Source organism: Lacerta agilis, chromosome 2 (assembly GCF_009819535.1).
Source record: "Lacerta agilis isolate rLacAgi1 chromosome 2, rLacAgi1.pri, whole genome shotgun sequence".
In the NCBI taxonomy this organism is placed as follows: Eukaryota; Metazoa; Chordata; class Lepidosauria; order Squamata; family Lacertidae; genus Lacerta; species Lacerta agilis.
The window spans coordinates 101,429,349-101,570,932 of record NC_046313.1 but is presented as its reverse complement, the minus strand read 5'-3'; the positions used below and the strand labels follow the sequence as shown (position 1 = coordinate 101,570,932).

The 141,584-nt window shown below is 45.5% G+C and overlaps 4 protein-coding genes across 7 annotated transcripts in view; 1 reads left to right on the top strand and 3 right to left on the bottom strand.

Annotated features, from left to right (window-relative positions):
- Positions 1-1,700, bottom strand: part of PRRT3 (proline rich transmembrane protein 3) — a 14,983-nt gene extending 13,283 nt beyond the window's left edge. The window contains exon 1 of the mRNA XM_033141402.1: positions 1,525-1,700. The gene's annotated coding sequence lies outside the window, so the exon portion shown is untranslated. The remainder of the gene's footprint in view (positions 1-1,524) is intronic.
- Positions 1,701-26,442: 24,742 nt separating this feature from the next.
- On the bottom strand, positions 26,443-74,572 carry IHO1 (interactor of HORMAD1 1). Of its 3 annotated transcripts, none has more exons than XM_033141399.1 (9): positions 74,510-74,572; positions 72,590-72,683; positions 71,012-71,080; positions 58,634-58,787; positions 54,721-54,878; positions 45,569-45,617; positions 45,263-45,338; positions 29,914-30,020; positions 26,443-27,737 (listed from the first exon to the last, which is right to left on the bottom strand). In XM_033141399.1, exons 3-9 carry the CDS (start codon positions 71,065-71,067, stop codon positions 26,751-26,753), a joined length of 1,587 nt encoding a protein of 528 aa, XP_032997290.1. In that variant the 5' UTR covers positions 71,068-71,080; positions 72,590-72,683; positions 74,510-74,572; the 3' UTR covers positions 26,443-26,750. The 3 variants fall into 3 exon arrangements, with proteins under 3 accessions (XP_032997290.1, XP_032997289.1, XP_032997292.1); XM_033141398.1 differs by lacking the exon at positions 74,510-74,572 and adding an exon at positions 73,634-73,825; XM_033141401.1 differs by lacking the exons at positions 72,590-72,683; positions 74,510-74,572 and adding an exon at positions 72,005-72,023.
- Positions 74,573-81,311: 6,739 nt separating this feature from the next.
- Positions 81,312-93,742, top strand: C2H3orf84 (chromosome 2 C3orf84 homolog). The gene is made up of 4 exons (XM_033141397.1): positions 81,312-81,443; positions 87,298-87,411; positions 91,924-92,001; positions 93,106-93,742. Exons 1-4 carry the CDS (start codon positions 81,417-81,419, stop codon positions 93,634-93,636), a joined length of 750 nt encoding a protein of 249 aa, XP_032997288.1. The 5' UTR covers positions 81,312-81,416; the 3' UTR covers positions 93,637-93,742.
- Positions 93,743-95,067: 1,325 nt separating this feature from the next.
- Positions 95,068-132,252, bottom strand: KLHDC8B (kelch domain containing 8B). 2 transcript variants are annotated; one of them, XM_033141396.1, is made up of 7 exons: positions 132,043-132,252; positions 123,474-123,559; positions 115,644-116,470; positions 100,585-100,749; positions 99,665-99,889; positions 98,923-99,024; positions 95,068-96,338 (listed from the first exon to the last, which is right to left on the bottom strand). In XM_033141396.1, exons 3-7 carry the CDS (start codon positions 116,017-116,019, stop codon positions 96,142-96,144), a joined length of 1,065 nt encoding a protein of 354 aa, XP_032997287.1. In that variant the 5' UTR covers positions 116,020-116,470; positions 123,474-123,559; positions 132,043-132,252; the 3' UTR covers positions 95,068-96,141. The 2 variants fall into 2 exon arrangements, with proteins under 2 accessions (XP_032997287.1, XP_032997286.1); XM_033141395.1 differs by having other exon boundaries at positions 115,644-116,461.
- Between the last annotated feature and the right edge of the window lie 9,332 nt (positions 132,253-141,584).

Sequence of the window (141,584 nt, the reverse complement as noted above, 5' to 3'; positions counted from 1 at the left end):
TTAACTGGAAATGCCAGGAATTGAACCTGGGACCACCTGCAAGGCATACCTCTCGAAAAATGCAGGCGATCAGCTGGCCTACAAAAGCAAAACACGTCCTATTCCTGGGAGCTGTGTGGCTCAATAACTAAGCCCTGCAGAGCACCTACTCCCTGCAGCTCATGCAAGTTCACCTTGGGAGCCTGGCTCCCGGTCTATTGCAGCTTGAGGATGGGGATGCTCAGACCAAACTAGCAGATCCCTGCACCCCTGATTGGAGCCAGGAATCCTGCAGCACTTTAACCCTTCCCAGGCCTGGCAGCAAAGAGCTGCATGATTTGGAATGCCTTGCATTCCTGTCCCACCCCCGGACAACCCAAACCACCATACCTTGGTAAAAGGCACTTGACTATCCCCAAACAGTTTTTTCACCACACTGCAGCACCCTAGCTATCACAAGCCATTGATATATAACAGAGGCAGCATGGCTCAACAGGCAGAGACTCCAAATTCCCACTTTTAAGTCAAAGGCTCACTGTGCAGACCCTGAGCAAGTTTCTGCCTCTCCGCCTCAGTTACTCCCGGCTGTAAAATGGGAGCAATAAATGCCCACCGCATTGATTTGCTGCAAGACAAGTGCTATATCCACGATGATGATAAAAAGACCAGGCTGCACCGCCGTTTACATCTCCCAACAATTCACCCACCTCCCTGTCATGTGCTTCATGCTGCCGTCCCATTAACATCCTACCAAGCAGCCGAGGGATCCAGCCTCTCCTCAGAATAGGCATTTCCCCTCTTCCCATGAGCTGAAGGACACAGGAATGCTGCACAAGGGAACACAAGACACACACCTCAGCCTGGGGTTCTTCGTGCAAATCTGCCCCCAGCCTGGGTGCTGTTGGGGAAGGGCCCAAGCTCAGTGGTACTAGAGCATCTGCTCTGCATGCCAAAGTATCCAGCTTCAATCCCCTCCGCCATCTCCATGTAAAGGCTGGAAAGGGGTGCCTGCAAAGTGGCCACCAGCCAGTGTGGACAATACTGAGCTGGATGCAACACCGGTCTGATTCAGTATAAGGAAGCTTCCCAGCCAGGTCCCATTGCCGAGATCCTCAATGGCCACCGGTTCTTCTGGCAGGGCAGTCACACTTACCATAAGCCTGGAGGTGGGTGCGTGATCTTTGCAAAAGGTGCCGTATGAGGGGGGGGCAAAGCAGCGGGCAGTGCAAAGGCTTCTTGCTCACACAGCATCCAAGCCGGGGAGTTGCCAGGCTGTCTCGGCGTCCAAGGTCAGTAATGCGCAGGGTGTGCCAGGCGTCCAAACTTTAATGATCCTCCATTAAACGCCTTGCTAGGTGCCAGGAAGAGTGCCCTCCCGGGTGTCTGTGGGTGCCTATTGAGGAGGACGGCTCTTTCCCTCCAACCCGCCCCCCCCCCACCCCCGTCCCGCCTTCCACCAAGCCTGGATGGAAATGCACAAAACACAACGCGCAGAGAGAGGCACACACACGAACATTCATGCACAAACGCGCGCAGGTTTCTCACCTCGGGCTCCTCCTGGCGCCGCTGCCCCGCGCTGCCCCGCATCGCTTGGGCAGGAGCCGAGGGTGGGGTGTCCTAGATGCGCCCAAAGCTCCTCCTCCTCCTCGTCGTCTCTTCTCCTCTGCTCAGGTCGCCCGCGCGGCCAGCTCCGCTCTTGCCGGCATCGTCGCGGGGAGCAGAAAAACGAGCAAGCAACAAGGCGCGCTCCAGCAGCGTCCCCGCGCGGGGAACAGCAGAGCCTCTTCCTCCCCCCCCCCCAAACACCCACCCCGCAAGCCCCAAATAGCCACAGCATCGAGCTCGGCCAGCATGCATTAGGAAGGGGGCGCAGGAGGAGGATGAGCCGCCGCTGCCCCGTCCTTTCCCCTCCCTCCACGATCCTTGTGGCAGGATTCGCACTCGGTGCCAAGGGATCCGTGCACACCCGGGATGGAGAAGGCCGGCGGGTGGCTCGTGTCCCCGACCCACTTCCCTGCTTCTTCCACTTTGCCCAACCAAAGGTGCTGCAGGAAGTGAGCCAACAAAAGGCCAAGGTGCTGCGGCGGCACAGTCACGTGCAGCAGTAGCAGCAAACCCGGGACGCAGCCAGCGCAGCTTCTGCCGGGCCGGGCAAGCAGCGCTCACGCTCAGCTAATAGGGCTCAAGGATCGCGGAGCGGGAGCCGGGAGAGAGAGGCCCGCTCCGCCCCCCCTCCCCCCATCCACCAAACTCTTCCCGCTCCACTGCGCCCTTGCCCCCCCCACCATGTGGTTGCGCCCACCTTGCAGACCCCCGCCGTCAAGACGCTTGGGATCCGTGGTATTAGTTTCTAAAATGTGATAGGTTCTTAGGAGGATCACCTCCCTCCCATGTGAGTCATTCTACACTCTGCACATGCACTCGCGCACTGCTCCGCGTTTCCTTTCCCGGAGGATCTGGCTCCAACGTTAAGGACTCAACAAGTGTTTGTATGTTCCAAACCGCCCTGTGATCCTCTGATGAAGGGTGGTATTATATAAATTTAATAAATAGAATAAATGAAAAGTAAATAAACAACAGAAAGGGGCCTTTCTGGAAGCTCGGGTCCCGGTTCCAGGTGGCTACGTGGGGAAGGTCACTTTGAACATGCTCAGAAGTACTCATCTCCACATTTTGAAAATGCTTTGCCAGATCAAGGCAGCCAAAGCCCCATCAGCAGTGAGCCAGGCGCCCTCAAGAAGCTAACATGCTCATTTCCTCCCCAAGTGGTGTGCTCCTCCTGGTGTCTGTTAACCAAGACACATCGACTCCTGCAGCCAAGCTGGTGCCAAACATATTGCTCTGCTTTCCTTTGGGCCACATCAGTGAGGCCAAGGGGTGGGTGGGTCTTGTCACTTGGGTAGCCCAGGGCAACCATACACACCGCCCCCCGGCAAGTCACTTCTGTGCTGCTAATGTAGCAAAAACCATGCAGGAGGCTGGATTCTCCAGCGGTTTGACCTCACTCCTGTTGGCGCACTCCTCCGTTGTCTCTCAAGACAGACAGATGCCAACAACAGCATGCCGCATTTAGTCAGGTATACTCTCTCTAAACATGGAGGTTCCATTTTGCCATCGTGCCTAGTAAGCCATCGACAGACTTGTGCTCCACAAATCCAATAATTTGCCTGTTTGTTTTAAGCCATCTAACTCCACAACTGGTTTCTTTATTTCATACTATCTATCTATCTACATATATATATATATATGAAAAATATAATAGAAAACCTTTCAAAGCAGTTGACAAAAGAGAGAGAGAGAGAGAGTAGGAACATTCCCCACAATGGAAAAACCAACCAGTATCCACAATGACTGAAAGACTGAATGTTGGTGCAGTTTCAAGGTCAGCGGTGGGAATCCTGTGGGTGCGAAGAAGTAAAAGGTAGAGTGTCTGCCGTTTGCCCCAAATTCCCTGGTTCAATCCTGGGAGTGTGTAGGAAGGGATGGGGGGGGAGACATCCGCCTGAAACTCTGGAGAGCTGCTGCTGCTGCTGCTGCTGCCAGTCAGTGTGGACAATACTGAGCTAGATGGACTTCCTGTGTTCCCAAGAGTGGCTTTGCCCTGGTACTTAATAATTATATATTCCATATTCCAGGGCTGCCTATGCTCTGTAGAAGAAGCACATTCCCCTCTCCTCCCTGCTGCAACTCAGTTTTCATGTGCGCCGCCCCCGCCCCCCCCCCCGATCAAGCACCCATTTATTTATTAAAAGTATTTATTTTAAAGCCAGCTTTCATCTCCGCAGATACCCAGACCTGCAGACAGAAAGCATGGCTTAGATCACTATTGTAAAAAAAAAAAAAGGAGTGAACACTGACAATCAGACCAAAACAAAAAAACAAACAACAAAAACAGGCGCCATCATAAACAAATAGGAACACATTTCTAAAAGCCAGGAAGCATTTATGCCTGACTCCTTTCTAGTTGCTGCAGCCTGTGTAAGAAGGCATTGCTGTCCCCAAAGAAGAAGAAGAGTTTGGATTTGATATCCCGCTTTTCACTACCCGAAGGAGTCTCAAAGCGGCTAACATTCTCCTTTCCCTTCCTCCCCCACAACAAACACTCTGTGAGGTGAGTGGGGCTGAGAGACTTCAGAGAAGTGTGACTAGCCCAAGGTCACCCAGCAGCTGCATGTGGAGGAGCGGAGACACGAACCCGGTCCACCAGATTACCAGTCCACCGCTCTTAACCACTACACCACACTGGCTCTGTGGTTTTCCTGGGCTACCCAAGTGACAAGACCCACCCACCCCTTGGCCTCACTGATGTGGCCCAGATGCGCCGGTGAAAGAGGTTCTTATTTATCCAGACACTTCGCTCTTTATTGGTGTTCATCTTTTAGCTGGGTGGGGTAGGGTGTGTTCTTACGTTACTGCAAGGTGAGCAATTCTAGTTAATCTATTTTTAAATCTTTTGATGTATTCTAGTTTGAAATTAATATGCTTTTTCTATTAAAAAAACAACAGGAGGCAACTTTGAGGCAATTGTTTTTTGCAGTACGCGACAAATAAGGATTAATAACAATAATAATAGCTAAGTTGACTAACTCCCGTAATTGTAACAACAGTGCGCTGAACTGACTGCCTCCATTTTTTTAAAATGTCACCCTTGAAGTAAACATGCCAATTGCCTGATATGCCTCTCACACAAACACCCTCTCTCTCTCACACACACACACACACATATACACACACACACAGACATATGTGGTCTGCTATTTCCACCTGGAAAAGATTTGCATTAGTTTCACTGAGTCACATCCACACCATCCCTAAAAAACACATTTATCCCACTTTAATAGTCATTGTTGTTGTTGTTCAGTCGTTCAGTCGTGTCCGACTCTTCGTGACCCCATGGACCAGAGCATGCCAGGCACGCCTATCCTTCACTGCCTCTTGCAGTTTGGCCAAACTCATGCCAGTCGCTTCGAGAACACTGTCCAACCATCTCATCCTCTGTCGTCCCCTTTTCCTTGTGCCCTCCATCTTTCCCAACATCAGGGTCTTTTCCAGGGAGTCTTCTCTTCTCATGAGGTGGCCAAAGTACTGGAGCCTCAACTTCAGGATCTGTCCTTCCAGTGAGCACTCAGGGCCGATTTCCTTGAGAATGGATAGGTTTGATCTTCTTGCAGTCCATGGGACTCTCAAGAGTCTCCTCCAGCACCATAATTCAAAAGCATCAATTCTTCGGCGATCAGCCTTCTTGATGGTCCAGCTCTCACTTCCGTTTAACTATACGGACCTTTGTCGGCAAGGTGATGTCTCTGTTTTTTAAGATGCTGTCTAGGTTTGTCATTGCTTTTCTCCCAAGAAGCAGGCGTCTTCTAATTTCGTGACATCTGCAGTGATCATGGAACCCAAGATAGTCATTGCTTCCCCCCAAAGATTCCTGGGAACTGTAGTCCATGCCTCACAGAGCTAACCTTTAACTCACTGTTAAAAGTGCTTTAAGTATGTTTTAAATGTATGGGGTGGGTGGGTGTGGTTCGGCCCGCTAAGGGGAATAGTACAGAGGGACGGTGTTTCAGCAGGAGAACCAGTGCAATGTAGGAGCTATAGTGTCTGACTAGGACCTGGGAGACCAGGGTTCAAATCCCTACTCAGCTATGAAACACTGGCTCCTTAATCATCATTCTGGTGCAAAGTGGAGGAGGCCAGTAGGGGGCTATGCTTCTCCATAAACACAGCTTCCTGGGAAGCGACTCTGCAAGCAGGAAGTGGTGTCCCCTGGCTCGAAGCACGACTGCTGTAGCCGCACTGGGACCCTGGGCTAAGTCAGAACAGTGCCAGCCCTATCATTAGGCAACGTTGGGCAGCCATCTCAGGCAGCAGCTGTGGGGGTGTATGTAGGAAGGGCAGCACCAACATAGGACTGTTATTTGCGAGCACATTCCCTTCTGTTGGACCACAGAGGAGCGCGCACCCTGCACCCTTTGAACCAGCCTGCTACCCACAGATATGATAGAGCAGGGGCCCCCAAACTAAGGCCTGTGGGCCAGATGCGGCCCTATCGCCTTCTCAATCCGGCCCACGGACATCCAGGAATCAGCGTGTTTTTACATGAGTAGAATGTGTCCTTTTATTTAAAATGCATCTCGGTTATTTGTGGGGCATAGGAATTTGTTCATATTTTTTTTCAAAATATAGTCTGCCCCCCCAAGGTCTGAGAGACAGTGGACCGGCCCCTGTGATAGAGGGTGTTGTTTGCTGACCCCTGTGGCAGAGGGTGTTGTTCTTCTGTCTCCAGCGCTGAAGTGAGTTTCAGCCAGAACGTAAAAAGATGCCTAAAACCAAAGCAAGCCCCTCGGTCCATCTAGTGCAGCACTGCCTGCACTGAGGCCTCATCCAGGCTTGTGCTTGTCCTGTCCACGGGTCTGAGACGTTTTGCCTTTGTCCTGCTGTCCCCCCCCCCCGAAAGCCCACTCTTTAGCGCTAAATCAAAACAACAGTCAATCCGGAGAAAACGTGATTGGCATTTGCACCAATTCAGCGGTAAAGATCAGGTTTTGTGGGATGTGATTCATGACAAGCAGTCAAGTACAACATTCCCTGTAATGCTAGAGAAGACATGCGAGGGAATGTTTGGTCCGGCCAGTCGAAACTTCCTGTTCCTCCTGGCTGGAGCATCCTTCCTTTTGCATGTGATAGAAGGTGGGCATGATCTAACCTGTCCAGGTAACAAAAGGACAAGTCACCAGCACCCTTCTCTCTTTTTGACTTCCTTCTTCGTTTGACCAGCTTTTAGCTAGGACTGCTCTGCTAGCTCTCAGCTTTTAGCTAGGACTGCTCAGCTAGCAGAAGCACTGGGATTATTCCCCCATGGGTAGATCCACATGTACATATTTGTAACTTAAGTCTGCCTTCAGGAATCCAACTGTGAACTGATGTGAGTAAACTTCTTTTATTGACTTTGAATAAGATTGTGGCGTATTTATTCTTTGAAGAGGGATTCAAGGGAATTTACCAGGAACGTACAATTCAATCTGAGACAGATTGAATTGTATAATAGTGAGAGGCTCACACGAGCCTGCAACCAGCTAATCTGCTGTGCATGTAAAAGGGGAATGTAATGCAGCTACATAAAGGAACTTGCTAGTGCAAGTTAGGAAGGATGTTAATAAACAATAAATCCTCTCCTGCCAGCCTGAACATTCCCACAAGGTTTACAGTGGTACCTCTGGTTACGTACTTAATTCGTTCCGCAGGTCCGTTCTTAACCTGAAACTGTTCTTAACCTGAAGCACCACTTTAACTAATGGGACCTCCCGCTGCCGCTGCGCCGCCAGAGCACAATTTCTGTTCTTATCCTGAAGCAAAGTTCTTAACCTGAAGCGTTATTTCTGGGTTAGCGGAGTATGTAACCTGAAGCGTATGTAACCCGAGGTACCACTGTACTTGAAAGGGCAAGTTCGGATGAGCCGAGACCTTCTGCATTTGAGGCAGATGCTGTACGGCTAAGCTACAGCCCTCTCCCTGAGCGGCAGCTCATCCCATACATTGGCTTACATGGGCTTTTACTTAAATTGGTCTGTAAGTAATGGAAAGGCGAAGACTGCAGCAGGGCGAAGGCTCGCTCGTCAGATTGCTGCCCTGCAGTCCGTCCTGAGTTAGCAGGCATCCGGACGTGGCAGCACAAACACAGCTGGGCCTCGTTCACACAAACAACCTGATAAAACTGCTCCTGGACCAAACATACCCCTCGGGACTGCAGGTGGGGGAAATCGCATTATTGTGAACACTCCTCCATATTTAAAGCACGTAACAAAACTGCCGGATTTGGGAGAAGGCCGCTTAGCGGTGCCCGGGAACAGTTTCACTAGGTCATCTATTATTTGTCACACGGGCTAAGCCCCAGAGGTGCTTGGTCAGGGGAAAAAGCCAGCGATGCCGCCAGGACAGGACTTTGGGGGCAGAAATCCAGGACCGCAAACAGCACAATGAACAGGGAGAAGGGCTTCCATCAATACAGCAGGGCTTTCTTTTACCACATATTGAAGCAAATGACATAATACACATCACTATGTGAAAGCGGAGGGATGCCAGGCCATTGAAATTAGAGCCTAGAGTTACTGAAATGCAGCACACAAAAACACACACACAAAAACACCCATTTGGGGATATTAAAGCCGCAATCTTGGGGAGGAGAAGGATTTGACCTCTTGTCCTCCGTAATCAATCTACTGTTTCTGCTGTCTAGGACAAATAAGAATTCTCTCAAAATGTCTGCCCAACTCCGTTCTGCAGCTAGATCTGAACAGGCACAGGGTCCCAAATTCCCCATCCTGGAGTGCCTCCAGACAACCTGTTTGCTAAGCCAGTGTTTTTCAGATGTTGCCTGGTGTGCAGTGGGAAAAATTGAAAAATTACTTTATATATAGTCAATATAGGCACAGAGTTAAATTTTTTAACATTTTCTAATGGTGGTGTGCCTCGTGATTTTTTTCATGAAACAAGTGTGCCTTTGCCCAAAAAAGGTTGAAAAACACTGTGCTAAGTAAGCATTTGTCCTGACTTGTTTGCAGGGCAATTAGGTGAGAGGTTGGCTGTTTAATGAGCATTCGTTCTGATTTGTTTGCAAGGACGGCATTGCATCGAAAGCAAGTTTTGTTGTCCCCTATGCTTTCCCCCGTGTTCTGGTGTGGGCCTTATTGCTTGGACGGGTAGAGACAGGATCCTTCAAGGCACCTTAAGGCCAGAAGCCCCATTTTGCCAATGGATGCCTCTTGCTTCCATTGTTTCATGACACAGCAGTTTCCTCCAGCTCCTCCTGATCCTTTCCCCAGTGCAGCTCCTCCTCCTCCTACCCTTCCAATTTTATTCATGCGCCGCTGATTAACAAGGCAGCGGCTAAATATAACCTGTTCCCAGGCTATGGGTGCTTAATCCAGGAGGATTAGAGGGGGAAGGGAGCTGGCTGCCAATAGGAGGTCAGGTTGTGTGTGAATGGGCTGAAGAAAATCAAAACAGTGGTTTGAAGCTGGGGCTGGTGTGTGGGATGATGGAAGAGAAGCAGAAAAACTCCCAACGCAATTGTCTTGCAAACGCTGTGAGCATATAATGATAAAAAAGTGGATTGCACTGCAAACATTGCTTGCTTGCTTGCTAGCTTGCTTGCTTGCAGGATCATAGAATCATAGAGTTGCAAGAGACCACAAGGGCCATCCAGTCCAACCCCCTGCCAAGCAGGAAACACCATCAAAGCATTCCTGACAGACGGCTGTCAAGCCTCCGCTTAAAGACCTCCAAAGAAGGAGACTCCACCACACTCCTTGGCAGAAAATTCCAAGAAAGACAGGGAAGTCACATCATACTTCCAAAGCACACTTATATCTCTTAAGAGCCATGCCCCCCCAGAGAACCCTGGGAAATGTAGTTTGTTAAGGGTTCTGAGAGTTGTTAGGAGACCCCCCCCTCACAGAGCTAGACCCTTAACAAACTACAGCTTGGGTACTTTGCACCTGGACGTGGGGGGTGGCAGGGGGTGAAGGGCAACATCTGCTGTGCCTCAGGCAGCAAAATGGAAGCAGGCACCTAAAACGATGGAAGGAACAAGCTCCATTTGTGGGGGGGGGGGGTAGTAGAGAGGCAGCCTCTGTTGAATATACTTTATTCGGTCAGAGACCAGCCTCTCTCTCTGGCCACCTCCTGACGGCTGCCCTCCCTTTCATTTTAAAGTAGGCAGAAACTGGCAGATGTAAAAGCTTTAAAGAAAGAGATCCAGCCTGGTATAGTGGTTAGAGTGTCAGACTAGGACCCGGGAGGCAAGGGTGCAAATTTCCACTCGGCCTCACTGGTGGACCAGGGTTAGTCACTTCCTCTCAGCCTAACATGGTTTGGAACCTTATTTCATCTTTATTTTACTGCCAACAGATGGATCTAACTTCTGGAAACCCTACAAGTAAAATCTTCACTTATTTGCAAAGCTAAGTGTCTGTGATTTATTCTAGCCTAAGTAGTTTTGTGGGGTTGCTGGGTGACCTTGGGCCAGTCACTGCCTTTCAGACTAATCTACCTCACAGGGTTGTGGGGATTAAATGAGGAGGGGGAGAAGGACATAGGCTAGCTTGAGCTCCTTGGAATAAAGAGCATGGATATAAATGCAAAATAATGATGATGATGGTTTAAAAAACATACTTTGCTTCAGCTCAATTTTTTTATCTATTAACTTATTAAACTTATTAGTCGCTAGTCACTTCAAAGTTCTCAAAGTGACTTGCAATGAAGTGCGCATACATAACATAGAAAAGAAAAGAGACTTCCCCCAGTGGCACAATGGGTCCGTGTGTCTGGCTGTTAACCAGAAGGTTCGTGGTTCGAAACCTCCCAGAGACAGCTGTGGGCAGAATTCCTGCATTGCAGGGAGATAGACTAGATTACTTTAGGGGTCCCTTCCAACTCTACGATTCTATTATTCCATATATATCAACGGCCCCTCTGCATATCAGCCATAACAGCATTAGCAGCACAATGCATGTCTAAAACCCAAAGCCATTGTGATATAAACGGAGGACGTTAAGGAACGTTGTTTTTTATCGTGGAAAAATGACTGTGTTTACAAGGAGAGGTATTATACTGGGCAAAGCTTTGCTTACTTTTTTTTCCAAGCAGCCATCACAAACAGGAGTAGCTCTGCGTGTTGCAAACTTATCATTAGATGAGAGAAGGCTTTCTCAAGGTCACTGCCATGCATAATCCAAGCAAGAATTCTGGTAAACAAACTTTCCGCAAAGAGATGCATGAAATGGGGAGCAGAAGAATACACACGGGCCCTCCCTCCGCTGATGAGATACATTTGCACCTGCAGCAGGGTCAACTGCCCAACTGGTATTTCCCTTTGCAGACAAGCAGTTGGCATAACTCGGAAGCCAAGAATCCTCTACGCCTTTTTTCTGAGCGCTGAATGTTGCAATACAAACAGAAATAGTTCACATAGCAATATGCCACCTTTCTTCTGCCATGGAGCAAACATGCCTTCCAGCTCTGTTTGCGGCTTCTTGGAGGCATCTGGTAGCTAACATGGTGAACTCTCAAGTTTTGCTGACCTATAACTCCCAACACCCCTGACCATTGGCCATGCAGGCTGGGGCGGAGGGGAGCTGGAGCCCAAAATTTCGGGAGGGCGCCTTGTTGGCTGTCTCGGGGAACAGAGAGGGTCAGAGGGGGAGCTGTGCTGGCAAGGCAGCCTCCAGGCTGCTTCCCACTCGACCGCTGACACTTAATAGTTCAAACAGCTCCTCTTTACTTGCAAAGCCAGCCTCAATGACCCACGGGGGCCAGTGTCATGTTACAGTTCCGATTTTCTAAAATGATTTATTGGCAGGACAGTTTATAGCATCAACAAACAGGCCGTGTGGTTGAGAGTGATGCTGATCGCATCCATGCATGTCAATTTGTCATTTCATACGCGTGCAGATTGTGCATCGAACTTGTGATGTGAATTGTGTGTGTGTTTTCAAAAGTTTTAGGAAGTGAGGACTGCTAGGGGCGTCTTGGTAGCAGAGGTGCAACTGAATGTAGACATGGAAAGTTCACCTGAACGAGCTGCTTCTTTCAAAACAGCACCCATGGCCCACTTCCTGTCCCTATTAAGCTTCAATCTGCATCCCTGTTGCACTTGCACAGACAGGATACGGCCTCTGTTGCCTAATGAGGGGATTGGACCCATAGAGCCCCAGTAGATCTTATCCCTCATTGTTAGAGGGATCTGCACTGCAGTTCAACGGGTCTGGGGCAGGAGCCTTTAAACCCACAGAATTCGGGGAATGCAGGCAGGGCGATTTGGGCATGAAAGCACTGTCGGGTTTGCAGGGCGTAGGGCAGCTAATCTGTGGATTTGTGCAGGGGAGTCTGGGAGGCCAGAGAGATATACGCAAGAGATATACACACAGACACAGCTACGGGTACAGCTAAATCAGCAAAACAGCAAGATCCCTGTACTCAGAATTGGGACAAGGACTCTCTCTTTAAACTAGGGTTGCCCACGGACCAGGAAAACATCAACAACAACTTCCTGACCTGCTGTTGTGGAAATCAGCACAGAAATGAGCTGGTTAAGTTTTCCAGTGCATGGAGATGAGCACTATCACCTGCAAATGCCTGCAGATCAAGCTACTGCGAAAGGCACAGGAGCATGGGCTGTTAAAGGCGTTTGCGACTCTATTTGCCTTGCTGTCAACTCTGGGGACGCGGGTGGCGCTGTGGGTTAAACCACAGAGCCTAGGGCTTGCTGATCAGAAGGTCGGCGGTTCGAATCCCCGCGACGGGGTGAGCTCCTGTTGCTCGGTCCCTGCTCCTGCCCACCTAGCAGTTCGAAAGCACGTCAAAGTGCAAGTAGATAAATAGGTACCGCTCCGACAGGAAGGCAAACGGCATTTCTGTGTGCTGCTCTGGTTCGCCAGAAGCCGCTTAGTCATGCTGGCCACATGACCCAGAAGCTGTACGCCGGCTCCCTCGGCCAGTAAAGCGAGATGAGCACCACAACCCCAGAGTCGGACACGAAAGGACCTAATGGTCAGGAGTCCCTTTACCTTTACCTTTACCTTTACAAGTCTGGCAGTGTTACTGAAAGCCTTTTGGCGTTCGTCCACACTTCTGCTTGTGCCATGCATAGAAAGCATGGGTCCAAGCTGTTTCCCCTTTGCCCCATTACTTTCTAAGGGGAAAACCTGCTCTTTAGCGATAGATCGGAACAAATGGCAATCTGGAGAAAACTCGAATTGCTGTTTGCTCCGATTGAGTACCGAAGAGCGGGGGGATGCAATAGGACAAGAGTAAGGGCTTATTCATACTTACCTTTTGCCCACTCTTTCCAAAAATAGTCTTTATTTTTCATTTTTGTTCTGGAGCTTTCCCCGCAGAAACCCACTCTTTCAAGCTCAACCAGAGCAAACACCAATCTGTGGAAAAACCAAACTGACATTTGCTCCAATTCTGCTTTAAAGAGCAGGTTTTTGCAGAGGAAATTTGGGGCAAAAAAATCCCCACCCAGGCTCAGACACAGAGCAATAAAGCATAGACCTCTGCCTGGAAGGAAGGAGCAGAGCAAAAGGTAACAACAACAATAAAAACAACAACAATAACATCAAGACAAATACAAATACAATAGAACAAATACAAAACAACAACAACAATAACAACAGCAATTTTGTTATTTCTACCCCACCCATCTGGCTGGGTTGTCCAACCTAATCTGGGTGGGTTCCAACACATATAAACACATAATAAAACACCAAGCATTAAAATCTTCCCAATAAAGGGCTGCCTTCAGGTGTCTTCTAAAAGTTGCGTATTTCTTTATCATTTGATGGGAGGGAGGGAGCCACTGCTGAGAAGGCTCTCTGCCTGGTAAGTGTGGATAAACCTGAAGTGTGGCTAAGTCTTCTATAGAGGGGAAAGAATGGGGTCAAGGTAGAGCCTCTCGTAGCATTTGTTGGCCCTAGACTGCTGCTGGGGGCAGCAGTTTCTTCTTCCTACCAGGATGTAGCCTTAAAAACTCAAGGCAGTCAAAAGCACTTATTTCCCAAGTCACAACAGTAGTCAAAGGCAGGGAAGAGTATAGGAGGCTGCCTTATACGGAATAAAAACCACTCTTCCATCTCTGTATGGTGTCTGAGAATAAAACTGTCTGTCACGGGCTGTCTGTGGCAGTGGCATAGCTGGGATTTCCAGTGCCCAGGCTGCACCGAGGTGGGTGGGTGGGAAACAGACGGAGTACACATGCGCATTCAACTGTTTAACGGCACCTGTGTAACACAGGATTTCACAGCCACAGAGATAAGAAGAGTCCTTCCATGGTCTCACTTCCTGGTTCACAAGTCATTTTCCAGAGACGGAAGCACACAGCTGTATTGAGGGCAGCACCAGGTGTTGAAATTTTGCACCCCTAACCATTTAGTGCCCCGGGGCAACTGCCCCTGTGCTGCCCCACGCTATGCCAACGCTCCATGGATTCAGGTAGGGGACTTCTCCAGGCACTAGAGATTGTTTCCACATGCAAAGTGGGTATTGTAGCCTTGACACGTGAAATGACTTATTGGGCACCAGGGCTTTTTGGCTCAGACCTGGCGGGGGCAATTTTATGGCAGGATCTACCAGGACGAGCAGGTTGGTATCAGTGGCGGAGGAACCCTCTCCGGCACCCGGGGCGGGACGCCGAGGGGCAGGGCGAACCGCCTGGTGACGCACACGCGGCGTCTGTATGGACTGCGCACGTGCGACAGCCCGTACGGTCGCCATGCGAGCGGCACCCATACTGAGTTCGTACAACCTCAGCCGCTCTACAGCTGTGGGGAGGCAGGGGCCATCTTGTCACACACACCCCAAGTGGCACACGGGGCAGCCCGCCCCCTCCGGCCACCACTTCGTATGCCCCTGCTTGGTATGCAGCAGATCTCTGGTCCTCCACCTTGGCTCAGCTGCAGATACGCTGGCATAACTTGCTCAACCCCAGAATGGGGTGATCCAGGATGTGGTCAGGGAGAGTCTTAGGCTGGATCCTAAGCCCGTTCCGTTCTGTCACATGAGCTGGCAACCTGACTCTAAATCATAGAATATTAGAGTTGGAAGGGGAATCTAATCTAACCTCTTGCAGTGCAGGAATCCCAGCTAAAGTGCTGTTTTAGAGGCTTGTTTTCTCTCTGCCAGGCTTAGGCAGAGCATATAAGGGAAGTTAGGCCTCTCAAGTAGGAGACCAGTCTGTTTCACAGTCTCTGTGCACCACCTAGAGGCAAAAGCCCTGCCGGGCACCTTCCTGAGCTAAACTTTCACTAACCGGTCCATTATCCACCTCAACTGTCGAGAAGGTGGTTTCTGCTGTAGAGGGAAATGTGGGGCAGATGGGGCTCGTCAACCTGGGACAGTAGCCCTTGAAGAAGGACCACTGGTCAAGAATTATGGGAGCTGTAGTCCAACCACACAGTCTGAGAAACACCGAGTTATGTAATTTCACCACAGCAGGCAGCGAGACAAATGACGCAGGTTTCGGCACAAAACGAACTGCAGCGGAACGGAAAAGGAGCTGCGCGTAAAGGGCGACAAGGAAAGCGACATCTCCTTCCATCCCTGTGGCCCCAGCATCTGCCGCCTGAGGCAGTCACCTTGCCTTGCCTGTTGATAGGGCCGGTCCTCACACAGCAACTGATTCCCTCAGGCCTTTGCTCCTGAGTGATTTATTTAGGGAATCCAAGCCAGCTGAGGGGAAAACAGGGAAGAGAGCTGGTGGGACTGCTGGCCGAGGGGAAGAGTTGTGGAGGAGAATGAGCTGGTGGGGGATGTGTCTCCTGCCCCTGTGTTTTTGAGTCTGTGGGTGTCTGATGCTGCCCACAGTGACTTAGCAGAGAGTGCTCCCCCCCCTTCTCCCTCACGTATGTCTAAAGCCTCTGGGTGCTCTCTGTTTGGTTCACCTAGCTTCACCTCCGATTCTCAGCTGAAATGTGCCATTTGGAATGTGACAGCTGCCCCCCCCTGCAGCCGGCGTCACAACCATGTGCTCGCTGCATACATTTTGCGCTGCGGGAAGGTGTTCAAAGGGCAAGGCAGATGGTTATTGGTGCATTAGCTGCACAACAGTCTGGTGAAGTGGAACCGGACGGAAATAGCTGTGGGTCAGGCTCACATGCTAAAAATATCCGCTACCTAGAATCATAGAATCCTAGAGTTGGAAGAGACCACAAGGGCCATCCAGTCCAACCCCCTGCTAAGCAGGAAACACCATCAAAGCATTCCTGACAGATGGCTGTCAAGCCTCTGCTTAAAGACCTCCAAAGAAGGAGACTCCACTACACTCCTTGGCAGCCAATTCCTGCGGAGCACAGCAACTCTCAGCCATTGTGGGCTGTAGCCTGTGTTGATGTCTTGGTACAAGGTAACGTCTGCTCTGCGTCCATTGAGAGAATGGTTTGTGGAACAAGTGAAAACAGCCTGACTCTGGTAAATGATCCAGTGCTTATTTTCCGGGGGTACTAAAGGATACGCAGTACCGGCACCCTTTTCTTTCTTTCTTTTTTTAAAATAAAGTTAAAAGTGCGGCACTTACTGTAACAACTTCATAGTGAGTACCAGCACTCCCCACTTCCCACCCCAAAGAAGAAAGAAAGAAATAGCATGGATAAATCCGAAAGCTTTTTCTAAGGAAAAGCCACCAACTTAGTTTTGGATGGGCAGCATGTTATAAGAAAAATCTGCCCTTATTCCCTTGTAAATCCTTTGCAGGTTCTCCATCGGTAGGAGTAAAAAAAACAGAGGCCAACCAGAGAATAATTAGAAGCAAAGCAGCTAGTAAGCTTGATCTTTATTGTTCTGTTGCAACAGAACTGACCTCCCCACACGCAGGAGAGTGGGGGAGGGACCCCGAGCCATGCGTGCAAGCACTTATAAAGACATTTCAAACCCCACCCCCTTGGAGTCCAGCCCCACCCCCAGAAACCTCACACATACATCACAGAAGAGCTGCAGCCCAAAGCCCATCCCTCAGATACATCACACCTACATCACACAAAAAGGCAGTTATCTGATTGCCTTTTCTCAGTAGCCTGGCAATTCCTTTGAGATGGTAATCTTCTTTAATTCCTGGGACAATGGGAAAAATACTCCCTCAACCCTCCTTCCTCGCAGAGACCCATTTGGTAAACATTTGGTCAGTTTTGAGAGTCAAAATGGTGTCAGCACTGTCTGCCTCAGACATGTGGCCTTGTTTGGTTGGTACATTAATAAAAATTATTATATATAAATAAAAGACCTTAATATTCTTACAACACAACATAAATAATTTGTACTTCCATATACTGTAGGACACAACCTTCCATATGCTGATGACACAACCTTGATGGCAGAAAGTGAGGAGGAATTAAAGAACCTTTTAATGAGGGTGAAAAGGGAGAACGCAAAATATGGTCTGAAGCTCAACATCAAAAAACTAAGATCATGGCCACTGGTCCCATCACCTACTGGTAAATAGAAGGGGAAGAAATGTAGGCAGTGAGAGATTTCACTTTCTTGGGCTCCATGATCACTGCAGATGGTGACAGCAGTCACGAAATTAAAAGACGTTTGCTTCTTGGGAGGAAAGCAATGACAAACCTAGACAGCATCTTAAAAAGCAGAGACATCACCTTGCCGACAAAGGTCCGTATAGTTAAAGCTATGGTTTTCCCAGTAGTAATGTATGGAAGTGAGAGCTGGACCATAAAGAAGGCTGATCGCCGAAGAATTGATGCTTTTGAATTATGGTGCTGGAGGAGACTCTTGAGAGTCCCACGGACTGCAAAAAGATCAAACTTATCCATCCTTAAAGAAATCAGCCCTGAGTGCTCACTGGAAGGACAGATCCTGAAGTTGAGGCTCCAATACTTTGGCCATCTCATGAGAAGAGAAGACTCCCTGGAAAAGACCCTGATGTTGGGAAAGATGGAGGGCACAAGGAGAAAGGGACGACAGAGGATGAGATGGTTGGACAGTGTTCTCGAAGCGGCTGGCATGAGTTTGGCCAAACTGCGGGAGGCAGTGGAGGATAGGGATGCCTGGCCTGCTCTGGTCCATGGGGTCACGAAGAGTCGGACACGACTGAATGACTTAACAACAATACTGTAGGAAGTAGCACTCATTCCAAAAACCCCTTTGCCTTAAAATCATAGAATCACAGAGTTGGAAGACACTTCAAACACAATCCAGTCCTAAGCCCTGCAGGGAATCTTCCACTTCACCACCCCTGATAGCTCACTATTCAGCCTCTGCCTTGAAAATACATCTAATAAGTCTGAATCCACCATTTGCCAGAGGTCACATCCATACCATACTTTTAAAATACACAGCTTCTCTCCCCCCCGACAACCCAACACCCCACCAAGGATCCTGGAAACTACAGGTTGTTGTGAGTGCTCTGTGAGGGGTAAACTGCAGTTCTTGCGATTCTTTGGGCAAGCCTTTTTGGTTGAAGAGTTTTTTAAAAAAAGACAGAAGCCTCATCCATGCAACCAACTGGTTGTACTCAACTCATAGAGAGATAACAGTATTGGGTGGGAGACAGGAACCTGGTTGAGTGCCAGGTTGCTGTCTAGGATATGAGAACATCTGTGTGATGGATGGGTGCCAATTTGTTTTGATATTTTATATGATTCTATCCATGAATGGTTTAATTGTCTCCTGGTAATTTTGCAGTGCATTTTTAGTAGACCCGTAGGAGTGATTGACAATAACGGTTTAGTAATTGAGTGGGAGATCAACTGAGTGATTGAATGGGTGATGTGCTTATTGGATGAGTTGTGGGTGCTGCAGGATTCGTGTTGATGCAAGACAGAATTTGGGTGTGGTGCATACAGGGCCGGTGCTAGGGGTTTTTGCGCCCTAGGCGAGATCACCTTCTGGCGCCCCCCGGCCAATCCCTAACACCGGCCCTGCGGAGAAGCCCGATTTCGGGCTGCTCCCCCCTCCCCCACCACTCTGCCGCTGGCGGAGGGGGCGGAGAAGCCCGATTTCGGGCTGCTCCGCCCTCCCCGTCACTCGGCTGCTGGTGGAGGGGGCGGAGAAGCCCGATTTTGGGCTGCTCCGCCTCCCCCACCACTCTGCCACTGGTGGAGCGGCACCGGGCGGGGGTGGGGGGCAGGCTGGCCAGCACCCCCTCCATTTTGGCACCCCAGGCAACTGCCTAGTTCGCCTAAATGGACGCGCCGGCCCTGGGTGCATATGCATTACTGAGGTGAACGTTGCGAAAGGTGAGTCAGGGCGCATTTTGCTAAGAGGGAGGGTGAAAAGGGAGAGGACCGTTGACTCTAAAGGGACTTCCAGGCTGTGGCTATTTTTTGGGGGGGGTTAATCTCATGATGGCAAATTCAGGCCATGCAATTAAGAGCTGACTGGGAAGGTCTTGCCCAACAAACCTGCTTCCCCAAAGGATCAGACTTTCTGAGATGGGGAAAGTGCACCAGAAAGTGTGCGATAGCACTTGCTTTGCCACAACGTCTAATCTCCCTGCAAACAATTCAGAAGGAATGCACATTGAAACAGCCAGCTTCTTGTGTTGCTTTTTAGTTAAAATCTCTCTTTTTTTGAAACAAAACCCATCAAGTGGCTATTAATGTTATCTCCAGTGTATTGTCTAATTTGGTACTAGTACTCTAGAAATAAGACACTTTGTAAGATTTATAAACCTTTGTCCTTTGGCTTGTCCAATTAGGCACAGTCCATTAGACGTGTGAAATCCACATGCAGATCTTTCAGTCAGCGTAGCAGCTGTAAAGAGGAAGATTGGGGTAAATTATAGCCTTGGGTTCTTAAAATGAGAAAATTGATCATTGTCTCTGTAGCATCTGGTGGTTGGGAGAGGGGAGAGCCAAAATGTTGTTTTTCTCGCTAATTGAAATGTTCTTTGCTTGCTTCTCTTTCAACCACAAGACTAAATTAACATATCTTACATAAAGAAAGAACTGGGACATCGCACATCTGAATTCCAGAGAAGCTTGAAAAATGCCTTTGTTGTAAAATCGTCAACAGCTCCCAATTTCTTAAAATAATAATAACAATTAAAATGGCTACTCCAATACATAAAATAAAAAAATTAAGCAAAATAATGAAGTAAGAACAAGCTACACGGAACAGGTGAGATGCCATAGCAATATCATAACCACTATTTATCTGTCTATGCACCTGCCTGAGGTCACAAAGTAAAGAAAAAAAATGATGGAGCTCGGCTGAAGGCCTGAGGGTCGATTCTGAGGACCCCCGCCATTTTGAGACAGCCATTTTAAATTCCACATGGCAACTAAGGGTTGTAGACAGTGCTAGTCTTAGTGGTCTGTTCCAGCAGGACTATCATTAAATGGGGGTGTTAATTCTAGTTTACTTACCTGAAATCACACTCTCTCTAGTCTAGTTGAATCTTAGTTGAGCAGATACCTGTGAGATCCTCTAGGTGGCAGCATGGCACAGCTGCAGAGGTAGCGAAGATTCTGCAAATGTTGCACTTTGACAGCAGATACTGCTTTCTGGCCACTTCCTGCAGACCCTCCAATTGTCCCTATTTTCCAGGGACATCCCTGGTTTAGAGAAGCTGTTCCGGTTTCTGATTTGATCCCGGAGTGTCCCACTTAGGTGTCCCTGTTTTCATTGCAGAAATGTTGGAGGGTATGGAGTCATCCGACCCCCCTTTTTTTTTGGTTTTGTTTTGTTTTTATATGGGTTGGAAGCTGCCCCGAGTGGCTGGGGCAACTCAGTAAGATGTGTGGGGTATACTAATACTAATACTTATTCTAATACTAATAATATTTATACAGTGCCCTGCCCATCTAGCTGGTTTTCCCCAGCCACTCTGGGTGGCTCACAGCACATATCAGATCATGCCAAATCATTAAACATGGAATGGGGCGTCCCTGTTTTCATTGGAGAAATATTGGAGGGTATGTTCCTGTGCACCTTGGCAAGTCCAAGCTATGCTGTCACATTGGCAGGCAAACTTCACAGGGTGGGTCTGGGGGGGGGGAAGTGACCTGGGGTGCTGCGGAAGTTGCTGGCAAGGAAAGGGTTAAGCGCCACTACCATTGGTGAGTCTCCAGGAGAGGAGAGGGGGGGACCAGGGCTCAGTGGCAGAGGCAACCATACTTTACCTGCAGAAGGTTCCAAGCACTGGCGGAGGGAAGGGGGTGCGGTGGGTGTGGCCCGCCCCAGGTGTCATCCGCGGGGTGACATTGCCTCCCCGCCACCCCGGGGCCACTCGCCACGTCCCAGTGGGCAGCTAGCCCTGCCCCTGGGTGCACAGCATGTGTGCTTCTCCAGGTGCCAGAGCAGCTAGCTCCGCCTCTGGTTCCATGGTCAAACCTTGGTGTCTCCAAATAAAGGATCTATTAAACAGTGGTGGGAAAAGGCCCAAGATCCTGAAAGAGGCTGCCAGTTGACAACACTGGGGTAGATGGACAAAGAGTCTGAAATGGAAAAGGCAGTTTCCTGTGTTCCTATGGTAACAGAGATAGTCGTTTTAAATTTCAAGGGCTAATTAGATAGGTAGCTGCTTTATTCCAGAAATAGGGGTAGCCAAGCCCCGATTTCTCCCCCACTAGTGTGGGTAGAAGAGGAAAGGAACGCCAAGAGGGATCTCCAGTTGCCACTGTTAGGATTTTGTGTAGCCTCTGCTGCATCAGCTTGGCTACTGTGATTAGTATAAATCACACGAGTGTCTGAGTGAGAGTGTGGGAACGGAAGACTGTCTTATCTCTTCCTCCTGAGTGTGTTATTGTAATGTGATGTAGTTTCACTTCTGCTGTGTCGCAGTTTGCTTCTTGTTCTGCCAGAGCTTGGAGAACACAGACGTCATGATGGACTCTCTGTATATAGAATGTACCGGTAAATAAACGTAGTTTAGATCTACGGATGTTTCCTTCTTCTTGCTGCGTGATGCTAGAAGACTTGTGTGTTCTTCTCATAAGAGAAGGGTCGCAGATATAGGCACTCTGGACTGAAGGGGCATGCCAGCCAGGGAGGGCCTCCTGGGAGACGCTCAGGGGTCTTGGAGTTCGCTGCCTCCGAGAGAGCGTCATTCCCAACAGCCACCATCTGCTTCGATCAGTGGCAAGAAAACTGTCATTGATTTCCAGAGATGTATTTACAGGAGGACAAACTGGGCAGTTGTCCAAGTTGATAAATCTGAGGAGGTGGCGACCAGCACTCTTTGGCGTTGCAGGGAATAGGAACTTCCATTTGGATGGTGCAAGAAGACTTTTTTTCTTTTTGTGGGCACAGAAAAGGGAAGATATCTGTAATAGGAGAAGGAAGTAGTTGTGGTGGTAAAGGGAATCCCTGTCCCATTTTGGCTGGCAGGCAGGACTTTTCTGGCCAATGAGCATGCAGCAGGGGCCCAGGGCATTTATCTTCCTTTGCTTACAGGAAGGTTAGATGGCATGGCATCAAGCCAGCTTTATCCCATGTTTTCCAGTGGGATTTCCCTACCCCCCTTCCTTATCTCAACAAGTCCAATATTTTGGGGAAGCGGGTCTGTTTCAAAAGACCGCTCAATCTATAATTTCACAACCTGTTTATGCCATGATGGCTGTGCTCTGCCTCCACAATTGGAGGCAGCAATGCATCCAGATATTAGTTGTTGGAAAGCATATGAGAGGAGAGTGCTCTTGTGTTCGAATCCTGCTTGCAAGTTTCCCACAGGCAGCTGGTCGGCCACTGTGGGTACAGGATGCTGAATTAGATGGGTCAGTAGGGCATAATCTGAATTTGCTGGGTGTGATTGAATCTCACCTGAAGATTGCACCCATCTGAAAGCAACCCTGATGGGCCACTGAGGGATGGAAGACCTTAGAAGCTGTAGAGTTGGGAGGGACCATGACGGTCATCTAGACCAGGCATCCCCAAGCTCAGCCTTCCAGCTGTTTTGGGACTACAACTCCCATCACCCCTAGCTAACAGGACCAGTGGTCAGGGATGATGGGAATTGTAATCCCGGAAAAGCTGGAGGGCCGAGTTTGGGGATGCCTGGTCTAGACCTACCCCCTGCAATGCAGGAATCTTTTGCCCAACGTGGTTGCTAAACAAGACCTGTGGTCTGATCCAGGTGTGGGGCCCTGCCATGCAGCATGGCGAGTCCCAACCTTGGTGCAAATCAAGGCAAGATGGGGTGCGGGGAAGGAACTCTGGGGGGGGGGGGGACACACAGAACTCAGAGGTTACTCTAGCAAGAAACAAGCTGAAACGGAGCCCTTAGATAGGTGCAGCCTAGCTTTTAGCAGCACCTGCGCTGCTAGATGCTGTTCTGCTTGAAGTTCTCCAGTTACTGTATTTTTTGCTCCGTAAGACGCACTTTTTCCCTCCTAAAAAGTAAGGGGAATTATCTGTGCGTCTTATGGAGCGAATGGTGGACCCTGGAGCTGAATTGCCCAGGGGCCAAAAGAGGATCATGCTTTTTATTTTACAAAGAGAAAAGGGGGTGTTGAAAGGACCCTGCTCAGCAGCTGATCAGCAAGAGATCGGGAGAGAGATAAGAGTCCCTGGCTCCCTTTCAGCCCCGCCCTCTTGCCCAGGCCTCCATTGTTGAATGTGCTGCAGTGGGAGGTTGATTGTTTCCCCAGCAACATGCGATTGACTGATTGGATTATCTGTCTGAAAACTGTAGAAAAGGCTCCCTTTCCTTTAGAAGCTGCAGAAATGTGAGTTGAACCTTATAAAAACGGGGCTTTCCCTCTTTGCTTTCCCCCCTTTGCAAAAGGAGCTTTGCTTTTTTCCCCTTTGCAAAAAAAGCTGCAAAACTTTTAGCTGATCCTCAAAGAAAATAGGGCTTTTCCCTTTGCAAAAAAGCTGCAAAACCTTTACCTGATCCTCAAAAAAACAGGGCTTTTCCCTTTGCAAAAAGAGCTGCAAAACTTTTAGTTGATCCTCAAAAAATAGGGCTTTTTCCTTTGCAAAAAGGCTGCAAAACTTTTAGCTGATACTTAAAAAAGCAGGGCTTTTAGAGGAGGAAAACCAGAAAAAAAATTCTTGTTTCCTCCCCTAAAAACGAGGTGCGCCCTATGGTCCGGTGCACCCTATGGAGCGAAAAATACAGTATGTCCTACTACCAGGGACGCAGGTGGCGCTGTGGTCTAAACGGTCAGGGGTACCTTTACCTTTAATCTCCTACTGCGATGGAGCCTCATGTCTTCTGCAGTGGAGTCTTCTGTGTCAGAGGATTGGCAGTGCTGCATCTTCAGGCAGGGGGACAGGACAATGCTTCTGGAGCTAGCACATGCCCATCCCTTTCTGTTTTAGCATCCTGGCCCTTATTTCCCTGCTGTTGTGGGCTCTGGACACCAGGGTAATGACACAAGCTCCCTTCTCAAGTTCTTCTGTTTGAGTAATGATGGCATAAGGGAAGGCGGGCTGGCGGGGTGTGTGTGTGTGCGAGTAGAGAGACACACACGACGGTTATCGCACCAGCATTACCCATCGCTCTCAGGACCCTGCAGACTTCCTTAGTCATTTGTGCTGCTGTCACTTTCCAAGGAGCTGTTTGGCTTCCCTGGGGGAACGTTGACGCACTGATGGAAAATGTCAGCTTGTCATGTTTGCCCAACGAGGCACGAACATCGCAGAATTACAGAAAGGAAAGAAAATGATGGGATCCTGCTCCTATGAAAATCAGAGGCAGGACGCGTAGCGATAATTTTCTCGCAGCTTCGTCTTCCAGGGGATTGAGATAAATTAAGTTAAGCAGCAGTTGGAGCAGCAGCAGCATGCATGAATCCTGTCTCACGCAGGCACTTCTGCCAGGCCTGGCAACTATTCTACGTCACGCAGGAAATCGCCGCATAAGAGCATCGCCTGCCCAACGTTGGGGATTTAAGATCGCAGGCCTTGTCACGACATGCCGCAGAAAGAGGTGGCCCAATTCTGTACCAGTTCGGGTATCGTTTTTGTAATTCTTTTTCATTGAAAAAAGTTCCTGCAAGTTAATAATAATAATAAAGGTAAAGGGACCCCTGACCATTAGGTCCAGTCGCGGACAACTCTGGGGTTGCGGCGCTCATCTTGCTTTATTGGCCGAGGGAGCCGGCGTACAGCTTCCAGGTCATGTGGCCAGCATGACTAAGCTGCTTCTGGCAAACCAGAGCACTGCATGTAAAAGCCGTTTACCTTCCCGCCAGAGTGGTACCTATTTATCTACTTGGACTTTGACACGCTTTTGAACTGCTAGGTTGGCAGGAGCAGGGACCGGGCAACGGGAGCTCACCCCGTCACGGGGATTCAAACTGCTGACCTTCTGATCGGCAAGCCCTAGGCTCTGTGGTTTAGACCACAGCACCACCCACTGTGTGAGTATAGTATAGTGAGTATAGGAGTATAGAATGTGTGTGAGGCGGGGAAAAAATATGCAGCTTTGAGATTTCTTGGGAATTTTGCTTTCGATCGCTTGACATTCTCCTTGGGAGGGCTGCGTCCCAGTGCTAGTAGACCAGCCTCCACTGCATTTCCTTATGCTCCCCTTGCTTTTGTGCAGTCACAATTGCTTCTCTACAGGCCGTACTATCTAGGGCTATCCTTTTGTGATGAAAAGGGCATTCCTGGATATAATTTTGATATGCTTGATATCTGAAAATCCCAAACTGATCCCCAGGCTCCCTTCATCGCAGGCTGAAGCATCACATAAATGGGACTCTTGTACCCTTGAAAATATGGGTTTCAATTCATTACCAACACATCCCTTTTTGTCTGAGATATCTACCGGTGGTTTGGGGACTTTTCAGAGCTGCTTGTGTAAAATTAACTAAACAATTAAGCTCAGCTTACCTTGATGGATTGTCTGTTTCTTTGAAGTATTTATTCTTGTATAGATTTTTGGGGGTGTCTGTTTCTTCACTATCTGCATATTGATTGATTTTAGCTTCAAAGGAAATTACTTCTGCACAGCTGGTGGGGGGGATTCGTTAGCATTGGCTCATCCTAAATTAGCATACAACACCGAGCCCAAATCGAGCCAGTGCTTCAAGCCCAAACTCCTTTTCTAGCATCCGCTTTGAAAAAAAGGCTTTTGCCCCTGTGGAGAGGGGCGGATCTGTCCCATCTAGGTGACCACGAAATGCTTTTGCCTCTGATCTCAGTAAAAGATTTTGTGCAGGATTGGCTTGCAACTAGCAACCCTGCAAAGTAATGTGAATGAATGTTTTGGGAAACATTTTTTTTTTTTTTTTTACTTTTACATAGTATTTCCCTTTTTGAAATTGCCTGCCTGTTCGGTCTTTCCTTTTTCTGGGTTCCATCAAGAAAGATGCTTTTCCTCACTGAAGAGCACTAGACTGGTGTAATACCCAAGTTCAAAACGTGCCTCAATTTGCAGGGAGCGAGAAGCTGCTGGAATCATACCAGGAGGGGGAAAGCAATTATGGAAAAGAAAGTGTTCTCCATCTCAACACACTCATGCATGCTTTCTCCAGCAAATACCACTCCATAAAGGACTCTTTATCACACATACACCAACAAGCCACATGGTGCTGCTTTTCCCACAAGCCTGTGGGATGTGTGTTACGGCCGCAGGGCCAATTACAAGAATGTTTCCAACTTTATTGGTACCACACCAATAACGATCTATTGGATTTTTATTATGCACCTTTCTAACTAACACCTTTCAAACATCTTTTAACTCTGTTCCCCTGCCCAAACCCACTGTACCAGGCTGGCCCGAAGTAAACAATAACTGCTTTATTGGACACAACACACATAGCAGGTTTTTGTTCTGTTTTTTAGATGACACACTTTTGGGGGAGAAGAAGGATATCAAAGGGCCTGTTGAGATGTTTCAACCCTTTAAGTGTCTCGGGCACATGTACAATCTCCTTCCATCTCCTTGACATGGGAAGAAAAGGCTGATCTATGTTGTATTTTGTTTGAACATAGTATATCTCCCAAATGCGACTGCAGAGATCAGTTATTCTTTCTGGGGATGGATTTTTTTTTGGGGGGGGGAGGCAGGTTCAAAGGAGTTCCTGCTTTTATTAGACTATGGTACAGCCTAAGATCAGATTGTGAAGGGATGAGGAAGTCTGAGACTTACCCCAGATTTTCTATCTGGTTAAGGAACATCTTAATAGGCACAAGACATTTTTTTTAAAAGGAAGCCAGGTATAGTTAATTTTGCTCAAGGTTATAGTGATGCATTTTGGGAGTCTTGCAGAAAGGAGCATATTACTGCTTGTGATGCACAAAAAGGTTTTCATAACAACATATTACTAAGTTGATTACATACAAGAAGCATCTTTTAGAGAACACTCTTAATCAGAAAAATCACTGTCAAAAAATAACGGACAATATGTTCTAGTCTTCTGCTGGGCTGGTTTACCACAAGCAGATGAGTAATCATCAGAGAGATTGAGCCACCTCACTTGCTTTTCGGAAAAAGAGCTTTCCGGAGAGGAGCCTGCCCAGAAACTATTGTTTTTTGAATGAGAAAGATCCACTTTCTTTTTAACTCCAGACGTTACTTGCATATTTGGTATAGTCTGTGAATTTTCATGGAACTGGAGCGCAAGGTGTGGAGACTTGATGGACTTAGAACACCCTTGTCTGGCATTAGTGGTAACCTTTGAACGATTTCCTCCTTTCCTCGAGGAATAAAGTATTTTCCTCTCGCTATATTTTTGGGGTTCTCTTTTCATCCTGCTTCCTCCACCTTTACTTTGTATCACGCTCTCTTTGGCCAGCTTCTCATTTTTGTGGCTGTCTGCACTGTCGATGTGAGTCCAGTTCAGCTGAGGCTGCCTTGGAGTGTTAAGTCCCTTTGCCCGACTGCCTTTCTTGATCACTTTCCTCAGTGGTGTGGATACACTTGGTCCTTGAGTATATAACAAGCATTCCTCGTGGCTGCCTGCAGTGGCGGCTGCTCTGAAGCAGCAGGTGCAATGAGGATGGTCAGCCCCAAAACGGCTGCTCTGCTGAATGTCAGCGTTTTCTTTGCCCTGTGATGCTGTGACAGTAGAAATGACCTGTCTGTCTGGAGGAGCATCACTTGAGTGGGAATTGTTAGGTACTTGTCTGGACATCATGTCTGGGGAAGTCTGGGAAACACTGTCCTTTATATGAATTGGTACTCTGGGTGCAGAAATGAATGTTTGCAAATCAGCCAGAAGACTAGGGAGCTGCAGGTGTTCTAAATGCTCACAGAGCTTCAAGTGTTGCTCTTTCTGCTGAGCTGTGAGCTGCTCCAAACTCTCCGTCAGCGATTGCAAGCTGGATTTCAGATCTGAGATCTCTGTATCTTTCTGTGGAAAGTGATGAGGGGAGTAGAATCATTAGACGGTATGAACTCACAATCTAGAACAGAAATGCTTTCAATTCTAAAAAACCCCAAAACAAAACAAAACAAAACAAAAAAAAACAGTGAAGGGAGCATGGATCAACCAATGTTCTAATTAGTCCAGCAGCCTGTTCTCACAGTGGCCCACCAGATCCCTGGGGAAAGCCCACAAGCAAGACCCAAGAACAAGAAAACTTTCCTCTCCTGTGGTTTCCAGCAACTGGTATTCAAAAGCATTACTACTTCCAAGTATGGAGGCAGAACGTAGCCATCATGATATCTCTCACTTTCATGAATGTGGACAAGTGCTGATAATTTACTGAGCTGAATAATTTACTGAACTGATAATTTATTGACCTGAATGACATTTCACATGCATATTTTACCTATTGGGGTAGAAATTTCAATTATTAGAAGGAGGTGGATATTAGTCAAAATCATTCTCTTCCCCCCTTTTTTTGCAGCATCCCTATTCTTCATTGGTTTGTTTTAGATTCATTCTATTCCTGTCATTGCTTTTCTCTCTGATCATTCGTGAAACAGTATTCCCAAATTACTCACCTAATTTCATTAATTTTACAACATTCCTAACTTCTCTTTTTGACTGAAGTAGTTTCCTTATTTTCATAGGAGTTCCAGATTCTCAAAGCTACATTTTTAATATATTTGATTCCTGCATAGTAGTTTTGAAAACTGACATCTTAAACAGAGGCAGCTCTTTGCAACCATGGCTGATTAATTCCATCCTTGAGACCCTTATTAACCCGTATCCCTTGTTAGGCTGACTTCAGAGGTGTTGCATTGGCATTCCAGGGCAAGATAATTTATTCTGCAAATCAAAGGCAAGAGGGTGATCGCAATAATTTAGCAGCACTTCTCTGAATGTGGCTGATGCCTCTTTTCCATACGGAGCAATTCTTCTCATAGGCTTGAAAGCACCCACTCACCTGCAATAGTTAAGAATTACACGGGGGCAATCTTACCAAAGGCAGCTAATTCTTTTTGGCCATGAGTACACTACAACCAGCTAAAGGTACCTCCAGGGTTTCAGTATTTGCACAAGTAAAGTAGATTAAAGCACCCTGTTGCACAAGTCCACTTCTTAAAAGACTTTTAGCAGTTGGGAAAGTGACAGGGAAAAGCATGGTAAAGTATGGAAAAACGCATGATTAATAGAAGGATGTTCCACTCCACAAGCAAACCAGGACACACGCCTATTGTCATACAGCCTCCTCGCAAACAAATCAGAACAAATGTGCAATAAAGACCCAATTTAATCTAACTTCCATGTAAGCTTTGTGCAAGCAAATCAGGATGAATACTTAATAAATAGGTCATCTTGAGGAGCCCTAACATAGATGTGAGTGGACTGCTCTGGTAGCTTATGTTTTCTCAGCAAATGTGCATAGCTGTCAACTTTCCTTTTTTATGTGTGGGAAATTCCCTTATTCAGACGCCGTTTCCCACTGCAAGAAAAAGGAAGGTTGACAGCTATGAACGTGTGCTTAGAAGGGAATTTGCATCTTTATTATTAAGGGGGAAATGATAATGAAGGTGATGAGTTTTTAGTTTCTTAATAAAACTGAATATCATTGTTTTTGTTAAATCCACTCAATCCCAAGAAAAATATGTCAATTCCAGACCCTCCCTATTTTCCAGGGACAGTGCTGGATTTATAGAAGCTGTCCCAGTTTCTGATTTAATCCCAGAATGTCCCGCTTTCCCCTATTTTCATAGGATAAATGTTGGAGGGTACGAAACAGGACATAGCTATTTTCACCAGAAAAATGTTGCAAGGATATGCAGTTCCCCTGTGAAAAGTCCCCACTGCCTGAAAGAGGAGTCTATACATAAGTGATACTTTGAAAAAATAATAATAATGGTGGAGGGACAGATTTATTCTGCTGGTTGTGAACCTGAGTGGTTTTTTTTTTGGAATTTTGGAGTGTTGTTTGTGGCAAACTACAGTCCCTGACAACAATGCACTACAGCTAAAAAGCTGGTTATTATTTTGTTACAGGAAATGTACAGATGTGTCTCTGAAGGCACCATCCAATAATTAGTCTGCATTTTCTGAAGAGTGAAAAGGAGAAGTGGGGGCAGAGGTCAGCTAAATAAAGTAGAACAATCTCCACACTTACGTTTTCCAGCCTTTTCTTCTCCATTCCCAATAATGCTTGTTCCATTTCATTTTTGTCCCTCAGAGCATTCAGTACCAATTCATAATGGGATTGAGACGTTTCTTGCACTAGACACAGAAATCAATACAAACCACATTTATCCTGTCACATTTAGTCTGTCAAAGATAAAATGCCACTCAGTGTTTCTCAGTGAGGTTGGAATGAAATTGTATACTGTGGGTTATGAAGTGGGCGCAACATTTCACAAAGAGAACTAGAGAACCCCCCCCCCCAGTGTTATTTAAAACTGACACAATGCTGCTTCCGAGTGGCCATGTGCAACGAAGGAGGACTCATTTTAGCCCTCTGTTATAAAGCCCACTTAATTCTTCTTTTATACATACAGATGCCTAGCCCAATCTCCTCCACATACGCCTGTTTTCCAAGTAATCCAAGGTAGTTTCACGACACATCCCAACCCAATACACGTCATCATGCCACAGTTCTACCAATGACTAAGATGAGGCATGTGTGGAAGGTTCTTGGAAATGCCACTTGCTTTTTTTTTTTTTTAAAAAAAGTGGCACTTAAAACCCAAAACTTTTGTATAGTTTGTATAGCGCATGCTTGTTAATTAAAACAACAACCCCACACTATGAATAACAGAGCTGGAAAGAACTTTTGAGGCCCACCTGTTCCACCACATACCACATTCCACCCCTCCCACAAAATCCACAGCCCTGTTTGCTGCAAGCAGAAAGTAAGTGTACAGTGCCAATGATATACCCACAAAGGAATTAGCTACATGAGAAGTCAGGGAAGGGGGAGGGGGGTTATGGGATCCACAGATGAAGGGCGGTGTACAAATTTAATTAATTAATTAATAATATCAAGGTTATGATTTGCTTGGTTTTTGGTACATAACACATAGAGCATGCATCAGCAGATGCAAGTTCAAGCTATAACTGAAATCCCATGAAGCACCTCTGCCAAGAACTTCAAATCGGTAACAGCTACCTGCAATAATTTCAATTGTAGTTAACAGGCCTCAGTATACATATTTTGGGTTCTGTGTATTCTGCGTTTTTTCTCATGCAGGGAAAAAGTGCAAAAAAGTGCAAAACGTTGTACAGTAGTTAATTTCCTGATAATTTTTAGTATTGACTAATTATACAGTGCTATGTACTCTACGTATAGGAAGAAGAAGAAGAAGAAGAAGAAGAAGAAGAAGAAGAAGAAGAAGAGGAGGAGGAGTGTCGGAATACGTTTCACGGATCCGCCATGGATTCATATTTATTTGGTTATTTTATGAGGTTTTCGAGATCTACTTTTGGTATAACTGCGCGCAAAAGCGAAAGTGAAAGCATGAATGAATAGTGTGGTTCACTTATGAGATTAATCCGCCTTTATTTTATAGTTCCGGTCATGTTCAAAGTTGTTAATGAGCGTTAAACTTGCTTCCCGCCTTTTTGGAGGGCAGCAACAGTGATTTTATTGGCTAAGGCATTGATGATGATGTCACGTTTGTTCCCTAATAAAAGGCAGAGGCACCCCGCTTAGGCACGTTCGTTCGTTCGTGCATTCTCTCATTTTGTTTTAGTTGGGTTTTAGTTGAAGTCAAGTTTAGTTTAAGGGATTAGGAGTGGGCTGGATGGGTTGGATGGGTTTTTCTTTTAGTTAGAGTTAGATCGCGGAAGATCATTCGGTTTAGCCTTAGTTAGGTTTTCTTTTAGGTTTAGCCTAGGGCTAGAATTGCGGAAGATATTTCGGTTTTAGTTTTATTTAGCTAGCCTCGCGGAAGATCGGGCGCGCAGGGACTTTAAGCTTAGGAGAACTTAGCTTAGGGGACGAGCCTATGCGGGTTCTGCCGAAGCCACTAAAGATACAACCGGTGTCTGTCTTCCTTTGGGGAAATAACGGGAGTAAAAGGTTTAAAGTAAAAATTTTATTTTCATTTAACTGGTCCGTCTATTCAGAGTCAGGGTATATACATTTTCACGAGGCAACTTTTCACTAAGAAGGCAACTAGGAACTCATACACCTTCGGAGTCATCAATTGGCTTACTCAGCTTCCTTCGGATTGTGAGACTTGGCCGGCGACCGTGCTCAAAAGCACGCGGAACGCTGGCCGCTTTCCCCGCAACTGGTACCTCGTGCATGACTATTTCAAGTTGCGCACGAGGAGCTCCAGCACCCAAACCCCGACAAGTGGTGCCCCTCTCTGAGGCGAAGCGTAGTCGAAAATCGCTTCCACGAAGACTCCGGTTAAAGGCAACATATCGGAAGTGGCTCGGAAACAGACGTTGAGAGGTGAGGTATAACGGCCCGGTTTATCCAGGATTTCGCTGCAGTAGCGCGGATCCACCGCTTGCCCAAAATAGAGTAAAATTTGCCCCAAGGGGTCCCCGGGTAGAGCGGCTAGGAATTTTAGTGTAAGCCTACGGGCAGGGTAAGGTCTTCCCTAAAGCCTACGGGTGGGAAGGGTTCTGGCTAAAGCCTACGGGTGCCAGGGTTTTCGGTCAAAGCCTACGGGTAGGGCCGGTGTCTCCCGAAAAAGCCTACGGGTGGGAGGGAAGGTTTTCTGGCTAAAGCCTACGGGTGCCAGGTTTTTCGGTCAAAGCCTACGGGTAGGGCCGGTAGCCCCTAGTAGAAGCCCACGGGTGGGGGCGGAGGTTTTCTGGCTAAAGCCTACGGGTGCCAGGTTTTTCGGTTAAAGCCTACGGGTAGAACCGGTGTCCCCTAGTAGAAGCCTACGGGTGGGGGAGGAAAAGTTTTGGAAAAGTGTTAAAATGGGCTCCTCACTCTCAACTGCTCAAGTTAAATTTTGTGAAGATTTATTGTACCTTTTGAAAAGAAATGGTCACCCTGTCTCTGAATCAGAAGTAGAGCTTTTAGTTAAGACTATTGGGGAAGTTTGCCCTTGGGTTCCTAAGGAGGGAACGAAAGATCTAGCTTCATGGGAAAGGATCGGGTTAGAATTTATGGCCAACCCGAAAATCGGAATTCCTGTACAATTGGTATGGAGCAAAGTAAGAAATTGCTTCCAACAAATTGCTCCAAGAAATGTTTTGCTTAATGGAACAGTGAATTTAGGAAATACTGCTCTTAACAGTGCCCCTGTGCTGCCGCTTGCGGTTGTGCCATTTTCGGCCCCCTCGCAGCAGCCAGTTCAGGCCCCGTTGTCGTACACGCACTCGCCCTTGTCTAATTTGTCATTGCCAGATTCATTGCCGCCTGTGCCGGTGCAGCAGACGCCGTCGGCCTTTCAAGCCCCGCCGCGGACTGCCCCACCGCCAGTCGCTCAGCAGTCATCGCAGGCCCTTTACCAGCCAGCGATCTCAAGTCAGCAGCAGCCGCGGACCTCGCTCCAAGCAACGGTCCCGCTTCCTCCATCGCAAGCCGCGCTTTTGCCAGCGATCCAGCAGCAGCAGCAGCAGCAAGCAGCCTTTTTGCCAGCAAACCCTGCTGCCCTGCAGGCCGCGCTCAAGCCAGCAGCTCCAGTTTTTCAGCAAGCTGATTTCCAATCAACAGCAATCCAAGCTTCAATGCAAGCAGCACAACATCAATTTGCTAACCCTTCAGCACCTCCAATGCTAATGCAGATTCCAAGGCAAGAGCAAAGCCAAACAATGATGATCCAGATGCCAGAACTTGCAGTACAGAGCCAACAACCTTATGCTCCAACTTCAAGTCAGCCATCTTGTCTTCATCCAACTTCAAGTCAGCCATCTTGTCTTCATCCAACTTCAAGTCAGCCATCTTGTCTTCATAGTCAGCCATCTTCAAGGCATCCTGATGTCAAAGACTCTTTAGCGCCATCTAGTGGCTCATCATTTGGAAAGCATCAAGAAGATTTAAACTCACTGATGCCACCTACAGATCCAACAGCAATGCAACCCATCTGCAGAACTCAAGCTTTAGAAGCAGCTTTGGGACAAATAGACTTTAGTGCTGATCTAATGCATATCTTTCCAGTGATTCGTGCCAATGGAGGACAACCTGCAAGATATCAAGCCATCCCTTTTGAAACACTACGTGAACTGCGAAAAGCCATACGCGAAAATGGACTTCAAGCTCCTTATACTAGAAGCTTACTTGAAGGATTGTCTACTAGTAGGCTTCTGCCATCTGATTGGAAGTTAATACTTCGCACCTTCCTGTCGCCTACAGATGCTCTTCTGTGTCTGCAAGAGTGGAAAGAAGTAGCAGCCAGACGTGCAACACCACTCGCCACAGAAGATATGCTGACGGGATCAGGACATTACTCCAATCTCAATCAACAGCTAGCCATACCTGATGCTGCACTCGTCACCATAGCAGACATCGTGGTCAAAGCTTGGCGCAGATTACCCAATCGCACAGATGCCAGCTCAGTATCAGGATTCGCTGCAGTTAGGCAAGGTCCAAGAGAGCCTTATGGGGATTTCGTGGATCGCCTGATTGTTGCAGTGGAACGCCAGATAGAAGATCGTCATGCCAGAAACATGCTGACAAAACAACTCGCCTTTGAAAATGCCAATGATGACTGCAAGAATGCCCTAACAGCAGTTGCAGCTCGTCCAGATGCCACATTGACTGAGATGCTACGCGTCTGCCAGAATGTTGGTACCCACTCCTACAAAGCACAACTCTTGGCAGCTGCGGTACAGATGCCACGTCAAGACAGCTCTACGCCAGTCAAGAAGTGCTATGGGTGTGGAGGCGATGGGCATTTCAGGTCGCAATGCACGGCAACACCAAGGCCTTCTGCCAAGCCACCAGAGAGATGTCCCATCTGTCAAAAAGGATTTCATTGGGCGAATGATTGTCGTTTGAATCCACAGAATACATCACCTACCTCATCTCCAGTTCAGGGAAACGGTTCTGCGGGCCGCGCCCCGGCCCCGGTAAAACAATAGGGTGCAAGCTCAAGAACATCATAAAGGTCAATCATCCTAGAAAAGCGAACAACACTACTCCTTACCCAGGTCCTCAGGAAAAAAGAGTGACCCAGAGAGATGTCTATTCTTCAGATGTCCAGAGAAAAGATGTGACCTCTTCAGACATTCAGGTTCCAGAGGTTTCATCATCTGCCTTACCTATCCAAGGGGTTCCAGCAGAGAACACAGCATTCAGTTCACCTCCTGCTAATCGCCTCTCAGTTCCTACTGATGTCACCCCCGCTTCACAGCAAGCAATCGCAGTCAAGTCTCTGATCGCGGAATTGCCTTCAACGTTGAGAAAACATCCTACTGAGATCAACCTTGCAGCACCTGAGCTTTACTCACCTTCAACTCAAGGTCAATCTGTCATTGAAGGACATTTGCCCTTGATGAAACAGCAATATCCAGGTAACAGCCCAGCTGATGATCACTTTCCATGTGGCCAAAGAATACAAGTGAGTGAGCCAGCTCCATCTTGTGGAAGCTTAAACATCACTCCGGTTAGCAATGTCCACACCTTTGTGTCACCTCCAGCTTTTAAGCTCAGCCCACCACAATCAAACAATTATCAGGAACAACAACTTCGACTGCCTTGTGTCAAAGAAGAAGTTCCATCCTGTCAGCTTGATGCACGACTGACTGAATGCCAGCAGGTTCAACAGCATCAGCAACTTTTGCCAACAGGAGAACCTCAAGTTTGCCAACTCAACGCAAAGCAGCTTCAGAGTTGCCAACTTCAGCAGTGCAAGAAACCCGAAGCCAGAAAGATGTCTTCAGACACTGCCAGTGAGGAACAAGAGGAATCTTCTGTCCCAGGTATACCACTCTTCTTAACAGAGGACTGTTACTTTTCAAATCCATGGTTTGCTCAGCAATTGCCAACATCCATTCGTGGTCCATTTCCAGACACCTCAATTTGCCTTATTCTGCCTAGGATGGATCGCCTCCCTGCCACAGTCACATTGACTGCAGGCCTAGTTCGAATCACAGATTCATCGCAGTTGCTGATTCCAGGATTCTCAACAGTTCCATGTGTCCTAACAAAAGGTTTGGAAATTGCCAGACTCTATTTGCTTACTTCCACGCCTACAGCTCCTGTAGACTCTTTGCCTCCCCAGGCAGCTATGGCGCTAATTAAGATTACAGAAGAACGCCCTCACCTCGTCTTAGAAATGGGTGGACGAAAGATCAAGGGTCTTCTTGATACAGGTGCAGATGTCACAGTTATCGCCAGAAAGGACTGGCCTGACCAGTGGGCAACGACTGTCACCCAGGAAGTCTTCGGAGTCGGAGGTTTCGAACCTGCCCGCCAGAGCGTGCATCCGATTACCTTCCAGTCAGACTCAGGCTCCATGGTGCAGCTCCGTCCACTTGTTATGGATGTGCCTATCACCCTTTGGGGTAGAGACCTATTGTCAAAGGCAAAAACTGTTGTCCATACACATTTTTGATGTGGGCCTTTGCATCAGTGCCAGTACATGCTCTTCCACTCACATGGAAGGAAGGACCCCCTGTATGGGTCGACCAATGGGCGCTGACGTCAGAAAAGCTCGCTGCAGCAGAGGCCCTAATCAAAGAGCTGCTACACCAGGATCGTGTACAACCCTCTAATAGCCCCTGGAACACTCCAATCTTCGTCATCAAGAAGAAAAGTGGAAAATGGCGTTTACTTCAAGACCTGAGAAAAATCAACGAGAGAATTGTTCCAATGGGTCCCCTTCAATGTGGACTCCCTAACCCTAACCTCATTCCCCAGTGGATCTCCACTTCAAGAAAGAAGAACAGCTTCCTCGACCTTTGGTCTCTTATCGCCTCTTGCCTGACATCGAATGGCGAGGACCAGTTCCACTCATCACTTGGGGTCGTGGGTATGCTGCAGTTGCCCTTGAAGAAAAGGCTGTTTGGGTGCCTGCCAGGTGTGTGCGCCCTTGGAGAGCCAAAAAGCCAGCTTGAGAATATCCAATTCACTATTTGACTGCACCAGTTTCCACTGTCAAGTGCAGTAACTTTTCAAGAGTGCTCAACAAACAGCACCAATTGAGTTCTGGGCAGTTTGCCTTATCCTCCTACTGCCTAGACCTTTTGTTTGCCTCTGGGCGGCCTCTAGTTCCTGGCTGCCTGGATTTGTTCCAGTTTCACTCTTTCTCACACTCACTAGCAAATCACCATGATTTGCTTGCTTAACCTTCTTTCCTCTACAGATGTTCCTGTATCCCTCATATGCAGAACTTTATTCAGGAACTCTTCCTGTGTTCCATGAACTTTTCTTGAGTTCCAGTATCGTATAAACCTGAGTAGAAGACGACCGGCAACTCATTCATCGTCTTCATCTTCCTCTCCAGTGTATTTTGCAGTTCTAAAACTGTCCTGTACTTTTATTGTATTTACAAAAATTGCATATTTAATTTTGTATGCTTCTTGAAATGTCCGCCTCGCATGTTACATGTGTTTTCCTTATTGCTTGGTAATTAATGATATGGATGTTTATGTACATGAAACTTTTCTGAAATGGTTTCCATTTAGAGCGTCACAATTTTGATGATATGGAAATGTTTATGTAAGGTCAAAGTATCGTCTTTGTGCAGTTCTAGTCATAGACATATTCATGCATATATATTTCATTTCAATAATCTTAAATCTCCACGTTGTGCTTACAAAAGTTGTAGTCCAAAATGTGCGTCTTAACGCTTATATACCTTATTTGAAATGCTTTCTTTTGGTCAAAGAATTGGTCATTCTCGGATTTGTTCAAGGTATATATGTCAAGTCTGGTGGCATCCTACCCTCTTGGTACCCCTCTTTTCTTTTGAAAAAATCCCCTCTATATGCTACCTTTTGGCAGTAAACCAGGTTCCCAGCTTTTCCTTCCACTCTGTTTCCTGCTGTTGATGGGAGACCCTTATGTAGGTGGTTTAAATCCCATCTCGCTTTTGCTGGAAACCCTTGCGTAGATGGCTTAAATCCTTCCTCATGGTTGGGAGACCTTTACTTAGGTGGCTTAAATCCCAACTCACGGCTGGAAAGCCATTACTTAGGTGGCTTAAATCCCCTTTCTGGAATCGGACCCTAGTTCCCCGTTACCTGTGGTCGCTGTGGTAAGTCCAGAATCTACCTTCCTGAAAGTTCCCTCGATTCTGTAGCCCCAGTGCCACGAACCTTTTCTTTTACCTTATCCATTTTTCCTCAGTTTTCCAAATAAAATTTAAAAAAAATGGGGGAGGGGTCTGGGTAGGCTATGTAGCCCCAGCTCTAGTTATATTTTATTTTGGGTCCCGGATCGGGACCTCTCTTATGTTTGGGCAGTCGTTATCCGTTATTTTTAATTTTGGACCTGTATCAGGTCCTCTCTTGTGTTTGGGGAGTAATTTGTTGTTTTACGCTGCACGCGAAAGTATACATGCTTATGAAGTAATTTGTTGTTTTACGCTACATACTGAAGTATTTATATATGCCTAGAAAGTTTACAGTGTATCGGATCGATCACTTTTTATGTTCGGCCAGTGGTTTGTTATTTTCATGACTTTTGCTATATTATTATACAAGTATTTCCTCTTGTGAAAAGATGATTATGGACAAAGTCGGTAGTGTTTATATCTAAGTCTATATCATAACAAATGGTAATGCTTATGTCAGGATAAATGCTTTTGATATCTTTAACCTTTTTTTTTATATAACTAAAACAAAAATAATTTAATTTAAAACAAAAAAAGAAAGATGATATGTCGGAATACGTTTCACGGATCCGCCATGGATTCATATTTATTTGGTTATTTTATGAGGTTTTCGAGATCTACTTTTGGTATAACTGCGCGCAAAAGCGAAAGTGAAAGCATGAATGAATAGTGTGGTTCACTTATGAGATTAATCCGCCTTTATTTTATAGTTCCGGTCATGTTCAAAGTTGTTAATGAGCGTTAAACTTGCTTCCCGCCTTTTTGGAGGGCAGCAACAGTGATTTTATTGGCTAAGGCATTGATGATGATGTCACGTTTGTTCCCTAATAAAAGGCAGAGGCACCCCGCTTAGGCACGTTCGTTCGTTCGTGCATTCTCTCATTTTGTTTTAGTTGGGTTTTAGTTGAAGTCAAGTTTAGTTTAAGGGATTAGGAGTGGGCTGGATGGGTTGGATGGGTTTTTCTTTTAGTTAGAGTTAGATCGCGGAAGATCATTCGGTTTAGCCTTAGTTAGGTTTTCTTTTAGGTTTAGCCTAGGGCTAGAATTGCGGAAGATATTTCGGTTTTAGTTTTATTTAGCTAGCCTCGCGGAAGATCGGGCGCGCAGGGACTTTAAGCTTAGGAGAACTTAGCTTAGGGGACGAGCCTATGCGGGTTCTGCCGAAGCCACTAAAGATACAACCGGTGTCTGTCTTCCTTTGGGGAAATAACGGGAGTAAAAGGTTTAAAGTAAAAATTTTATTTTCATTTAACTGGTCCGTCTATTCAGAGTCAGGGTATATACATTTTCACGAGGCAACTTTTCACTAAGAAGGCAACTAGGAACTCATACACCTTCGGAGTCATCAATTGGCTTACTCAGCTTCCTTCGGATTGTGAGACTTGGCCGGCGACCGTGCTCAAAAGCACGCGGAACGCTGGCCGCTTTCCCCGCAACTGGTACCTCGTGCATGACTATTTCAAGTTGCGCACGAGGAGCTCCAGCACCCAAACCCCGACAGAGGAGGAGGAGGAGGAGGAAGAGTTTGGATTTGATATCCCGCTTTATCACTACCCAAAGGAGTCTCAAAGCGGCTAACATTCTCCTTTCCCTTCCTCCCCCACAACAAACACTCTGTGAGGTGAGTGGGGCTGAGAGACTTCAGAGAAGTGTGACTAGCCCAAGGTCACCCAGCAGCTGCATGTGGAGGAGTGGAGACACGAACCCGGTTCCCCAGATTACAAGTTTACCGCTCTTAACCACTACACGACACTACACGACACGACACTACACTACACTACACTACACTACACTACACTACACTACACTACACTACACTGGCTCTCTGCAAGAGCATAGCTCCTGGCCAGAGAAGCCTACAATCTAAAAGGCTACACAGGATAGTCAACACAGGACAGACAACAGAGGAAGAGGTGATGGAGCAGTAAATGGGGAAATCAATTTATTAATTTATTTCAGTCACACACACACACACACTTCACTTATAGTACAACATTGGAACTAAAAGATTGTGCCAACTATTGGAATTTTGTGTTGCTGTGCTTGTTTTTGTTCTATGATGAAACATTATCTAGACCACTTTTGTTGTGGTTGCAGGCCTAATTTGGGGATGTGGGCAGCTTTGGCCACCCTGGTTAACATTGGAGAGGGGGACTCATCAAAATGGGCTTCAGAAGGAGAGAAGGGATTCTAACGGAACGATCGCCTTAGTAGAAGGTTGAATTCCTCCTGATGTGTATAGCTAATAAGAAGAAGAAGAGTTTGGATTTGATATCCCGCTTTTCACTACCCAAAGGAGTCTCAAAGCGGCTAACATTCTCCTTTCCCTTCCTCCCCCACAACAAACACTCTGTGAGGTGAGTGGGGCTGAGAGACTTCAGAGAAGTGTGACTAGCCCAATGCCAATGAGACAGGAAGTGGTACATCCATTCTGACCTTTGTTTTCATATATGATACCCATTTGTACGTTTTTAATATATTCCACACTTTCCCTAACCATTCACGTTTTGTCAGGAAAGTTGATGCTTTTCAATATTTCTTGAAGTCAGTAAAGTCAATCTTTCAGCTTATCAAATTCAAGATTATCTCCTGTTTACACACTGCTTCTTTCATATAATTTATCTGGCAAACCAGTGGATCTCGGAGTATTTTACAATTCATCATTTCCTCAACTGAATCAAATTTACCACCGTTTTCTAAAAGGTCATCACTCTTGCACAGTATCAACACATATGATTAAATAAGAAACTCCTTTTGTGTTATTACAGTACCATCATTTCTCATTATTATTATTTTTTGTAAATGTTCTATAGCTGTTTTCATGGCAGAAGCACTTTTAGATCCATCACTGATGCCACAGCCACAGCCACAGCCAAGCACATTACTTGACCCCAGTCAACCTTGCTCAAAAACTAGACAAAAAGCAAAAGCCTCATTAAAAGTCTGGCTGCTACATCCAAGACAAGTTTCCTGAAATAAAAAAGGCTCTTTCCCTCTATGGCAGTTATCCTTATTAATGGCTAATACATTACTGCACAAGGCTATAGACTGAAAGCAGAATGCAGATGATGGGGTATCTTTCTTTTCCTTTTCAAAAAAAAATACTGCTAAGTGACAGTATCTCCACTAAGAGCCAACACATTCACTTTTGGGCTTATTAGTTTTAAGCAGCCTGTGAAGTCTTGGTGCCCTTGGCATGGCTTCTAAATTTATTTATTCAAAAACCTATCCATTTCCGTAAATTACTGGATTTGAATACCGAGCCTCGTGTATTATTTGGGTTAAGAGTCCTAATGGGAATCTTGAACTTTTACAGTAATTCTCAGCAATTCTCCTGGCAACACCATCCAGTGGAGACAGTGTCAGTTTCTCAAAGGGCGCTTTCAGATGACTTGAGAAAAGGCACAGCAGTCTGGAAGTCATCTTTGGAACTGTATAGTTCGGGAGAGCTGTTTAATCAAATCTCCAAACAGGTGTTTCACTGATGGACAGCAACCCATCCAGCCACCTGCTGTTTGTTCTTTATGAAGTCAGCCACCAGCAGTACAAGAGTTCCCTTTTTAAAATCTGTGAACACAGTGCAGCACCTAAGAAATTACAATCCTGTTTGACTTAGCAAGGAATTTCATCCAGTTTAGGACCAACAGGTGCCTATATTCAGAAATACGGTCTTTGGCACCATGACACCAGTATAGCTGGTGTTTCTCTTAAATGAAATGGCTACAGCTCAGTGGTGGAGCTCATGTTTTGCATGTGGAAGGTCCCAGGTTCAATCGCTGGCATCTGCATGTAGGACTAAGAAAGGAACTCTTGTCTGAAAGCCTGGAGAACTACTGCCAGTCACTGTAGCCCAGCAGCAGGCAGCATTCAGGTTTGTTGAATCTACCTTTGCTACTTATTAGAAATGTTTCCTATGTTTATGAATTACACCAAGGAATACCTCCATGTGCTCCTGACTGCAGACCTGTTGCCCATTGCAATTACAGTGGTACCTTGACATACGAATATCTCGACATATGAATTTTTCGACTTATGAATGAAAAAGTGCCCGCATGCCTATGAATTTTTCGACATCCGAAGGACATCCGTTGGCAATTTTAGATGGGGTTTACTTGACATACGAATTTTAGATGCGGTTTACTTGACTTACGAATTTTTCTGAATTTTTCGTTTCCAATGCATTCCTATGGGGAAATTGTTTTTTCGACTTATGAATTTTTTGACCTATGAATGTGCATTCGGAACGGATTCAATTCGTAAGTCGAGGTACCACTGCATGTAGATGCTGCATTAGTTAATTCTAAATACTTTTATGGGTTACTCCGAGTCCTCACATCAGCTGTGGTAGTCACAATCAAGGGGAAAGCATTTCTTGCTAATGTAGCTTGTACTATACTTAAAATTTTTCAGACATGCTACATTAGCAAGGATAATGACACCTTCGATTGTATCGTTGTTGTTTGCCACAGCACCCCATTACTGTGATGGGTAGATAATCAAGAGACAAATAATGTCCACGCTCTGACTCCATTCACACATGATAATTTCAGTGACAATTATTTTGCTTTGTGCTCATTCAGATACTACATTATTCAGATATGTTGCTGAAGTCTGTAATTTCAGGCATGGATTTGAATTTGTCTAGTTTGTAATGTTCAGGTGCGCTATGTTTAGAGTGCCATTTACCCCCAAAATAATTTCTTTTGCTTGAAATGCAAATATGAGAAATGTAGAATTAGCAGTCAGGCTGACCTGGCTGCTTTGTACATTCTGTATATATGCGCTGTAGTCTAAACCACTGAGCCTAGGGCTAACCAATCAGAAGGTTGGTGGTTTGAATCCCCGTGACAGGATGAGCTCACATTGCTCGGCCCCAGCTCCTGCCAACCTAGCAATTCGAAAGCATGTTAAAGTGCAAGTAGATAAATAGGTGCCCTGATCTGATGTATATCATAGGGCTCCCCCTACTGGTGGTTTACCCTTATAAGACTCCTTTCAGATGGGCAGGAGTCAGGATATAGTCTGGTTTAACCCAGTGCCTAAGCCAAACCACTCACACCTGTAACCAATAAATTTGTTGCCTATTTTATCCCATTAACCTAAACATTTGTGTCTCTGTGTTTATTATCTAAGGGGCCTGCGGGGCCTGGGGCCTCGCCATACAAGTTCCCATTGGGGTGAGCCACTTAGCTGTGAAGTTCCCAAAGTTGAGTTTAGGTGACGTTCCCTTAGCTGAGTTTGTGTGCAGTTTTAATGCCTCATCTAGAACACCTAAAGCTGTCCGGGGCTATGGCCAGGAGGAACCACATGGCAGGACAATGGATGGTGATGGAATAAACTGCCCGTGTGGAATGTTCTGTTCTAATATCTGCTAGTGAAAAAATTGCCAAGCAGCAGGAAAGCTGAGATTTCTCCTGAAGTCATTATTACATTAAATGTCTTTGGATCCCACTGTGCTAAATCAATGGCATACATGTCTGTGAAAATCCCCCCCCCCCCCCCGGCTGATGAACTGCACAGCCAGGCACAGAGGCAAAAAAGGAAAAGGAGTAACAGCTTAGTTATGAGCAGCACAACTCTAAATAATGAGCTTAAAATGAGCTAAGTCATTGCCTTCTTCACATGAGGCCACATTCCCAAAACAAATGCCCTATATTCACAGCAGTTAGAGACTAGGGCATTGCCCATCTGATACACTGGGAAGTCTAATACATCGACCCAATTCCCGCTGCTTTCCCTATCTACCAATAACATATAATATATACAATATTCTCCCAGAGGCATATGCTGACAGCTGCAGTCTGCAAAATGCCTGTCAGTTGGAGGAAAACTTTCTCATCTTTTTGCACCAGATGCAGGAGGCGAGATACTTGGATTTCAAAGGGAACACGTTTAACTGATATCTTTCCAAGACTCCACCGCAGTTACTTAATGGTAGGAAGATAATTAACCATCACTGTGATCCCAATCGAACAGCAGTGTTTATTGGCAACCAAATATGTACAGATGAACCGGTGTAGATGGAAGAAGCAATATGTTGAACATGGCTGATGCAACGTTCTGCTGAAATGTGGCTTGTTAATACGGCAGGTGCCAAGTGTTCTACTATATGAAAACCTATTATTTCACAATGCCTTATAGGAACATAGCTAAGTTTTCAAGCAATACTAACATATTTTAATGTTTTTAAATGATTGGCAGGTAGTTTTTTACACACACACACACACACACACACACGTGTACACCTGTCCAAAGCAGTTTTTCCAATATAGTAGCCAGTGTTTCAATTATACTTCAATATGAATTTAATATTTAAATCCCAGCCTGCCGACAGACTTCCTGGACTACCTTATGTAACTCATTAGCTCATGGCTGCACTTTCTCCTTCAGTAAAAAAAGAAATGAGTTCCATGTTATTCATTTTCTAGTCATGCCATACTAGAATTCATACTCCTATTCTGCATCTGAATTTGCCACTGTTGGCGCATTTAAAGTGCCTCTAGGCTGTCACTATTTTGTGGGAGGGATTCAAGAGCATACCATATATTTAGGTTTGGGCCATTAAAGTGGACTAATAATAGTATTAGCCACCTCAGGCGCCACTCCCATATTCACCTAAGTGAATAAAGGCATTTGGGGTAGCATTAGTGTGGGGAAAATGAGCTGGCTCCATAGGGAAAGAGCCTTCATTTTCAGAAGTGAATGCTCTAACCATGGGAAGGATAGGTGCACAATTTCTGGGGTTCACAGGGGAGATAGTAATCTGACTGAAAATAACACAGCTAAGCAGAGGGGTAGATTTGGCAACATGCCTGAAGTGCACCAAACCCTTCCAAGACAATAATAAATCTATCCCCACAATAAGTCACCCCCAAACAGTCACGCTTTTATGGGCCAAAAGTCATTTACTAGAGACGTGGATAACTAGTGTGTCATTCACAACAAGTGGAGAGCCAGGATCACACAGTGGTTAGAGCAGCACAGTAGAACCTGTGTTCAAATTCTTGCTCAGCCTTGAGGCTTACTGGGTGACCTTTTGCCAAGTCCCTATCTGATACGGTTGTTTTGAGGATAAAAGTGTGTTCCTTGGAGGAAGGATGGGATAAAGATGAAATTAATACAATAAATCACTGCATCTCCTATGGTGATAGCGGCTGGTTCATGATCACCCAGGTAAAACCATAGCACCTGGAAAGGTCCCCCGTAGCAGATGCAGATGCAATTATCAGTCTGACCCCACACTCTGGAGGGAATAGAAATATCCCAAGTACTTACTTGACTTTGAAAAGCTTCCGAAGCCATCCAAAATAGATTTCAGAGTTTCTTCAAACTTATCTAAGGAAAAGTGCAGCTGCAAAATAAATAGTTTTGTGAAAGACTTAATATTTATTCATTTCCCTCATAGTGTTTTCAATATAGTCAGTGTTTCCAGCTGAATCAAAAAGCATTCAAACCAAAGGTTCAATTATATTTTATCATAGTGCATGACAAAAGGCAAATGCTATATTAATTAGAAAATAGGAGAAACGCACTGAAACATTTCCCACCCCTTCTTCCAGCTTATAATTTGGATTCACTTACCCTTTGAAGACTCTCTTTAGTGTTCAAAATAAAGGTGTTTAAAAGCTCGCTGAATGGGAGATACAAAAAAAAACGAACACAAAATTTGTATGCAAATTAGTCAAATGCAAATCCAGGGGAAAGCCAAGATAATCTCATGAGACAGCATGCACCACATAGTAAAATGTAGATTTAACACATTTTAATTCCTCATTTAAGTATTTATCTCCATGGAACTTTCACCTCTATAGTCAAGTAAATTCCATTAGCAAGAATCCCCAGTGAACTTGTTTTTCTGAAATGCTGACAGATGGCAAGTGCTAAATCAGGGGTTCTAGTAATTGTAGGAGAGCTTGTTTCAACAAGTCAGTTTTACCTGCTAAAATCTGATGATGGGGGAAAAGAAAATTGGGCGGGGGGAGGACATGGTAGGTTTGTGGAAGATGAAACATTTGAAAATGGTGCCAGTTACCCAAAGAAGTGAAGGAATAACAAATGAAAAATGAACTGGAGAAAGTGTTTGGGAGGTATTCCTTCTAGGTACCGTATTTTCCGGCGTATAAGACGACTGGGCGTATAAGACGGCCCCCAACTTTTCCAGTTAAAATATAGAGTTTGAGATATACTCAACTGCAGATTCTCCACCCGGCGTATAAGGCGACCCCCGACTTTTGAGAAGATTTTCCTGGATTAAAAAGTAGTCTTATACGCCAGAATATACAGTAGGTGAAAAATGCAGAGGAAAAGACTGAGATTGTGGCTTGGGAGCCCTTACCTGGGTGAAAGAAGGACACCCATATTTCATGAAACTGTGACAGATATAGTTACAAATGAAAACCCAGGGGGAGGGGGTGTTTCTAAGAAAGGTTGTACCATCTTGACAGTGTAAAGTATGAGAAAGTCGGGCACTGGTTTATGCATTGTTGTATGTATCATTTTACATCTGTGTGCACTGGCTAATAAAAAGCCACAAAGTACCAGTTGCAGTTCCTGTAACACAGGTCACACACGTTCAGAATTTGTGGAGACTCAGGGGCATCCTAGATCATTTTGCTGCAGGAGCCAAAGGACAAGGTGGTGCCCCCTAAACTTTCCACATACAGAATCTGACCATCTGGCATCTGCCCTTACTGTTTTTTTTTTTTTAAACAGAATTTATTAGCGTTTTCATAATATAACACAAACCCAAACCCACACCTACAAATACAAAAACAAATACAAATACACATAATGCCAGGATTCTTCTTCTTGTTTGTATACCTTACATAAAAAAAATAATTTCTAGTTCTGAATCATCTGCCCTTACTTCAGCCTTGGCAATAAGACAACATCCTCCACTTAACCTCAGGGCAGCAGGCTAGCATAGGAGGCTCAAAGCAGGCTATGGTAGGAGGGCTAAGGGAGAATTGTGGGGAGCTGCTACATTCACTAAACATGTGAGAAATCAGGAACACTCCACAGAGAATCCAGTGAGGAAGAAAGATTCCTGCACAGCTCAACAAAGGAACAAAGCTAAAATGGCAAGATTCTTTCCACCAAATGTATTTTATTTTAGAAGGCCTGCTGGATGGCCAGATGAGAAACCACTGCTCTCTCATTATTGGTATTGCCGCAAAACTTACTACAGAAGTAGAAGAAATCCAGGTATGCCCCTGTTTAAAATAATAATAATAATAATAAATTTTGTTCCTCAAGCTGTTTTTTAAAATGATTTATCATCAACATCATCATCATTATTAGTTTTTGAGTAATTATGGAACCACAGAGACAAGTAAGCAATAACAAAAAAATCAGTATTATAGCCAATATGCCCTAATTTGTGCTCACAGGCACAACAGTTATTGAAATATTTTCCATTTGCTCCTAGTCTTGGGGAAAATTGATGAATGGCAAAGATGAACCATATTCACGAAAGGGCCTGCTTTCAACAAAGAAAACCGAAACCAAAGAAATCTACTGAGGCCATGGGAGGTGTCACTGCAAATTAATGGCTTTGTGCTGACATACTGGAGCTGATGCAAGTGTGATTCCAGGGTCTGCCTACAGAAGTTTTTACAATCCACCCTGTCTCCAGCATGCTTTCACAGTGCTCGCTTGCTCTGGAAGACAGAATCTAAATTGTGCAGAATATTTCATGGCTAGAAACTCACATATGTGCTCCAAGCTGAGACCAATAATCTTTTGAGACAACTACAACAATGGGCCTGGTGTGTGGCTTAGAATAACTCTTTGCAGAGCCTCACAATGGGATAGGAATTTTGAAGACTATATCAATAAAGGTAAGACGTGAGGAAGGAACTGTACCTATGCAACCCACATAGAATATCGGCCCTGTTACTTCCCAAGGTACCAGCCAAACTAGAGAAGATGGTTCGATGTGGGGTTATAGAACCAACTATGGAACTCACTGACTGGTGCACGCCAGTGGTGCCAGTTCCGAAAAAGGATAATACCTACATATGTGTGGGGACTTGAAACAGCTGGATAAAACCGTAAAAAATAGAAAACTACATTCCCAATCCCAAAGAAGGGCAGTGCCAAAGAATGCTCCAACTACCGCACAATTACACTCATTTCACACGCTAGCGAGGTTATGCTTAAAATTCTACAAGGCAGGCTTAAGCAGTATGTGGACCGAGAACTCCCAGAAGTGCAAGCTGGATTTCGAAGGGGCAGAGGAACCAGAGACCAAATTGCAAACATGCGCTGGATTATGGAGAAAGCTAGAGAGTTCCAGAAAAACATTTACTTCTGCTTCATTGACTACGCAAAAGCATTTGACTGTGTCAACCACAGCAAACTAACATGAGTTTGGCCAAACTGCGAGAGGCAGTGAAGGATAGGCGTGCCCTGGTCCATGGGGTCACGAAGAGTCGGACACGACTCAACGACTGAACAACAACAACAACAACATTCTTCCCACCACTGATGACATCATTCCTCAGCTAGCAGGTGTTAGAAGTGACGGATAGTTTACTCATGACCCCAGGGTAAAATAACAAAAAACAGACTGTTAACGGGTGTTCATATGATTTGTTCTTTAACTCACTCCTTTGTTTCAGGATAGTTTATAACTCAAAGGAGGGGAACTGTGATACTGAACAGACAGGCATTGCCTTATTGGTATGGCATGAAAAGTGAAACTAGAGCCAAGACTAAAGGACTCACAAGGTATACGAAAGGTCTGCATTCATGAGTTTGTTAGGTCTGCTGTATAGTCACTTTTAGACAATAAAAGAGTTAGTGTTAATCCACTGCAGTCTCCGGCATTCATTAAACAAGGAAAGGGAGATCTTGCCAGTGGCAGCAACGCTGTCATGCTTTTCATTGTCCTTTTTAAAATAAAGCTTAAAGGTATGTTCTCTTTCAAGAATTGTACAGCAGAAGAGGCAAAAGCATAGACAAGAATTAAAACATTTACAACACTTAGAATATAGGAAATGAAGCTATGTTTGTCACAAAGAAAACATCACAAAGGGAAAACACTAGCCTGTTTAGCATTGTGGGGAACCCAGTCTTAGAATGTCTCAAAACAAAGGAAGCTTCTGATCACCTATGATTGCGTGGGCACACAGAAATTACAGAGGAGAAAGTCCTGCTTAATATTTCAACTGACAGGAATACAATGCAACAAAATTACTACTATATATTGACCTTTTACGAGAAGGGTGCAATTATTACTATGGTCTGTTTTGGGAAATGAGCTTTCTCAATGCATCATATCCAACTCCTCTTCACCTGTGGAAGTCTTCCATGTGGGGTTGGGTGGGGTGGGAGGCAACATGTCATCAAGAGGTTCAACAAGAAGTCATGTTACTGACACCATGGATAGGTGTCATGTAAAGATATCAAATTACCGTATTTTTCATTCCATAGGACGCACCAGACCATAGGGCGCACCTCATTTTTAGAGGAGGAAACAAGGGGGAAAAATATTTTTCTAGTTTTCCACCTCTAAAAGCCCTGTTTTTTTGAGGATCAGCTAAAAGTTTTGCAGCTTTTTTTGGCAAAGGGAAAAGCCCTGGTTTGTTTGTTTTTGGCTTTTTTTGAGGAACAGCTAAAAGTTTTGCAGCTTTTTTGCAAAGGGAAAAGCCCTGTTTTTTGAGGATCAGCTAAAGGTTTTGCAGCTTTTTTGCAAAGGAGGAAAAGCAAAGCTCCTTTTGCAAAGGGGAAAAAGCAAAGAGGAAAAGCCCCGTTTTTTATGGGATTCAACTCACATTTCTGAAAAATCTTAAGGAAAGGGAGCCATTTCTACAGTTTCCAGACAGATAATCTAATCAGCCAGTCACAACCTCCCTCTGCAGCACATTCAATAGTGGAGGCGTAGGCAAGGGGGTGGGGCAAAGGGAGCCGGGACTCTTATCTCTCTCCCAATCTCTTGCTGATCAGCTGCTGAGCAGGGTCCTTTCAACACCCCCTTTTCTCTTCGTAAGAAAAAAAGCACGATCTGCTTTTGGCCCCTGGGCAATTCGACTCCAGGGACCACCATTCGCTCCACAAGACACACCGTTATTTCTCCTTACTATTTAGGAGGGGGAAAGTGTGTCTTATGGAGTGAAAAATACGGTAGATTAGAGCTAACTTGGCAGGCTCTGCATTGTTTTGCCTTGCAGTTCTCTCCCCTTCTAGCAGAAAGTAGCCTAACCTACAAAGACAAGGGAAACAGAATTACAAAACTGGCCTAATGGCTTAAATCATTCCTCTTCTTCTTCTTCTTCTTCTTCTTCTTCTTCTTCTTATAATTATTATTATTATTATTAACCTACCATTCACCCCAAGGTCTCAGGGCAGGTTACAGTATTAAAGCAACTTATAACCATAAAAATAAGGGGGCCTTAATAACATACACCTCAAATGTCAAAAGCCAGGGTAGAAGTGTGTCCTCAGCAGCATATGACAAGCCGTATAATGAAGGGGCCCGGAGTATAGCAGCCAACTCCTAGGGGCCAAGGGGCTTCAGCTCCCCCGATAAAATGTTTGGGGGAGTGCCCTCCCCAATGTTTATGGGCATTGCCATTCAAATGGTGTGCGTGCACCACATCATGTGGTTGCTTATGTGGGACAGGGCTTACCTGCCTGCCCCCCCAATATTTTTATTCAAGAATATAGTTCTTAACCTGCGGTCTGAGGACCAGCAATGGTCCTTGATGCAGTTTCATACAGCCCTCAAGAACTTCAGTGAAAATAACAGAGGAAAAAGCTGGAGGTTTCTTTGACGTTTCCAGATGCAGGAACTTACTTTGCAAACTATAAACTGAAAAGCTGCTTGCCTTTTCAGTACCTCAGACTGCTGCAGTGGAAAATTTCTCCACCAAACCCACAGAAAGCTTTTTTGGATTGTGTTCCTAGAGGACAAGCACTCCAATTTATTTTAATTTAGAAGCACTTTTTGGCAACTTCCCAATAGCCGCCGTAAGGAACAAAGTTGTGGCAATTTGTGAAGAACAAGCAAAACAGAACCGTGATACTCAACACAACCAAGTTTCTTCTATTTTAACTGAACTCTAGATAAACTCATACCATATAATGAACTTGTCAATAAACTAGGACGAAAATTAAATTTGGAAATTAGAAGGCAAAAGGTTTGAAATCCCAAGATAAAAACAATGTTGTAAAAAACAACAGCATTCGATTTTACACAAAACCATCAAAACAAACTTGCAGATCTATAATAATTTTACGCTGCATATTATTTTTGTGTAGGGGCTGTATCCATTTGAATACAGAATTCTTGTAGAGGAGAGAGGTGTGTTATTCTTAGATTAATAACTTGCAGAATACAGGATGTCCATAAACATTTGATAAACTTTATTAACTATTTACAAGATGAGGAGCTTCTGTTATAGAAAGGCATAGCTTTTGTTGTTGTTGTTTAGTCGTATAGTCATGTCTGACTCTTTGTGGCCCCATGGACCAGAGCACGCCAGGCACGCCTATCTTTCACTGCCTCCCGCAGTTTGGCCAGACTCATGCTAGTCGCTTCGAGAACACTGTCCAACCATCTCGTCCTCTGTCGTCCCCTTCTCCTTGTGCCCTCCATCTTTCCCAACATCAAGGTCTTCTCCAGGGCGTCTTCTCTTGTCATGAGGTGGCCAAAGTATTGGTGCCTCAACTTCAAGATCTGTCCTTCCAGTGAGCACTCAGGTCAGATTTCCTTCAGAATGGATAGGTTTGATCTTCTTGCAGTCCATGGGACTCCCAAAAGTCTCCTCCAGCACCATAACTCAAAAGCATCAATTCTTCGGCGATCAGCCTTCTTTATGGTCCAGCTCTCACTTCCATACATCACTAGTGGGAAAACCATAGCTTTAACTATACGGACCTTTGTCGGCAAGGTGATGTCTCTCCTTTTTAAGATGCTGTCTAGGTTTGTCATTGCTTTCCTCCCAAGAAGCAGGCGTCTTTTAATTTCGTGACTGCTGTCACCATCTGCAGTGATCATGGAGCCCAAGAAAGTAAAATCTCTCACTGCCTCCATTTCTTCCCCTTCTATTTGCCAGGAGGTGATGGGACAAGATCAGTAACTGAAGTGGGGGGAAACGTGGAAGGTGGGAGGTGGAGTGATAATGAACAAGACAAATAACTTCAGATAGCAGGAATGGTGGATGAGAATTGCCCATGTGAAATCCAATCAAAAGTGGTCAAGCATATCTTAGAACTTGCCATATGTAGGGGAAAAATAATGGCTCTTGCATTATATGTGGGCTCAGAAAAACCAAAAGGGAACCCTACATTGAGAGGACAAAGCTCAAAGGCAACAATTCTCTACAGATGTAGATGATAATGATAAGGGATGATGCTTTGGGTAAGGGGATTATGACAGAACAAGAAGAAATTGCATAAGGTTTTTTAAAACAATAAATCTGCATTTAGAATTTTCTCTAAATGTTTATAAAATCAGATGGTTGTCAATCTTGCTTTTAATTTGCTTGTGGATAATGTTTCTTAATAGATTTTCAATGGTTGTCTTATCAAGTTTTTCAATGTATTTTGTCAGAGGAGAGATAATCATTTGAGCAACTACAATTGCCTAAAGTCTTTCCATCAAAATATAGCTTTCCTACAAGAACACACAAACACTTTTTTCATAATCTCGCATCTTTCCCCCCCCAAACTGGAATTATTCATCACTTGCTGAAGGGGGGAAAAACTTCTGTGGTTTTTCTTAGGTTCCATCCTAATCCTCTCTTACTAACAAAGCGTGTATTAAAGAATGCCACAGGGAGGCTGTAATATCAGCAGAACACACAGTTCTAAAATGCTTGTTTATATGATAAAGGTATAGATTTTAAAAATACATACATTCCCTCAAAACATACCAATCATTCTAATGATGTCCTACTTTTAATCAAAATGTAAAGACTGGTGTAGCAGTGCTTTTGTTCAGCCATAAGGCCTTTCTCTGCATTTTTTTTGTTAGAAAATTCCTTCCCACCCCCGAAATTCACTCAAATGGAACTTGACAAGACAGACTCCTCTCCTCCTGACAAAGAGCAGATGGAAAGTTAATGCCTATTAGGCTAAGGCAAACATTGTACACTTTCATTTCTCCCTTGAGAGGATCTGCTATATAACAGCCAATTCCCTGTTCAGACTAATATACATTTGTGTTTGGATGGTGCTGTGCAGGACATACAATAGAACTATAGAGTTGAAAGGGACCACAAGGATCATCTAGTCCAACTCCCTGCGATGCAGGAATATTTTGCCTAATGTGGGGCTCAAACCCATGACCCTGAGATTAAGATCACTATACAGTCGTACTTTGGAAGTCGAATGGAATCCGTTCCGGAAGTCCATTCAACTTCCAAAATGTTCGAAAACAAACTTGCAGCTTCTGATTGGCTGCAGGAAGCTCCTGTAGCCAATCAGAAACCATGGAAGCCACATTGGACCCTCAGGTTCCAAAAGAACATTTGCAAACTGGAACAATCACTTCTGTGTTTGCGGCATTCAGGAGCCAAAACATCTAAGTTCCAGGGCATTGTAGACTGTACTCTGGAAATGACCGTCCTTAGCACCCTTCCACCTCCAGAGTTTGAGGTTGTATCCCTCTGAATGCCAGTTGCTTAGAATCTTACAGGCTTCCCATAGACATCTGGTTGGCCACTGTGAGAACAAGATGCTGGACCAGATGGGTCACACGCCTGATCCAGAAGGCTCTTCTTCTTATGTTCTCATTGTTTTAGGGCATGTCCACGATATATATATATATTTCCAGAGGAACTGGATGTACTGAATGGCTCCATCTAATCCTCAAAAGTCACGTGGCAACTTAAGACAGATCCCTGCTAGCCCATGTAGCAGATGATGACACCAATGGCTATCGAAGTATACACACACACACACACACACACACACACACACTTATAGGGCTCGTTGTAGCCAGGGGATCAAATTCTCTACCAGCACAAACACAGAAAGCAGTAGCCTACACAGCACAATCTTTATGCTTTATGTACGGAGGGAAAGCCAAACCCATATTGAAAAAGGAGAGCTTTCCCACTGAGAATGCTTTCAGGCAACCTGTTTATTCAGTACTCATCCTGATTTGGGTAGGCTTGATGACACTGATTATTTAGGAAGCATTCACCCCAATTTGTTTGTTGGGGAGGCTAGATGATGTTGCATCGAGCAAGTGATATCCCACAATTTTCAGTGCATTTTCCCGTCACTTGTTGCAAGAAGTCCAGTCTTTCAGGGAAGTGGGTTTGCTGCACAAGACCTCTCAATCAACTGCAACTGTGCAACCTGAATTTGCCAGTATGTTACTGGATCCCATCCAAAAATAGTAGTAATTTGGAAGCACCAATTCAGGCAACAGGAAAGAGAAGAGAGCTGCTGTATCCAGGGGTGGCACCCTTAGAAGGCCTTCCGCTGGTCCCGCCCCTGGGCATCCGCCAGATGCAGTGACTGGCTCTTGAGCCACATCATGACCACTCCTGGCTTTCTGTCTGCACTATGCTGGGTGCACAATGTGATCTGCTGCGGAGAGGGTGGTGAAGTTGCATTAACAGTAGAGGAGCTGTCAGTGTGGGAGTAAGACCTCTCTACTAAACAGTTTCTTAGCCAAGCTGCAATGATATTTATGGGGGGTGGAAACCTTGTGGGACTTATATACAATTGTATTCAACAGAAGGGAGAGTCAACTGATTTCACAGCTGTTTGCATACTTATCGTGTTTTTCCTTGATCTTTTTCTTATTCTCTTCAAATTGCTCCAAGACACCTTTGAATCTTCCAGATGGAAAATTAAATGGTCCCTTTTCCTTTCCATCCCCTCCAAAGAGCTGTGGTTTAGACTGGTATTTGGCAAAAATACTGGGCTCGTTCTGTTTTTGAGAGAAAGAGAGACAACATGTGCTAATATTTGACATGCATAAACAAAAAGACAGATAAAGCATCACCCAGGCTATAGCAACTACACTTTCACTAGGAAACACACAGCCTCTTTTTCAGAGAAGTACATTTGTTTCAAAAAGGTTTACTCCACTGTTCAGTCAGAAAGATTTCATAGCAGCTAACACATGGTATGTTAAGATACAATTCAGAAAAAAAGGAAAAGAAAGGAAAGGAAAGCAAGGGGTATAGTTTTGTGATGCAAAACATTTTCAACTCAATCCCTTGGAATTTCCAGGCAGCACTACTTTGAGTAAAGCATCCATCTTTCTTTCTTTCTTTCTTTCTTCCTTCCTTCCTTCCTTCCTTCCTTCCTTCCTTCCTTCCTTCCTTCCTTCCTTCCTCTTTCTAAACCACCAATTCATTTTTAAAAAGCATGTACTGTACATGAGAGGAGAGTGCTGTTGCTCTCAGCTTGTGGGTTGGCCATATGCTTCTAGCTGGCCACTGTGAGAACAGGATACTGTAATGGACTAGATGAGCCATTGGTCTGATCCAGCCGACTCTTCTTATGTTCTTATGAGTTGTTGGCATTTCAGGAAGAAAAGGCCTGCTTTTAATCCACCAAACCACTGTAGAAGAAAATGGAAACCTCACTCCCTTGATCTTCAATTTAAGCAGAAAGCCTATCATGCTGGATTACTCTCTTTCATCTTCAAAAATGTAGGAAAATCCATTTACAAAGTGCAGATGGGGCAAAAAGTATCAGGACAACAGAAAGGACCACATTGTACTTTTGAGTCTTGAACATTAGGGGCTCATCCATACTTCTGCTTGTCCTGTACCTAGAAAGCACAGCTCTGGGCAATTTTCCACTTGCCCCACTGTTGTCCCAGGGAAAACGTGGACCAAACTGGACCAAACGTCAATCTGCAGAAACCTCACTGATGTTTACTCCAATTCAGCACTAAAGAGCAGCTTTTCCCCGGGGAAAGAGTTGAGACAAGTGGAAGTTTGGATGAGCTCTAGATCTCTTTTTGTTTTGACCCTTGAGGATGTACCCTGATTTAAGCATGATTTCAGTGAAAAATGACGAATGAGTTGTAAACGGCACACTATTCAGAACAGCACAAAAAATGGCTACACAGATCACTTCCAACTAATTGGTTTGGCTGGAGACACCTGGCCTTCCTCCCAATGGAGCTCATATTTGCATGTGATTCCCCATCAACTTAAGGTTATGGTTACAGAAGTCAACTTCTTTGTGTAGAAGTAGCCTCTAGCCGTTATCAGAGAAGCAACCATTTTGTAGCATTGCACACCTCCCCAATCTCTGAGCTGTGTGAAATTCCAGGGATTCCAGGCGCTCACCTAGGGTTTAGGAATGAGGCATAGCTGAGACTGTCTGTGGTGTCTTTATGATATATGGTTTATTTACACATATTTACAACCTGAGTCTATGATGGAGAGGTTCACAGCATTACCACCCTAAAATTGTCTTGTTTCTCTCATAGCTATAGCCTTGGATTAAAAAAGAAATTGAACATTGTTCTGCCTCTCTCCAGCTCACTTCTTTTTCATCTAGTTCACATTACTGTAATAACTCTGCCTTTTCCTTCTAACTAACTACAAGTTGAGGGAGGGGCCCCACGCATTTGCTAACTCACACAGAGCCCTTTTCCTTTGTTCTCTTAATGGCCCATCACCCAGGTGATCACCTCATCAAGAACTTAGCCTGTCTTATATTTCAACACTTTCTGGATCCAGGGATTAGAAGGGTCTCTGTTGTTGTTGTTCAGTCGTTCAGTCGTGTCCGACTCTTCGTGACCCCATGGACCAGAGCACGCCAGGCACGCCTATCATTCACTGCCTCCCGCAGTTTGGCCAAACTCATGTTAGTAGCTTCGAGAATACTGTCCAACCATCTCATCCTTTGTCGTCCCCTTCTCCTTGTGCCCTCCATCTTTCCCAACATCAGGGTCTTTTCCAGGGAGTCTTCTCTTCTCATGAGGTGGCCAAAGTACTGGAGCCTCAACTTCAGGATCTGTCCTTCTAGTGAGCACTCAGGGCCGATTTCCTTGAGAATGGATAGGTTTGATCTTCTTGCAGTCCATGGGACTCTCAAGAGTCTCCTCCAGCACCATAATTCAAAAGCATCAATTCTTCGGTGATCAGCCTTCTTGATGGTCCAGCTCTCACTTCCATACATTACTACTGGGAAAACCATAGCTTTAACTATACGGACCTTTGTTGGCAAGGTGATGTCTTTGCTTTTTAAGATGCTGTCTAGGTTTGTCATTGCTTTTCTCCCAAGAAGCAGGCGTCTTCTAATTTCGTGACTGCTGTCACCATCTGCAGTGATCATGGAACCCAAGAAAGTGAAATCTCTCACTGCCTCCATTTCTTCCCCTTCTATTTGCCAGGAGGTGATGGGACCAGAAGGGTCTCTACATACAGCCTATTTCCCCAAGCTCTTAACTATCCGCACCCCCCACCCCCAAGACATCTGTTCCAAGATATACAAGCAAACAGCAAAATACAAGTTTCCTGTAGAAAAGTAACAAACAAGTTAGCAAAGGCATTAGAAGACACATAATCAAAAACCGATAATAAAACACAATTACACTTTTAACCCAACACCAGTACAGTAACACCTTGTTCCTTTCAAGCAAATTTCCAGTCCATCGGGATCTTTTCAGGCCTTCCTCTTTCTCCTTGGTCCACACTCCCTAGCCACAGTTCTGCATCCCAAAGCAGCTTACTCAGTCTCCCACATTTGAAACCCGTCCCCTTAATTGGGTTATTCCATGCCTTTTTCTCTCTGTATATGTTCCAGGTAATGAAGAAGGAAGTAGTGATTGTGATATTGGTATACAGTCATTCTTCTTCTTCTTCTTCTTCTTCTTCTTCTTCTTCTTCTTCGGCGATCATTTGTAGCTGAGTAAGATTGTCTTCCATAAACACAGTTTTAACAATGAGTCCGTAAGTGACTGTGGAGACTAATTCTGGATCCACACGTCCTTCCACAGTGGGGACACTAGTTTCCGGGTGGAGTGCGGCTTTCTCCTGATTGAAGTGCAGAGTGTTTGAGGCCCGAGACATTTGCAGGGAAACCAAAATGCTTGTTTACAAAGCTACTGTACTACCAACCTTACTATATGCTTGTGAAACATGGACCACTTATAAACGCCATCTCCAACTCCTCGAAAGATTCCATTAATGGTGTCTCCGAAAAATTTTACACATCACTTGGGAAGACAGGCGAACTAATATCAGTTTACTGGAAGAAGCAAATATCACCAGTGTTGAAGCAATGATTCTTCAACATCAACTTTGTTGGACTGGTCATGTTGTGGGGATGCCTGATGATCATCTTCCAAAGAAACTACTCTATTTTGAACTTTAATATGCACCCTTTTTCTGGGATGGACGTATTGTGAGGTAAAGCAAAATCAATTTGCAACGAGTTTTTATTTTCAGAATGAAAATAGTTTCTCAAGAAGTGTCTTTCAGGGGGTAAAAAAATATGCAATAGATCTAGATTGCATGTGGACTACATAGATTCAGACTCCATTGGTTCTAGAAATGAATTTTCATGGGTTACACAGCCACATTTGTTGTGAGGTATATGCCACATAGAGCTTCTTCAGGAAGCAATGTAATAACAAACTCTGTATAATGTTCAATTTTTACTAATTCCCCAAAGGCCGAAAATTACCAGCATAGAAACATTACACATCAGACTCACATCCTGAGAATTTTGCTGTGAACTTTTTTCTTGTCTCAATTCAAGTGGGGTCAGTGCTGACTGTGAATTCTCCAGGCAGAACTGGGAACCAAAAAGGAACTGAGAGTCACTCATACTGCTGTAATCACTTGTCCAGTTCGATGGTTTGTTAGGCCTGAAACAGGAAAACAGAAAAAGCAAGTGTAAAAAATAGTAATGACAATATATTAAAAACATACAGCACAGCCAAAATATATTTGGTTCTTTATCATGCCCAAAACTGCCTAAACTCCGTAACAAAATAGTATTAAATGCTTGGCAATCCTGATGAATGTTCATTTGGAGGCAGAGGATCTTTCACTATTCATCAGAAAGAAATGTCACGAAACATGGAATCCTAGTATCATTGATTTAAGGCCTGTATCATTCTTCACATGGCATTCAGAAATAATGTTTTTATTTTGCTAGTAATACAGTTGATCATTCCCCTCTTCCAACAAATTTAAATGTCGGAGGTTTAGGTTGAAATTACATGAGGAGAATGAACAGAAGTGGAAAATATGTCCAGAGTTATCAGCTGCAGCTACAAATTTGATGTAACTGATTACTTTGTTATTACTTATGCCTTGGGTCACTTGTATTTTACAATTCTATATAAGGACAGAACTTTGGAAACAGGCAGTGAATCCTGCACCATCCTGAAAATCTTACTTATTTTTAAAATGAGCTTACAGTTGTGTAGAAAGGTTATAGGTGAAATGTCAGAAAATTGGGGGGTGCTGAAATCCCCATAATTCCCTGGGAAGAGGGATTGACTGTCAAACCACTCTGGGAATTGTGACTTACTGAGAATAGGGGTCTCCTAATAACTACTGGCACCCTTAACTAACTACAGTTCCCAGGATTCTTTGGGGGAAGATGTGACTGGTTAAAGTGGTATGATATAGCTTTAAATGGATAGGGCAGATGGGGTCTATATTGCTACTCTGTCAATCATCCTAGACAGGGCTAGTCCTAGTCCTGGACTGGGCTAACATCAGCAGCAGTATTATTCTTCCCCACCGGAGCAAGAATGAGTAATCTGTATCTTTGCATCCTCTGAACCCCAGTATCAAGTAGCTCATACAAAACTTGTTTTCTCTCTGCAACTTCTTCAAAATCGTCAGAATTCTTTGAAGACCCATGGTATGAGTCTTTGGTGTGTTTAGAACCCAAACATACTGTATGTAACAAAGCCATTCATTTAAATCTACATGTTTAAAAAGTAAGTTTCTTCTTTTACTTCTATGTCCTTAGCTATCCTCTAGTTTAGAGAACATTTTGAGGACTGATTTCTACTAGGCCTGCCAGATCATTCCCTTTTCATCCTTTCAGATTGTGCTTTTCTGTTGCAGCTCAAACACTGACATGCTTATTTGATGTCAGAGGCCCTATTCCAACAAAACAGCACTTTTGCTTTTAATCTTTGCTATTTATAGGATGCCAGCCATGTTGGAACAGGAGTACTGACACATCAGAAAAATGACTGGGAAGCATATGACTGCAGAAATGCAATAAATATGCAAATGTTGTTTTAAATATAATAACATCAGACTATGAACTCAGCTGTGTGCCAGATGCAGACAAAGCTCTATGCTGTGCACAAATTACATCTAAAAAGGGATTGAATACCACCTACAACTGTGCACTTTTCCTCCATCCTCCATTAGTAATGGAAATTGATATTTGATAAAAGTCACAATGGATTCACATAAAAATTCTTCCCAAGTCATTTAATCAGCGTGGTTTTAACGTACAGTATGGGTCAGCCTTTTTCAATGCAGTATGCCAGAACAACATATTCCGTTCCGACAAAGAGGCCATCATCTGCCTATGAGATTCTGGAAGCACATGGCTGCTGTTAGTGACAGACGGCTGGACTAAATTGACACTTGGTTTTAAAGTAGCCTGACCTTTTACTTGCGACCCAGATTTCTTTTTCCTTAGGTCACCCTGAGGGCTAGTGAAGGGAGCAGGACAGTTTTAAATTTTTTATATGCAAAGGTTGGAGGCTGTATGCTTCCGAATACCAGTTGCTGAAAACCACACGAGGGAGGAATGTGTTCTTGTGCTCAGGTCCTGATTGCAGGCTTCCCACAGGCATCTGGTTGGCCACTGTGAGAACAGAATGCTGGACGAGATGGGCTACTGGCCTGATCCAGCAAACTCCTATGTAACTGCTATTCCACCTCCATCCCTGGTGAAGCAGCAACTCTTGTTGGTGAGGAATGTTCTACCGGGGCTTCAGGAACAAGGATTTGGTGAGAGAAAGAGCCTTAGATTTGTACATTCAGTGCTATAATAGTGCAGTTAACTTTGCTAATTCTGCTGAGTGGAACCCTGAACAGTTGCCTCAAAGTCCTAAACTGACAGCACCACTATGTCCCCCCCCCAAAAAAAACCAGGTTTTTAGGGCTATCATTATCCCATATGGAACACACCTATCTAAATTTATTTATTTCTTGTATATCACACTTCTTTCTCCAAAGAGCTCAAGGCGGCATACATTGCTCTCCCTGTCCTCTTTTAATCCCCACAACAACTCTTTGAGGTAGGTTAGACTGAGAGGCAGAGACTGGTGCAAGGTCACCCAGCAAGCTTCAGGTCTTAACTCAACTCTCCAACCACGACACCACACAGGCTTCTCAGTATGTGAAGAGTATCTTCCTTTGTAGTAAGCACAAAAGTCCAGCAATAGGGGACAGTGGAGAGGGCAATCTATTTGCCTGGGGGAGATCTGGCCTCCTCTGATGCCATCTGTGGTTCAGGCACTAGCATCCCTGCAGTGCTAGCACTTTCCCCGTTTCCATCCTCTGTCACTGAGACCCTTTTCTAGCCCTGGAATGGTGTTTCTGCAATCACTGCAGTTCATGATTTAAAAAAAACAAAAAAACAGGCAGTGCTCTCACCAAGCTGTATCACAGGACTCGATCTGACCTGAAGTTTAACTCTCTGCCCTAATCACCACACATTACTCCACTTCCATCCTGCATGTCATCCTCTGATTGACTCCCATGATGATTATAGTGTGAACAAGCTGCCTTATGTCATATGTGTTTGCCTGATTCAAATAACTATTTATTTAAACAAGTGGTGGGGAAAGATAGGGAGGGAGCAGATTCTTCCTGAGGGCATAATATATTGCTTCTGGCTTTAACAGAAAGTTTGAGCATTTGGATTGTTTAAATCAGGGGTGAGGAACCTGTGGCCCTCCAGATACTGCTGGACTACAACTCCATTCATACCTGACTACTGGCTATATTAGCTATGGCTTATGGGAGTTGGAGTCCAGCAACATCTGGAGGGCCACAGGTTCTGATGCCTCCTTATGAGTCTTCCTATATAACTGTGCTGGGGACGCGGGTGGCACTGTGGGTTAAACCACAGAGCCTAGGGCTTGCCGATCAGAAGGTCGGTGGTTCGAATCCCTGCAATGGGGTGAGCTCCCGTTGCTCGGTCCCTGCTCCCGCCCACCTAGCAGTTCGAAAGCACGTCAAAGTGCAAGTAGATAAATAGGGACCGCTCCAGCGGGAAGGTAAACAGCGTTTCCGTGCGCTGCTCTGGTTCGCCAGAAGCAACTTTGTCATGCTGGCCACATGACCCCGGAAGCTGTCTGCGGACAAACGCCAGCTCCCTCGGCCTATAGAGCGAGATGAGCGCCGCAACCCCAGAGTTGGACACGACTGGACCTGATGGTCAGGGGTCCCTTTACCTTTACCTTTTATATAACAATGCTATCCTTATACTGGGAGAAAACATGAAAATTGATTTAGATATAAATCTAGTAAGCCTTGTTTAAAAATACAGACCTTGAAAACTACTAGATGGTAACACAATCCAGCAGCATATGTTTAAATAAATGGTAAATCATGCCAGAGAAAATTACCAGTAATTGCACTGTTCTCCATGTTGGCTTTGTTGACTCCTTCTGCCTTACAAAATTCTATCAACTTGCCTGCCTGGCATGAGTACATTTCCCTTAATTGGCAAATAAATTATTAATTTATTTTCTTGTTTTAATCCTCCTCCTCCTCCACCATCATAGCAAAGCACAATAGCAGAGGATTTAGTGCGTACACTGGTAAATTTTTGTGACAGTTTTAGAAGGTTAATTTAGAGAGCATATGCTCAGTGGGCCAAATTTGTCACGTGGCTGTGCTGGTGTTGCACAGGGGATTAATCTGTTTGTGAAATGGGTCTAAAGATTGCTACTTTGCTCCTCTCACTTTTATAAATTGCCCTGCCACTGCTTTCTCTCGATGTCTACAACAGGAAAAACACTGGGTATTTTGCTACATCCTAGGTGTAGAACCTATTCTTCTGTTACTTCTTAAATGAAAAACTTATAAGCAAGCTCATAAATGCAGCAGAATAAGCTCCACAGTTGTATAATGAGTAAATTATATTCTGAGCATCATGATTCATTTCAGCACTGTCTTCATCATAACTAGAGAGGCCCTTTCACATAATAAGCTTTGTACTGTAAACAGCACAAGGGAAATTACAGAGATAAAATGCTCGCAAAGCCTAGAATAATTTAATCTGGCGGTAAAACAGTATCTTCCGCACATTTTAATATTCCCCCTCAAGTAAAATTAAAATATATTACTAAGTCTGTGTTCTTGTAGCATGGTATAAGATCAGACATTTTCAGGAAAAGTAACAAATTATACATCACCTTCCATTTGATGGATGTATTTGCACGTCACCTTAAATACTACTCATATCAACCATATAAATGCAGTCTGCCCTACTTCTAGAGATGCCTTTTTTAAAAAATCATAAGGTCGTGGGCTTCAGATTGCATAATCATGCATTGCATTGTAAATTCTAATTTAGACTAATGAAATGCTTTTTGAGCCAATTCACAGAGGCAGCAATTCCTTATTTCTCTAAAAGCAAGGGCACTAGGCTGTCCGGATCACTAAGAGCTAATCTGCACATTATGAAATAGCTCTGATATGGACAAATAAGTGCTGCTGAGCAGTGTAATGTTCAAAAACCATACTCAAAGACCCAGCAGGAGCTTTTCTATGTGGAGATTTATCTTGTTTTCTCCTGCTCTAGAGAGTAGGACTCAACCCAATGGCTTCAAGTTAAAAGAAAGGAGATTCCGACTAAACTTCAGGAAGAACCCAGTCAGGTGGCATATAAATAATAAAATTATTATTATTATTATTAGTATTCCTATTATAGCTGTTCGAAAGTGGGACAGACTCCATTGAGAGATTGTGGACTCTCATTCATTCGAAGGTTGTTAAGCAAAGGTTGGATGGCCATCTGTCACAGATGCTTTAGTTGAGATTCCTGCATTGCAGGGGGTTGGACTAGATGACTCTGGGGTCCCTTCCATCTCTACAATTCTATGATTCCCAGCATGCCACTTATTATAATTATTATTATTAAAAATTGTATACCACCCTTCATCTGCAGATCTCAGGGCGGTTCACAACATAAAAATACAATATAAAAGCACAACATACCTGATAAAAACAAGAATAAAAAACCCAAAACAAAACAATAACCCCCCCAAACACATTTAATAGGGGTATAACATGTTAATCAACCAGGGGACTTCTGGTTTGGTGCCGGTCAATGGCGGACGGGAGTCCGACGGCTCCGTCCTCCGGTAGGCTATAGGGATTACCGTGCCTGCGCCACGGGTCCCTTAAAGCCACGGGAAGAGCGTCCCGTGGACTGCCAGCTTCGTGGGTCCCAGACGTGCCGTCTCCGCTCCTGATCGACCCTCGTAAGGGGGAAAATCAGGCGAGCGAAGCTCCGGCACGGGACTGAAGAAGCGACTGCCTTCGGAGGATCAAAGCAGCGATCCCGCCAGACTCGAGCACCCGGCACTTCCGACATAGAAACTTCCAAAGAAACTCTGTAAGTAAAAGTTTTGGACTGTTTGACAAGTTTGGAGAACACTGCTTGCAGAGGAAACTTTAAAAGGAAGCCTGTTCCCTTTGAACTGTTTGCGCGAGCTTGGTAGCGCTAAAAGATCAAAGCCGCGACTAACGGGAAAGTTTTGCGAACTCTGCCAAACTTTTTAAAAGTTGATTAAAAGTTGTTTAAAGGATGTTTAAAGACTTAAAAACAGTTGATATGGCAAAAGAAGACGCCCCTCGCCCTCTGGATTAGGATTCCGGGTCAGTAGCGGGCTGCAATACATTGTTGCCATTTTTTCTTTGTTGGTGCTTCAGTGACTGTTTACCAGTGGAGACATTTTGACTTCTTTGTAACCAGATACAAGCTACTTCACGGATTTGGTGGTAACACTGCAAGTTAGAAACTGTTACTGGCTTGGGCTATTTAAAATAAACCCTTCTTGGCTTTAAGGAATTTACTACTTTGGAAAATTTGAACTCTTTGCCTAAAAGCTGGATTTTTGGGACTGGTGTGGGCTCCTGGCTCAGCAGGCTCTTTGTTCTCAGAACTGAGCTGCTGGCCACCTGGTGTTTACTTTTGGGACTGTTGGTCTTCTGCTGTGAATGTCTGAGATTGTTACCACAGCAACTGGAGTGACCTTGAGATTACAATTGCAGAGCCCACAGGAGATGGACACTAGATCTAAAACAGCTGGCTCTAGCTCTGCACAAAAAAGAGGCTCTGTCTCCCTAACTCTTCAGGAACAAATGGAGAAATTGGTTGCTAGTGTGGCAGAAATTGCAGCAGGATTGAAAAGTGTGACTGAAGGGTTGAAGCAAACACAAGATTCAGTTTCATTAGGAAATACAACAGTGAACTCTGCAATAGAAAAACTCCAAGTTGATATAAAAGCTGATATTAAAAATTCCACGCAGACCCTGGAAAAATCAATTGGGCAAATTGAGGAGAACGTAAGGAAGAACAGAGAAGAAATTAATAAAATTGGGCAGGAGGTGACTATTCTGAAAAAGGACTCTGAGGAAATTAAAGTGGTCAGAGAAAAAATAAAAAAGGTGGAGGAAAAATTGGACAACTTAGATTTGGAGCAGATAGAGAACATTGGAACACGACAGAGAACTGTTGAAGAGTCTCTTGCTTTTCTGCAACTCCATCAGAGAGAGGGAAACATCCGTCTAAGGGGTCTTCCAGAACTGGAAGGGGAAGACCTAAAAGCTTATATTGTGGAGCAATTTTCAACATACTGGGAGTTAGAAGAGGTAAACGTCTCAGCGCGCATAGTGAAGGCCTTCAGATTCGGACCAAGAGGTTCCAGAGGAAAGAAAAGCAATAAAACAGTCAGCGACTGTTTGATTGTGTTACACGATCGACACGATAGGGACTTTTTTCTGGACTTACATTATAGAAACAACCTGGTGGTACAGCAGAATAAAGTAATTTTTTATAAGGACATCCCCAGATTTTTCCTGGACAAAAGAGCTCCTTACAACGACTTGGTGACTGAGCTAAGAAGAAGAAAAATCTCCTTCAGTTGGGAATTTCCAGAAGGTCTTGCATTTACGTTTGAAGGGAAAAAGACAAGAATAAGGTCCTTGGCGGAAAAGCAAAAGTTTTTGGATAAGCATCTGGAACAATTTAAAGGCACCCCACTTGATCCAGCACAGCTTTACAGGTTTCCAGAAGTATTTCCACCACCGCCGGGACTACCAGGACCAAGTCAGGATCCAGAGAAAGACAAGAAAGGAGAAGCAACTGGAGGAGAAGAATAAAGAAAGGAAAATGGCGCTCAAGTTAATGACTTGGAATGTCCGGGGATTGAATCAGAGACCAAAGAGACGCAGAGTGTTTTACAGCATAGAAAAGAAGAATTTGGATATAATATGTTTACAGGAAACCCACATAGCCCGACGTCATAGAAGATTACTACAGAACAAAAAATTAGGCCAAGAGTTTATATCATCGGACAAGGTCAAGAAGAGAGGAGTAGTGATATATGCAAAGGAGAAATATAGCCCAAGACAGCTCTTTAAAGATGAAGAAGGGAGATACATCGCAATTGAAATTAATGTACAAGGCGAAAAATTTTTAATTCTGGGACTTTATGCACCAAATGATGGAAAGTCGATTTTTTACAAAAAAATACATGACTTGCTGCTGGATTATTTGGACTTTAAGGTAGTTTGCCTTGGAGATTTTAATGGTGCAGTTTCCACATTAATGGACAGATCTCAAAGAACTAAATTAACGAATGATGGGAAACTCCCAAAGACTTTTTTTGAAATGGTGGACAATTTGAATTTGGTGGACTCTTGGAGATTAAAAAACCCTACAGATACAGAGGCAACTTATTTCAGCGAATCTCAGCAGTCATGGTCGAGGATAGATTACATCTGGATCTCGAATGAATTGGCTCCAAAAATACAAAAGGCAGAAATTGGTCCCAAAACGCTTTCAGACCACAATCCGGTACAGTTAAATTTAAAAATGATTTCCAAGGATTCTTTTAGATGGAGAATGGATGACGCTTTGATGAGAGACACCAAGCTAGTAGAAAGAGCGGCGAAAAAGATGAAAGAATATTTTCAAATAAATTGGAGTTCCGAAGTGGAGAAAAGAATTGCCTGGGATGCAAGTAAAGCGGTAATGAGAGGATTCCTCATTAGCGAAAAAGCAAAAAAGAAGAAACAACAAAATGCAGAAATGGAGAGACTGTTGAAATTAATCAAAGAAAAGGAAAAAGAATTAAGAGGACACCCCAGATGTGTTAAAATTCAAAAAGAAATTAAATACTTGCAATCCCAATATGCGAATATAATGAATCAGGATATTGAATGGAAAGTGAAAATGATGAAACAAAGAACATTCGAATCTGCCAATAAGTGTGGAAAACTACTAGCTTGGCAATTAAAGAAAAGACAAAAGGCAAATGTCATCACTAACTTGGTAGTAAATGGAAAAAATGTGGAGAAACCGGAGGAAATCAGATGGTGTTTTCAAAGATTCTACAAGCAACTGTACAAGGAGGAGAAGACAGATGAAGCAGAGATAGACCGATTTCTGGAAAAGAACGGATTGCAAAAAGTCCCAGAGGAAAAACTAGTTACTCTCAACCACCCAATATCGACACAAGAGATAGAAGATGCAATAAACAATATGCAATTAGGGAAGGCCCCAGGACCGGATGGATTAACAGCAAAATATTATAAGACATTGAAAGATTGGCTATCGCAGCCGTTAAGAGAAACCTGCAACAAAATACTAGAAGGAGATAGGGCACCAGAGACGTGGAAAGAAGCCTTTATCACACTGATTCCAAAACCAGATACTCATAAGACTCAAATGAAAAACTATCGTCCAATATCCCTTTTGAACGTGGATTATAAAATCTTCGCAAATGTTTTGGCTACAAGGTTGAAAAGAGTGTTGAAAGATTATATACATAGAGACCAAGCAGGTTTCTTGCCAGGAAGACAAATTAGCAATAACACGAGAATTATTGTGGACATTTTAGAAAAACTGGAGAGAGACATAAACACAGATGCGGCACTACTATTTGTTGATGCAGAGAAAGCATTTGATAAAGTATCTTGGACATTTATGAAAAAGAACTTGGAAAAGATGGGAGTTGGAGAAAAATTCTTGAATGGCATTAAGGCCATCTACACAGAACAAAGAGCAAAAGTAATAGTAAACAGTGTGATATCGGAGGAGTTTGAAGTCGAGAAGGGAACAAGACAAGGGTGCCCTATCTCCCCTTTACTCTTTATTACGGTCCTGGAAGTCCTCCTAAATATGATACGAAAGGACAAACAGATAAAAGGAATCCGAGTGGGAGAGAAAGAATATAAACTACGCGCCTTCGCAGACGATCTGATGTTATCCCTGCAGGAACCGGAAAGCAGTGTCCCCAGAGCCTTGGAATTAATTGAACAATTTGGACTTGTAGCTGGTTTCAAATTAAATAAGCAGAAAACCAAAGTTTTAGGTAAAAATTTGAGTGCAGAACAAATCCAAAGAATACAAGAAGGCACTGGCCTCAATTTTGCTAAAACAGTAAAATATCTAGGTATCAATCTCACAACCAAGAATTTGAACCTGTACAAGGACAATTACGAAAAACTGTGGATGGAGATAAAGAAAGACATGGAAATATGGACAAGATTAAAACTGTCGTTAATGGGAAGAATAGCTGTGATAAAAATGAATGTCCTACCAAGGATGCTGTTCTTATTCCAAGCCATACCAATTTTGGACAAACTGGACTGCTTTAAGAAATGGCAAAAGGACCTATCAAAGTTTATATGGCAGGGCAAAAAGCCTAGAATCAAGTTTAAGATCTTAACAGACTCTAAAGAGAGAGGAGGCTTTGCCCTGCCGGATTTAAGACTTTACTTTGAAGCAGCGGCCTTTTGCTGGTTAAAGGATTGGTTTAAATTAGAGAATGTTGATGTGTTGGACTTGGAAGGACACGACAATATGTTCGGTTGGCATGCATACCTTTGGTATGACAAGGTTAAGATCCACAGAACTTTTAAGACTCATATAGTTAGAAAATCCTTGTATCAGGTCTGGACTAGATATAAAGACTTGTTAGAGAGAAAGACCCCTAGATGGATATCTCCAGTGGAGGCCAAGGCCTATAAGAGACCGAACATGTCTGCAAACTGGCTAAGATATATGGACATACTGCAGCAGGAAGGGGACTCTTTTAAGCTAAAAAGCTATGATCAGGTGAAAAGTCAGGTCCCCGATTGGCTGCATTATTATCAGGTGTATGAAACATTTAAAATGGACAAAAAGGTTGGTTTTCAAGTAGAAAAATCAAAACTAGAAACAGAACTGATAGAATCGAACTTTAAGAACCTCTCCAAAATGTATAATCTTCTGCTAGAGTGGCATACGAAAGATGAACTGGTTAAATCGTCAATGATAGATTGGGCGAAGGATGTAGGACACAATATTATGATGGATGACTGGGAGAGATTGTGGCAGAAAGGTATCAAATTTACTGCTTGTCATAGTTTAAGAGAAAACATAATGAAAATGGTATATAGATGGTATTTGACACCAGTTAAGATAGCTAAGATGAATACCAAAATGTCAGATGTATGTTGGAAATGTAAACATGCGAAAGGTACCTTTTTTCATATGTGGTGGTTGTGCCCAGCGGTAAATGCTTTCTGGGATAAGATTTACAATGAACTTAAGAAGGTAATGAAAGTTACCTTTTGCAAGAAACCAGAGGCATTTCTTCTGAGCATAACCAATGAAGAGATACCCAGTCAGGATAGAGTGTTTTTTATGTATGCCACAACAGCAGCTAGAATCTTATTGGCAAGAACATGGAAAGGGGAAGAGATACCAACGGTGGAAGAATGGCAGATGAAGATGATGGAATATATGGAGCTCGCAGAACTGACCGCCAGAATCCGGGACCAGAGGGAGGAGAAGGTGTCACAGGATTGGAAAAAATTTAAAGACTATTTAGTTAAATCAGTTAAATTGAATATTTGAGCAGATGCAAATAGAAGAACGGCTTTAGTAGGTTTATGTTAGATAATACTGTGGCAAATGTTAATGGAATATGATACAAAGCTACCTAGAAGATATATATGATTTTGAAGACAGTGGAGGGAATGGGGGAAGTCCCCAAATAGAGAAGATAGAAATAAGGAAAGTACGAAGATAAGTGTTAGTTTAAGGTTTGTATAAGTTTCTTTTTCTTTTTATTGTTATTGTTTGATTATGTTTATGTAGTGTGTTTTTATGGTGTTAATGTTGGTGTTCATGTTATGTTATGTTTTTTTTTTTCTTGTTTTAATGGAAAATAATAAAAATCTTATAAAAAAAAAATAACGTGTTAATCAACCAAAGGCCTGGTTGATGAGGAAGGCGCATAAAGAAGGTGCCAGACTTCCCTGGGGAGAGCATTCTACAAATGAGGAGCCACTGCAGAAAAGGCCTGTTCTTGTGTTGCCACCCTGCAGACCTCTCATGGGAGGAGACACATGAAGAAGCGGGCCTCAGATGATTATCTCAGGGTCCAGGTAGGTTCATATGGAGAGAGGAAAGAGGAGCTCCTTGATGTACTGCAGTCCTGAGTCGTTTAAGGCTTTAAAGGCCCAAACTATAGTTAGGGTTAGTTATAGTGTCCAAACCAGATTCGGAACCCATGGTTGGAATTTATGCACTGTCAACGATAATGACACAAGAATGCTACCACAGTGGTACCTCTGGTTATGTACTTAATTCGTTCCGGAGGTCCGTTCTTAACCTGAAACCGTTCTTAACCTGAAGCACCACTTTAACTAATGGGGCTTCCCGCTGCTGCTGTGCCACCGCTGCCCGATTTCTGTTCTCATCCTGAAGCAAAGTTCTTAACCCGAGGTACTATTTCTGGGTTAGCGGAGTCTGTAACCTGAAGCGTCTGTAACCTGAGGTACCACTGTATAACAATGGCAGCGATAACCTGCTTACCCCATCTTTATAGGAGTGCTAAACATCTCTTTGACATTCCAGAGATTTGGATTCATTTCCCAGGCTTGCCTGTTAAAACATAAAGAGAAATATGTGAATGTTGCAGCGTGGTACATTATTCTTCTCATACACTGTTTCAGCAAGACATCAGTTTTAGCAGCTGTTTCCCCCATGACTGCCATGAAAGCTAGGCAGTGGAAGAAAGCTACCCTAAAATAAGACACAATCTCCATGTAAATTACTGAACACCTTGTTCCAAGAATGGACAATACCAGGCAAATAAATTGCTTTAGTTTTGTTGTTATTGTCAAGATTCTAGTCCCACTCAGCATTAAAAATCAACAAGAGTGAAACACAGGATGCTTCAAGATGGGAGTTTATTTTGGAATCAGTGTTTGCTCATGCTCACAATTTGAAGTCACCTTCATTAGAATGCCAGCCCATAGATGTTTGTTTACATGTAAACTAGATTTTTCACTTCCCACAAGAAAATCCAATATGCAAAAATAACCCATTATACATTGGCAATGTGGAAGGCCATTGTGCTTCCCCCACTTTTTTGGGGGGGGGTTGACGGCAGTTTGTCACGTGTAGCTACTGTGTGACATTTTGATGAGTGGTCTCTGTCACCATATCCTGATCCTCTTCGTTCTTCAGCTGAGCACAACCTAGCCATTTTATTTCTGGAGGTCCCCGAAATCAAATGGAAGACTTCTATTTCCACCGATTTCTACATGCTGAAGGCACCCTCAATTTGGAAGAGCAATTCTCTCATGATCACCACACAATAAATGTGTGGGGTTACCAAGGAAACTGTAATCACAATCCATATATCAGGATTTCTGCTGCTGTTGTTTTAAAAAATAATAAAAGAGCTCTTGTGGAAGGCGTCTTAATTACTCCTGCACAAGCCTTATGCAAGTCAAATACTATTCTTGTGAGAGACCTCAGTATCAACTTTTTCTAACAAATAGAAATTGATAATGCTGTTACTCATTTCCTGGCTTCTTTTTTTAAGATGCCGTTGTTGTTGTTATTGTTGTTGTTGTTACATTTATACCCTGCCCATCTGGCTGAGTTTCCCCAGCCGCTCTGGGTGGCTTACGACATATCTAAAAACATAATAAAAACATCAATCCTTTAAAAACTTCCCTAAACAGGGCTGCCTTCAGATGTCTTCTAAAGGTCAGATAGTTTTTTTATTTCCTTGACAGCTGAAGGGAGAAACTAAGTTTGTTCTTGGTATGAGCTTTTGTGTGCATGCACACTTATTCAGATACACTGAAACAGAAGTCACCAGACCCTTATATGTAGAAGAACAAACTTAGTTGGTCTCTAAGGTGCTACTTGAAGGATTTTTTTTTTAAAAAAAATTATTTTGTTTTGACTATGGCAGACCAACACGGCTACCTACCTGTATCTGAAGGGAGGGCATTCCAGAGGGAGGGCGCCACTACCGAGAAGGGTAATAGAGGGTGGAATTGGAAAAGTGATTGAAGGCAGGTACAAAACAACAAACAACAGCCCAAGTTCATAATACATATAAAACACATTTATACACAATACAGTTCCAAGCACCTTAAACTCCTGTTCCCAGGATTCTTGGGGGCAGGGATGTACTTTAAATATATGGCGTGTGTCAAGTTCCTCCAACTGGGGTAGATGAAAAGCCCTGGAATTGGAAAAAAAAATAAAAATGAAAATGTGGATTTCAAAAACATGCCTTTTGAAAAAATGTGTGGAAACAAACATGCTTAGCATGCACACAGAAAAATCAGGGCTCAGTTATGACCCATGTGCCCTCCTATTACAATAGCAAATTGTGTCCCAGCAAATTGTGTCATTGGTAAAACAGTGCCGACAAAAGGAGGGGAAAGAGGGAGCTTCATAGCAGCATGCTTGGGGGGAAAGAGGACATCAGCACATGGGCGTAGCCGGGGGGGGGGCAGGGGACAATTGCCCCACCTAAATCAATACAAATCAATAAAATGACATAGCTAACTGAGGTTCTGCGCCTCCCCTAACAAAAGGCCTGCCCCCCCCCCAAAAAAATCCTGGCTATGCCCATGCATCAGCATCTTTGGAAAATACCCCCACAGGGAAAAAGTAAGGGGCAAAACACCCCTCGCAAAAAATAATAATAATGCTTAGATGGCCACAGGACGCTGCTGTCGGTTGGGCTGGTGGGCAGAAAACGAAATTCAAGATTCTGCAAGGCGGCTACACCACGCTGCACCATTTTGTGGCAGGTCCCATTGGCGTCGCTTTGACTTTTTTTGTTTTTTGACGCCCTGAACGGCCCATACCCCCCCTCCCACACACCGGCTACTGTTTACAAAGTCACTCGTGCCTGAAAGGCGCTTAAGTTATTGGAATAACCATTGCTGCCTCTGCATGATTTGCAACCTGCAGCACCCCCCCTCCCCCCCCTCGCCCTCAAGTGCCAATGTAAAACCAAGAGGAACTTGAAGCGGGAGCACTTCTCCCCTCTTGGGTTTGGGCTGCTGATGCAGCTCCTCCTCGCTTTGAGAATTTTTCCTGGGTGTGTGGAGCTGACGTGTAGGCATTTGTTTTAAACTGTAAACCTAACGTGCCTCCTCCTCCCTTCTTTCAGCAGCAGACCTTTCTTTCTTCCGCCTTCCCTGGCTTAGTGGGCGCGAGGAGTTGTTCCGCAGCGCGCGAGAGGCGCCTGACGCTCTTCCTCAGGCGAAGCGCCTCGAGAAGCTCCCTCACGGTTCTCCTTCACGCAGCGAGGGATCCTCGCTATATATATAAAGTTTTAATGGTGTTCCACGCGCAAAGCATATCGCACAAGGCCCGCACAAGTCTCTCCCCCCCCCTCCCCCGAGAGGCAGCGCCTCAAGAAAAATAAGTATTTTAGACCCTTGACCGAATTAACGTTATCGCCTCCCTCACAAGAAACGTCCTCATCCCGTTTCCAGCCGAAACCCCATTTGGGAGCCGGCAATCTTGTTTTTCCTAATCTCACCGTTTTTTCAGAGCCTCAGAAAGATTGAAGTACCACAGACTTGGGTTACATGTACCGACATTTCATCATCATCATCATTATTTTAAACTGCTTTGTTTTTTAAAAAAATAAATAAGATTCCTCCTCAAGAGAAATTCCACTCGGGAAGATCTAAACCCCTCACAACATTCAGTTACTGTTTCAAGAGATCTCAGGGCTTTTCATCCCCTGAAAAAAAAAACAATCTGAAAACCCCATTACTGTACTCCAAGCATTAAGACCTCAGCAATCCAGCCCCACAAGTTTTTCTGTGTAAAGAAATGGTAGCCAAGTCATGAGGGAACAAAAATCACAATTTTAAAGTCAATGCATATAAATGTAAATCAAAAGTTACATTTGCCTGTTGCCTAGCTCTGAACAGTCTCTTAAAAGTTCATGTGAAGAATGATGATGATGATAATGATAATAATAATAATGTCCAGGTGGTTAACACTGCCTTCCCATGCATGTCTGCTCAGAAGTAAAAGTACCTTTGAGTCCAATGGGGTATTTGAGTCTCAGGTTGGGGTATATAAGCTTACAGCCTGAAAGTCAGAGAGAAAGAGGTGAAACCTATTAGGTTGCTTCAAAGCTGGTTTAATATTCATTCTCTCTGTTCACAATCCTTGGAACTGAGGGAGAGGCTAGGAAATTTCTAACAGACTTTTCAACACCTCACCAATTTCCAAGATTTTTTAGGGAGAGCCATGACAGTTAAGCTGCTAGAACACAAATGAAAGTCTGTAGTGTAACTAGGCAGTCCACATAATTTTTATGCAAAGTCACCCCAAAAAGCTGACACTTGTGGTCATTAAAGAAATGGGGGCAGAGCAAGGTGTTCCTCTCAAAGGACAGAAACGTCTGATTCAGGAGACAAAAAGTGGCCAATCCAAAGAGATACAGTACTCAAAACGTGTTACATGCAATAGCAGAAAATTTGGGTGCTTTTGTGAATAACTCATATTGCTTCCTTCACTTCAGCACTTTGCGAGGCTCACAACTTTTATTTTTCTGGCATGCTGTGTGGCTTGAAATATGATGCAGGTGTTCCCCAGACAGGGTTTACATACACCAATGTGCTATAAGTAGCTGCAGAGTTATGACCAATCCTATTCTCTGCTGCGGCTGTAAGGGTGGAAAAGGGATGAGGGGCAATGTTGGTTTCTCCATTTACATCAGGGTTTTAAATAAGTGTCTTAACTTGCTGATAGACTGGTTTTGATACTGACCTTTCTACCAATAGCTCAAGGCAGCTAACAACAACAACAACACCTTTATTGTCAATGTACAACCTGTGTTACAATGAAATTAACCGAGCCTCCCCCCCCACAAACACTCAACACTCAATAATACAAATATGTATGTATGTATGTATGTATGTATGTATGTATGTATGCCACCTCTTACAGACAGTGTCAGATTTACGTATAAGCTAAACAAGCTATAGCTTAGGGCCCCACTCTCTTGCCCCCCCAAATATTTAAAGGGGGGAAAACTGGATGTACATTTCCAAAATAGAAGATAAAAAAACAAATAAAATAAAACCTATATACAGCAACAGTGTTTTGGTTTGTGTTGTGTAGGCTCCTATGATGTAAGTAATGGGGCCCACCTGCTAGCCTGCTCCCTAAAATATTTCTGGTTTGCTCATTTCTATATACAGTGGTACCTTGGTTTTCAAACGTAATCCGTTCCAGAAGTCTGTTCCAAAACCAAAGTGTTCCAAAACCAAGGCGCGCTTTCCCATAGAAAGTAATGCAAAATGGATTAATCCCTTCCAGACAATTAAAAACAACCCCCAAAACATTGTACTTCACTATTAATATACTTTTTCTTAATTGTAGTTCATTTCAACAATCACTTTGATAAAATACATATTTTGCTAGGTCCATAAATTACCATATAGCATATATTCAACACAAAAAAACAGTGGCAATTTGTTGTTGACAAAGGACAGCTTGACGTATAAAGGGCCCCATTAATACCTTCAGTAGCTTAGGGCATCATCAAACCTAAATCCGACCCTGCTTACAGACTTACAGACATGATATTATTAAAACTGGGTGTGAACAGATCTGACCCAAGCATAGGATCCTGATTTCTGCTCCTCCATCAACATGCCTGTCATTCCACCCATATCCCCCCTGGCACTGTCAGTGTCCAGCAGACAGAAGAGTTGTTGCAAAAAGTGTCCTTTTTGATTGCCAGTGTGAATGGGGATTTGGGAGCAATCCTACTTTACCCAGCAAGCATAAATTGGGGATAGGATGACATTGTTAGGTTCCTAATGAGCCATTCCATTAATCCTAGCCCCTGTGATTCAGAATTCCCATTCTTTTTTCCTTTATGTTACACAAAGCGCTTTGCAGTAAGCCCCGACAAAGGGCAGAACAAAGGTGTGCAAAATAAAGTGAGTTTTGGCAGGCAGCCCCTGATAATTCCAAAAATTAAGAAGTGGCTTTGAGCTTGTTTCTCACTGGGTGAAAATGGGGGGCGGGGGGACGGGGACCTATGCTTGCAATCTCCCCATTTACTAACTTCTGCTTATCCCATAAAGAACAAAATCGAGGTAGGAAATCTCATTCCAAGAGTTCAGATGATAGAAGAAGTCTGACACATTCCCTTAAAACAGGTCGTGCAAACTGGCTTTCTTTAAAAGATGTAAAGGCAGAAGAAGATATAACATATTTTTCCACGCCATATTGGAGAGGGGCAAAGTTCAGTCTAGTTAAATTGCCCATGGACCCTCACTCAATCCATATCCAGCACTCTTGTGCTCCATTGATTTGCCTGTAGACATACGGCATTCCTGCTCCTATCAAAGTGTAAAATACGAATTCCAAATCAATCTTGAAGTGATGCAGTGTGGTATCTTCAGTTTTGAAAAGTTTTTGTTCTTATGCATACAGTCTGATCTGCACTGGCCCAAGACCTTTTGGCACTTGAAGCAAACCACAACATGGTGCTCACATCCACTGGCCAGGGAAGAGTGGGTGGGTGAAGACCTACACTGGGAACAAGATGGAGGAGAATCAAAGCAACCTTACCCAACAGTTGAAATGAGAATCTAAAGGTCATTGAGGGTGGGTGGGGGGAAGGGGCCAGGTCAAAATCAAGCTGGGTGGGCCCAGAGCCCAGAAGACCCCAGAGGGCAGCCCCCACCATTTCCTCCCTAGGAGTGGGAGGGAGACCAAGAGGTTGCTGTAGAGATGGTATTGGTAGGGGGCTGCTGAGAAAGAGACAGATCCAGCCTCAAAGGAGTGTGCCAAAGCCATTGCCACCACGGTAGCAGCAGCAGCAGGCGACAATGCATATATTGGAGGCCAGATCTGCTGTCACCATGGATCCGCCCATCTGAGGCAGTTGCCTCAGCTTGCCTCATGGGTGAGCCGGGCCTGAGTCTGATCCTGTTCAAGTTTTCCCTAGAACTCCACTCCCACTGATTTCAGTAGCACTTAGCTACTTGTATTTTGGATTGCAGTCTGAAGAACTTTGGTCACTATCTCTACCGTACTGAGCACAAGAATTGTAGAATTCATACTGACTTTACAGAGAGCAAAGTGAAAGCTTTGCCAATTGTAGGCTTATAATTTATGTAATCAATGAGTTACTTTTAGCTTTGGGGTTTGCTGTCAGAAGGGCATGCAAATATGCAAGCAAAACCAATGTTTGTAATATATAAACACCATGGGAATTTCACTTACTGAAGAAATTACAGGGAGCTAAATTTTCCCATCACAACAACTGGGTAAATAATCCATGAGCTACATATTCTCAAAGGGAAAGTTTATCAGCGTTGGTTATGCAGATGTAATGACTTATTAACTATTCATTGTTTCAATATCCTGCTAAAGAGTTGAGAAGGGGGTAATAATATTTCTGTTTTTTTCCTTTGTAATGATCCCCCCCCCAAAGAAAGTTGGTGTTAGTATTACTCGATACAGTAATTTCTTTTCTTTTCCTTTCCTTTCCGTTCTTAATAATACAGTTATTTCTTGAGTATGATGGGAAATATATAGTATATAGGCAGTACACCATAATGCCAACCTGCGTAAACTGAAGAGATTGCATGCTCTTTTTCAGCTTTCCCATGTAAATGCTAATATTGTTACAGTAGGAGGATACAACATGAAAGAGAAAGAGAATGTACATTCCCGCCACAGGGTTGTTGTTTTTTAACATCCCAATTATATATTGAGTTGAGCTGAGTTACGAGACTCATGTGAAAAAAGATCAGTTTTATGTTCAACTCTGGGCTCTTCCTGCTGGCTGCTGCCCCCGGGTTTGGTAGAGTTAAAAAGAAAGTAGGCTCAAAATTACCTCTCAGAAGAGATACTAAATAATATAGGAAATTGATGCTGCCATTGCTCACTTTGTACCACAGTTGCTATGCTAGGCATACTGATCCTGTGAATCCATTTGACTAGAAGGACAGATCCTGAAGTTGAGGCTCCAGTACTTTGGCCACCTCATGAGAAGAGAAGACTCCCTGGAAAAGACCCTGATGTTGGGAAAGATGGAGGGCACAAGGAGAAGGGGATGACAGAGGATGAGATGGTTGGACAGTGTTCTCGAAGCGACTGGCATGAGTTTGGCCAAACTGCGGGAGGCAGTGGAGGATAGGGGTGCCTGGCGTGCTCTGGTCCATGGGGTCACGAAGAGTCGGACATGACTGAACGACTGAACAACAACAACAACAACAACAACCACCTTCAAGAATACATTTCCACCATATACAGAAAAAAAAACTTACTTTAATATTTATCTACCATAAGACTGAATATCGTTTTTAGTATGCTATACAAATATTGTTCCCAAATAGCATGATCTGCACAGCCCCAAAGCTTCTTACAATCACTTTAAAACACACATACATCATATTGGATTTTTGAAATTGAAAATTAATCAAAATTATTTAACAAAAAATAAAATAAAACACACACACATGCGCGTGTGTGTATTTATTTCTGGTAATCATCTGCTAAATATATTTCAGGGACAGGTGCAAATTATGTACATGCCAGCAAATAATACACATACTGGAAGAAACAGAGTTTGAGAGTATACTGAGACACAGGCTAACCACATGGCACATTTGGAATAGGGTCTAAGGGTCATGGTGAAAGATCCAGATTCACGCATAACATAAGCACGTCCCCTTACCAAGTATAATTGTGCTTGGAGAGCCCCCCTCTGGCTTCTGACTTGCAAATAATCAAGGCTTCCTTTGCCACCGTGAAATATGAAAATGTGGTATTTTTATAATTGCATTTTTTAAAAAGACTTAGAAAGTAGATTCTCAACTAGTCAAAATCTATGCCAGATAATGGATTTCATGCTTTTATCAGTGCATACCTCACCCTCCAAGGCGCACTCCTCCATAGTCTCCTGATACAGACGGATGCCAACCAACCAGTGTAGGCACTAAATGCTGCATACATGCTTTGTTGTTCTCTCGCCCATTCTTTGTGGGATTCTTCCCTTTGGCCATCTGCGCAACAAAAAAATCTATTAAATTATTCTATTAAATTATTTTATCACCATCCCACAGACTATGACAAAAATCCATGCTATTCTTACAAAGCTTCATTGGCTCCTATTGAAGACATTTCCATACCCGTTAAGAAATAATGAGTTGCTTTAGCACTGTACAATTTCTGTGAGATTTGGCACCAGTTTGTTGTGTTATTTTCTGCTATTACACAGAATGTTCCCTGCTTCAGAAGTGGCTGTGGAGATTCAGTTTTGTGCTGATTGCTGGCTGGATTTCTGGGGCTCAGAAAATGAGATTTGATATTTTCAGTGGGCTTATGTGCAAAAAGGTAACATTTCATTAAAGAAGGACATTTTCCTCCATAGCCATCTCTGACAGCTAACCTCATTGTTATAGTCTCTAGTTTCTCTCCTTCACAGCACAGAGCTTAGGGCTATTGTCAAGCACTGTCTTCAAGTATATATCTGAAGGAAGTGGATTTTTTTTTGCCTCTGTAGTGAGACACAAGAAGCCTTTAATCTATTAACAAGCAATGAAGTTGCCTGAAAGCAACTGGTCTCCTATTTAGTGGATGTTGCCTTCCAGTACCTTTTTTACAAAATCTTCTACAAAAACACGTATTTTTTTCTGGGCACTTAAAAAGGTTGATGTTCAACCTGGCATAAAAGCCATAACTTTAATATTTAAAGTTACTATTTCATAAATCCATCCATCTTCTCTACTACAATGGCTGTGGTAGGTAAGGATCTTGACCAGGGGTCAGCAAACTTTTTCAGCAGGGGGCTGGTCCACTGTCTCTCAGACCTTGTGGGGGGCCAGACTATATTTTGAAGGGGGGGGAGAACAAATTCCTATGCCCCACAAATAACTGATAGGTGCATTTTAAATAAAAGGACACATTCTACTCATGTAAAAACACCAGGCAGACCCCACAAATAACCCAGAGATGCATTTTAAATAAAAGGACACATTCTACTCATGTAAAAACACGCTGATTCCTGGACTGTCTGTGGGCTGGATTTAGAAGGTGATTGGGCCGGATCCGGCCCCCGGGCCTTAGTTTGCCTACCCATGATCTTGACCATATAAATGTTTATTCGGTCCTAAATTCACTCTCTTAAGGCAGAGCCAATGAGTATGGCTGTGTGACAAGATGCTGTTCTAAGGCTACGGTTCTGCAGACATTCATGAGGATGTATTTTAGTGGCACACGTAACTGTATCGTAATTCTAGTCCATCTCAAAGAACATATGTTCTACTATGGCACACAGCAGTATGGAGGGAGAGAGAAAGAGAGAGAGAGAGAGAGAGAGAGAGAGAGAGAGAGAGAGAGAGAGAGAGAGAGATCAGAACCTAGCAAATGTTTTAGCCCTCATGATTATAGAAATAAGTTCGAATACAAGTTGTATGACAATGTCTGCTGAAGGTCAAATCTCAATGCCAAGCCAAAGTGTCATTTTAAAGTTGTGACTATTTAAGTGATTGGTTAACACACTTCACCTATTGGTATTTGACTCCTAGTAAGTAAACCCCTTTCAAAGGTACTGGAACAAGCCAGGCAAGGGTTTTTATTTATTTATTTATTTTGCCTCTTGAGCAGTTGGCAACCCTAGCTACCTGCCCTTCTGACTACCCCAAACACTGTCTGAGTACTAATCACCACATTTTAATAATACAGGTTCCTTCTCAAGAGCAGAGAATGGGCTGAAATGTCACATTGAGCATCAGGCAGACATCTTGACCCTGATCTAACAATCCATGCTTTCTGCATATAATAGTTGCTTGGCAACCATGTAAACATGGGTGGCAAGCCCTATGCCCAGGTACCAGCTAGCTTCAGGTGGCGGCTCAAATAACTGAGGGGACAGGCCACTTCTACGTGGCTCCCCTCAGATCCTGAGGGGATGCCTAGCCCGATTGTAGGGACATGGGTAAGTTCAATGCTTGTGATAAATGCTTTCCGTGACTGTTTGTAAGGTCTCACAAACACTTTATATTCTAGAAAAAGATGACCAGGTGTGTCTAGAAATGCTACCCTCTAATCTGGAAGTATTCCCCTCTAATCTATGGGATCTGGGATGCTTTGTATTCACCTGGGCTATATACACACTCTACCTCTGAAGCATATACATGCTCATTCTTTCCTGTAAAGAATCTTGGGCACTGTAGTAAAATTCCCAGCAACTTTTAACAAATCACAGCGCCCAGATAATGGGCTTTGAAGGTATAGTCGGTGCAAAGCTTTCCAAACATTAGTGTGTCGGCTGCAGTGTGTAGGTGGTGTCGCACAAATGCTCTTATAAGGGGTTAGTTTAACCTCCGGCTTGCTAGTAAAACTGAATTACTGTGCCGCGAAATGATGCATGTCTAAAAACTGTGTCACCATCATGGAAAGTTTAGAAAGCTCCGGTATAGTGTGTACTGAGCCTTGGTGAAAAGATAAATACATTCTGCCCTGGCTCAAGTGTTCCTTCATTTTTGTCCTTACTTCGCATGTTCCAGGCCTGAGCTTTGGCAAGCCTTGGTGCAAATTAAGCCCTGCACGTGAATTGAAGTAAGGGGTTGAACCATAAAGAAGTTTATGGGATGAAATTAAGGGGATTGGCTGAGGTCAGGTTAACCCTGCAAAAAATCAATTCCAATCTGTATGGGAGGGATGGCTTCTGCTCAATGTCCCCATTTCCTCAGAAATGACACTCTAATAATGGGAGATTTTGTACAGCAGGATGGGTGCATGGTATGTTTAGACTCTATAATAGGACAGAAATGTTTGGCTCAGATCCTGCCAGTTGTTTCTGAACAGGGCCAGCACGAAGCAGTGAGGTGCTCTGGATGACTCCAACTCCTTTCTCCCCACTTGCTCCCCACTGGTCCACTACTTTTGCCACAAGAAAAAAGGTTAGGGAGCAAGACCTATGGTTGCCTGGCAACCATAGCATCCCAGGCAGGAAACAGGAGTGGCCTTAGGCATATTGATGCTAGGCCAAATATAAAAATGGAAATTTCGCTCCTCCGTTAGATACATCCTGTAATCTTGAGTGTTGTCTTATGAGCTGCAAAATTCCGCATTGATTCTTCCATTATTTTAGTAGCAATGGCAGCTTTTCCCTTGCTGGGAACTTAGGCTGTGTACACACTACACCTTTAAATCACAATCAAAGCACATTTCCTCCTCAAAGAATTCTGGGCACTGTAGTTTGTGTTAAGGGTTGATGGAAATTGTAACTCAGTAAGGGGTAAACTGCTGTGAGGAGTATGCTCTACTCTCCATGAGCTGTTGGAGAGTGTCTTTGGCCTCCGACCTAGAGAGTCCTTATGTCAAGCAGTTAAAAATTCACCCACACCTCACATATTTACCTCTTGCATCTGATCTCCTGTTCTTCACTCTCTTCCGGTCCTGAGCAGCAGAAATACACATACCAAATGCACACAAAAAGCATCTGCTGCCAGTGTGGTTTTTTTTCCTAATGCAGATCAAAACTCACCTACTTAAACCCACATTTCATTGCCCTTTTCTTGATAGATAAGATGAACAAACATTCTCCCTTTTGGTTTAGCAGCATTCTAATATATGAAAACCTTCCAAATGTTTCCTCCCCCAATTCTTTCCTCAACATTTAAGCACTCTACATCAGTGATACTAAAGTACTCAACATTTTAAACAATGTACAACATTAGTATAATAATAATAATAATGGAAATGGTTAAAAATAAAACAGTGAGAGAGAGAAAGGAGAGGGAAGCCCGGGTAGTAAATCTCCCCTGATGCATTAATCTCGTTAAGGTTAAATAAATTTAATTTGATATATAGTCTCAAAGCACTCCCAGCAATGCATGTGGATTTATATTTTCCTGTACCTTATTCCCCCAATATACAATAAAAATGATAACATTGTCAACAAAAGAATCATAATCTTGTCTTCCCCCTCTCAGTCAGATCATACTAGTCAGTTTAACCATGCAGGCTACAATTCATACTTTGTTTAGCCGAACATGCAATCAGGCATTCTTCCGATTATAGGGAATAAGAAAAAGAATAGTGATCTGAGTGGAATCACATTCTTAAGCGAGTTAACATAACTGCTTCATAATATTTTGCAAATGATGGAACAGCTAACTCTCTGTTTTTACTGGTATTCCTCCTAGTAAAGTCTTTAAGGCTACCCTGCATCTTTTCTTTTGCTGAATAAACTCCATAAATATATTTTGCCAAGTATCTATAATTTAGGGAAGTATTATAATTGGAAAATTAAAAAACAAAAATAATTTTTTGGGTAAAATTTTAGAAATGTTAATTCCCCCAACCAATGTTTTCAACGGCAACCAGTTTTTAGTATACCTTTGACTTTAAACACTAGCTTTTCATGATTGTATTCAAATACATTTATTTAGGTCTTATGATATCAATATGCCATAATATTTAACTGGATAATCTCACCCATCCACTCAGATTTAGTACAGTACAGTTTATTTTATATCCTGAAACTTTGCTAAACTTGTCCTTTACATCAAGCAGCAGACTAATTATATTTTCCAGACCTTGAACATATAAGACCACATCACCTGCGTACAAGCTAATTTCAAAATCTTCCTAGGCAGCTTTAACACCTTTTATCATCTGGTTAGATCTAATAATTTCTGCTAGAGGTTCAACAGAGAATGCAAACAAAAGCAAGCATAGAGGGCAACCTTGCCTTGTTTGTCTCTTTAAATAAAACCTTCAAAATGTTTCCTCCCCTCCCCCCAGTTTTCTTTCTTTCTTTCTTTCTTTCTTTCTTTCTTTCTTTCTTTCTTTCTTTCTTTCTTTCTTTCTTTCTGCAAGGTAATATATACATTTCCTACAGTTTTATCCCATAGCAGCACTCTCTGTGGGTAGCATGGCTAGTAATCTATCGCATGAGACATATTGCTGAGATCCAGGCATCAAAGCCTATCAACCAAGGTGGATAAAAGATGGAATTGTACTATTATTTTATAGCGGTGAGAAGCTGTGACCTCAAAATACTGCACAGGACTGACAATGTGCACAGAAAAGTGGTCTTTATTTGTCTGTTGCAGCTCAGCCTTTATCAACACAACACAAACAAATTTAGAACAGCTCCCTCTACCTTTTGCCGTAAACAGGGCAGTTAGTTCCACAATCTCAGGCTACAACACAAAATATTGAGACTCTTAAAAAAAAACCTGTCAGTTTACAGGGCCACAAAGACAGGTTTGAATATGTGCAAGCAATGCCTGATGAAAATTCAGGAGTGGGGCTGAACATTATTTCTGACTGTCGGGGATTGAAGTTTCCAGTGGTGCTGTCAGAGTAGGACTTTGGAGCAGATGTCCAGGGTCCCTTTTAATATCCTGAAACTTTGCTAAACTTGTCCTTTACATCAAGTAACAGACTAATTATATTTTCCTCAAAGGCCCTCAAATGCAGCTGGCTCACCACAGCTGGAAGTTAGTGAAGAGATTTAGGTAAATTAAGGTAAAGGACCCCTGGACGGTTAAGTCCAGTCAAAGGCAACTAATGGGGTTGCAGCGCTCATCTCGCTTTCAGGCCGAGGGAGCCGGCATTTGTCCACAGACAGCTTTCTGGGTCATGAGGCCAGCAGGACTAAACCACTTCTGGCGCAACGGGACACCGTCACGGAAACCAGAGCTGTTTACCTTCCCGCCACAGCGGTACCTATTTATCTACTTACACTGGTGTGCTTTTGAACTGCTAGGTTGGCAGGAGCTGGGACAGAGCAATGGGAGCTCATCCCGTCATGGGGATTTGAACCACCAACCTTCTGATTGGCTAGCTCTAGGCTCAGTGGTTTTGACCACAGCGCCACCCATGTCCCTAGTGAAGTAACATACATTATAGCTAAACAGGGAGAGACCCTGCAAGGTTTTTTTTATCATATGTGGTGGTCTTGTAGTAACAATATATAATGAATTGAAAAGGATGTTTAAAATAACCTTTGTGGTTTTTTTTTTTTTTTAAAAGAAGCTTTTCTTTGGGGCATTATAGGGACAGAACTACCTAAATTGTATAGAAATTTATTTATATATGCTACTACAGCAGCAAGAATGCTACTTGTAACTCGCCCAAAAATGGAAAGAAGCAGAAGTCCCAGCAAAGGAAGAATGGATACAAAAACTTATGGAATATGCAGAAATGGCGAAACTTACCGGAAGAATCAGAAATCAAGATAACAAACATATATATATATATATATATATATATATATATATATATATATATATGGAAATGGTTTATTGAATATTTACAGAAAAATGGCAAACAGATAAAAAACATGGGCAGGATTATTTTAATAACCTGCAGTTTCATAAGAGTATATATTTAAAGTAGATAATTAAATGAGCAAATCAAATGAATTTGGATATGCAGAAGATATTAAAAAATAAATTTAAGGAACCGCAGAAAGAGGGGGAAGGAACTCAAGCTTTGAAATGTTAAAATGATTGTAAAATTAACGCAATGTATAAACCTGAAGAGTATAAATAAAAATTAAAAAAGAAAATAGGAGTGTTACATCCCTAGTTTCAATAGTAAAATGTTGGCGGGTATGTAAGTAGCAGCAGTGGAGGCTAGTCATGACTCCTCCCATATCTGCTATAGTGACTGTGCTGGACAACAGACAACAATGGTTATAGATTCCAGCTTCTTGGCACAGAATGGTTACTTTAGTGCAGTGTTTTGATTGATTGATTTTTAATGCAGTGGTACCTTGGTTCTCAAACGCCTTCGTACTCAAACAACTTGGAACCCAAACACTGCAAACCCGGAAGTAGGTGTTCCAGTTTTCGAACTCTTTTCGGAAGCCGAATGTGCTCTGTTTTGAGTGCCATGCTTCCGTTCCGAGTGTTACGCTGAGGTCTGCCTGTTTTTGCTATTTATTTTGCATTTTTGTGGCTTTTTTGTTTTGTTTTTTTGTGACTATGTGGAACCCAGTTCAGCTACTGATTGATTGACTGTGTGACGGCAGTACATTGTTTATTGCTTTCATTTTATGGATCAATGGTCTTGTTAGATAGTACAATTCATGTTAAGTTGGTGTTTTAGGGGTTGTTTTTTAAAAGTCTGGAACGGATTAATCCGTTTTGCATTACTTTCCATGGGAAAGTGCGCCTTGGTTTTGGAACGCTTTGGTTTTGGAACGGACTTCCGGAACAGATTAAGTTTGAGAACCAAGGGACCACTGTATACTCAGTGTCCCAGAGATAGCTCTTTTGTTGTAAAGGCTGGTCCAGATTATGGGTTTCCAGGCCCACATTGATGGCTGGATGATGTTGCACACAACCAAGAATCCCTTTTTCCAGCAGAATGCTGTTTTGGTTGAGTGCAAGAGGGCAGCCTGGAAACGGGGCGCAGCTGGGCATTCTCTACCAGCCACGTCGACTGGCGCAGATCAGCTCAGACTGAAGCACCCCTTATGTCTGGTCCATGGTGATCAAGACTGTCGAAACATTACTCTCAGCCCTCCCAAATGAAGCTCTCTTGACAAGTCCTTGGCTGGCTTAACGTGGCCAAGAGAGATCCCCCGTGGGAAGCTGGCCTGCATCTTCGGAGATTCGCCTGTCTGCTTCTTGCCCTCGCCTGAAGAGCCGCTTTTCTTGTCGGTAATAAGAATAATGACAAACCCCTGTGAAATCCTTTCGTGGTTGTCAGAGGCAAAGTGTGACCTCCACTGGCCCCTATCAAGCTCACCAGCAAGTTTGGAGAGGCGACTGGATTATGTTGCTCAATTGCTAATTAGGGGCTCCCTGTTGCCTCTCTTGCTCCAGCACGCCAACGGTTTCTATGGCAACTACAGAAGCAGATGCAGGAGCGACTTCACCCAGGAGTATCGCAAAGCAGCCCAGCCACAACCTCCTGAACTCTTCCTGAAGAGAATGAAGGTGAGTGACAGGTCACCTCCGGCTGGTCTTAGACAGGCTCCCACTGGGAAGAAGGCAAATGAAAGCCTTCATCGTTACCAGACCTCCTATCTGGTTGTTAATAGGGACAAATGGAATGAAAGGGCCTTATGGGCGTGCTGTGACTAATCTCATTTTGCACGGAGGAAAGCATGAAATGTACTGGAAGTAGGCCTCGGTGCATTGCAGTGGTTAAGATCTGGGAGAGAAAGTTCTCAAGTTCAGGTATTTAACTATTTGACCACAAGTCTTCAGCCGTTTCATACCTGAGACCCACCTCCAACCTGTGGCTATGCTTTTTTTTTAAAAAAATGAAAACCTATTTATTTTCCAACTGTACACAACATTCCAAATGCGGTCACACATTGAAATTCTGTAGCAGCATTACAATATTGGCAGTTTTATTTTCACAACAGCCCATCTGGCTGTTAACCAGAAAGTTGGTGGTTCAAGCCCACCCAGGGATGGCCATGGGCAGGATTCCTGCATAGCAGGGGGTTGGACTTAATGACCCTCAGGGTCCCTTCCACCTCTATGATTCTATGATTCTCAGTTCCTTTCCTCGTGATCTCTACCATGGAATGTGCCTTTCCTCACACACACTGGGTCAAAATCTTTCTGCACCACGACCCCAAGGTCTCATTTCTGATCAGTCAGCTCATGAGCATATACTGTATATGAACATGCTTCGCTTTTACACTTGTTTACACTGGATCTCATTTGCCATTTTACCACCCAGTTTAGAAAGGAGCTTTTACAGCGTGGCCTAGGTCATATCCAGAGTACTCGAGAGACATGCTGTGATAGATATGGGAGGGCGACTGATGAATCCCACCACGAAGGTTGTTGGTAGTGGGGATGGCTGTAGTTGACTCTTTCACTTGCATTTGTGTGTACTGTATATGTGTGAAGCCTGGGATTAAAATCCCTGGATAAAATTGCTTGTCCCAAACTGCTGATTTTATCCCATTTGACCCTTCGCCAATGTGGACCTAATTTGAGCTAGAACAGCAGGCAGGCTCCTGAATCCTAGCGCTCAACTCTTCTGTATGGTGTTGCAAGAATATGTCTTTCTGTAAAGCATAATCTGTCATGCTGTAAAGTAAAATGCTTTTCTGATCGGAAACATCTGTTTAGGAAGATGTGGTTAAGTTTTTGTGCTTCCGTTACGATCAGTTTTGGGAGGTTGTGAATATCACACTGTTAAGACTTATATTAGATGCTGCTTAAAGCTTTAATAACTAAAATGCAGCTAATTGTTTGTTAATTATCTTCTTGCTGTTTTTAATAGCTGCCTTGAGCGCTTTTATAGAGAAAGATGGATATAAATTTCTCAAATAAAACCAAAATAAAAAGGTAAAGCAAATTCCATGTGCCCAAGGTTACATTAGTAGAAATTCTTCTCTATCCTCTGTTTACCGAGTACTCTTCCTAATTTGCTTGCGAGGAGGTTAAGATGGCATTGGCTCAAGCAACCTTCCAGTCCATTTCCAGTCCAATATGTTGGAGAAACAGGTTTGTAGTGCAAAGCCTCCCAGTCAGCTATAATTGTGGAACCTGAATTTGCAGGTGTGTGATTGAATCCCACCTGAGAACAGCTACAGTCTGGAAGAACCCTCTGTCACCTGCTCATGAGAGGGATCCATTGTCTGTAGTTTCTTTCCTGCCTTTCGGAGGACCAGGTTGTCCTTTGTTATTGTGGTGTGGAAGTGCTAGTCCTCCTCTTTATTAAATCTATCTGCTGGGATTTTGGGTAGTAGCTAAGTCCTATTTAATTGCTTTGCAATATCTCAAGCGGCATGTTGTGGATTAGGCTCCTCCTGCCCCCACATCCTGGCACTGACAGTAGGAGACTTGGCATCTGTCCCCATTAAGCGATGAAGACAGCTGCCTCTTAATTCTCTTTCGGGACCCACAGCAGTTTTGACAACAGGTAAAGCCACGGCTGCTTCTCGTCCTCTGTGCCGCTGCGCCTGGAGTCCTGTCACCTTGCAGCACTGCAGAGGCAGGAAACCGAACATCGTGTTGTGACAAGGGGCTTAGCTCATGTGACTCTGCATCTGTGCTGCTTGGATAATCTCTTTCTCTGATCCTTTCGGTTTGCAAGGGAGAACTCCCACTGCTGATTCCCAAGCCCAAGTATTCATTCTCAGCTTATTTCATGGAGGGGAGAAATGATATAGCTCAGTATTTTATCTGTGGGAGATCTAATGAGGGTGATCGGATGCAAAGGCAGGGGCTTGTGTTTGCTTAATAGTTCTGCCTGTTTGAGCAGGCACTTGTTTTCTCACCCCTGCAGCATTTTGGGATTACAAACTGTACCTGTTGAAAATCCCTCTCTGGCAATATTTTATTACAGTTACAAAACCCCTGACAGCTTGCAGGCTGGATATAACCCCGCCCCAAGCACTTTATCTGGTCTCTAGTTACCCCGTACTACATTTTAATTATGTTGTGGCAAAGTGTTTGCTAGCAGTATCACTGGTACGGAAAATATTGCTTTCAAAAGCTGTAAGAGACGAGAGGCAGAGTCTCTCTCTCTCTCTGGGTTTCAAAGCCCATGCTGATCGAGGGGGTCAACTTTATTTATAAAGCCTGAGCAACAATGAAGGCTTGGCAAAACGCCTCTCCTACCCAACCTTGAAATTACAGGGTGGCTTTAGAGAATATAGAAGCAAAGGGTCATAATTCAGTGGCAGAGGTACATGCTGTGCATGCAGATAATCCTGGCTCCATCTCCAGCTTCTCCAAATAAAGGGACCTCAGGTAACAGGCTTACAAACAACTTCTATACGAGGACCAAACTAGATGTGATATTTATCATATGGTTGCCCTGGTGCACTTGGTCTTTAAAAAATAATAATAAATCGCTGGTACAGCCCATCCCCACAAGCCGGATCAGGACTGTACTGTGTGTAGAAGGGGCCTTAAACCTTCTTCCTCCGCTTTGCTCCCAATCAGAATCCACACAACCCCATGAGCCCAAGGAGGGGAAGGGGGCAAGGCCATGGAGAGTTTCACAGGAAAGGATGAGAAGCTGGTTGTGGATCCAAGGGAGATACTGTGGGAGATATTGTGGGACACAGGCAAGGGCATCACAGTGTCTGGGCGATGAAAACAGAGATTCATTTTAGCAGCAGTCCTGGGTAGATTGAGCAGGCAAAGGTGAGCCATCAGAAGGCCAGAGAAAAGGTTATTGCAGACTGTAATCACTGGGGGAAATTAACAGGAGCACGTACCACCTATAAGGCCCTATATTATCCCAGGACCAGGTTGTGGAGAAGCGAGGATGCTCAGAAGAGCCTCTCACACTCACTTGCTTGCCCAACTGCAACTCAACAGCTCTGCAGGGCTGCCAGTTGAGTCTTAATCTAAGGTAGTTGCTGCCATTATCCTCCTTGCAGCCAAGGTGCACCTGGGTCGCACCAAAATGTTGTTGTTTTTCTTAAGGCTTCAAGCCGGTACAGCCTGCAATCATTGGCTCAACCTACACACAAACTTGGGACGCAGGTGGCGCTGTGGGTTAAACCACAGAGCCTAGGACTTGGCAATCAGAAGGCTGGCGGTTCGAATCCCCATGACGGGGTGAACTCCCGTTGCTCAGTCCCTGCTCCTGCCAACCTAGCAGTTCAAAAGCACGTCAAAGTGCAAGTAGATAAATAGGCACCACTCAGGCGGGAAAATAAACGGCATTTCCGTGCGCTGCTCTGGTTTGCCAGAAGCTGCTTAGTCATGCTGGCCACATGACCCAGAAGCTGTACGCCGGCTCCCTCGGCCAATAAAGTGAGATGAGCACTGCAACCCCAGAGTCGTCTGCGACTGGACCTGACGGTCAGGGGTCCCTTTACCCTTACACACAAACTTGCTGGGGAAAGCAAGGCTAGCTTCTAGCTGTCTTCGCCCACCCCAATATCAAAGCAGCTTACTCATTAACCTGGCAGCCTCCGCCCCCATAACTTCCCAAAGCCCAGGAACTCTGAGACCAACTCACCCCGTGTTTCCCAGGCAAGTTCCCTTATAAGTTACTCAGTGTGTAAAGGCAGCCCACATTTCACAAGTTTTTCCCAGGTCTCAGAAAAAATGGACTGGCCTCTTACAACTCTGATCTAAACAGTAGCATGGATTCCAGAATCCCGAGGCTGGCAATTGCAGAGATTAATGGCACAGTTGTGAAACTTTACTAGAAATAAAAGGTAGGGGGGGGGAAGCAGGCAGAGGGTGAAAACAGAATACAAAGTGAACCAGAACACTGTGGCTCTAAAACTGGGCTAATCCTAGCCTACCAACTACAGCAGCCTTTCTCAGCCTTGGGTGCCCAATCGTCTTGGACTACAGCGCCCGAAATCCATAGCTTCCCAGTACCTTTTAAAAATCCCTCTCCTTTGGGCCAAATTTGCCCTCAAAGCAGATCCCGTCCTTACTCCACTGGTACAACTGCAGGGTGTGGTGTTTTGCAGGGAGCCGTGGGCTAATCTTGCTTGTGCTCTTTTCCAGGAAACTCCTTCAAAGCACATATTCTCTAAACACGACAACAGGCACGCCTTCCCAGGATCAGCTACATATTTTGAGAACGTGAGTGTGCTTGGTTTCAGGGAGCGGGAAGGTTGTTTTATTATTATTATTATCCTTTTCCTCTTATGCAGCAATAGAGCCGTTAGAGAAGTTAATCAGAGGAGTGCTTGATTAGAGACATCAGTTTCATTCCTAATGTGATTAGCTCTCCCTTGGCAGGCTCCAGGGCTCCCTCAGGAACTGATGACACCAACCGGCCGCCTCTGCAGAAGCACTAGTTAAGTGCTCTTGGCTGCACGAAGTAGCCTGAGGCTTTGCCTTACATGTCTAGTGGTTGCCTGATGCACTCAAGCATTCAGGGCCAGGTGCTGCATGGACAGGACAGAACTGGGCAAGTGTTAGGTTCAGCACTAGAGTGCTCCATGCCACATCATCCTTTGTTAAGGCAGGTGTGCTCCATAAGATTCCTCACTGGCGCTGGGAGGGAAAGTCGACTAAGCTTGAACTCAAAGGTTAATCTAGTGAAACCACGCTTTCTGAAACAATGTGAGAACCAAAGCACAGCCGTCCTTTTAAATTTGCACATCCGAATTTTGCAGCGCAGTTCTCCAGCCAGATAATGTGTAGGGGGGGAATGCATATATTCGTGAGAATAGCATACAAAACGCGTTAGGATAAATCGGTTGCAAAAATGTGTATATTAGTATAAAAAAACCAACCCTGCATAGAATGTGTTTATTAGGAGAAATTTGCACTAAAATGCCAAATAATTGCAATTTGTGGCATACTGGCTATCTCGCGAGTTAATATATGCAGGATCAGGTACTGAGGGCAGGAGTTTCAGTTTGGTGTGAAGATAGATTAATTTTTTAAAAAGCGATCGCAGAGTTGTGAACCCTTCTTCAAAACATGTGTGAGAGACGTCAAGCACTTGATCAGTCGCAAATTTTGTCCCTCAATTGGAAGGTAGTTCACCCATCACTAGTTTCGATTAAATGTGGGGAAGGTTTCCTCCAGCGCCCTCCCTCGCTCTCAGAATATTGCATCTGTCTTCCACCCTTGGTAACCTCCTGGCTTCTTCTTGTTCTGTGTTTAAAATGGTGTGCTAGACGGCTCCTTTCGCAGTGCAGGTTATGAACAGACTGGTCCTTGTTTCCACGGCAGGGCTTAGGAAGGAGGAGAATAGATGGAAGCCTTCCCGACACCAAGAACATAATTGACTGGGTTCCCTTGAAGGAGGAGTTAAGACGTGAGAGACCCCTCATCTCAAGCTACCAGTATGACTTCCACTCTAGAGAAAAGATCCCCCAGGTGTTAGTTCATCACTCCCACAGGCAAGGGCAGCCCCTCCAACGCACACCCAGCACCACCTACCAGCACATGTACCGGAGCTACTGTTTGTATGAACCCACCCTCAGGACATTCAAGCGTGAGGTGTCTAAAGATCCCATCAAGCCTGCCTCCAGTGAGCCCACCAAGCCTACCTCCAGTGAGCCCACCAAGCCTGCCTCCAGTGAGCCCACCGCCCCTGCCTCCAGCGAGCCCGCCACCGTTCCAGGCTCATGTGAGCCCACTGCAACAGATACCAGCAAGACCCCAGAGGCCTTTGCTACAGGACCCATTTATGTGCGTCCTGCCACCCACAGGCCAACCCGGTGGACTGTCTCAGACTGTTTGCGCTGGCACAACTGTTGATCACACGTGAAAGTTCCTCAGTTATCTGCGAGAACAGTTAAATGCTCCTTTGTACAAGGTTAAATATGGGAAAAATAAAATAAAATCTTGCTGGACTGTGACACAAGACGGGTTTTGCATGCCTTTATTTCCCCTCTGCCAGGAAACCTTTTGCCACAAAACTCTTGATTTCGGCCACTGAGTTGTTTCGCCGGTCAGGAGAGTTGTGCGGAGGTACGCTCGTTTAATTCCGCTGTTTTGTCATTGGACTTGGTTTTGTTTTTTAAGGCTAAGCACAAAGGGTTGGTTTTGTAGGGACGAATGGGCACCAAACAGGGAAGCCCCGGAGGAGGAAGGCTCAGAGCCCAGGATTGGTGGGGGACACTGAAGAGAGATCAGAGAAGAAGGTGGGGGGGGGGAGAATGGTTGGATGCTGAAGAAGCAACAGGCTTTAGTGAGCAAGGAGAGCCTGTGACAGGGAGCAGCTTAGACTCAGAGGCTGAAGCAGAGGCAGGGAGGGCAAGAGGCTGCAGGAGAATCCCAGGAGTATGACTCTCCTGCTGTGACAAGCTCCCCTTCCCGCTTATCTCCAAGGTCACACAGGGCAATGCACAGAGCTGAACAGAGATTGCAGGTGGGCCACTACAGTTTGAGGCTGCTTGGACAATGTCCGGCAGAGGAGGAGACTGGCTGGATGACGAGAGGTGGCAGGAGGCACCAGCTGGCGAACCCCCTAGGGAAGCCTCAGAGGAGGAAGGTTCGGGGCACCAGGAATGGTGGTGGGACACTGAGGACAGGTCAGAAAATGAAGGAATGGTTGGCTGCTAAAAAAAAAAAAAAAGCAGGCATGAGCGAGAGGGCAGAAAGCAGTTCAGACTCAGCACATGAAGCTTCTCAGGAGCTTGCTAGTTCGACTCTCCCCCCGCCCCCCAGAACATGCATGTGGCTGAACAATGAACAAGAGTTCGCTCCTGCCTTAGTGTACGCCAACATGGGCAACCTCCGGAAGAGGAGGGGGTCTTAGGGGGAAGTGGGAAACAGGAACTGCCAGTCCTAGCAACTGTGCTATGAAAGCTGGCCCTTACTTGAGGCTTCTCTGTGTTGTTTGCTGTTTTCTTGAATAAAGAATTACCGGTAAACTTCCTGCTCCTCTCTGCGTTTTGAGTGCTGAGCTGCATCTGACAGTTTGTGAGGATTGGTGAGAAGTAAAGCTGCTGTTGGGCCTTTAACAACCTTCGGACTTCGGTCATCCTGAGCTTTAAATCTGCCTTTGGGCACTCTTTCTCCCTCTCATCTATGTCGATTCTTGACCACTTGCTAGCAATTGATCTTACAATGACTGCCTACCACCACCAGCAGCAGCAGCTAAAAGTTACGTGCGGACAGCAGCTTAGGCATGTGGAGCACATCTCGGAACGAGACCCATCTATAGGAGACAGAAGACCAGGAGGGGAAAATAATCCACTGGTTTTATTGGCATGAGGTGCTACACCACCTCCTAGGCACTGGGCTAGAGGGCACCTTATGTGCTACATGAGACACAGACCAAGTTAGGGACACACAAGAGGGTGTCGCGGCTGCACCCAGCCTTCCTGGAGTCATCTCAGCTGTGCAGCGTAAAAGACATCAGCGCAAGGATAGCAATGGCAACTCAAAAGCAGAAACACTGGAGTGCCTGCTCCGCTTAGTGCCGGCACTTTCCACCGCTCCTCCCCAGAGCCTGCTGAGGAAACCTTGCTGTCCTTCGGGGTTAAGGGCCAGGCCCACGCAGCCCAATGAGCATGGCAAGAATGTCTTGGGCTGCTTCACTGCTGTGTTCGTCTCCCAGGCTCAACTTTGCGTGTCATCGCTCGCCCCTTTTACCGGCAGCCTTAACAGCGGTGCTGCAAAACGTGAGCTGTTAATAGAGCACTACCGATATCCGGTTATACATGGCGAGATTACGGAGTAGCATAAGCAAAGAGGGAGGAAAGGGGAGGGGAGGGGAGGCCTGTGCCCCAGAGAGCTTACAATCTAAAGTTCAACAGCGGGACGGACAATGAAAGGGGAAGGGTGCTGAATGGAGCATTCTGGCTGGCAATCGCTCCGCCGCTTCAACCTGAGCACGGCGCAGACCATATCCTCGCCATGTTCCTTTGGAGTCGGAAGGCTGTGCGCAATGAAGAAGCCACGGCTGGGGAAGCAGGAGACCTTCTGCGCCCGCTGTGGCACTGAGAGAGTGAGCTCCGCTTAGCAGATCTTGCTTTGGCTGGCTGGGGGCGCTGCTAAGGTGTTTCGCCTGTGCCCTGCTGACAGTGCAGGGCTGCCCCGGTCTCTGAGCTACTGCTCTATGCTTTGCAAAGATGAAATGAGCTACTTGGAGAACAGCAAAGGGAAAGGTCGCTGCTGCAGGGCGCCGCGTCAGCGACGGAGCACATGCTCTCCTCCCTGCTCCCTTGTACGCATGTCCTGTCACCGTCGTCGTCAGGCACTTTTAAGTCCTCTTGGCTTGTATTGGCAGGAAATCTCTCCACCGGCAAGCATCGCTCAGACGCCTTCCTGAAGGCACAGGGCCTCCACGGCGCTGCTGGGACCCTGGGCCACCCCTCCGATCACAAAGAGCAGGTTGGCAGCCTCCAAGCTGGAACAGGAGCAGCGGCCAGTGGGCATGGCTGGCAAGGGCTCCCATTTCTTCCTCGCCAAGTTAAATCCTTCCACAGATCCAAGAGCACTTGACTGGTTCCCTGAAAGGGGGGTGGGGAGAGAGAGAGGCGGATCCATGAGCCAAGCGGTAGTTGGTGCCAGCAATTGCAAAAAATAATAATAATAGTAATAAAAATGTGGCATATCTACCGATTTCACTAGTACAAGAGTACACTATGGCTGAGCCAGGCTCCAAGGCAAACATCTCCCATGAACAACAATGGCACATCCTGCTGCAGCAGGAACGAAAGGTTTCGTTTACAGGCCGAGGGGATGCTTATGAAAGGCAGGGATTTAGAGCTCAAACTGAAGCCAGAAACAGTGCAAGCGGATCCTGGCATGCTTTCTCACAGCAGGCCTCTTCGCCAGCACCCCAGGACTGCCAGCTACACTGAGAGGATCTGAATGAAAGCCAGAGACCCAATGCTGAAAGCATTCAGATGGCACATTTTCAGGTAATCCCTGCCTCTAACTCTCATTCCAAAGACGAACCTGGTTGGAGTTTTGCAGTTAGACTTTTTACGCCTTCTTTTTTATTGTATTTTGTTAGGACATCTAGGGTAGTTTTTAAGAAAGGCAAGAAAGTTAATAGAAAGAGAAAGTTCCTGCAGAAAACAGAGGTTGCTAAAGGCACGCACTCCCCATGCTCGGTCTCAGTGACATGTAGCAAAGCATTTAGCCCAGAGATGGGGAATCTGTGGCCCTCCCAATGGTGTCCAACTCTCATTGGCCCCAGCCAGCATGGCCCATTGTCAAGGGATTTGTAGTCCAACAACATCTGGAAGGCAATATTTCCCATCCTTGAAACAGACCCTAAGGCATTGTCCAGCATCTGTCTCCATTGAGAAAATGGCATGCAAAACTTACCTGTATCTGAGAAGATGAGTAAATCAGTGGCTGCCCTAATAGTTTGTGCAAGGAGCAAAAATGCAGTGGAAAGACCTACAAAATTCAGTGCAGAAGGAAGGGAAGGCTCAAGCCCCTGTATTTTCTCCTGCTGTAATGCCTGTCCCACTCATTCATTTACAGGTGGGTAGCCGTGTTGGTCTGCCATAGTCGAAACAAAATAGAAAATTCTTTCCAGTAGCACCTTAGAGACCAACTGAGTTTGTTCTTGGTATGAGCTTTCGTGTGCATGCACACGAAAGCTCATACCAACAACAAACTCAGTTGGTCTCTAAGGTGCTACTGGAAAGAATTTTCTATTTTGTTTCGACTATTTCATGTTTGGTAGCAACATGCCCCCCCCCAACACTTCCTTCCAACCGAGTTTGGTTCTAGAGATGTGCTCCTGGCACAGATTGCAAAAATGGAAAACTTCCACCTTCTCCCTCACTTTGATTCTATCTACCAAAAGGCAGTTATCCTGTGTTTAGGGACAACTAAAGTCTTGTTCATGTAATGGGCTAGTTCACACGTCACAGCAAGCCAAACTCATCTGCTCACATTGTTCCCATTTTGCCCTGCCTGGCCTGGAACAAAGAGCAACCAACCACAAACCTTGGCTTAGTGTGACACGTGAAGCAGCGCTCACGTGGTGTGCTCTATCACTTGTGTGCCGTTTGTTCCCGGTGAGCTGTGGCTTATGGCTGGCCATGGTATGTGAAATGGGTTGGGCCAACTGCTGCCAAAATGGTAGCTTGCAGGGGAGGGAATACCTGAAAATCTTGTGGACACCCGTGTAGTTGTATGAGAATTGTATTAGTCTTGATGTTCAGAAACAGAGTTAATACCCTGGTTGCCAGATGCAGGGGAAGCCATCTCTACAGCTCCCCTGGTTGGTGGAAGCAGTAAACCTTTAATGCCAGTTGTTGGGAATGCCAAGTATTGCACTCAAGTCCTGCTTTTGAGTGACTGACTCCAAAATGCATATGACTGGTCACTGTGAGAACAGGAAGTTGTATTAGATAGGACACTGGCCTGCTCCATCAGGCTGTTCTTATCTTTTCATATGGCATATGCCACAAGAGTGCATAGAATCAGGATGTAAAGGTAAAGGTAAAGGCACCCCTGACCATTAGGTCCAGTCGCGGACGACTCTGGGGTTGCGGCATTCATCTCACTTTATTGGCCGAGGGAGCCAGCATACAGCTTCCAGGTCATGTGGCCAGCATGACTAAGCTGCTTCTGGCGAACCAGAGCAACGCATGGAACCGCCGTTTACCTTCCCGCTGGAGCGGTACCTATTTATCTACTTGCACATTGATGTGCTTTTGAACTGCTAGGTTGGCAGGAGCAGGGACCGAGAAATGGGAGCTGACCCTGTCACGGGGATTCGAACCGCTGACCTTCTGATCGACAAGCCCTAGGCTCTGTGGTTTAACCCACAGCCCTAATTCAGAACAGGAACGCAGAGAGAGAGAGAGAACCAAACAACGAGGCAGAAAGGAGCAACTTCACAAACCAGATCCATATCTCTTGGCAGGTAAAGGAAGATGACACACTTGAAAGAGATGGTGCAGGTCTACTTGTTTTAAGGAGTTGCATTCCATCCAACAAGCCCTCAAGCCCAGGGGCTTGATCTTACATGCAATCCAATATATCCCCAGCTTGGGACAAGTTCTTGTGCATCTCCATCTTCCGCACACTTCAAGAGCACAGAAGTGGCCCACCTGCCACACTTACCGAGACCGCCTGCTGCTACCACGCGGCCACCCAAGCAGCCGGCCACGAAGTCAGCCCTCTTGTCCCTCATGCGGATGGCACGGCTCAGTCGATTCCAGGACCCTGGATGGGAGATGACGGAGAGGAAGAACTCAGCTCACTGCGGAGGGAGAGGAACTAGACGGGGAGTAAAGGGAGGACAACTCAGTTGGCCAAGAACCTACGAATGCAAAGATGGATCTCGGCTAAAGGGCTCTAATTTGGGTATTTACATCTCTTGACATGGACAAGATAGGTTAATGGAGAGATGACTCACAATCCTTATCCACCCATCTTAAGTCAGGGGCAATAATTGGTTAATCTCGGGGAGTTCAGTTCCCTGTCTTCACTCTGTGGTGAAATGTGATGCTGGTTAGCCAGAGCTCATTAGCCTTTGGGCCCCAGATGTTATTGACCTGCAGTTCCCATCATCTTCAGCCATCTTAGCCTTCATGCATCTACAAGCAAAGGGAAGTCTATTGCTAAGATGTTTTCAGCCAGGGGTGATGGGAGCTGCAGTCCAACAACATGGAGTGGATGCCTTATATGGCATTGCAGCATGGGAAGAGAAAGTCTGACTAGGGCTGAAGCGCAAGGAGTTGCTGAGTTGGTTAGGGCTGTTTTGCCGTCACTTTCGGGCAATGTAAGAGTTGCTGTTAATCCACTGCAGTCTCTGCCTTAAACCCACTTTCCTTTGAACAGGCACAACGTGACTCCAGCTCACCCTCCTCCAAGTCAAACATCTCCACAGTGTTGACAAAGTGAGGCCGGGAATAGAAGTTGTGGGGTCCCGGCTGCTGCAGCCCTCCCAGGCTGAAAAAGCAGCCGTCCAACGTGGCACAGCTGGCAAAGGCACGCCGGCTGGGCACACTCGGGTAGCGGGTCCAGCTCCTCACTTCCAGATCCAGGGCTTCAAAGGCCGTCACGGGCAGCTTGCCTTGCCTTCCTCCTGTGGGAAAAGGAAACGCCAAAATACTAGCCCAGCCACCCGTATTGGTTCCAAAGGCAGTGGCTGAGGATTCTGGTGCAGAGAAAAAGGCCTGGGGACTAACAGTATAACAAGCCACACCATGTCTACTCGGGTGTAAGTTCTGTCGGATTCAAGAGGGGTTACTTTTCAGGTAAGCGGGGTTACTCAGCCTCCCCGCCTAACAGCTGATGTGCGAGGCAGCGCAGCCTCCACCGCTTTCCTGCGTGTCCTCCAAACCCCTGCTGGCCTCAGAGCTTCAATTCTAGTTGTTGGATATTTTTGGATACAGTATTTTTGGTACGGATTGAAGAGAGAACAGCAGGGAGTGCATTTAGAGGGTGCTCCCCACTTTACGCAATTCTGTTTGTGCGTGCGGGGGCCTGGAACATTACCTTGTAAGTGGGAGAGTCACCTGTACAACAACTTGAGCCTACATTGGCGGGGTTCACAGCCTCAATACCCCAAAAGGCTATTGCTTCTGCCATAGCCACAGCCGTGGATTTGAGTAGAGATCCAGCAGGGCTCTCTCTCTCTGCTGCTTTTCATCTAAGCCACATCCCTCCCACTCTCAACTCTGGCTTTTGTCCTTCTCAGGATCTGCGAGCCGATTATAATGGTTTTAGTTAACCCACCTAGCCGATTAGTCAACTAAACACTACTCCCTTACTTCTTACCCATCACGTAGATCTTGCTCCCGTGCAAGAAAGCGGAGGCCCCATAGCACGGGGTGGGCATAGAAGCCAAGGGCTGCCAACGATCCTTTGCCGGGTCATACATTCGCACCAGAGCTTGTGGTGAGGTGTCTGCACCCATCCCGCCTAGAGCGTAGACGACACCATCTGGAAATGAAGAGGGAACAGGCAGGTGACAAAAAAAAGCAGTGAGCAGTGAGTGTACGTCAGGCAGCAGACAACATAACAAGGTTATAAAAATAGTCGCTGCCGTGTGTAATCACTGTCTAGCTTCCGACACCAACCAACCCGGAACACGAGAGTGAGAAGTGTAGAATAAATTACAGGGCACTGAAACAGGGCCCTCCAGGTATTGGCCATGATTGCTGGGGCTGATGGGCAGTGTCTCCACACCTGCACCAAAATAAGGACTCTGTGAAATTCAAAATGTGACTAGCAGAGGCTGAAATCTTAAAGCAAAGGTGTCGCACAAGGTCCCGGGGCCCAGTCAGGTCTTTTGAGCGCTGGGTAAGAGCTGCGGCATTGTAGCACAAAGGTCAGGGACGTGGGTGCCTTTAATAGACAGCAGGACGAATTCACTAAGGCTGCCGCTCAATGCCACAGCAATGCGCTATATATATGTTTTGCCATAATATATTTTAATTACAACCATGTTATGAATATTCAAGAACAGAGAATGCATCAGAACAAGCTGGAACTACTTCTACTTTTTCGAACGTTAGCATCTTAAGGGAGTTTTGAAGTAAAAAAATTGTTGCAACATACAGCTACCTGCTCACACTTGCATGCATGAAAGGGCTAACCTGAGCCCTAAGCTCAAGTGGCAAGTCTCTCAGCAGCCTGCAGCTCTTTTCTCTCTCTTCATGCTTTCTGGAACAAGTGAAGCATCCATGCGGCCATGTCTCCCTGCAAGTGAACTGAATCTCTCTAAAAGGAGATTTTATAGCCTGCATCTTTTCTAATCCAAAGACTGCATGACTCTTTTAGTAAGGAAACCAAGTCCTTTTCTTTTAAGCTGTTTGGAACCTTATTTCATCTTTATTTTACTGCCAACAAATGGGTGTAACTTCTGGAAACTCTGCGAGTAAAATCTTCACTTATTTGCAAAGCTAAGTGTTTGTGATTTATTCTAGCCTAAGCAGTTTTGCCGGGTCACTGGGTGACCTCGGGCCAGTCACTGCACTTCAGCCTAACCTACTTCACAGGGTTGTTGTGGGGATTAAAGAAGATTGGGGGGGGCATGTATGCCACTTTGAGCTCCCTGGAGGAAAAAGTGGAATAGAAATGCAATAAATAAATAATCCTAGATGCACCTTGCTCTGCCATGACAAGCCTGAGCTTGCCTTGCCCCCTAAGTTCTAAATTTGGGTGGTGGGGAGGGAAAAGCACAGGATAAAACTTCTGAGAACTCCTTAGCTTTGTGGTGCTTTTGTTAAGGTAATTCATATGAAAGAACCTTAAATAGTAACAGTAGTAGCAGTGACGACAACAACAACAACAACAACAACAACAACAATTTATTACTTATACCCCACCCATCTGGCTGGGTTTCAGTGGGAAAACCATCAATTTCAGTGGCCTACTGTACTACCTTCATGCATCTACAAGCAAAGGCAAGTCTATTGCTAAGATGTTTTCAGCCTGGAGTTTGCAAAACCTATACGCTTGTGCCTCTGTGCTGAAGACAGATAGATAAAGGCTTTGTTTTTTTCTATTGCTCCTACCTTAGATCTCCCATTACCAAGTAAAACACCTGCCTATATCACCAAGCCTACAGACCCCTCTTTAATCCCAACTGGCTGCATGGTACCCAGTTCTAATCGTTTGGAAGCTTTAAATTCAGGCAGTTACCAACCGGTCCATGGGCACATCTGCAAACTGGAGAAAATGTATCTGCACAAACACCACAACACACACACACCCCACATTGCAACCACACAAGCACAACTGAAGGCTTCTTTCAAGCCTAATTTCAGCAGGGGCAAGGGGGGTGGGGTGGGATCCTGTGGTTGCCAGGGGAGGCCTCTAAGTGGCATCCCTTGCTTGGCTGATGTAATTATGCCATTTGTATACTGTGCTATTTTATGTTGCGCCTTGCTCTGGGATTTGTGCAAAAAGAGGGTTATAAATATATGCATACATACATATAAATCATGTGTGAGTTGGCAACCTATGCCACAGGTCAAGAGTGGGGAACCTACACCCCTTCCCCAAAATCTCATTAGTCTAATTATTATTATTATTATTATTAATTATTATTATTATTAATACCCCTCCCCACTCCCCCCCTATATTTAAGGATCTGGTGACTTCTGTTTCAGTGTATCTGAAGAGGTGTGCATGCACACGAAAGCTCATACCAGGAACAAACTCAGTTGGTCTCTAAGGTGCTACTAGAAAGAATTTTCGATTTTATTATTATTATTATTATTATTATTATTATTATTATTATCCCGGTATTTATACCCAACAGAATATTAAAAACATGACAAAACATCAAACATTAAAAACTTCCCTAAACAGGTCTGCCTTTAGATGTCTTCTAAAAGTCAGGTAGCCGTTTATTTCCTTGACATCTGATGGGAGGGTGTTTCACAGGGTGGGTGTCACCACCGAGAAGACCCTCTGCCTGGTTCCCTGTAACTTTACTTCTCACACAGTGAGGGCGACGCCAGAAGCCCCTCGGTGCTGGACCTCAGTGTCTGGGTTGAACGATCGGGGTGGAGACGCTCGCGGCAGTGGTTGGGGACGAGGGAGCTGTAGTTTAGCAATATCTGGAGGGCCACATCTTTGGGAGTAGCCAGGGGGGGGCAGCTCCCCCCACCCCGATCAAGTAGAGCAATAGAAATACTTAACTAACTGACTAATCATGTCAGTTCTGCCACCCCCCAACAAAAGTCCTGCCACCCCCCAATAAAAATCCTGGCTCCGCCCATGGCCACATCCCTGCTATAGGTTCATCGTTCTCCCCCTCTAAGGCGACCAGATGCAATGGAGGAAAAAGCAGAAGCAGAAATTCTGACACACAGAACTTTTCTCTCACCTCTGCACAATAAGCTGCAGCTCTCCCATCTCAAACAGAGCTGTCAAAGATAATGAAGTTCTGTCTCCGGCATCTGCCCTCTTCTTTTTCTCTTGCAAAACCAAACCACATATCCCGTCCCCCCGTCCCCCCCCCCAAAAAAAAGGTGGGGAGAAAGGGAGAGCGCTGTTGCATTCATGTTCTGCTTGCGGGTTTCTAATAGGCACCTGGTCGGTCACTGTGAGATGGGCCTGATCCAGCAGGACTCATGTTACTATACAGTTACAGGTAGGTAGCCGTGTTGGTCTGCCATAGTCAAAACAAAATAAAATACAAAAATTCCTTCCAGTAGCACCTTAGAGACCAACTAAGTTTGTTCTTGGTATGAGCTTTCGTGTGTGTGTGTATGCACACTTCAACCAGCACCTTTTAATGGGCTCCCCTCACTGCACATTAACGCCTTTGACCTTTCAGCTAAGTTAATTTTTTTTTAAAGGAAAAAAGTATTTTATAGCCCTCCAAAGGATTTGGTGAACTCCACAGCCCAGGTAAATCTGTAAACGAAAGTAGCGACTTCTCCTCGTCACTTATTACAAATCCCTGCTTCAAAATGATCCTAGAGTTTGTGGCAAACCTACCAATTGACCCCGAGGTTTTGAGCGGATTTAGTTCCAGCAATAAAGCTGTGGAAACTTGACCCTCATCTAAGCTGGTGTAGTGAATCACATTCTGGAGTGTAACTGGACTGGGAACGAAAGGGAAGCTGGAAGCAGCCATTAGGATTTGTCAGTAAAAGCTGACCATCAGGAGGGGAAGATAGATGTGAGCCGAGGTAAGGAAAAAGGCCTACAAGATGAGAAGTTTCTGGGTAAAAATAATTAAAATAAGGGGTGTGGGAATAAGTTGAAACCGCTGCACTCACTATCAAGCATAGCTCGGTATTTATTTTTCCTCCAGCTCCCTGAGCGCTCAAGTTGATTCTAATCAGTCTCCCACAGAATTCACTTTATAAGGCTTCCACTGCCCATTCGGAAGTTGGGGAAGTATTCATGGGAAAATCATGACACTAGTTTCCCAAGTGACCCCCCCCCCGGGGGTAAGGAGACTGGGGGGAAAGAGGCTCCCTAACCCTCTGGCTGCATTTCCCCACACTGAGCAAGAAGAGTCCCTTATCTCATACTGCAATCTGCATGCCATCTTCCCACCTCCCACCAAGACAGGTCCTCCCCCCCCCAGCACCTGCCCTTCCCCCAAATGATGCCCCCACCCGCTTCCCAACCTGATCAGCAACGAACATCGCAGGGATACCAAGCAATCACACTGAATTATACTCGCCGCGTTGTATCCCTGGAGACGCCATGGCAACCCAGCCATGCTGCCAAGTTCTGCTACACCGTTCTGCAGACAGCAGACTCAAGAGACACGCCCCTCTCCAAATCTGAGATGGGGGGGGGGGTAACTGCAGCAGAACCTGTTATGTAGGGACCGTCATATTTCTTGCAGATATGCACTGTCTCTCTCTCTCTCTCTCTTCCTGCGTTCCTCCCCAAACCCCCAGTGCGCAGGGCTGGCGAGATCCAAGTGCGGCTGGGAGTGGTGGTGTCCAAAAGGTTACAGTCTTCTTGTCTCAGATCCCAGTAGAGGCCTTGGAATAGTACGTTTCCAGGCACAATCCAAAGTGTAGTTGCTGACCTTTAAAGCCCTAAAGTTACCAGATTATTTTTCAATGAATCCAGGGACACTTTTCAACTTCCTACTGAATAGATGGATTTTGTTAAGGTACTGATTTGTAAATCCGGGGACTGTCCCCAGGAAACAGGGACGTCTGGTAACCTTACCCTAAAACGGCCTCGGTCCAATATATCTGAAGGAGAGTCTCCACCCCCACCGTTCAGCCTGGAGACTGAGTCCAGCTCCGAGGGCCTTCTTCTGGTTCCTTCACTGCGAGAAGTGAGGTTACAGGGAACCAGGCAGAGGGCCTTCTCGGTAGTGGCACCCGCCCTGTGGAACGGCCTCCCATCAGATGTCAAGGAAATAAACAACTATCAGACTTTTATTAGAAGACATCTGAAGGCAGCCCTGTTTAGGGAAGTTTTTAATATTTAATGCTTTATTGTTTTTCATACTTGATTGGGAGCCGCCCAGAGTGGCTGGGGAAACCCAGCCAGATGGGCGGGGTATAAATAATAAATCATTATTATTATTTGATGGGATGAGGAAACTTTAGGCCCGGGGTCTGGGTGCAATCCTCTAGGCCCTCTCCACAAACCTCATCTGCCCCCTAGGCTTCAGCACCTCTCATTAGCCCTTCCCTGCACCTTCCTCAAATGTCTTTGCCTGCCTGGAATATGTCATCAAACGGCAAGGATGCCGCTTGCTTGCTTGCTTGGATGGAGAGTTTATGTGTGACAATCCTCTGCCTTTTCCATGGCTGGAACGTAGCTTACTGCGCAAAGGTAAAATTTGTGGAACTCCTTCAACACAGCAATGCTGCCTGGGCCTTTGACCCTTGATATGTGTGTTTCTAGGATCTATCTTGTTCCTTGGACTGTGATTCACTTTAAGTGATTCAATATTATTGTTATCACCACAGTAATTTACTAACAACTTGCTGTTATTAGTAAATTTTTTGCCCACCCTTACGCCAAGCAGGTCCCAGGGCGAGTTACAATAATTTAAAATTCAGGATTAAAAACAGTTAAAACAGATGGCAGTCACGGAGTACTGAGTTTTAAAATGTTGTAACCTGTTCTGTGACCTGCTGGGTCAAGGAAAATGGAACCCAAATATGAAAAGAAGATTAAAAGGCATGTTCGGAGCAATTAAATTCTAGACAATTAAGGATATATCGTTCAGGCCATTAGAGTTTTTGATTTGTTAACTCTGTGAAGTTGAGATCTATAGGCATGTACTGTCTAGCTGTAATGTAAAAATTATTAAATGGACTGAATAAAATCAATGTGCCAACCCATGCTGGGAAGCCACAGATCAATGGAAGAGCACCTGCTTTGCATATATAAATGTCCCAAGTTTAATTGTCGGCATCTGCACTTAAAATGTTGGTTGGGTTGTTGAATAGTTTGTCTGAGCACCTTAGGGCTGATATCACCAGTTGTATTCATGTTGTTTTTTTAAATGGGTTTATGACTATTTCACCTTCGCATCAAAAGCTGTGGCTTTCTCATTTCTGCCGTGAAGAGTAGTGGTGACTTCTCCAGCTGCTAGGTGCTGTGTGCACATCAACAGCAGGGATGTGGCAAAGTGTGCAATGGCTGTTTTGCAACAGCAAACTACTGCACATAGTTGAATAAGCTTGCTTGGAGCTGTGCGCTAAAAATCAGTGCACTTTGGGTTGTGTTTTTCAAGAAGCCAGTATATTGATTTTGAAAAAGACTTCGATAATATTACCTCTTTAAATTTTACATTGCATTTTTTTTTTTTTTTTGTTAAATAAATCTTTATTGAGAATTGTAACATTCATACATTAAAAACAATACACAAGAAAACAAACATCACACACACACATAACCATAATACATCAAAAAGAAATTTAAACAAAACAAGTCGTACATATTCATTCATTCAATCATATTGTCTATTAATAAAATATCAATATTCACTACTTAAATAAATAAATCATAACTAATCCAAGTTAATCATAAATCATAATACCTAGTTGTAAACTTGACTAAGGCTTCCGCCTGCCCTCCTCCCGGATTGCTTAATTTACTTGTTACTGCGTTTTCAATCATTTAATCAAAGTTCATGTGAATTTATTGACTTTTTGTCTTTCCTTCCCTTTTTTACCAATACAGAATGTTAGAAATGGATCCAAGTTTTTATATTCGGGCACTGGTTTTTCATATATATTCCAAATTTCTCCCATCTTTGATTAAATTTTTGATTACTACCACCTCTTATCACTTCTGTTAATCTTGCCAAATTTTACATTGCATTTTAATGTAGCCCTCAATTTTCTATTCAACCCCAGAAATGGCAGGAGAGAGCTGGAGAGTCCTCATGGCTCGCAAGGAAACCTTCCCTGGAGTTTGAAGAGGATGTCAGTGAGGGCGGACGAGGCCCGTTGAAACCAGAGGTGCAGCGGGGCTTTGTTTACACTGCCCAGCCTCCTCGCCTAGCAGCTGATGCGTGCAGTAGCGCAGCAGCAGCTGACACTTTCCCACACATTCTCGATCCTCCAGCCGTAGATGGGTGGCTCCCAAGTCCAGGAATTGGGAAGGTGGCCTGTTCTGAAAGAAGAAATGCATAGTCTGGGCGTAGGGTTAGAGCCAGCCCATAGTGAAATTTATAGCCAGGAGTGCCTTTTGTCAGCTACTGCTGTTCCTAGACATGAATAGACAGGCTATAGCAGGCACAGGCAAACTTGGCCCTACAGATGTTTTGGGACTACAACTCCCACCATCCCTAGCTAACAGGATCAGTGGTCAGAGGTGATGGGAGTTGTAGTCCAAAAACATCCGGAGGGCCGAGTTTGCCTATGCCTGGGCTGTAGTCATGTGCTCTATGTGGAGCCACCATTGAAGATGGTCTGGAAGCGGCAGATAGTGGGAAATGCTGTGGCTAAGTTGTTACATGGGGCAGTGTACTAGGAACACGGAACGCCAGTTATGAAAGAGTTGAAATGGCTGCCCATATTTTACCGAGCCAAATCTGAGGTGCTTGTGGTAACACGTAATGCCCTATATAAACCTGGGACATAGATACTCGAAGGTGCGTCTGCACCATATTGACTTGCCCTTTCATTGAGATCGTTGGTCGTACTGTATGTTGAGCATAGCGATTTGATTTGCTGAAATTGGGAATGCTTAAATGCATCACTGTGTGTTTAATTCTGGAATGTTCCCCAGTAACTCTTGTGTGATTGGTTAACTCTGGTCACACGGGAGGTTTCTTATTGCATTCTCCATTTTGTTTTGTGTGTGAGTGAGTGACTGGAATGGCTGCATCTATCTCCATGAGCACCGAAAAAGAGACAGCCTTAGATAACTCTCTCTCCAAATGCAATAGAGGAGAGCAGTGCCAATGCTTCTGTGTGAATGTATGTGACAGAGAAAAGTACAGAAGTTGATGTTCTCCCAAAGAAGCAGCGAAGAGAAGTTTGCTGGGAGGAGAAAGCGGAAACCTCTCAGAAGGAATTGCACAGCATAGCTGGGCAATGTGCAGAAGGCTGAGTGCAAGCATTGGAAAGAGAGGAAGACACAGCTTGCTTGAATGCTTAAGAAAGAAGCTGCAATCTTCAGCTAAGAAAAACGAAGCCCATGCTTGGGTAAGCAGGTGAATGTAAATACAGTGGTACCTCTGGTTACAAACTTAATTTGTTCCGGAGGTCCGTTCTTAATCTGAACCCATTCTTAACTTGAGGTACCACTTTAGTTAATGGGGCCTCCCACTGCTGCCGCCCCCCCCCCCCGCCACGTGATTTCAGTTCTCATCCTGAGGTAAAGTTCTTAACCTGAGGTACTACTTCCAGGTTAGCGGAGTCTGTAACCTGAAGTGTTTGTAACCTGAGGTACCACTGTATTCCTCTTTAGAAGAAGAAGAAGAAGAGTTTGGATTTGATATCCCGCTTTACCACTACCCGAAGGAGTCTCCAAGCGGCTAACATTCTCCTTTCCCTTCCTCCCCCACAACAAACACTCTGTGAGGTGAGTGGGGCTGAGAGACTTCAAAGAAGTGTGACTAGCCCAAGGTCACCCAGCAGCTGCATGTGGAGGAACGGAGACGCGAACCCGGTTCACCAGATTACGAGCCTACCGCTCTTAACCACTACACCACACTGGCTCTGCAAATAAAAGCTTTTTGGAATATTTTAGCAAGTGTTTGGGCATGGTTTTAATTTCAAGAGTAGGAGTCAGTGTTGCACATGATATTGGCTTCCTAGCTGCAATTTAAGGTAGCTAACTGTAATCAACTGAAAATCGCTACGAATGGCAACGAGATCGTACTGGCCTATTTATTTTGAATGTTTGTAAGTGATGCCAATAAAGGTTTTGATAATGATACCAAAAATCACTACGGATTTAAAACAGCAGTGAAATCTATTTTAATGTTTTGTAATATGATAGCGTGGGGAGGGGAGAACAGTTCTTGAACATAATAACAACCATAAAAACCACCCGAATATGGGCAAGAATAGTTTTTAAGGCTATAGTAAAAGGCCAACAGAGATGGTGGTCATAAATTTTCCTGGACACACAAAGATCTTCCTAGTTTATCCTCGCAACAATGCCTTGAGGTTGAGAAGCAGCGATGGGCTCGGGGTCACTCAGTGAGCTTAACAGCTGATCAGATCTACTCCCTCCTTCCCTTCTGGATCACATCGGGTACCTGCATAATGGAAATGCAGTTCGGCTGAAGTTGCCCCAGATTCTGATTGACACTGAAGCTATTGGGTGCTGCTTTGAACTCCTGCGATACGCAATGAACAAAAGCCAGTAGACAGAGCTGCGTGTTTTGATCTCTGCCTGGAAATTGCACCCAAGCCAAGCAGTGATGAAAGGCATCAGCGCTTTATGCTTTTCTGTGCCGCTTGTATAATACATTTCACCGAGCAAGAATTTTATCGAAAGGGTATCAAGTTTGTGCTAACATTTTTTTGAAACAAGAGACAGCCCGGGCAGCATATTTACAAACTTTATTTTCAAAATGGGCCTTGCAGCCACAAATATTTGGCCACATCCCAACTGCAGTGCCAGCAGCTCAGTGTGTGGAGCAGGTACAAAAGTTCCCACATTCCCAAACAGTGGTGGTGTCGTGGTTAAGAGTGTTGGACCAGGTCCTGGGTTCAAATCTTCACCTGGCCCATATAGAATTGTAGAGTCGGAAGGGACCACGAGGATCATAGAGTCCAACTCCCTGCAGTGCAGGAATCTTTTGCTCAACGTGGGGCTCGAACCCACAACCCTAAGATTGAGAGTGTCATGCTATACGGTGGTACCTTGTGTTACGGACGGGATCCATTCTGGAGGCCCGTCCGTAATGTGAAATGCCCGGAACTCGAAGCACTGCGTCTGCGCGTGTCAGGATTTGCCGCTTCTGTGCATGTGAGGAGTGCAATTTAGCGCTTCTGCACAGGTGCGAGCGGCGAAACCCGGAAGTAACCCGTTCCAGTACTTCCGGGTTGCCGCGGGACGTAATGCGAAAAGACGCAACATGAAGCAGACGCAACACGAGGCATGGCTGTACCAGTGAAGCTCTCAAGGTGACCTTGCGCCAGTCGCTAACTCTCAGCTTTACCTACGTCACAGAGCTGTGGTGTGGGATTAAATGAGGAGCGGGGTGGAGGCACCATGTAAGAAACCTTGAGCTTTAAACACTTAAGCGCTCAGGGTGCTAATTGGCTGGCCTTTGTGGCAATCCAGCTTGAAGCTATGTTTCAAGTAAATATAAATCAGGAAGCTGCCTTGTAATGAGTCAAACCTGCAGCCCAACTATCTCTGCATTGGGAACAGTGAATGACAGCAGCTCTCCTAGGTTTCAAGAAAGAGATGTCCCCAGCCTTACCTAGAGATGCCAGGGATTTTATTGATTGATTGATTGATTGATTGCATTTATTGTGTGTGGAGGGGTCAGAATACATATTATAGATAGCCCATGTGGTGGAAGCGATGCTTTGTCCAAACCTGGAGCAAAGTTATGTCTCCCCCCAAGAACAAACCTTGGTTAAAGGCTCATGATTTCTTTGGAAGGGAGACAAACCATAAGCCCAGGCTGAGACAGAATGCTAAACCAAACCATGGATTAGCTCCTGGGTATCGCAGCAGCAGGGAGGGATAAAAGCAGGCACGGTTTATACTCCACGCACCAGGGCACTGTGAATTCACCTTTAAACCACACTTAGGCTTGACTGTGGTTTAAAGTGAGGTCTGGGGTAAATGAACTAAAAGAGTTCAGGCCCTCGTGGAAAACAACTAAGTGCCAAATATTTTTTTAAAGACAAAAACTTTCCACCCCCATCATTCAGCCCGGACACTGAGATCCAGCGCCGCGGGCCTTCTGGCGGTTCCCTCACTGCGAGAAGCAAAGCTACAGGGAACCAGGCAGAGGGCCTACTTGGTAGTGGCGCCCGCCCTGTGGAACGCCCTCCCATCACAGGTCAAGGAAATAAACAACTACCTGACATTCAGAAAATACCTGAAGGCAGCCCTTTTTAGGGAAGTTTTTAATGTGTGATATTTTTGTATTTGATTTCTGTTGGAAGCCGCCCAGAGTGGCTGGGGAAATCCAGCCAGATGGGCAGGGTACAAATAATAAATATTATTATTATTATTATTATTTCTGCGATTGCATGAATGATCAGCGGCTATGTTTGCTAGCGTCGGATGAGTAAAAAAAACAAAAACGACACAAGAAAAGTAACACGTACACTTAAAATTCTTAGTGATGAAACTATTGTCTTCATGCCTTATCAGACAAGGCTTCTGAATCTATTCCTGGTTGTATGAAACACTGAAGTTTTAGGGTGTTTTTTTTTAAAAAAGAAAAGAAAAGAAGGAAAGGAGGAAAGGGAAGGGGAAAGAGATAAGCAAAGAACTAAAAAGACTGCAGCCGGCTCCAAAGACAACAGAGAGATAACTGACACGCACACTAAAAGACTCCAAAAATGGAGAACAGATACCCTAAAAAATTCTAAGTATGCCAAGCTTTTAATAAGTAATGTCTTCAGCTGCAGAAACTGCTAACTGCATATTACAAGGGAGGGTGTGAGTGCCAAGCTACACATTACGTGGGCAACTGAAGAGCAGATCTTCTGTTTCAGGGAGTGGGGGGGGTGGTGGTTTAACTTTACAGCAGCTGTGGAAGGCTCCCAAATCTTAATCAGAATAGCAGTACTGGGTGGGGGAGTATTAAACCCTTCCACACTTGTTCCATCTACCGGTATCTTTCCAATCTAAATTACCCCTCCTGAAGCTGTCCTGGGAGAGGAGAGGCAGCCCAAGTCCCCCGCAGGGCTAACAAGATCTTAAGGGCGTACAATTTAGGTGGAGGAAGTTGCAGGAGGAGAGAGGTTTAGACACCCGGTTTCCCAGCACCCGGTCTCCAATCAAACTGGCAAGCTCCTTCAAAGCAGCATTACATCAAAACCAGCAATGTTCGTTTTATTTATTTAAAAGCATTCTTATCACTCTCTTCAGCAGAAAAGACTCTTAAGAGCTGCTTACGGAGAAATAAGAAATAACAATAAAGCCCATGTCCTTGGGCTTATGATCTGAAAGACATGGCACAGAAAGAAAGGGCAACGGGGAGGGAAGAGGAAAGCAATGGAGCTCAGGCATCAATTCTGAAAGTTGCAAAGTTCTCGTGGTGATCAGCTCGGAATGGAAACGGTTCAGGGAGGAGGAGTTTGGAGTCAAAAGGAGCTGATCTCTCAGCGGAGCCAAAGGAGCGGCCCTGTTTCTCATCTCTGCCTCTGTCGCAGCCTAATGGGACTGCAAATTTCACAAGATAATATCACAAGATGATAAAAGCAGGGGGTATATATTTCCCCATCTGCATGTTTCCATCGGGAGGAGCATAGAAAGAGGACGATGTCCTTCAGTTTGTTAAACCTGCTTTAAGTCGTTTACATGCAGTCTTCTCTTGTATATTATTTACTACAAAGCTCGATGACTAAGCTCTTTAGCGACAAAACGTCTGATTACCGGAACGACACCCGAGCACTGGACCACTGGTATATCACAAGTGCAATCATTATGACTACGTTTGCAATTGTTCAAGATAAAATCTATTTTGGAAAGAAAAGAAATGAGCACTGAACCACTGATATATCACATGTGAATTATTTATTTACTGCATTTGCAATTGTTTAAGATAAAACCTATTTGGGAAAGAAATTACTTTTGCCATTTTAATGGACGTTTATTGTTTGTTTACAGATAGTAGCCTTGGTAATATTATCTTCTGTCAATTGCAGCAGTCACTGTAATCAACACCCTGTTCACTGTTTTATTGTAGCCTGATGCTAACAGCAGCTACAACATGGGTAGAAAAACTAAGGCACGGGAGCCGGAGCCGGCCCTATCGCCTTCTAAATCCGGCCCGTGGACGGTCTGGAAATCAGCGTGTTTTTACAGGAACAGAATGTGTCCTTTTATTTAAAATGCATCTCTGGGTTATTTGTGGGGCCTGCCTGGTGTTTTTACATGAGCAGAATGTGTGCTTTTATTTAAAATGCATCTCTGGGTTGTTTGTGGGGCATAGGAATTCGTTCTCCCCCCCCTCCATATCTATCTATATATCTATATCTATATCTATATCTAAATATGTATGTATATATTCATTCCGGCACCCCACAAGGTCTGAGGGACAGTGAACTGGCCCCCTGCTGAAAAAGTTTGCTGACTCCTGAGCTATAAGGTGATGGTTGAGAAAGAGACTGAATAATGGGTGTCGTGTGTAATTGCAGAGTTTGGAGACAAATCCTTCTTGCCCAAGCTGACCAATTGTGAATCTCAGGCCTGATTTGAACGTGATGCTGGGTCAGCAAGAAAAACTTACCTATGGGACACTGTATATGCCCAGCATCTTATTAAACCCGAGTTGCCTTCCCTTACAGAAACAGGTGTCAGCACCCATATCAGGGATTCATAGCCCAAGAAGGCTCTAAGCTTATGTGCCAATATTGCACAGAGAGCTGCTAAGGACCTAGCATAGCTTGGATCCCCCACCTTTTAGCAAAGGCATTTTCGAGGCAGGTTGCAAAGTGACAAAATTAAACATCGGAAAACATTGCAACCGAGAAACCATCAGGCTTTCTTTTAAAAGCAGCCGAGTAAGCGGCTTTTGAAATGAAGCACCAGGTGTGTGCAATTGCACTTAAGTTATTCCTCCCTGCCTGACTCCCATTAAAAGCAAACAAACCCGAAACTCCATTCATCATGCGCTGAGTGCTTAATTAAAGAAGCAGCTAGTACAACAACAGCAACTCATTCGCCGAGTGTGGGTCCTTGTGCAGTCAAAAGGACACAACCCGTACACAAGAGACAGGCTTGGAGGAACCCCAAGGTTTGCAGAGGAATGAAAAAAAAAATGAGGGGGCTGATATAGACCAATGAGAACTGAATATGCTCCATGGAACGGAACGCTGACGAGGAATCGATAAAACTGGGGTATGGCAGAATGGGGAACCCTGGTGAGGGTGTGGCTGGTTGGTGGCCTGACCAGGAGAACCATGCTGCAAAAATTTGTTGCAGGCCGCTAATGCTCAGAAGAGAAGCACGCTGTGAGATTCTTGTTCCACATCATGCTACCCTCCTGAGCTACATGGGAACGAATCTGCACATTGCTTTCTCTCTTCTAAAGAAAAGTATTTTTTACTGAAAATTTCCACATAAAATACAGTAAGAATCAAACCAGTCTACAGAACAAGAATATTATTTTTAAAAGGATATAAAAGCAAAAGAAAAAAAGAGAGAAAAAAATACGTATAAGGCCCTTTATCATATTTGTATCATATATAGTCATACCTCAGAAGTCGAACACCTTGCGAGACAACATTTTGGCTTCCGAACGTCGCAAACCCGGAAGTGATTGTTCCGTTTGCAAACGTTCTTTGGAACCCGAATGTCCATCGTGGCCTCTGATTGGCTGCAGGAGCTTCCTGCAGCCAATCGGAAGCCGTGCCTTGGTTCCCGAATGTTCCTGGAACGGATTCCGTTCAACTTCTGTATATCCTGTCATTCACCCACATACAAAGAGATAGACCCTCCTGTCTCCCACCTTGGAGCCTACTTCTTCCGGGACTCAGCTATGCAGCTGCAAATATAACATTTTAAGTGTGTTCTAAGTGCATTATACAAATGTGGCACTAGATGGTGTAGGTGAGCTAATGGAAAATGCCATATTTATTTTTAAACTTTTTTTAAAAAAAAAAGCATTTTCACTGCTTTGGCCAGGGAGGGCGGGATACAAATAATTTATTATTATTATTATTATTATTATTATTATTATTATTATTATTATTGGTGTAGATTCAGCCCCAGTCTCTCGCAGCACCTACCTTTCTCAACCGCAGAGACGCCCATGGAAGCCTGGGCAAGGTCTGCCTTCTTCTCCCACCTGCCCTCATCCGCGTGGTAGACTTCGACTGAGGCCAGCGGGCTCTGCGTGGCATCCACCCCTCCGATTACCAGCACATCCTTGCCGAGCATCACCGCCGCAGCCCCTGCCCGCGGGGTGGCCATAGGAGGCAGCGCCGTCCACTTGCGCGAAACAATATCCAACATCTCCACCGTGTCCAGGGGATGCCCCTGTTGGCTGCAGCCCCCCACCACAAAGAGGTGCCCATCCTGGAAGGTTGGGCTGCAGTATACCCGGCAAGTTGGCATGGGCGGGAAAGCCTCCCAGAAGAAGGATTTGGCACTGGCGGCTTCCATGTCACCGAACAGCCTGGCATCTCAGGAGGCAGACATGGCGACGGCCCCTGCGCTGGCTCGGTGTCTCCGTAGGGCAGCCCCCCAGAGACCTATAGGGATTGGCCTGAGGCAGTTGGTAGGCCTTATTTCCTGCGCCGCTGAAACTCCACATCCACAAGGCATTAGTAGACTGGGAGGCAAATACGGCCGCAAGGAGGGGCCAAGGACTCCTGGAGGAGAAGGCGAGGAACGCCGTGATGCCCAAGGGATGCTGTCTCCAGTGGGGAGGGAACCATTCCTAACCGGAACTGCAAGGGATTTTCCGCAAGAGATGCCTCACGTTCAGGCCTGAAATGCCGGAGGTAGCCACCAAATGTCTAATACACACAAGCCAGTCTTCGGAAGTACGGCTCTCTTGGCAAGTTGTCTTCTGGATCTGTTTGTCTTGTGCAGATGATGAGTCCTAATACGGCTTCCAAGGGGCAGAGAGAGAGAGAGAAAGATAGCATTAAGCAAGGAGAGGTACAAGATTACTGGCGACTACCATGGGAGCCATTTTGAGGAATCTGTCTACAGACAAAACAGGCCGCAGTGAAATCTCCCAAAGGGTTGCCCACAGGCCTCAGGTTGCCCTACGCATTTGGGCAGAAATCCCAAATCTGGCAGCTGCTAAAGTCTCCAGCTTCCCTGGGCTTCAGATTCATTTACACATTCCCCAGAACCAGCTCAGCACATCCCGTACAAGCTGAGGCACAGTTTGCGAGCTCCATCTGCCATGTGAAGGCCTTCCCTACAAGGCCACACAGCCACCTCACTGCTGCGTTCTCACGAGAAGCAGGGCCGACCCAAAAAAGCTGAGGCGGAGTAAGGCGTGGCACCTCCCACCTCACAAATCAAAATAACCAGAGTACCCAAGGCCAGAAAAGTGGTTTCGGCACCTGAGGCAAAACAAATCCCATTAAGTGTTCTTCCTGCCCCCTGCCAGTAAAAACTCAAAAATAAATAAAACAAAAAAAGAAGGAATTGCTGTCTTTTTTAGAACACCCACAGCCAGTTAGTTCCCTGAGACGGCTGCCTCACTTCGCCAAAGGATAAGGCCAACCCTGCCTTAACCGCCCCTTTCTCCCCCATTTTTGTATACACTACCAAAAGCAGTTAATTGGGGAATGATTCTCCCCATCCTTAAAAACACCCGAGGTGTGAGCATGCCATCCTGCGTTTTATAAGGGCAGAATCAAGGGTTACTATTTGTTTGTTTGTTTGTTCATTCCTTTATGAGTCGCTTCCTCTGAATCACCTTAAAGTGATTTCACAGTACCAGATAGATAGATAGATAGATAGATAGATAGATAAAGTTCCTTTTATATTTGTTAATGGTTTACATTTTTAATGTGTAATTGTGTGATATATACACATGCCTCCTTTTTGCCTCTTCAGCCCCAGGATCACATAGGGCAGGCATGTCCAAAGTCCGTTTTGGGGGCCTAATCCGGCCCCTGTGGCAGTATATGTCCTGGGGTAAAATCCTAAAAAAGGCTCCCCTGTTTGGGCACCCCTGAATAGGGCAACAGAAACCAAAAGAACAACACTTGCTGCTCACACACCATACGTTTAAATCACATGGCTTCCCCCCAGAGAATGTGCTCTAACTGCATGGTGTGTTCACAGCCAAAGTTGGGGCTGGGTCAGGGAAGCCCGTTTATTCCTATTATGCAAAGCCCCCCCTGTGACCGCCGCTTCCGAGAACAAGAGCAACTTCCGGCGCCCTGGGGTCAAGGCCACCTGGCGTCAGGATGACTGTGGTCAAACAAATCACAGGCGCCCCAAGAAGACGCAATGGGGGGCCTGTCAGGTACATTCACACTCTGGGGCAAAGACAGTCCACACGGGAGAGAGGCAGACTTAAGTGAATGCGAAAGGTCCCTGCTGGGATGGAGACAGCTTCAAAACACATTTAACTGCAAAAAAAAGAAAGAAAAGAAAAGAAAAAAACGAAAACAGGTCACCAGAGGATAGGAGAAGCTGGATGTGGCAAAGGCAGCTGTGGGACTTGGAAGGACAGTCCAGGCAACAGCCTCCACCCCCTTCCCAGAATCACATCCACTCCAGCTGCCATACCCTGGGAAAGCGAAATAACAGCAACCTGGTAATTAACGGTTTGCCAATAAAGAGCTCCCTCTGTAGGTTACCACCATGTACGACCACAGCTTCAGCCACAGTCCTCACCTGCAGCTCCTCCAGGGTGTTTGTTTTGGGTTTTTTTTTTTTGCTAAGTGTATCCTGCAGCGTATCATTGACGCAGTTCATAGTGGTGGATTTATACTGGACCTGTTGGGAATTCCCTTCCACCCTTTGCTGCAGATATGTGGGATTTAGTTACAGGTAGGTAGCCGTGTTGGTCTGCCATAGTCAAAACAAAATAAAATAAAAGATTCCTTCCAGTAGCACCTTAGAGACCAACTAAGTTTGTTCTTGGTATGAGCTTTCGTCTGCATGTGTATCTGAAGAAGTGTGTATCTGAAGAAGTGTGCATGCACACGAAAGCTCATACCAAGAACAAACTTAGTTGGTCTCTAAGGTGCTACTGGAAGGAATATGTGGGATTGTTACATTTCACATGTGTTGGTTTACATTCCAGCAAAGATTGCTGGCGTGAGCGGAACTTCCGCTCTGTATTGCTTTTGTTTTCACTCCGGCAAGCAGAGAAGCCACGTTTCCCTTGTCCTGATTTATGTATAATAAATGCGTATCTTAGTATTGTATCCACGCCTCAAGCCTCATCCGTTGTGCAGTTTACACTGCTGAGTAATGTGTGCTCAAGCCTGCACTGCAGCATGAGTCGCTGACGAACGTCGGAGGAGGATGACTTATGGATCTCCGCAGCGGCGAAGCTGAGAGGGGAGACGCTTCAGCTGGGGCCGAGCTAGCTGGCTTTTCATCCCCCGATTCCAACATCAAGGTTATGGGCCCAGATCCGAGGCTTTACACCAGAGTAGGGCTGCTGTTGACTGCTGCAGCATTCTGGGGATTTATGAGGTACTGGTATGTGGATTGTACTTCGGCCGCGTCGGCAAGAGGCCTTTGAAGTCCGTGCCAAGCAATTAAGGCCAACAGAAGCAGGCCATCCACTTTTCTGAAACGCTTCCCCAATGTTGCTGCCTTATTGTCACGGCGCTGTCTGGTGATGGATGTCCAGAGAGAGGAATTACACTAGTGGCCAAAATTGTGGAAACCTTTTTGGGGAAGTGTTCGATGACACCTCATAAACACTCATGCTCATTGGCAACATTCAAATGAAGGAAAGCTACAACCTAAGCAAGTGGTGCTTCCTTTTTCTGGTTATTTGGCTATAACTTTTGATAGAAGAAGAAGAGTTTGGATTTGATATCCCGCTTTATCACTGCCCGAAGGAGTCTCAAAGCGGCTAACATTCTCCTTTCCCTTCCTCCCCCACAACAAACACTTTGTGAGGTGAGTGGGGCTGGGAGACTTCAGAGAAGTGTGACTAGCCCCAAGATCACCCAGCAGCTGCAAGTGGAGGAGCGGGGACGCGAACCCCGTTCACCAGATTACGAGACTACCACTCTTAACCACTACACCACAAAGATAATTAAACCAACTATGTTGCATTACATTCTTCATTAAATTTCCATTGACATATAACTTTGTGGTATTGCTCCAAAAGAAAGTGGTGTTACGAGCCATCAAACCTCAGAAATACACTTTCCCCAAAGGGTTTCCACAATTTTGGCCACTAGTGTAACTCATTATTGTCCAAGGTCCTAACTTACAAGTAAGCAAAAGGCACCCATCGGCCCTACATCTCTCCGCTTCTCCTGGGCTTGCGCCCCAGGAAGCAGCTGCCGCAACAGAGAGACCTCAGCTTATGTATCTCACCCCCACCCGAGCTGCGTGCAAGCAGGCAAAGACTGTGTCTGTGTGCAACCTGCTTCTGCTCCTCCCTCTTCAGTCCTCGCCTGGTCCTGGGAGACGGTAGAGCAGGAGATGTGGGGGCAGGAGGAGGAGGTGTGGCAGCGCTTCACACCAGGCTGACCTCTCCCTCCCTCCATTATCGCCATCTGCAGAGGCGCTCTTTTGCTGCATTACAACAAAAGCAGGGCAAGCATTTCTGGTATTAAAAAAATACAGATTCCAGTTACGGGACATGCACTGGTTTGGAAAGGAAGCAGTGTGATGAGCACAAATCGTCATGGGTGAGCAGTGGAAAGGATGTCCGAAGGGCCCCCCCCCCGAGTGTCTACTTTATTTAACCATCCCAACAACCAGCAAACGTAGCATGTGCTTCTCAACAATCAGAGAGTAATGGACCAATGGCCATAGGTAAGTGACGAAGGGCCCTTCCATTGTTCATCTGCATTCCCTTTTAAACTCCACCAGCTAAATTCCCTCCCTTTCCTTTTTTTATAGGTCTTAATAGTCCCAGAAGAAGAAGAAGAAGAAGAAGAAGAAGAAGAAGAAGAAGAAGAAGAAGAAGAAGAGGCAGAGAGAATGAAAGAGAGGGGAGCTTTCTCAAGCTGCACAGTGACAAGCAAATGTCCTGCATTGCAACTGGACTGGAAGGAACAGAGGCAAGAGATTTCCCCCATCCCACCAGGAGGGCAACCTGAATATTCCTGCCCCATGGACAACCCACTGCTGCAGGAAAATTAAGGAAACACAATAGGGCTGTCTCCTAACAACAATAACATTCCCAGAAGGTGCACCATTGCATCTCATTTAACTCATGCATTCTGAATGAGGTTCTGTGAATGAGAATGCATTCTGTGCAGAATGAGAGGGAGCGTGTTCATGGGGTGCATTTTAGGCGCTGCAAATAGCAGCCTAAAAGTTACTTCTCTCGCACATGGTGGTGCAGAATAGATGCACCCAGCGACAAAAACTGAGCAAAGCCCATGCATAAAGTATTTCCCTATGTACCTGTCCACACATTAAAATCTCTGGTGGAGAAGGGCTCAGTCCTGGTGTACCGGTTACCGGAGTCAGGTCAAGTGGCTACAGGAAAGAGGGCCTTCTTGGTGGAGATGCCCCAGTTAAGAGAATGCTCTTCTACAGTATTTTCCTTCCCAGAACTATGCAAAGACCTTCTTCTTTCCCCCCCTGCGCTTTTTAGGGACCATTTTAAACCTCCTAACTGCTTCATGCCACTTTTATTATTTTGTGGCTTAGCATATTGTATGCATTTTTTATTTTTGCACGCTGGTTTTGTTCTATGCTTTTTTGTAAACCACCCTGGGAATATAGCTGAAGGGCGACATAAAAATGCATGCGTTAAACAGAAGCGTAGAATCTTAAAGAGTTGGAAGGGACCCAAGGGTCATCTAGTCCAACCCCCTGCGATGGCAGGAATCTCAGCTAAAGCATCCAGGACAGATAAATAAAAATACAACAAACAATAGGCTCTCCGGCTCTCCGGGTCGCGGGGGAGAGAAAGAGGAAAGCAGGGCTTCTTCCCGCACACGGTTCCCATATTTTACAGGCAGCTGCTGGCCCTGCAACTTCCGCAGCAGTTGGATCTGCAGACGTCAGCAAGTGATTCTGCGAAAGCTTTGCTTGCTTATTTCTGCACAGGCCACAGGCCAGGTCAGCCAGCGATCTTATTTGCACAGCTGCGGGGTCAACCAACCTGGGTGCCTCCTCGGCTGAAGCCATCAAGGAGACCCGAGCGAAGCTGGCTTTGAAGGCAATTTGTCAGATCATTGTGAGATGAAGAAAGAGAGCACAGAGGTGGTGGCGGCGGCAGCAGCTGCTGCCTTTGAGACTCTGGGAGTCTCAGGTCTGGTTCCGCATGCCAGCGCAGAGACCCCCATCGTGCTCTGTGCCCCCACCTGGAGCTTTTAATTTGAGCAATAAATCTCCCCCTTTTAAATCTTGTCAACTACCGGGACTCTACAGCTCATTTATCTTCCTCCCCGCAAAAAAATTAGGGAGCTCTAGTAGCTTAATAGCCAAGAGCTGCATAATTCAGCAACCCAGGCATGAAATATTGATAGCCAGTCCCCAGATCAGAAATAGCTTTTGCCTCTGGGGGGTCTTCCAGGGCTCTTAAGGAGACGGAAGGAAAGGCACTTATTTTGCCATCTTCAGCACCTAAGGGAACTTGGCACATGCCGGCTCTTGAGAACTGTTGAGAAAGGGGGGGAGTTTATAATCAGCAGGCAACACCATCATCGCATTGAACAAGAACTGGGTGCCCCCCAACATTGCCTGGCATTTGTTCCCAGGTGTACCACAGCTGCAGCATCTCATTTGTGAGAAGCCAGAGCTCAGCGGGCTAGAGAGTTGTGCGGCAAAAAGGGCCCGGAGTCAGATGCTAGAAAACTAGTTAAAGAAGCTTCTGCAAGAGCCTGTAAAAGATGGGGAAAGGAAAGCAATGCTGCAGCATATGTAACCACCCATAGAGCTAAACTGGGATTAGCTACAAAGGTTGCAGCCGCTCTGCCTTCCTAGGATAGCAGGCTATTTCAATGGTGCATATTTATTTATAAAACTTTCTTATACCACCTGCTATACTGCAGTTATGTTAAGGAGTGGTCATTGGGAGGTTTGGGGCTGGTAAGCGAGGGGTTAAATCCTGCTCAGTGTGGCTCCACATGCTCCCCTGCTCAGAGCAGGCACACAGTAGCCAAAGCCCAGTGCCAAAAATGGTCTGAAAGCCCCTTTGCAAACAGCTCTGTGCTGCTCTTTAAAGCCCTTTTGGAAACAGCTCTGCGCTGCTCTTTAAAGCCCTTTTGGAAACAGCTCTGCGCTGCTCTTTAAACCTTTGGGTTTTGGAGGTTCAAAAGGGCTATTTGAAAGCCCTTTTGCAAACAGTCCAATGATGCTTTCTGAGCCCCTGAAATCTGGAGGTTGAAATCGCAGCACCAAAGGCTTGCAAAAAGGGCTTTCAAGCAGCCTGTGCTGCGCTTTGTAGTGCCGACAGTATGATGTCAGGTGATCGACAGATGGGCAGCCCTACCCGCTTATCAGATTTGACCATCGGGGGTGGGAAGATAAGGATCTGGGCTACTTGCCTGAAAAGGTTCCTTAATACTGAGTAGCATGGGCCAAAATTCTGACTTGGTGTAAAACAACTTTATCTATCAAGGGCTACCAGTCAAACACGCCCTCCAAGTTCAGAAGCGATGTACCTCTGAACAGCAGTCGCTGGGAAACCAAATTTTCTTACAAATAATTAAAACTACGTTTCTGTCATGGGGGATTCAGTTGCATTCCAGCATTGCAGGGGGCTGGACTAGATCAGTGTTTCCCAGCCTTGGTTCCCCCCACTGTTTTCAGACTACAGTTCCCATCATCCCTGACCACTGGTCTTGCTAGCTAGGGATGATGGGAGTTGTGGACCAAAAACAGCCAGAGACCCAAAATTGGGAAACACTGGACTAGATGACCCTCAGGGTCCCTTCCAACTCTACAATTCTTTGTAGGTGGTGAGAAACCTCTAAACGATAAGTACTTACCTGCATAACGAATCTATCCTGGCTGTAAATGGTGTATACTTTGGACATCCCTGAGAAAGGCTGTTATACGTAGAAACTATGTTATCCTGTTAAGAAAAGAAATATATAGTGTTACTGGCTGTCCCTTAAACATCATTTGGAAATGGGACGTGCGGAAAGGCAGTCCTTGGGGGAGAGGGGGAAGCACAACGCAGGTGGACAAACCCCTGATTTGCACAGACAAGCTCCCATCTCATCCATCCATCCCTTAGGAAGGGAGCTGGCTCAGCTACTTCTGATGTGAACTCGAGGCACTCCAATATTCTAGCGGGCACTGAGGCCACAATAAATAAATCAACGCGTGGCTGTTTCCTTACAGCAACGGTTCTCAAACTTTTTTTCCTCTGGACCACACTTTCAGAATAAAAAATTTGCTCACGTCGCACCCAATTTTTTTATTGGTAAGAAATGCATTGGGAGAAAACGATTGCTAGCTGGTTTTTAACACAGAACACGACGACTTTATGAGACACTCAGAAAGAATATACATACATACATACATACATACATATATACAGCTACGTGAGAACATGGATCCTTTCCAAAATTCTGCAAATGAAAAAATTAATTTAGAAGAAGAAGAAGAAGAAGAAGAAGAAGAAGAAGAAGAGGAGTTTGGATTTGATATCCCGCTTTTCGCTACCCGAAGGAGTCTCCAAGCAGCTAACATTCTCCTTTCCCTTCCTCCCCCACAACAAACACTCTGTGAGGTGAGTGGGGCTGAGAGACTTCAGAGAAGTGTGACTGGCCCAAGGTCACCCAGCAGCTGCATGTGGAGGAGCGGAGACGCAAACCCGGTTCACCAGATTACGAATCTACCACTCTTAACCACTACACCACACTGGCTCTATGCTACACTGAAAGGTTTACATGTTCCTCTGGTTGCCCTTGAATCTTCCTGCCACACTTGCCACCTTCTCCCGCCAGCCACACCCTTTGAGAACCCCTGCGTTGCACACTTGAGTATTTATCATCATGTACGCAGGCACTCTCACTTCAGATCTGAGACTGCCTACCTTGCTGAAAGGGGGCACTACCGGCTTTGAGTGCCATACTTCAAGAGCAGCCTCCGATCCTACAGTCCAGACCTTCAGCTCGTGCTGCTCCCTTGCTGGACAACGGCAGCCCAGTCCCACGGACCCTGCACACCCTACGCAGCTGTAGAGCAAGCTCGCAGGCTTCGCGACGGAGCTGAACAGGGCGCAGCCATCTGAAGAAGGTGTCCGGCCACACTTTGCTTTGATCTGATGCAGGCAGAGGCTTTTGACTGCATTGCTAGCACTGCTAGCTCAGCAATCCAATCCCCAGCTCTGGCTACCCCTGCAGTTCAGTGCAAGCAGCCAAGAGTTTGGAATCTGTATCTTTAAAAAAAAAAGGAAGGAAGGAAGGAAGCTAAATCCCAGTGGCGCTCTCTCGCAAGACAGGATGTGCAGGCTGGGCGCGATAATACTGCTGCTGGCACCTTAACCATCTCATCCCACAAAGGAAGACCAGAGGATTCAGCCTTAAGCCGGCAGAAAATTCCTTTTTTATTAACTTGAGCCAGATAAGCCTCAGTTGATTTGAAGGATCGCGCTCACTACAGGTAAAGGAAGGTTAGGGAGCCAAGCGTCTTCAACATAACACGAAGGGGAGAGAGAGGCCTCTTTTCCCTATCCGCAGAAATTCCTACCCCCTATGCAAACCAAGTCAGTGATAAGTGCATGATTTGCATATTAAAGTCTGCTTCCGAGATATGGGTTAGCAGATAATTTGGAATTGTAAAACGAGCTGGAAATGCAAAAGGCAATAATAGAATATGATGGGGAGCAGGAGAAGGGCACAGAGGAAGAGGTATAGGTGCAGATTAGCAGAACTGAGAGATAAAAGGTACGGAGGAATCACAGAATTGCAGAGTTGGAAGAGATCTTGAGGGTCATCTGGTCCAACTCCCTGCAATGCAGGAATCCTGCCCAAAGCGGTCCGTGGTTGGGCTTGAACCAAGAGTCGACCCAGAGGAACAAAAGAGAACTCCAAAGGGGACTGAAGCCCCTGACCACTTTCAAAACCACTTCCTGCCTACCCCCCTTTGAGCCCATGCCAAATACTGATCCGAGTTACACATTTCCCACAAACATGAGGACTAGATGCTTGAGAGCAAAGATGCTCAAAACGCCACGTTAAGCAAACAGGGGAGTCCGAGGGCACAGATTAACTGGGCACGCACAATCCTAGCTGAGAGGGAAACAGATATTTCAGCACCAGATCCGACAAGAACACCATTCTGCAACATTCCTCCACTGAGTTGCCAAGCAAGGCAAGTGCTGTTCAGCAGCTGACCAGTCCCAGGGCCGCCAGGTCAGAGGTGAGGGCACAGTAGTGCATGGCTGTGGTTTTCTGACAACAGGACTTGGCTGCTGCTAGTCCACCCTGCTCTTCAGCTCAGAAGAAGAAGAAGAAGAAGAAGAAGAAGAAGAAGAAGAAGAAGAGTTTGGATTTGATATCCCGCTTTATCACGACCCGAAGGAGTCTCCAAGCGGCTAACATTCTCCTTTCCCTTCCTCCCCCACAACAAACACTCTGTGAGGTGAGTGGGGCTGAGAGACTTCAGAGAAGTGTGACTAGCCCAAGGTCACCCAGCAGCTGCACATGGAGGAGCGGAGACGCGAACCCGGTTCACCAGATTACGAGTCTACCACTCTTAACCACACTGGCTCTGTAGCCAGGGCTTTGTACCTCGTAATGCTAAATGGATTTATAACCCACACTTTTAGCAATATCCCATGGCATCTAAAGATGGCCTAGCTAGGCGGACATGTACAGGCCATCTTTAGGGGCATCTGTCTCCCTTAAAACACAGAAAAAGAGAGACACATAGGATGGAAAGAAGAAGAGGAGCAGCAGCAGCAGCAGCAAAACACCGGCTACATTCTCCTGACGAAACAGATCGAACTCACCCGAGCAAAGGCACTGTAGCAAATGCACTGAATTTTTAAGCCAACTAAGAGTTAACAAAGGGGCACAGCCATCTGCCCTACAGTTCAAGAGAGGCCTCCCCTCTAGCAGTTTGCATGATGGAGACTCTGGTGGCAAGGAAAAACTATGCCATTCTCCCAGGCTTTTGGAGTAAATTTGCAAGCGTTCTTTGGTTCCCTTGTTCTCCTGCTCTTGTCTTCTTGCTTGTTTGTATCAGCCGAGTCGTTTCTAATGTATGTAATGTTGTAGTTTGTGCATTGTTGGAAACCGCTCTGGGATTACGTTGGGAGAAGTAAACAAATAATAGAAGGAGAAAAATGCATTGGGGGGGGGGGCCGGAACAGGAGAAGGGATTTGCCACGATCAGGTGTGTTAGGAACAAAGGATGCAAACAGGAACTGGGAAGGAATTAAAAGGGGGCAGGAGAAGAGTAGTGGTGTTTGAGGGACAGGATCAAGAGAGGAGGAGGAGGAGGAGGAGGAGGAGGAGGAGGAGGAGGAGGAGGAGGAGAGCCTCTTCCTGAACAGGAATGTTACCTCTCAGTGTCCATATGTGCAATGGCATTGTCAAGGTACAGCTTTGGAGCAGATGTCCAGAGCCCCCCTCAGCCAGGGATGAGCCAATCTGTCCATTCTGGATGCTCTCGGTTTCTTCCCCTCCTCCCCGATCTTGAGTTCATTTTGTCATTTTTTTAAAAACAACAACAACAACAATTCTTGTGAAAATCCACCTGCCTTTTAGTGCGAATTCCTCGTAATATTACAAAGGTTGGTATGCCATCTTGTCCAACACGCACATTTTTTTTTTTGCGAAACAATTCCCCCTACTCTGACTGATTTTTGCTTTCACTAATAAATTTCGAAGGTCCGCAAATCGTTTTGGAAAGGGCGAATTAGGTGGACAGAATCGTTCAGTTGGAAGGGACCACGAGGGTCATCTGGTCCCAAAAAGATGCAGGAATCTTTTGCCCAACACGGAGCTCAAACCCACGACCCTGAGATCGAGAGTCTCGTGCTCTACCATCTGAGCTATCCCAGCTTTGAGGGTGGGCTGATTCAAATCTCCTACAATCAGCAGAATAATGCAGAATGCAGAAGAGCTAGCTTTCCTATGTTTTGATGTTAATACACATGTGCCATCTAAACAGGAAGGACAGGACCTTTCAGTCCAGACTCTAAAAGTACCTCGTTCTGCGCACTGTGTCCATGTGGCCCGGGGTGGCGCGGCCACACGCTTCCTAATCCCCAGCTCTGCTTACTGTTTGCGGTTCAGAGGCTCATTCACGAAAAGCACAGCCCTCTAATCTTAAACCCCTTCCCTGGGAAATACGTTCCACAGTGGAACATGCGGCTTAGGATCATGGTATAGGAAGCCACTTTGAATAGGCATGTTTCCAAAGAGCTGGGAATTGCTCTCTCCCATCGCCACCCCCTCTCCCATTTTCGGGTAAGGCGCCAGCAGGCTTGCAGTTAAGATCTCAGTCAACTTGACAGCGACTGCAGGCAGCCGATAGGTCAGCCATCTGATCGACCAGCACTTAATTTGTAACAAGAAGCGCTGGGTTTCAACCCCTGCGGGGAACACTGTATATCCTTTCTCCTCAAAGCCTTTCCCTCAACCCTCAGATGCATGTGAGAGATATATTGCGCACGTGATCGAAGCAGGCATTCCTTTCCTTGCAATGCATGTTCCAAGGCCTGGATGGCTCAGTTGGTAAGAGCACGGTGCTGGTAACACCAAGGTTGCAGGTTCGATCCCCACATGGGACAGCTGCATATTCCTGCATTGCAGGGGGCTGGATTTCTTCAGGGCCCTTTGCAGCTGTACGATTCTATGATTCTAAGGCCAAGCTCTGGCTCTGAAAACACACCCAAGGGCAAAACTAATCTCTGGGTCCAGGGGCGAGAAGAAACCAACCAGACCCGCCTTTGCTTCTTTCTATGTTCCCTTGTGGTGGTCCTTCTCCAAGAGCATTTCCAGGCAACCTGCTGTTCATTGAGCATTATCTTGTTTGGTTTGCAGGGAGGTTAGACGATGCTGTGTCAAAACAAGGGTCATCCTGCACTTCCCCTGTGCTTTCGTTAACGCAAAAAAAAAAAAAGCCCGATTTTTTGGGGAGGCGCGTTTGTTCCGCAAGATTCTCCCCATCAAACTGAGATTGCACAACCAAAATTTGCTGGTATGTGATGGAATCTCGCTGGGAAACGGTGACAGTCTGTAAGTCAGCAAAAACAATACTAGGAAAGTCTGGCACAAATCTTCCGGCGACACGGCTATGCCACACTGCTCCTTAATTCTCAGCATATACTCTGTGACTCTCAAGCAGATAATAACGCATGTCAGCGCTTGATGGTTTGTAATAGAGATGTCAGAGAATTCTGACGGAAACGGGAGCAGAAATTGCCAGTGCTTGCTTATTTGCCCTGCGTCCGGAACGGAAACCAATCCAGCAAATGCAGTTGCTATTTGACGTTGTTGCTGTTTTCAGTCTGCCAACTGTACCTAATTAATCATCCTCATTTCCACTGCGCTTCTGTTGCTCCGAAATTAATGGAACTGGCCCTGTTACAGGAACCACATAATACTCGTTCCGTAGTTGCAAGTAATCCATCACGGCATTACCTACACTTTGGAACTCCCTGCCTGTTGACACCCAAAAGGCTGTGCTTTTTTTGGGGGGGGGGGCAAAAGCTTAAAACATTTCTGTTTAGGCAAGCATATCCAGACACACAGACGCTGTAAATTTTAATCTCTTCCACTGATAATTTTAATTATTTATTAATATTTTAAACTGGTTTTTTTATTGATAATTTTAATATTTCTCGTAAGCCACTTGGAGGTTTTGCTGCAATCAAGGGGTATATACATTGTGTAAAATAAAATAACGTAATGATAATGTAAGTAATTACGTAAAATTCTGTCGCAATGGACAGCAAGACGACTACTGTAGTTTTTGTCGGAAGCCGAAATGCAGTGGAACGGAAGCAGCACTGCATGCAACAAATACGAAGAGGTGGGCTTCAAACAGTGCAATGGCTAGCCATTTATATACTGCCTGGAGCCCCACTTCCTGCCCCAAGGACCAGAGCTGAGGCTGTGCAAATTCCAAGACTTCATCATCGGATGGACTCAGAAGGTTGAACTGATGCATGCTGTCCGCACTGTTTCTGATCACACTTCCCCAACCAAGATCACTGAAAGGCTAAATGCACTGTGCTGTGTTAGGCTCCAGGCTGAGGCCAACGATGAGCTGCAAACCATGTGGCTCCGCCCAGCCTGATGCCTTAATTCATTCATTCATTCATTAATAATATTTTTTAATATGCCACCCATCTGACTCTATATGCTAGTGTGGGCAGCTCCCAACAACAACAAAAAAAGAGTAAAAACACAACCCAATTGAGTAACCCAATTAGTTCATTTAGGGAACTTCCAGAGTGTTGCTATTTGGTGGGGCAGGATACAATCGCATACCAAGGAAATTCAGGTAGTGCAACAACTACAGCTGATCAGGAGGTCTGGTTCAACAAACCCGCTTCCCCAAAAAGATGGTACTTTTTGCCAGAATACGACACGGATAAGTGTGAGATAACATCTGCTTCAACGGTGCAAACAAATCAGGGCGAACGCTCACATCAACAGCTGTCCGGAGGGACCCTCAACGTGATCAACTCACTTCTTTCCCTTGCAGTCCTCATCGAGAAGAGTCTCCTCATGTATTCAAACGAAGCATTGCAGAAGAACTGGGGTCAGCCAACGAGGCTGAAGGGCAGACGAAAAGAAGTGCTTGTGTCCACATGGCACACAGTTGCAACTACAGAACACGTTGTCTCCAATTCGGTGACAGCCAGCCGCTTAGGTAGCTTTGGAGAGATCAGACGATATCACGGAGAAGAAAGTCACGATGGCAATATGCGCTCTCTCCAGGATCAGAGTCCGTTTGTGTCTGGATGCCCCTTGCGAGGGGGAGCACAGGGAAGGGGGGGCTTTGTAACCGTGCTTGGTGGGCCAGTCCCCACGGCATCCGATTGGAGAGGGTAGGAATCCTGGTGCCAGGCTAGGCAGCCCTTGCTCTGACTCAACAGGGCGCTTCGAAAGGACGAGTGAGAGCAAGCTGTTAGGCTAATGGAAGAGAAGCTCTCCTCCCAAGGAGTTTGAGGGAAAACAAAAGTCTGAAGGGGAAGCAGTACAGAAGTGACGGGCATTAAAAATAAAGCATTGGAGGGGTTAAATAAGACATAAAACTCCTGACATTTCTATTATGCTTGCGTAAGAAGAGCCCATCCGGTCCAGTATCCTGGTTGGCCAGCCACTGTGAGAAAAGGATGCTGGACTAGATCAGTGTTTTTCAACCACTGTTCCACGGCACACTAGTGTGCCGCGAGATGTTGCCTGGTGTGCCGTGGGAAAAATTGAAAAATTCAAGAGAATTACTTTATATATAGTCTATATAGGCACAGAGTTAATTTTTTTTAACATTTTCTAATGGTGGTGTGCCTTGTGATTTTTTTCATGAAACAAGTGTGCCTTTGCCCAAAAAAGGTTGAAAAACACTGGACTAGATGATGCGCCATTGGCCTGATCCTGCAAGCTCTTTTTATGCCTGTGGGAAGCCAGCAGGCAAGGCCCGAGGGCAGCAGAACTCTGCCCATTTGCCATGCCCAGCAATTCAGAGGCAACCTCCAAGAGGGGAGGCTAAGCATGACCATCAGGACTAGTGGTCACAGAATTGTAGTCCGGGTTGGCAAGGAGTAAGGGCTGCAGGTGGGCAACAACATTTCAGCTTGGTTAAGAAGGCAAACAGGAGTTTCCTCCTGAGCTCTATTCTGGGCTTTCATTTATTGTTAATATCATTTCTCACCTTCCAATCTTTTACCTTCCAGTCCCTTCTTCACAGTCTCTGGTGTATCAACCTACCTGGCTGCAGTAGACCTTCCTCCTTTGCCAAAATATATAGGCTCAAGCTACCTAACAGCACGGAAGAATTGGCAACAGAACACTCTGCATGTGCTCAGGGACACCGCTGGCACGGCGCTGAATACAGACCAAGGAGGAACGCCAACCCAAATCACGCCCGTCCCCAAACACACCTCGTAAGCCCAACTCAGTTCTCAGTGCTACCCACCCCAGGGGGCAGGACAGAAGGAAAAGTAGACTAGGGGGCGCCACACCGGGGAAGAACTGCGCCGCGTCGGTTGTTGGCTGGTCTCCGGCTAGCCTCGCAGCTTTACTCGACGGCGCGGAGACTTCGCAGCCCCGAGCGGCTGAAGAAAGGGCTGGGCCGGCTCCGGGGCGTGCGCCGCTGCCGTAGCCAGCCTCCAGCTCGAGGGAGTCGCGGGGTCTCCCGAAACCCTCCATAACAAACCCAATGGCCGCAGAAGGAGGCGCGGAACCCAGGGGCGAGCTGCGCCAAGCTCCGGCTCCTGCGCCCCGTTGCCTCTGTCCGAGTGCGCGGGGCGCGCTTGGGCACCCGCAGCCTTCCCGGGCTCCCTGCGGCCTCTCTCGGCTCGCCCAGGAAAAACTTTGCAGAGCAGCGAGGAGGAGGAGGAGGAGTCGCCCCCTTTTCCCCACTCACCCAGCCACCGCAGGGCTCCTCCACGCCACAGTCCGGCGATCGGAGTTCTCCACCCGACGGCCCCGGGCACCGCCGCGCGCCGCGCTCACCTCCCCGGATTGCGCGGTCCAAACTCTGCAGGCGCTCCGGGCTGGCTGGGGTGTTGTTGGAGGGGAAGGGATCGCCCCTTCCTTGCGCCTTCTTCTCCCCGCTCGCGGCTCCTCTGCTCCGATCCAGCTTCTCCCCTCTCGGCGAGCTCCTCTGTACCGCGCAGGGGGAGGAAGGAAGGGGGAGAGGTGGGCGGCGGGCAGGCAGGAGGGGTGGGACGCGGCCGCCGCCACACACGCCGCGCGCGCTCTGCCTTAACTCTTCCTCCGCCGGGCGCAGCAGCGCGCTCGGGACAGGAGCTTGGTAGCGGCGACCGAGGCCCCGGGAAGGCGAGGACCGCGCGGCGCCGAGCTGGCCGAAAGCCCCTCCGCGTCGAAATGCGACGGCCTCTCCTCTCCCGGATCCTCGCCTTCCTTCCTTCCTTCCTTCCCTACCCCGCACCCACCCATCATCCCGTTCTGTTTAGTGGGAATTTTAACATTTCCATTTTCTGAATGGTTAAAAAAATTCCTATGTGGAACAATTACATAAACGGAGTGGGGTGGTGTGTTTTGGGTTTTTTTTTTTGAGAAGCGGAGAAAACCCAAGCAAAGACGCTGCTGGAACAAAACAACAGCATCTCTTCCTGAAGGCCTGTGTAATTCCCCCACCCACCCCAAAGACCCAGAGATGGTGGAGCACATGAAGAAACATACCTCCTCCACCTTTTTTTAAAAAAAAACATTGGAAGCTGCCTTTGTCCATCGAGCTCCATATTGTCTGCACTGACTGGCAGCAGCTCTCCAGGGGTTCTGGCAGGGGGCATTCCCAGCCCTGCTGGAGATGCCAGGGGTTCAGCCTGGAACCTCCTGCATGAAAAGCAGATGCACTACTGCTGTGCTCACTCATCAGCCAGAACTAAAGGAACAGGAGGGCTGCTGGCCTTCGCTTTTTATAACCTCGGTTTCAGGCCCTTGCGGCATAGCAGTCTGGGGGGTTGGACTGGGACGTGGGTGCAGGAACTGCACCGCAGGGGGTTGGACTTAGATGACACTCGGGGGGGGGGGCTTCCAGCTCTACAATTCTATGATCCTGTGCCACTAGGTCCAGATCTCCATAAAACCAAAAGGCAGCAAACGACATCTAAAGCAGGGGTCAGCAACCTTTTTCAGCTGTGGGCCGGTCCACCATCCCTCAGATCATGTGGGCCGGACTATATTTTGAAGAAAAATGAACGAATTATTATGCCCCACAAATAACCCAGAGATGCATTTTAAATACCGTATTTTTTGCTCCATAGGGCGCACCGGACCATAGGGCGCACCTCATTTTTAGAGGAGGAAACAAGAAAAAAAAATTCTGGTTTTCCTCCTCTAAAAGCCCTGCTTTTTTGAGGATCAGCTAAAAGTTTTGCAGCTTTTTTGCAAAGGGAAAAGCCCTTTTTTTGAGGATCAGCTAAAAGTTTTGCAGTTTTTTTGCAAAGGGGGAAAAGCAAAGCTCCTTTTGCAAAGGGGGAAAAGCTCTGTTTTTATGGGGTTCAACTCACATTTCTGCAGCTTCTAAAGGAAAGGGAGCCTTTTGTACAGTTTCCAGACAGATAATCTAATCAGCCAGTCACATGTCGCTGGGAAAACAAACAACCTCCCTCTGCAGCACATTCAACAATGGAGGCCTGGGCAAGGGGGGGGGGCTGAAAGGGAGCCAGGGACTCTTATCTCTCTCCTGATCTCTTGCTGATCAGCTGCTGAGCGGGGTCCTTTCAACACCCCCTTTTCTCTTTGTAAAATAAAAAGCATGATCCTCTTTTGGCCCCTGGGCAATTCAGCTCCAGGGACCACCACTCGCTCCATAAGACACACAGATATTTCCCCTTACTTTTTGGGAGGAAAAAAGTGCGTCTTATGGAGCGAAAAATACGGTAAAAGGACACATTCTACTCATGTAAAAACATGCTGATTCCCGGACTGTCCACGGGCCGGATTGAGAAGGCGATTGGGCCGCATCTGGCCCACAGGCCTTAGGTTGCCTACCCCTGATCTAAAGAGACTGTGAGATGCTCCTTTCACACACAGTGGAGGGACCCACGTCTGCAACACAGGCAGCCTTGCATTTAGGCACTTGCCTGGTAGCTCTAGGTGTCAAGTTATGCTGACGAGGGAGGGCTGGTGGGATGCTCCTTTCCTCCTCTGCCTTTTAGCATAGAATCCAAGCAGGCTACCAGAAGGAAAGCCTCCTGCTTTTCACCCAGCAGAGAAATGCTCACCACCACCGTCTGCCAGCCCCTAGCAGGCTAGATCATTAAAAAAAAAAAAATCCTGCAAGCAAGAGGCTGCTATAATGCTTGCATGCTTGTACAGTGCAAACATGGAACTCCCCCCACCCTGTTTTCTGTAACCTGTCTTCTGTGTTTAATTTATGCTGGCTCGATGTCTGGCATGTGGAAGATCGCTTTGGCAATCTTGCCCACTAACCCAGAGCTCTGGTCTCACACAACCCCCTGTGCTCCTTTATTGTTCCTTCCTGGATCTCAGACGATTCGGCTCTTGCTTAGCTAGCACCCGTTTCCTTTCGCAGCGACCCACCATCCCTACCATAGCTGTCAAGTTTCGGATTTGAAAATAAGGGATCAGCAGTCTCACCTATATCCCGGGGACAGTCACATGTCAGTGGTGGGCGGAGCCAGAAGCAAAAGTGGGCGGAGCAGCAATGTAAACTCCAAGCGGGCTTGGAGCGGAGCATAGAGGAGGGCAGCCAGCAAAGAGGAGGGCAGCCATGTGCTCCGCGCAATGGAGCCCCATCGTCTTCTTGTCTGATCCCATCAAAACAGGACAGGAAGCAGCAGCTGCTCAAAGGCAGCCAGGCTCCGCCCGCCAGCTAACCCTATTGGCTGGCTGAGGGGCTCGACAGCAACAGATAGGGGCTGATGCAGGGGGAGGAATACACCCCCCTGTAAGCACGGGAAACGACTCCCACTTGCTTCGAGGGCTGAGGCTTTTCTCTCCAAGTAGGTGAGGTCTTCCCACCCAGTCCCTGGCCAGCAGGGGAGGAGCTGCTTCCATTAAAAACGGGAAATTTAAGGGAAATAAAAAATAAGGGAGAGCAGCAGGAAACTGCTTGAAATAAGGGAGAATCCCGGGGAAAACGGGATACTTGACAGCACTGATCCCCACCCAGCTCATGGGCTTCCCAGCTGTATAAACTCAGTAGCATTCCATGATGGAACGAAGGTAGGCTTGGAAACTAATGGAAATATCCTAGGAAGCTATCACAGACCCATTGGCCCTATTGGCTCGGTTTGGGCTGGTGGCAATCAGAGCCCGGCAACTTTCAAGAGCCAGAGGTTCCCCTGGTCCTGATCTGCATGGTTTCCTACACAATTCCCCCCCCCCCAGCCTGCCAGGAGATGCCTGCAGTTGATCCTGGAACCATACCAAGCATGGGGTCTGCCACAGAACTGCAGCTCCTTCCCTTTAAGAACAAAACGAAACACAGCAATTCTTCAAAGAGAAGCTGCTTTTCCGTACTGCTCCCTTTCCAGCCGGCCTGCGGCATGCAGTATATTTCTCCTTAAAAGGGTAGGCAGTGTCATGTAACGACAGTGTTTGTTTGGGTGGTACAACATGGAGAAAGCTGCCCCCACAGTGCAAGCATCATCAGGGGATGGGCCAGGGGGCCTGAGGCTGCTCTTTTATACTGGGTCCTGCCTCTCCTGGCTTCCCCCCCCCCCTTTTCTAAAACCATTTTACTTTACTTACAGGGTTTATGTGCATGCAGGCCCCATCAGGGATACACACGCGCTGCCACCCAGCACCTTGATTTGCTCGGATTTAAAGGCGCACATGTATATCAGCATATGCCCCAAGTCTTTTAAGTACTTAGCGGAATCCCTACATCACACATAACGTTCAGAGCCAGTGTAGTGTAGTGGTTAAGAGCGGTAGGCTCATAATCTGGTGAACCGGGTTCGCGTCTCCGCTCCTCCACCTGCAGCTGCTGGGTGACCTTGGGCCAGTCACACTTCTCTGAAGTCTCTCAGCCCCACTCACCTCACAAGAGTGTTTGTTGTGGGGGAGGAAGGGAAAGGAGAATGTTAGCCGCTTTCAGACTCCTTCGGGTAGTGGTAAAGCGGGATATCAAATCCAAACTCTTCTTCTTCTTCCTAGTGGTTAGTGGCTCGTACCCAGGAGAACAGGGTTCAAATCGCCAATCTGCCAGGAAATGCACAGGGTGAGCTTGGGCCAGTCACTGCCTCTCAGCCTAACCTACCTCGCAGGGTCATCGTGGGGTTTAAATGGACAGGGAGAGCCACGTTCCCTTGGAGAAGGTGGGATATAAATCCAATCCATCCAATTTTATCTCCATGAAGAAATGTATATATGAATATTCTCCGGGACGATTCACACCCCAACCAGCACCTCTTTAATCTTCTACCCTCAGGCAGGAGATATAGAAGTATAATCAGCCGTACCAACAGTCTAAAAAACAGTTTCTACCCATGGGCTGGATTATGGAGAAAGCTAGAGAGTTCCAGAAAAACATCTACTTCTGCTTCATTGACTACGCAAAAGCATTTGACTGTGTCGACCACAGCAAACTATGGCAAGTTCTTAAAGAAATGGGAGTGCCGGATCACCTCATTTGCCTCCTGAGAAATCTCTATGTGGGACAAGAAGCTACAGTTAGAACTGGATATGGAACAACTGATTGGTTCAAAATTGGGAAAGGAGTACGACAAGGCTGTATATTGTCTCCCTGCTTATTTAACTTATATGCAGAATTCATCATGCGAAAGGCTGGGCTGGATGAATCCCAAACCAGAATTAAGATTGCTGGAAAAAATATCAACAACCTCAGATATGCTGATGATACAACCTTGATGGCAGAAAGTGAGGAGGAATTGAAGAACCTTTTAATGAGGGTGAAAGAGGAAAGCGCAAAATATGGTCTGAAGCTCAACATCAAAAAAACTAAGATCATGGCCACTGGTCCCATCACCTCCTGGCAAATAGAAGGGGAAGAAATGGAGGCAGTGAGAGATTTCACTTTCTTGGGTTCCATGATCACTGCAGATGGTGACAGCAGTCACGAAATTAGAAGACGCCTGCTTCTTGGGAGAAAAGCAATGACAAACCTAGACAGCATCTTAAAAAGCAAAGACATCACCTTGCCAACAAAGGTCCGTATAGTTAAAGCTATGGTTTTCCCAGTAGTAATGTACGGAAGTGAGAGCTGGACCATCAAGAAGGCTGATCGCCGAAGAATTGATGCTTTTGAATTATGGTGCTGGAGGAGACTCTTGAGAGTCCCATGGACTGCAAGAAGATCAAACCTATCCATTCTCAAGGAAATCGGCCCTGAGTGCTCACTAGAAGGACAGATCCTGAAGTTGAGGCTCCAGTACTTTGGCCACCTCATGAGAAGAGAAGACTCCCTGGAAAAGACCCTGATGTTGGGAAAGATGGAGGGCACAAGGAGAAGGGGACGACAAAGGATGAGATGGTTGGACAGTATTCTCGAAGCTACTAACATGAGTTTGGCCAAACTGCGGGAGGCAGTGAATGATAGGCGTGCCTGGCGTGCTCTGGTCCATGGGGTCACGAAGAGTCGGACACGACTGAACGACTGAACAACAACAACCCATGGGCTGTTAGGCTGCGGAACGGAAAATAATACAGTGCAACTGACTTTTGGGGTTGGTGTGAGTGCAATGAGATTGAGTGGTTGTGGGGTGGGGGAGGGAGGCTCGGTTAATTTCATTGTACACAGGTTGTACATTGACAATGAAGGTATTATTATTATTATTAAATACATGAAACGTCCGGTTGGTTTCTGGCTATCCAGTTCTCTGGCGGCTGCCTGCATCCATCTGTCATATGTTGACTGTTTGCCAGAGGTGAGCAACTGGCTCAGGACTGAGTGCCTCACTCGAAATGCATAATTAGTGAGAAGGCTGCAGCTAATTTGTTCATTTAGGGGACAGGCATTGAACCTGCCTTGTGCATCGTTTGCATGAATGTGATGAACAGTAAGACATAGATGTCGGACATACTGGATTTATTATGCAAAATTAGTCTGGAATCATAAGCCACATTGTATGTAAGAACACAAGATTTTGTCCACCTGCTTTGAGCCAACCTGGGACTTTGCGGGAGGCAGTGGAAGACAGGAGTGCCTGGCGTGCTCTGGTCCGTGGGGTCACGAAGAGTCAGACACGACTAAACAACAACAGCATATGGGTAATCACAGATACACTGCTTATATACATGGAAGTGTTTTTTTATATATACTTGTCGTGGTTAGTAGCCTTGGTAGTCCTTTCCTCCATGAAGTTGTCTATTAAAAAAGAAAGTCTTATAAACTGGGGGCCACCTTCACATCTTGGAGGAAAAGATTTTGTGCATGAATTAATGTATTAAAAGCACCACTCGAGTCTTTTTAAAAAAAACACCCAGAACTCCAAACCAATTAGAATTGACATTTTAATAACTTAATAGATCTGTGCTTTTAAAGCAGTTGTGTATACTTTGTCACCATCTTTCAAACCTTATTTCCATAAACATGACAAGTAGATTTGCACTTGATGAAGTTAAGTTACAGCTTTCAAAAGTCATGGCAGCTTCCGTGGCAGTCATTCAACTGGTGCAAGATGCTTTCCCCTTGTGTTTTGCAACGGGTGAACAATTGTAGAATGTTCCGACAAGGATAACACTGAAGATTTTCTAGATGCCATGTGCAAAAGCTACTTCTGTTCAAAGTGGACCCAACCTTTTTTTTTTTTTAAGGCTCCTGGGCTTTCAAAATGCAAAAACATCACAGGTGAACCCTTTTGTCTCTATGCACAACTGCCTGCCAGGAAACTAATTTGGTAACCCGCTACATATGAAAGGGTCAGAACTTCTACGTCTTGAGTGGCAACTCATATCCTATATAGTCATCTTCAGAACAAAACAGGGCACCCCGTGCCTTTAGCGAGATAATTGGAGGATTTGGGGTGGGGGGGTGGGGGAGAAAAGCAACTATTCCCACCATTGCAAGATCATGACTGGAAAATCTGTGCCTATTAAAACTCCCTCCTCTGTGCCTATTAAAACTCCCTCCTCTTGTATATACTATTTAAAGAGACAGGAGTCCTTTAGAGGGGTTAGTCTAGCAACTCTTATGATTGTACACAGTACACTGCGAGGGAAGCTTGCAGAAAATGGACACAAACATTATTGATTTGCAAGGTTCATTTGGTTCCCCCAACATATAATCTGCATGATTTTACTCTGAACACCAATTACCTTGGTCCAAAATGAGTTCGGGCAGCAAGGGCAAATAGCTTTGGCAAGCAAATGAAATGCAACCCTTGCGACAGAAGCTGCGTAAGGCACTGCATGGAGGAGGCAAGTCCTGGAATGATGCTCAGACACAAGAGGGCGAAAATGGAAGATTAATTCCCAAGATGAGAGATGGGTAAGGAGAAAGGGGCAGGAAGGGGCCTTTAGATCTAATATCTAAAGGGGCATACAGAGATGGGGCTACACATACCAATATCACTTTTATTTCTAGAAGATTGCCCGTTTTCTTTTCTTTTTTACAGAAACCTGACACAGCAAATGCCGCAAGGAAAAAACTTATGATGTAAACACTCATAAAAGAGCCACTATAAATGCTCAAGGCCCAGGCATGGCCAAACTTGGCCCTCCAGATGTTTTGGGACTACAACTCCCATCACCCCTTGCTAACAGGACCAGTGGTCAGGGATGATGGGAATTGTAGTCCCAAAACATCTGGAGGTCCGAGTTTGGCCATGCCTGGCTCAACATAAATATCTCAGATCAAGAGTGCTTGAATAAATCTGCCTTCAAAAACAAGGTACCTGCTGGCTTCCCCAGGGATCACAGAACTGGAGAGTTGGAAGGGACGAGGGTCATCTAGTAGAAGCCCCCCTGCAAATGCTAGAATCTTTTGCCAAAAGTGGGGCTCAAACCCATGACCCTGAGATTAAGAGTCTCATGCTCAACCGACCGAGTTATCCCAGATGTAAGAAAGTGCTACAATTTACAATGCCCCAGGGTTAATTCTTGACACATTCATAATTAGGGTGGCAAAGAATGGAATGATCCTGCCCTGCTCCGTACACGAAAAAACCTTTAGATGCACGTTTATGCTTGGAGAGCAGCTTGCACGTCCCTCTTCTTGTTTCATCCGGAGTAAATGGGACGGTGCAAAGTGACATTTGGCATAACGGCGGCACCCAAGTCTTCATTCAAAACTGCTAGCGGTACAATCCTATCCGTGCTGACTCAAAAGTAAATTCCGTTGAGTTGAGGGAGACAGACTTACTCCCAGGGGTGTATTGGACTGCAGCCTAAAAGCATTTAGAATTCCCATTACCAAGGTAACATTGAAAAGAGGGAGGGGGGCAAATGGACTCTCGTTATGTGGGTTGGGAATAAAAGGTTGGGTTAAAAGCAAGAGCTCAGGTTTTGAGCATGCATTCGAACGGTGTTTTGTGTCTATTCAAAGAAAAGGGGGTGTTGGGGAGAGAGAAAAGGGGGTGTCACACAGAGAAGCAGAGAAAAAGGTGGTGCGGAAAATGTTTGTTGTGAGACAGAGAAAAGGGGGTGCAAGAGAGAGAAAAGGGGCACCCTCTATGGGCTCTGTATGTCAGCTTTGGTTTCACCCCCCAACAGTATTCAAACACCCTGCCCCCCCACAACCCTGGGCATAGAAACAAATGGTCGCTGCTAGTCCTGTCTTAAAAGTGTCTTGTGTGTGCAGCAGCTGAGATTGTGGAGCCAGGAGAGTGGTACTTGTTTGGGATTAATCGGCCTTGAAATAAAAGATACGATCTGGGCACGGGGGCTGCTAGGAGATGAGTGGGTCTGTTTGCCAAGGGGCCACTTCAGAAAGGGCAGCCCGGCAGAATCGCGGCATTCTCCTTCTCGCCCAAGAGCCGCGGGCTGCCGAGTGCCAGCTCTGTACAGGTGCCTCCTCGCACGGCAGGCTGCGGAAGCGAAGCCTCCAGCTGCCTTAATCCCTCAGTCTCGATGGCAACTGAATTCATAATTGATGAGGAGAGGCTTGGGGAGAGAACTGTCAGTCACTTGTCAGGCAGAGAAATAGGTGGAGGGGCAGGACCACACGCTTCCTGAAGGAGCAGCGCTCTGCTCGGAGAGGGGCTTTGCATCTGGCACACAAGCCCCTTCTTTCAAAGATAGTCGTCCCCCCCCCAGCCAAATGGCGGCAAGTGGAACCGTGCACCCCAGCACATCCCTCGTGCAATATTAAGCCACTGGATCTTTCCCTTCGGACCGGTTTGAAAGCAGCCGCTGCCAACAGCCGACGTAGCGAGCCGCCGCTTCAGGGTATCTTTGGGGGCAAAAATAGTGAGGCAAACACCTTGAATCAGTCACACCGAGAGGACAGTTTGCATAACACTTTTTAAAGGCGCAAACTGCCCTGCAAGAGCCTCAAGCATTTCCATAATT

Bases quoted from the DNA above. Each gene is read 5' to 3' on its own strand.
- IHO1 (XM_033141399.1), bottom strand. From the start codon at position 71,067: ATGAATCCAAATCTCTGGAATGTCAAAGAGATGTTTAGCACTCCTATA. The intron at 54,879-58,633 runs GTGAGTCTGATG...TCTCAAAAACAG, and splicing joins CACAGCAAAATTCTCAGGAT to AACGAGCCCAGTATTTTTGC. The intron at 45,618-54,720 runs GTATGCAAACAG...TCTCCCATTCAG, and splicing joins ATCAAGGAAAAACACGATAA to CGAGCTTTTAAACACCTTTA.
- C2H3orf84 (XM_033141397.1), top strand. From the start codon at position 81,417: ATGCCTAGCCCGATTGTAGGGACATGG. The intron at 87,412-91,923 runs GTGAGTGACAGG...GCTCTTTTCCAG, and splicing joins TCTTCCTGAAGAGAATGAAG to GAAACTCCTTCAAAGCACAT. The intron at 92,002-93,105 runs GTGAGTGTGCTT...TTTCCACGGCAG, and splicing joins CAGCTACATATTTTGAGAAC to GGCTTAGGAAGGAGGAGAAT.
- KLHDC8B (XM_033141396.1), bottom strand. From the start codon at position 116,019: ATGGAAGCCGCCAGTGCCAAATCCTTCTTCTGGGAGGCTTTCCCGCCC. The intron at 99,890-100,584 runs GTAAGAAGTAAG...CTTTTCCCACAG, and splicing joins GAGCAAGATCTACGTGATGG to GAGGAAGGCAAGGCAAGCTG. The intron at 96,339-98,922 runs GTAAGTGTGGCA...CCCCCCTTTCAG, and splicing joins GGTAGCAGCAGGCGGTCTCG to GGAACCAGTCAAGTGCTCTT.